Source organism: Giraffa tippelskirchi, chromosome 8 (genome assembly GCF_054371585.1).
Source record: "Giraffa tippelskirchi isolate mGirTip1 chromosome 8, T2T-mGirTip1v1.2.pri, whole genome shotgun sequence".
NCBI lineage: Eukaryota > Metazoa > Chordata > Mammalia > Artiodactyla > Giraffidae > Giraffa > Giraffa tippelskirchi.
Genome location: NC_137282.1, coordinates 160409873 through 160522143, shown reverse-complemented (window position 1 = coordinate 160522143; position 112271 = coordinate 160409873). Strand labels below are relative to the sequence as shown.

Genomic DNA, 112271 nt, shown 5'->3' with positions numbered 1-112271 from the left:
AGGGGTCCTGGGTGCAGAGAGGCGTGGGGTAGGGGGGCTCTCACCAGGGCCGCTGGGGAGCCGCCAGGAGCTGGCTGCTGGGCTGGGGGGCCATGGGTCCTCTTGCTCGAGGAGCCTGTGCTGGCGAGGAACAGAACCTGGCGCGGGCCAGCTCCTGCGGCAGGTGGCTCTGAGCGTCCGGGCCCCGGCACAGTTTCAGGGTCGCCTTCTCCGGCTCTGCTCCCCGGCTCACCCCCACGCTGCTCCTTCTCCGGGGACCCAGAAGTGACTGGGAAAGTTGCTCAGAGGAGGACGGGGTGGGGGGCAGCTGTCACCAGGAGAAGGGGAGTTTGCGAGCGTCCTGGTAGGATGCCTGCGGCTCAGGGGACCATGAGCGCTGCAGCTGCGTTTGAGTCCTGGGGGCGTGAAGCTCTGGGAGTGAATGGGATTGTTGAGGCCGGGGGTGGGGACCGAGATAGAAAAGAGAGGGGGGTTCCAAGTAGCTTTTCAGGGCTCCCCTCGGGCAGAGAACCCACATGCCCTCTGTCTGCAGAGCAGCCGGTAGCAGCAGGAAACCCTCGGTACCCCCGTGTGTGTGTTTCAGGCACGGCTCACAGCCGGCTCTCAATGGCAAACACCTGCCCCTCCTCCCCGTGCCCACGGTCACTCGGGCACACACAGCCCAGGGGGCTTCCCCAGGTCCTCCCTGCCCAACACCCGCAGCTGGGCACTTGTTGGTTCTTTTCATATGTATGTGCCTGCTCAGTCGTGTCTGACTCTCTGTGACCGCATGGACTGTAGCCCGCCAGGCTCCTTTGTCCGTGGGATTCTCCAGGCAAGAACACTGGAGTGGGTTGCCATTTCCTCCTCCAGGGGATCTTCCCAACCCAGGGATCGAACTCGAGTGTCCTGCATTGGCAGGCGGGTTCTCTACCACTGTGGTTGTTGTTCAGTTACTAAGTTGTTTCTGACTCTCGGTGACCTAATGGACTGCGGCACGCAAGCCTTCCCTGTCCTTGCTTGCTCAAACTCCTGTCCATTAAATCAGTGGTGCCATCCAACCATCTCATCCTCTGTCGCCCCCTTCTACTCCTGCCTTCAGTCTTTCCCAGCATCAGCTGAACCATCTTCCTATCATTTAGTGGAATATATTTGGCCTCCCCTGCCCCACTTTTTTTTTTTTCTAGCTGAGCTGTGTCTCCTGGGCTGGAGGACACGGTGGGGCAGCCACTCTGTGCTGTGTCCCCTCCAGAACTAAGCCCGGTGCCCACACAGTGCAGCCGGCTCAGCGTGTGTGTTTTCACAGATGGAGGCAAAGGCCCAGGGGTGACCCTGCGGGCTGTGTGGTCCAGGCAGTGGCCGGGATACAGGTCTGGACCTCCTCCCTCCAGCCAGTCGGCGCCGGGGCTGGGGTTTCTGCCCAGGCCAGGTGGCCATGTGCAGTTTTGGTGAATGGCTCCACACACGCTCGGGGGTGGGGCCACGGGTTTGGGGCTCTGCCCTTCCCAGGTGCTGCCCTTGGCTGCAGACAGAGCTTCATTACGGTCACCTGGGGGCTGCTCAGAGAGAGAGTGCTTCCAGATTTATTCTAAGTGAAAATCCGGTGAGGGCTCCAGGCAGTTACACGGTCTTGGTGGGGGGCGGGGAGGGCTGTGCACATGCTGAAGGTGTGAGAGCTCCCTGGAGCTCCCCGCTGTGCAGAAGGCTGGGCCCGCCCAGCTGCAGGTATCCTGAGGGTGACACGGAGCCAGGCAGCCTAGGGTTCAGCTCCCACCCTTACCGTTGCCTGAGATTCCGTGCCTCTGGACTTGGCGTCTTTAATCTCCAAAGTGCTTATAAAATACCCATCTCCCAGGACAGCAGGTGAGTGTGGAGTTTCAAATACATAGAAGCCGCTTCAAACAACAGTCCCCGGGTCTCCCGGAGAACTGAGCCCTTGACGGAGGAAGACCTTCTGCTTCTGTTCCAGGGATGTGTGGGGACAGGGAGGCACTTTCAGAGGCGCCTGGGACAATGTTAGCCGTCGTCACACAGAGCTGAGACAGAAAAGCCTGTTTTATTTCCGATTATAGCGTCCCTGACATGACCGAGCTAAGTGCTTTTACATATTATGCAAATTCATCATCTATTCATTTCAGAATTTTTTTTAAAGTAGGTTTAGAACTCCGTAGTAGCGTGGTTTGTTTTTTTGGCTGTGCTGGATCTTGGCTGCTGCGGACGCTCGGGCTTCCCCTTGTGGTGGAGCAGAGGCTCCAGGGCCCGTGGGCCTCAGTAGTTGCAGCTCACAGGCTCTTGAGTGCGAGCTCAGTAGTTGTGGCTCACGGATTTAGTTGCTCTGAGGCATGTGGGATCTTCCCAGACCAGAGATTGAACCTGCATTGGCAGGCAGATTCTTAACTACTGCACCACCAGGGAAGCTTCTTTAAAAATAAAAAAGAAAAATGAACTCACTTGGCTGCACTGGGTCTTAGATGCAGCATGTGGGATCCAGCTCCCTGACCAGGGATTGAACCCAGGTCCCCCGCGTTGGGCGTGCGGCGTCTCAGCCATTGGACCACCAGGGGAGTCCCCGGAATCTGTTGTTTTCTGGAAGGCAGTGGGGACCCTGGGTCAGGGAGGCGGCATCGCATTTGGAGATGTTGCTGTCACGTCTGTCCCTCTTGCAGCAACCCCGGCAATGGTCCCCACTGGAGCCCTGGCCGAGAGGCACCTGGGCTCCTCGACGGTCCACAAGATACCGACCGTGGGAGGCGGGAAATTTGGATGCTCAGCGCGTGTGTGAGGAATGTTGGCTGATGACAGGCCTGGGTCTCTAATGTGTCCCAGGGTTGCTAGGTCACACTGCGAAGTTGCTGGGTCACACACAGTTACTGGGAAGTTCTGGGCCGCAGTTCAATTTTGTGTTGATACGAGAGATAGAGGCTCAGCAAGAAGCCGCTGAGAATCCTAAAAATGTCCAGAGTTTGGAGGCTGCACGTGTTATATGTTTATCTAAAGATAAAATGAACTGGACAAGAGGGACGGAAGGGCAGCTTAAACTTGAGAGACGGTACTTAGATGATCAAAGCCCTTCGCCACGTGCATGCTCAAGATTATAGCAAAGGAAACACTGCCTGTTGTGGGCTGAACTGTGGGAGCCCCCCATTTATATGTTCAATTATGCCCTCAGCTGTACCCCCAGCACCTCAGGTGTGGCTGTATATGGAGGCAGGGTCTTTAAAAGGGTGATTAAATTAAAAGGAGCCTGGGACTTCCCTGGTAGCTCAGCTGGTAAAGAATCCACCTGCAGTCCAGGAGACCCTGGTTTGATTCCTGGGTCGGGAAGCTCCCCTGGAGAAGGGATAGACTACCCACTCCAGTATTCTTGGGCTTCCCTGGTGGCTCAGATGATAAAGAAACCACCTGCAATGTGGGAGACCTGGGTTCGATCCCTGGGTCGGGAAGATCCCCTGGAGAAGGGATATACTACCCACTTCAGTATTCTGGCCTGGAGAATTCCAAGGACAGAGGAGCCTGGCGGGCTACAGTCCATGGGGTTACAAAGAGTCGGACACGACTGAGCGATTCAACACAGCACAGGGCGGCCCTAATCCGATCTGACTGGTCTTTTTACAAGAAGAGGAAATCTGGACCCAGACACGGGGGATGTGTGTGCACAGACCACATGAGGACGTGGGGAGAAGACGCCCTTGGAGAGGAGGGAGGCCTCAGGAGGAAGTGGCCCGCCGACACCGCGACCTCAGGCCTGCAGCCGCTTAGCCTGGGCAGTGTGGCTCGGGCACCCCCCTGGAGATCCTGGAGCGCTGGGCATTTCTTGATTGTGTGAAGCATCCCACTTCTGGCCCTGGAATCCAGGATGGGTGTAGAGAGAAGGAAGGTGTGCCCGGTTAGATCTGAGTGCCCCAGATGTCGTGACCGTCCAACTGCCCGCAGCCACCCGGGACCTTGTCAGCAGGGCAAACGTCTGGGGTCCCGGGGCACAGGCAGCAGCCCCTGGGGAGGCCTCCGTCGGCCGGGGAATGAGCGACACCCCACGCCCCCGTCATCCCTTCCCCTCAGTGAGTCTCAAACTTCAAATCCACTTGTAGAAGTTGTTTGAAAATGCATATTCCTGGGCCGGCTCCCTGAGACTCTGCTGTCGGCCTGGGGGACCTTCCATGTGATTCCACATGTGGGGTTCACAGGCCACGTCTGAGATGATCTTGTCCACACGAACGTGTGTGTGCGCGTCTGCGGCGTCCGCCGGCCGGACCGCTTCATCGCCGTCTCTGCTGCTCCCGCTCCGTCCCCTCCCGTCCGTGGTATCCCCTGTCCGTCTCCTCCTCCCGCAGCAGCACCGTTTCAGCCCAGCTCGTGTGGAGACGAGGATGGTCCTGACCCCAGGGCCTGGCCCTCAGCGAAAGAGGTGGACATGTTGGTAGCCTTTCAATTCAATTTATTTCCACCCAATTCGATTCAGTGCCGTTCAGGTCAGTTCACGTCCGCGCAATAAGACCGCGTGGTGAGGCCCGCACGTCGCAGCCTCGCCCGGGTAAGGGCCCTCCACCCGGCCCCGCTCCCGCGGGCACCCCGGGGCGGCCCCAAGCCCTCCCGGCCCTGACCCCCCTCCAGGGCTGCCAGGCGCGGCTGAGGGGTCTGCGGCTCCCACGTCACTCCCGGGCACAGTCCTCGTGACGGGGAGGTGCAGGCAGACGGAGCCCCGGGCGGGGCGGCGGGTCCCCGGGCTCCCGAGTCCTCACCATGGGGACCGAGGCCCGTCCTCCGGAGGCGGAGGGGAGCCGGCCACCCAGACCCCTCACAGCGGCTGTCCAGGCACCTCCTAGCCGGCCGACGGCCAGCGCCGCGGGGGCTGCTCCGCGGAGCCCGCCGAGGGTCCCGCGAGGGTCTCGCGTCCCGAGTCTCGGCGCGGCCGGGCCGGGGCTCCGGGAGCGGGTCTTCCTGCAGCGGCCGTGCAGCGGGCTCAGGGCCTCAGTGGGTCTCCCTCCGCCTGCGTCTGGAACGACAGAGGGAGACGGTCAGCCCGGGCGGCCCGCCCGGCCTGAGGACTCCGAGGGCTCCTCTTTGGGGTCCAGGTCTCAGGACCGAAGACCCGGAGAATCCCCTTCCCTCCCACCCCTCCTCCCACAAGGAATCAAATGGAAAAATCCTGGGTCCGGGTTCAGCTTCTAGAATTAGCCTACTCTGTGGATCCCGGAAGGAACCTTTACTGGGACTGAGGCTTCCGCGCCGTCAGTGAGAATCGGGCATAACGAGAAACCTGCAAGCGTAGCCATGCTCTGTGCAGAAAGCGAAAGCCGCCCAGGAGCGTGGGGGCCATGCGGAGGGTTTGCTTCGGGACAGAATCAGCTCCGCAATAGTCTCACTCACTCCTTCACTCACTCAGCAAATATTGATCAAGCCCCTGCTCTGCTGGAGACCCGGCCCCCGGAGCCCGCAGTGGGCAGGCGGCCGGGCTCCTATCGGGTGTGTGCCCAGGCCTGCATGGGGTCTGGCCCCCGACCTGACCCTGGGTGCCCGGGGACAGGGGTCTTGAGAAAGCTTCCTTCGAGGAGGAGACCAACACGCCCTACCATCCCACCACTGCCACGTGGGCAGCAGTGTCCACACCAGGATGCAGCGGGGCCTCTGGGCCAGGTGGGGCCCAGGGCCTGTGTGGCTCCAGACCCGAGTCCGGTCACAGGACAAGCCCCAACTGGGACACGCAGAACCACCAGCCTGCACCCCCTCAAAGCACCAGTGTCCCCCAAAGGCCCAGGAAGTGTCCAGATCCAAGGCGACTATGCACCCACGATGAGTGGGTGGGGCACGCGGACCTGGACTTGCCCCTCAAGCAGGCAGACAGGCCGACAGGGGAGGTGCCTGGCCAGCTGGTGACCCCGACTCGGTTACACAGAGCACGTGCTCCCCACAGACGAACACTGGTACTCTCAGGGCGTGAGGTCTGAGAGGTCAGGGGAAGCTGTGTGTGGATCATGCGTGTCTGTCCGGCAGGATGTTAGCAATTAAGTGATCTGGGTGAAGATGGGGGATGTAGGGACTTTCTTTGCAGAATTTCTCAACTCTTAGCTCTAAGCTCCAAATGATGTCAAAATTGAAGGCTGCTCCCAGGCTGGGTGCTGGACCAGCGGGGCAGGCGGGCGGGCAAGGCCTGGGGGGCGGCAGGGCCAGGTGGGAGCAGGCCCAGTGCAGGCTCGGGTTTGAGGGTCGCGGCAGTCGACAGGAGAGCTTTGGGTCTGGGTCCTGCAGGCTGTGGGAGTTCAGGCCGTCTCCTCCTGGGGGTCCTGGTGGCAGCTTGGGGCAGGGGCGGGGGGTGGGCCAGTGGTGGCATCACAGGCACAGCCACCACGTGGGCACCGCATTTGTCCCCTGCTCACTGACCTCGAGGAGCCCACCTGCTCGGGACAAGGGTCCGGGGGTCAGAGGACGGCTGGGTTTCGGGACCCTTCTTAGGAGGTGACGTGGACGGGGACCATCTGAAGGAGTTTCCTGTGGAGGGGACAGCACTGCCGAGACAGGACCTCCCGAAGGAGGGGGTGGCTTGGGGAGCAGCCGGGGTGACCTGCGGGACGTGGGGGCTTGGCGAGCTGGTCTCATGCCCCCAGGTCAGGGAGCAGGGCCAGGGGCTGTGGCTGAGCAGTGGGGGCTCTTGGAGTCAGGCGGCCTGTGTCGGCGCCCCGTGTTGGCGCCCCGCCCCATCTCTCATTAGCTGGGTGACCCTGGAAACCAGCTCCGTGGATCCGCATCCCTCAGCTCTAATGGCTGACATCGGAGCCTCCTCAGACAGGGCTGGGGCCCCGAGCAGCCGGAGTCAATGCAGAGATGCGGAGAGAAGCCCCGGGGGCAGAGGAAGCCCTCCCGGGGTCAGTTACCGCCGCCACCTCCTCCACCAGCTGGTCTCTGGGGCCTCCAGCAAACGGAAGGGGCTGCGCAGGGAGCAAGGGGGCCCCCCATCCAGGCCGAGCCTACCGCTCACGGCTGGAGGGCTTCTGGGGGCGAGCGGGGCGGCCTGGCTCACTGCAGTGCGGCCAGCGGCCGTGCGGGCAGGACCCAGACTCTCCTGGGGAAGGTTTGGCGGTGGGAGCACTGGTGCTGCTCCTTAGAACGCAGATTCCTGGGCCCCGGCCCGCAGTGCGACTCAGCAGCTCTGGGGACGGCACCCGCAGCAAACCGCCCTGCAGCCCCCTCCCCCCATCTTACGGGCAGTGAAGCTGGCAAACGCTGCCTAAGACAAGAAAGTGTTGAAGTGATGCGTTTTTAGAGGGAGAACTAATGGCAGCTGTTTTCATCCTTTATCTCCATCACTTTGGACCCTTTAATGTTAGTAAAATATGTAAAGATTTAAGTGAGCAGACAAATTCCTGTTATCTTAGTAAAGGCTTCCCAGGTGGCTCAGGGTAAAGAATCCATCTGCCAATGCAGGAGAAGCAGGAGATGCAGGTTCCATCCCTGGGTCGGGAAGATTCCCTGGAGAAGGAAATGGCCACCCACTCCAGTATTCTTGCCTGGAGAATCCTGTGGACAGAGGAGCTTGGTGGGCTGCAGTCTATGGGGTCGCAAAGAGTCGGACACGACAGAGCAGGGACACAAGCAGGCAATGATAAAGGCACTATTTCCTTTGGGAAAAAATTAGATGGAGGTAGTTATTATTACTTTGTATCTGAGCCTGGGTAAAAGATTTCCGACAAAGGCAGGGGAGAGATGTTCACATACACGAAAAGGACTGCTATAAGGGAGAGAAGGCAGGTTCTTTCCTAAGACGATCTGCAGAGCAGGACCAGAATACAGACCACAAGGAAGTGGGTTTGGGTTCAAGAAAGGAGTGTCTACTAGCTGAGCTAAGATGGGATGGGCCACCTGGCCAGCTGGGCAGAAAGCTGGCCTGATGACTCTCCAGGTTCTTCCCAGCTCTAACATTATATGAGGCTCTTAAGTACCGGAGGAAAAAAGAAATCACACCTTTTAAACAGAATCTCACAATTCTCAGGGAAAATAAGTTGCTGATGATGGTTTTCAGTTGGCTGACAGGTAAATGTCGCTTATGCAATAAGGAAAAGACACCTTCCTGGTAGTGAAAATGAGGTTATCCTCCGGGCCAGCACTGGAATCAGCTTCTTTATACGTGCAAAATCTTTTAAAAATTCAACACTCTGCATATAGCAAGGGCTTTATAAATTCTCACCGAACATTAATAACTGTAGTGAAGATGACCCCATTTTAGGGAAGAAACAGGCGAGACCAGTTAAGTGACTTGTGTAAGATGATCCAGCCACTACGTGGGTGAGTCTTGATGCAGACAAGGGCTGTTGACCATCGTACTCATGTCCAGTGAGTCACAGTCTTCACTGAGTTCATCAGAAGTTAACACGTGTGTGTGGATGTGATGGAGGAACGGCAGTGGCTTTGTCCTGGGAGACCAGATGACTCCAGGAGACCACGTACCACGTCTGGTCAGCTCTCCAGGTGACCACGTCCTTCCGCTGACGTGACCACTCAACTCAATCCAAATAATCTCACTGATGACTTAGCACAAGCAGTCTGATGTCTGGGGGGTGAGCGTGGAGCACAGGATGTCCAGGCAGTGGGCTGTACTGGTTGGAGTAGATGGTTTGCTTTTGTTGTTGTTCAGTCCCTAAGTCGTGTCTGACTCTTTTGCAACCTCATGGACTATAGCCCGCCAGGCTCCTGTCCATGGGATTTCCTAGGCCAAGAGTACTGGAGTGGGTTGCCATGTCCTCCTCTGGGGGATCTTCCCGACCCAGGGATCAGACCCACATCTCCTGCACTGGCAGGCAGATTACCGCTGAGTCACCAGGGAGGCTTTAGGTGCGTATAATCCCTGAGTCTTGCCAGGAATGCCCAGGGCAGCCGTGGGAATGAACCTGGAGGCTGTACCACCTGTGAGCAGCAGGGGGCAGCAAACCGCCCCGCGCAGCCGGGTTCCCAGGGGCCTGGGGGCGACTTCGGCTTCAAAGTGCTTCCGTGTCACTTGGATTCTCGCAAAGGAGGAATACTGCTGCTGATGAAACCAAGAAGACCGATGCAGGCAATGAATTCCTCCCTTTTCATAAAGCCTTCATGACAGCCAGCCTCCTGACCTCAAACACTTCTTGCAGGGGGCTTGTGCTGCTGCGGAGTTTTCTTTGCTCTCTGTCCTCGTGGTGGTCTTGCGGCGGGGGCGCCGGGGGGACAGCTTGTCACCTCTGATGGTTTCACGGTCTCAACCTGGCATACTTTGCTAAGCTTAGATTATACATTTAGCCAAAAAAAAAAAAAAAGTTTAAGGTTTGCAATCCACTCACACTTTGGGAAGGGACTCTGTTTCGACGACCTCACTAGTCCCCTTCCGATCCGGAGCTACCTGAGGGATTTCCCACGAGCCACTCGCGGGCACTCTCACCAGTTTCAGGGCCTCTGCATAGGTGGTGGAGCTGTAGCCCCGTTTCCCCTAGCACCCTCATCCCACAGCTGTCTGTCCGTCCGTCTGTCCCCGTGAGGCTGGAGGGCCCGGGTGGACGCGCGAACGCGCCGGGACATGGGCCTGTGTGAACCCAGGGCCGTCAGGGCAACCTGTTTTCTCCTGGGGTTTCAGGGACTGGGGGCTGGGAGACAACCACTTCCGTGAAGGCTTTGGACAGACGTGCTTGTGTCCGCCTCAGCTTTTTAAAAAATGTCTTTATCTTTGGCCACGCTGGGTCTCTGCTGCCGCACGCAGGCTTTCTCTAGTTGCAGTGAGCGGGGCTCCAGAGCACAGGCTCGGCAGGTGCGACTCACCGGCTTGGTTTCTCCGCGGTGCGTGGGATCTTCCCGGACCAGGGATTGAACTCACGTCCCCTGCACAGACAGGTGGTTTCTTACGCACTGGGCCACCAGGGAAGTCCCCCAGTCTCAACTCTGCCTCTTTATAGGTGGCCGATTTTTAGTACGTTATTTAACTGGTACCCTCACTTTCCTCGTCTGCAAGATGGAGGTGTTCCTACTTCCCTGGAGGGCTGGGATGTTAACCCCTATTTATAAACAACTACCATAGGCCAGGTCCCGTTTTCAAGACTCAGTGACGTGGTAAGTGGAAATTCTTGCCGTCATGAAGCTTTCAGTTCCAAAGAGGGTGGTGGGCAGTGGAAGGACCGGGCAGCTTCAGACCCAAGTAGGGACGAGGGCGACCTAGAGGAGACCATGAGGTGGTGTGTGGGGAGGGTGGGTGCCTTGGACGCGGCCAGCTGTCAGGGGAGGGTCCGGACAGGGGGCCCCCTGGCACAGGGGCGAGCCCTGGGCAGAGGCGGTCTCTGCCGGGGCTGCGGGGGAGCAGGGCGTGGGGGGGACAGGCAAGGACCATATCGCCCGTGGGTGCCGGCCGTGTCCCTGTCCCCCCGCCGGTCTGCCTGCAGGCACTGGAGGGTGCAGCAGGCAGGGCAGGTACCCCGCGGGCCGTGTGGGCACCGGGCACAGTTCCTGGCACGCACCCAGAGGGCCATGCAGGTGGTTTATTAACAGCTGAGAAGCAGGCCTGGGTTTCTTCCAAGGAAAGATGCTTTTACGGATTTTCTACCAATCTACCTTTTCTCTGAATGTGTAAAAATGACAAAAACATCTGTTTTAAATAGACTAACTTTCTTTACGGGCTACAGCAAAGCAGCCCACAGCCACTGGGACTTTCACACTCATCATGGGAGGCTCGCATAAATTTAATACATACATTTATTTTTTTCCATTATAAAATATAAGCACATTGCAAACACTTTGAAAAGGAAAAAGTCACCACCACCCTGCCACAGAAACTGCTTTCGCCGTGTTGCATATTTCTTTTCAGATTTTGGACTAATCTGATATTTATTTAATACTGAGTATTTCAAGCGCTGTAGAGAAGAAATTAAAATGCTGGTTCTTACTGCCCTAATATTTTTTGATTCCTTTCCTTTTAGCAGACAAGACTGAAAATATTACATAGTTACAAAGACTAAATCTCCTAAGTGTTCACAGCTTCTAATCCAAGGTTACTTTTTCTATGAAGAATACCATTAATTCAACAAAATCCTGAAGGAAATTTTAGGTACTGACGCTGGTGACTTGGTGAAACCAGCAATGTATCTCAGCTTGCTTAAAAACATTTAAACAGCCAGAGTAAACAGTCCCTAATCCGGGAACCAAAACTTAATACACACACACGTGTACGTGTGTCCATGTGTGGCTGGGGGAGGTGTCTTATGGCCTCATTTGAAAAGTCACGGAGCACACGTAAAGCTCATCTTCAGTCTCAAGTAAGACTTTGTAACTTGAAATGTCTAAGTTTTATAAGCTGAAAGTATGTGAAGCTTTTTACAAATTCCAGAGGGAAGTGAAGCTCAAGATCCTATTTTTTATTTTGCTCAATATTTTAGATGCACTTTGTGCTTCTCAAAGATCCTGAAGACCCAGCAGTAAAACTCACTGGCGCTTTATGAATCATTTTGTATTGCATGAAAATCCTTTCACAATCAGCTTGAATTATGGATATGCAAATAATAAAAGGATGCGTTTTGACAGTCCACAAGACCAGTGTAGGGGGGAGACTGGACTAAGGGAAATAAACAAGAAAAAAAAAGGTGTTCCTGGGTTCACCAAGCTGGGAAAACTTCGATTTCCAGATGCTCAAGGAGCAGGAACCAGCTCAAACGTTTAATGAACTAGTCAGTTCTGAAAGGTGGCCAGGTACCATTCTCAGACACAGTCACCGATAAAAAGCACGCTGCAGAAGAACACTGTCATCAACAGCCTCACTGACATCCAGGGCTGCTGGAACTAGAACAGCGAACACCCAAGTCCTGCACTGAAGCAGGAAACGGAAAAAGAAGCATTCTGAACCAGAGACATTCCGCCTGTGCTGAGTGGATTCAGATTTCTTTAAAAGCCCTTAAATCATTACGATTTTGAAATGGAGGACTGATGTCTAATTTAATTCATGTGTGCTGTGTGCTTAGTCGTGTCCGACTCTTTGCGACCCCATGGGCTGTAGACCACCAGGCTCCTCCATCCCTGGGACTCTCCAGACAACAATACTGGAGTCGATTGCCACGCCTTCCTCCAGGGGATCTTCCTGACCCAGGGATGGAACCGCATCTCTTGTGTCTCCTGCACTGGCAGGAGGATTTGTTACCTGGGGCCACCAGGCAAGCCCAATAATTCACAGCAGAGGCAGGATTAGTAAGAATGTGTTAAAATACTTAAAGGCAAATCACTGACCGTGGGCCTGAGATCTGACATTGGATAAACGGGAGTCATGTTACTGAGGAAGGACAAAAAGTCAGATCGGGAGGCTGATGGAGGGATATGGGGTGAGGACAAAACAGCTCCTCGAAGGTGAGTCACAGGCGGTTAGAACAGCAGAGGACCTGAGGGCCAGGGGGCAGACTCACAGGTCGAGGCCGGGGCCGGCCCGCACATGCGGGCAAGCGGGGAGCTGAGACCTCGGGAGAGGTCTCGGGGGCAGAAGCCGAGCTGACGGCCCAGCGAAGAAGGGGACGCCTTAATGCAAGGGAGACCTGGAGCCAGAACCTGCGGATGAGCAGGAGAGCACGCGAGCTGAGGACAGGAAGGTCTCCGTCCAGGGCGCCCTGGGGGGCAGACGCCGGGGACGGGCCACACCCAGGGAGACGGGAGACGGCGCACAGACCGCCCACCTCGGCTCCACAGACACGGCGGGGCGGCCACGTCCACCCAGCAGGCCGCTGGCCCGGCCACAGCTCACCCCGGCTCCCCTGGGCACCCTGTCCGGAGAGCCCCCCACCCCGCCGCGCTCCCCGGGGCTTAGGGACGGCAGGCCCCGGCCACGCCAGGTCGCACCTCCCGCTCGCGGGGACACAGCCAGCGCCGGGGAGGGCGCGCTCTCAAAGCACACAAGCGGGCTTCCACCCACGCGGACGGAGCAGGGTGAGGCGCTCGGGGCTCTGAGGACGGCCCGCCGGGCAGCGAGGGGTGCGGGCCCGCCCTTCGGGCCCTGAGGACCGCGGGCGCTGGCAGCGTGTCCCCCGGCGTCGCAGCCAGCGTCCCGGGCACCCGCGGGCACCTGACGGGCGCCCTGACTCCCGGCCACGGGAGCGCAGAAGCGCCTCGGGGGAGGCGCCAGGCGCCGCCAGGACCAGGTGAGGTGTCTCGCGGAGGAGCCGGCGGTCAGGGAGCGTGTGCGGAGGCGCGAGGCGGGCCTGACACGCCCGCTGGAGCCAGGGGCCCTGCTACAGCTCACTGCTGCAGAGCCTCAGAGCCTCAGCGCCGGGGCGCCTGTCCCGACACAGGGCTGGGGCAGGCGCCTCGGGCCGCAGGATGTTCTGAGGGGGGCTTCAGAAACGCTTGGGGGGCGGCGACGGCACTCAGGGCGCACGTGCTCCGAGAGAGAGACCCCCTCAGCGGGGCGCGCGGGTGCGGACCGACCCGGGCCAACCACCAGAGCTCCCGGGGCGGCCCTTCAGGATCAAACCCAGCGCTGGCCGCCCGACGCGTCCACCTTAAGGTGTTGCCTGCCTCATTAAGAAAGATTACTGTTGAACCCTCTCCCCAGCAGACCTGAGCCGCCAGTCCACCCCGAAGCCCTCAGAGCACCGCCGCTCCCCCAGCTCATGTCTCCACAGCACCCGGTCACGGGCCAGGTGGGGTCCCCAGCACCACACAACCCTGGGCGGTCGGGGGACAGGCTCCCCAAGCCGGAGCCCAGGGCCCCCAAGAAGAGGGAGATGGGGTTTGAAGGGGTCCTAAGTAAAGTAGTTTTAAAGAGAAAAAACCCACGGAACGTTGTATTGGACACAGGCCTGCGTCAGTCTAGGAACACGCTGGGCCTCAAGAGACAGCTGCCATCTCGCGGTCACCGCTGGCTCTGTCCCGACCCCACCCCTCCATACCACCTCGCGGAATGGCCAACGGGCTTATCCGCAGGACGACGTCCGACCACCGTCCTCTCTCTGGAAGACAGCCAGTGGACACTGGCCCACGTTTCCGTCTTTAAACCATTAGGTTTCCACACGACTGTGAACTAGAAGCTGGGGACACCAGGCCAGCAAGTCACAGCCCAGCGGATGGGCGGACACCCCCACGAGGTGACCAGTCGTCAGCACAGGTCCCGTATCAGATGCCTGCCTGAGGGACAGCAGAGAGGGCCTGGTCAAGTTGTCTTTCACTGGGATCTATGAACTGGAAGGCTCGTCCTTTATGTGATTCTAGGTGATGCTCGGTTTTCCTGGGAACCCCTATCTACATGGGAACACGGGACAGACGCCCGTCTCCCGTGGGAGCTGTCGAGTCAGACGGGGCCAACCCCAGACGCAGTCTGTAACCTCGTGCGAACTTCAACTCGGGAGGTACGGTTTTTTTTCTGGTGCATAAAAGGAACAGCGTTACCTTTCAGTAGGCTGTCGTGACAGTTTAGGAGATAAACGGAAAGGCCCAACAGAACACAGTACGTGGTTGATGTTTAGTAAATTCTTTCCCTACTGCCTTAATGGAACTTAACCCTAGTCGTATTTCTGTGTGCAAGTGAAAGTCACTCAGTCGTGTCCGACTCTTTGCAACCCCGTGGACTAAACAGCCCACGGGATTCTCCAGGCAAGAATACCGGAGTGGGTAGCCTTTCCCTTCTCCAGGGTATCTTCCCAACCCCGGGATGGAACCCAGGTCTCCCACATTGCAGGCAGATTCTTTACCAGCTGAGCCACAAGGGAAGTCATATTCCTACGTGATTCTAAAGTCTAAAACTTCAGATTACGTAATTAACTGTTGAAGTCCAGCCTTTTGTGTAAAAGGATAAAATCATAGGAATCCTAAAGAAATTATTCAGATGCTGGCAAGTCAGTCCCCAAGTTTTGTTCCTTTCGCCTGCTCTCTCCTAAGGATGACGATCTTACTGATACAGATCAGCTTGAGGGCAGAAGCTCAAACGCTCCCTCGACAACCAGGGTTTCATTTATGTGTCAGGCTGCTCTTCACTAAGCTGGAGACACCAGTTCAAAGAAGAGTAGGATTTTACTTAACAAAATTAGAATGAATTTACTGGTTTTACAGTTATAAATGATGCCACCCAAAATTCTGGTAAACTACTTCACATCTGGAAATGTCTTTAAATGGAAGTGTGTAATTTAGCAAAATCCTGTAGAAATGATGTGTACTGCCAAGTTCATTGGTTAAGAAAAATCACATTACTTACATGCACTAGCTAAATAAGTCTTCCCTCATACCGAGGGAAGGGGGATCACTGATCCACAGAAGACGCGTGCTGTGCGAGAGCTGCACATGTTACCCTCATCCACGCCCGCTCCTCCAGAACCCACCAGTCCTTAAGGAAGGGCTCCGGGGTGAACCCACACCTGCTGCTCCCCACAGAGCCAACACGCAGCTCCAGGCTCGTGGATGCAAGCATGCCTTTAGGGCGGTGGCTTTTTAATTTTTTAAGATCTAAATTTGCCTTTTTCTCCTATCGAAGTGACAATTTTCTGACGCTTATTTAAAATTAAAAACTAAAGTCAACGATCCTTCCCTTCTGATTTCTCCTTTCCCCAGGCATCTACCTCGGAGTTCACGGGAGAGGAAGTCTCTCAAGTCCCTTCAGTCAGACCGAGAAATAAGTGATGCAGCTGCACACGCGAGGTGAGATCCATGCTTTATCAACACGTCACTCTCACAAGTCCCAGGGACAGGCTCGATACACACGACTCTCAGTTCATTTTACAGACTCTGGAACCAAGGCGTTCAAAAGGCGAATTCTGAAACCATGGTTGGTGCAGCAAATTAATATATCAAAACAAAAGCTTCATCCAAATATTTACATTTAAAAAAGACATTTAAAAAAACAGGCTACTTATTAAGTGTGCTTGAACAAACCATGTGTGGAATTGAATTCCATTCATTATGGAGTTAGTTTCTGCTAAACACTGACACTACAGAGACCCTGGCATCTGAGGATTTAAGACTTTTCAAGTGTTCTCATCTACGCTAAGAAAAGAAAACAGGACAACAGATGGCTTCCGTGCGCTAATCTGAACCTCAGAAGTGGAAGGGCTAGTACATAAGGCAGCTTACTCAAGAGTCAGAGGCCCGGCACCCGGAACTGGGCCTGGCTTTGCCGCTGCCTAAGTATCACCAGGAACTCAGTAAATGCTCCGTAGAGGTCATTAAATTTTGTATTACACCTCACTTCATTATATCCCTGTAATTTCACAAACCTGGGACAGTCACAAAAATGTTTTGAAATATATTCCTTCCGAAGGTGGAGGGTCTCCTATATTACATCAAAGTAAAAACCATGCAGTTTCTCAGAGCTCACAGAGCTTTTCCAAAGTAAACTATTGATCGTACAGCCCAATTAAAAACTCAAACACTGTTTCACAAGCACAGAAAAAGTCACAGCTCAGCATAGCCAATGCAGTTCATCCGACACCTCAGCCCCGCTCACAAAGCGGTTCACAGCTATACAGTCATTCGTTTTCTTGACGTTGGCTTTGGCTCAGATGTTTAAATACTTCAACTTGGAAAGATTTTTCATTTCTGTTCTGTTGTTTTCTTGTGTGAGCATTGGGTGTAGGGGGAATTATAATAAAGAGGAGTTAAGTTCATTATAATGAAGACAGATCAGGAATAAAACAGCTACTAAAACTTCATTTACCATTTCCTTACAAAATATAAGTGGAAGAATATGGCTTAAAGACAGAGGGGAAAAGCCTCTTATTTGTTCATACTATTTTTTCACTCTACTACTTATCCAGTCTGACAACGTCAAACTTAACTTACTGCCAAGGGCAAGGGAAACTAAGAGGAATTTTATGAAGTCCAATTCATTGTGGTTCTGAGATCCTAAGTGCTTAAGATTTTAGAGTTCTTCAGATTAACTTTTAAAAGAAATCAATAACCAAAACACCCCAAAGATCAGATAGAAAACAACTGGTTAACCATTAAAAATTATCCAACTCTTTTTGCTTAGTCTGTAGACCAAGGCAACTTAGGAAAAAAAAAAAACAAAACCAGAGTGGTCTCAAGTCATTCCGCAGCTATCTCTTGGGTCAGAAATAGAACAATGGACAACGCAGTTTCCACAAATGTACCATTTTCTTTTTTTTTTTAAAAAAAAGATAGTGAAGTTGGTTTTATGGATCAAAACCTGAATTTTCATGTTTCACAATTTTGGTGCTAGAGATCCCTAAATTCCCTGAAATCACTGGGGAAGGTTTCTGAAGGTGTGCATTATAGCAAACAGCAGCAAAATACCCAACAATGTTACTGCTAAAAGCAGCTGCTCCTGCTTGCGCCTTTAGAATACTAGCCGAGAAACAGCAAAAACACGCAGATCTGTGCCATCAGTCGGGATGTGAGCTATTCTTAACAAGAAACTGTTAACAGTCCAAGGCAGGACCTCTACAGTCATACTGGGCAAGTGTTGAGTTTTGGGGAGAAAATATCAGCACATGTCCAAAAGGCGAAGACAAATGCACACGTTTAGTATTCTAAAGGCTGCTTCAGGCAGGCCAACAATGATTCTGGTGAGACCAACTGCTCACATACACACACACGCACACACACAGATTTTAATGGTTTTAAAAAAACCAAACTTGTTACTTTAGAAAAATAAATGCAGTGCATTTTCAGCAATATGATCGCCACAGACTCTGATTGCTCAGTCCACACATAAGTAGTAGCCGCCTTCTATGGTGATATGGCTTCTCTGCACTAATTCCCATCAGGCCGAAAAACATAAGGGCGGGTTAAGTAAAGACCGAATTGTTGCACAAAGGAACATTTACTCATCAGATCCCACCGATCTCTTCTGTGCCCGTTTCCTGGGCAACCTCCTTGGTGAAGCTTTATCTGGAAGAAAAGAGGAAGTTTTAACTTGCCTGACTATATAAATGTGTTAAATTCAATAGCATTTTTCTTCAATTTTACCATTTAGTTCAAAAAATAACACACATGCAAGAAGACCATCAACAGTAATTGTCTCTCATCCAGCACAGATTTTTAAACTCAACTTTCAAATAATCCTTCAAGAGGTTAACCCAAAATGAAAGTCTACATCCTTATAAGTTGCTAAGTAAATCTTACAGGTTATCATCACGCACACAAACTTTTTTTGGTCACTTTGTATGGTGATCGATGATAACAAGGCTTACTGTGGTGACCATTTTCCAGTATATACAAATATCTATCATTAGTTGTATACCTGAAACTGATATGACAGTATGTCTGTCCATTAAAACTTTTTGCAACTAGGGCAGGAAAAGATCTAATCTTGGTCACAGTGATATTGAAGCTACCATGCAAAATCTTCCTCAAGTCTACAGCTGAGCATGTTTATACCTGCAAAAGGACAATCTTTACAAACAGCATGAACAATTGATACTGGTTACAAATTAAAGACAGTATTTACAAACGCAGCACCATGCACTTGGGACAATTTTCAGCAATTTCAAATTTACCTGAAATGAGTGGCAGGTTAGAGGAAATTATACAGTATATTAATATTAAAACCATCCTACACACAAAGCAGTATTTTGCTTTTTCTCTCACGTTAGTCTTAGTGTGGTCTATTAAACCAAAAATAATGTGGTGGTGTTCCTTTCCCTTTCATCAATTAGAGGCGTCATCTTGAAGTTTGTTTAAAAAGTAAAAGACTGTCTTCTCTCTGACCATTGTCCTTGTTATTTTCTAGGAGCACCTAACCTATTAGGAATGGAAGTTCTTCATGGAGTAAGTTACAAACTATAAAGAATATTTACAAGCTAACAATTCTTTTTTAAAGACTATACTTAACAATTAAACGACTGAAGTATCACAGGAGAGCTGGCCCCTGTGCTCTGGCCGGCAGTTCAGTGTTGCGGGGTCTCAGGGGCTCAGTGCCTACAACTGAGCCCAGGAGCACTCTCCTGATGAAGAGCCTACAGCTTTCACCAGGTTTTCAAAAGGGTTAGACTAAGAATTAACTGCCTTTTCTACTTCTAAATAATTTTTTTAAATAATAGCTAATTAATTAGTGTTCACCACCCCACCCCCAACAGCGACAACAAAAATAATTCAGAATCAGCCATTTACGTGGACACAGCTGTTACTATAGATATGAAATGGTCATTACTGACTCCCAATGTCAACCCTTGCAGCAGAGTTTTAAATACAGAAATACATGATAAAGAGTCTCCAAGAACTTGAAAAGCCTATTTGTTCAACAAGTGAATTTCACTCCATCAGTAGAACGGCCCGATCCAGCTTACCTTTAACAGTGAGTCTAAAACCTTGCCTGCCCACCTGTCTGCCCATCAGTTAAGCAGCAGACAAATGAGAGAGCGGCCTGGAGTCACCCAGCTTTGGGGAAAGTGGCTCCAAACACTGAGTTTCATTTCATCAAAGAAAACTGATTCATACAGTGATGCGTCTCAGTCTCCAAAGGAGAACCACCTCCTCACCACCCCCCCACCCCCAACCCGAACTACTAAGTGCCTAATAATGATGCCTAAAGCCAAACCTCATTCTTAACTGTAAATGAAAAATGAGGTACTGACTCACATATGTGGTGACACTTGAGAATGATCAGTAAGAGGAAGAGAAACAGGAGATGGACAGTGTTGAGAACACCACCTTTGGGGAGGGAACTGGAACACCTTCCACAAAAACATACATACGCTTAGACCTAGCTAGTCTACTTTCAGGGAATTATCCTGGGTAGGAGAGTGGGCAAAGTAGGAGCCTGGGGTCAAATGGTACAGACTTCCAGGTGTAAGTCACAAGGATCTGACACACGAAAGGCGATCACAGGGAAACGATACTGGGCTGCACGCCTGCACACGGCTGAGAACAGACCTTACAAGGGTCTCATCTCATCACAGGAAAACACCTGTGTGGGACGGTGCAGGCGAGATGACAGGATCACTTCATAAACGTCGAATCATTACAGTGTGCATGCAAAACTAATGTTACGTGTCAACTACGTCTCAATTTTGAAAATTATCCCATCATCTTATATATAAGAATATTCATTGGAGGATTAACTTTAAGAACAAAAAACTGGAAACAGAAACTGTTCTATCCTTCAACACAGAACAGGCTTAATCAATCCTAACACATTTATATAAAAGAACTGTAAAAGAATACTATATGGTCGTTAAAAATGAGGTATGTAAGTAATCACAAAAAGACACCCAAGGCTTGAGAACTCAGGCTGTAGAACTGTGTGCCACACGACACCATCTGTGAAAACACACAGAAACACCAGACGCGCCTGCTGACGCACGCGTGGACACCACGCGGAGCGACACGTGGACGCCAGCTCCTCGCGGAGCCAGCAGGTGACGTGAAGGTTTTCACTTTAAAAAGATGAGGTCATACTGCTTTTATAATGTTTTTTAAAAAGTCCGCTTACCATTGGAGAAAAAAAAAACTACATTCACCTATAAAGATCAGTATTTCACCAACTGCATATATAATAAAACTGAAGTTATATTAGATAAGCTATCAGGCAGTATGGTAGGTTTACTCGTTCAAATACAGTGGGTAGTTGGCAGTTCGTTTTGTAACAAATAGTGGTGGAAAACTCGTTCATTAAACGTACTATAAGGTATTCACATGCTGTACGAGAGCTCTCAATACTACATCAAACACCATTAAAAAAATTACTTGCCTCACCTCTTCTACTCTGCACTGAAGCAACAGGAAAGAAAAAAAAGACAGGGAAAGGTTAGGAATATAGAGAATGCACACATCTGTACACAAACTACAGATGTGGAAGTACTTCTAAACTTAAGTATAAAGACAATACACACACAAAAACGTCAAGCATTCATTAATCATCATATTAGACTCTAGAAGTAATGAAAAGGTAAGCGTTAAGTAGCATCGGCCAGGCATTTTTTTTGCTAAATCTAAGACACTTACTTCCATTTAACAGAAACATTTCCAGCCAAGTGTCAGTACTTACTGATCTGATTCAGAGTCTCCTGAGGAATCCAGCTCATGTCGACATCGTGTTGACTCGACGTCCCCATCTCTACCTTCTGAACGGGCCTCTTGCGCTAAAAGAACATAAAAACACGGCGTTATCGGCGCTCCACTATAGTGTCTTGTTACTATAATTTTAGAAAGACTTCCATCAAGCTACCTGCTTAAATATCTTAATAAACATGTTCTCTTCTAGTTCTAAAACGTATTCCTCAATTATTTTTTTAACAAGACAGGGGGAAACCATGTCTACAGCAATTATAAAGAATAAGGAATAAATCTTCACAATTATTTATTTCCAGTCTTTAATGACCCTTTCCTCTGCTCTAAAGCTTCATATGTTAATACAATTGGTAGACCAAGTAAGAACTATTTATACAATGTTTTTTTTCATTCTGGGAATCAAATCTTTAGAATAAATTTATTTTCACATTCAACAAAATGTGGGATAATTACTGAAATGTTGCATGCAGATTCCTACATTGTATCTAAATACACTTAAATAGCTGGTATTAAAAAAACAAAAACATACGATCTCAGTTAAGCCAACAGTCTCACACTTTGTTCCTTGAGTATCTGCAGCAAAACTGCAAGAACGAAAAGAGATGGAACTCCACTCTTCACTCCTACTCTTTAAAAAATAATAAAAATCCCATCTAATTATTCACGTAAGAAACTGACTAATTACCCAGTCTGAAAACTGGATCTGAATACACAGAAAGACAACTGAAACAATGGCTTATCCCTAATACATAAATTTATAGCAAAAATGTTGACTATTATGAAAATGAAGTAATGAAAGTGATGGAAATTAACATTTAAGCACTATTTCTCTTTAAAAGAGTAATGATTTAGTAACATGTACTACCAATATCACAGAGATATAACTGCCTGACTTATTGCTTAATAAATAATGATTAACCAAAATATCTAGCAGTCTGGAGCTAGTGGGTATCAATATATTTGACACAAACCATGTTACATACTGAAAGGAACTGTATGGATTGTTCAGTTTTGGGGCTTTTGTTTGGTGGGTGGGGGGCGGAGAGGGAGATGAGGACACGGGGGCAGACTTGACCGTATTCAAAGCCAAGAGACCACGACCACACCAGGGGCTTCAACGCTAGCACTTCACTACTCTAAGAGCAGAATTCAGCCGATTTCACTCTTTCTTTTTCAAACCAAGACTCATTTAACTGCTAAGTAGAAATCAGCCCGATGGTCAAGAATAAGCTGCATGGCTAATAAGTAAAACAACATATCCATTAACTGCACGTGGCAGAAAATTCTAAACAAACCCAAACACGCCCCCCCAAGGTCTTATCTTCAAGCTTTATTTTAAAAAGGTGTAACAAACCTGTAAATCTATAAACCCACAGTGAGAGCAAGAAGCCACAAACAAGGAGATTGTACTTGGCACTGTAACAACTTCTGAAGTACTGCAACAGGAGCTGTTTATGTTAATGTGTATTTACCTTTCTAGATTCCAGGAGCTGATGAAGGCCAACGACAACCAACAGCCCAAGACCAGCAAGGAACATGTACATAAATATGCTGATGTCAAAGGAGAAAGCAGAAACTTGCTTCAGTTCGTAAGAAATACCACAGCTAATTAAAACTATAATTGTGCTTTAACTGAGAAGACTTATGAAATAATTACAATGATAATTCTAACAAAATATAAGTTTTCCAAACAATTTGTGGGGAAAAAGAGTAAAATATTTTAAATTCAACTAAGATCCAGGTAATAGTTTCATGAATTTATCTTTAACATCAATTAGTTTCCCCCCTACTCTGCCAAAAGGCATATGATCCACAATGATTTACTTCATAGTTTGTTCCATTCTAAGCTCAGTTCACGGAGAAGGTTGGAGACTCCCAGGGACGGGGGAGCCTGGGGGGCCGCCGTCCACGGGGTCGCACAGGGTCGGACGCGGCTGACGCGACCCAGCAGCAGCAGCAGCTCAGTTAAAATAACTGCGTTAGGTTTTGTTCCTCAAAGATGAGATTTTGCACAATTTTATTTAAAAACTACTCTTTGTGAATCACAAGTAAGTATACACTGAAAAATGATGCAGTATTCACAAAGAATACATTTTTCAAGATAAAAATCTCCTTATATTTTCAGTAGCAATTTTGGAGGCATGAAACTTCCATTAGGCTGGTGACTGTAAAACAATTTAAAGAGGAGAAGAACAAAAAGTGAACTATCTTCCTAAAACAATTTTTGTTCGTTTTAACTACCTTTCCTAACGTGCTGTTATTAATCATTGTTGTGAGAATCATCTAAAGTGTGGAGTTAAGTGGTCAAGATTTCACCTCATCCACAGCAGGCTCCATTTTCACCATGAAACGCCAGGAGACAGGAGCCAGCCTCCCAGTCCTGCCTTCTGAGACCCTGATCTACATCCGGCAAACCTCACTTACGTTTCTCCATCTAACCCATCTTCTCTCTCAATAATTGTAACTGTTTGATTGAAGACAGCATCTTGGAAAACATTGCCCTGTTAAGAAAAAATAAACCACAAAAATCTGAAATGCACTGAAGAATGAAAGCCGACGAGATTTCTTCAAACTGTCATCCTAACAGATGCACTCTCCAGCTCTCTCATCACTTAGGATATTCTAAGACTCAACAGAGTCGTACGTAAGTGTACTAATTCAACGTCAGGGACCCGACATTATGACGTTACTTTGTCCTACAAAACAAAGAATGCCTCCAACTTTGCTAAAATTGTCCCCACTTTCTTTGAGGGGGGTGGGACGATGTGTGAGAAACCAGGTAAGTGAATACACAGTAAAATGTACAGAAAGCAGAGACCACAGAACCCTCTTCACTAGAAGCCCTGGCTTCTGCTCTATGTGACCCTTCAAACAAGAAAGGAGAAGCTTGAACATGGGCATTCTGCAGTAGAACCTCGTTTTAAGAACTAGACTTGAACAAAAGTCAAGTCCATACTGACAGTGGGGTGGAAGTCAATTTACATTAAATGGTCAGTGACATTCACAGTATCAAAATCTTTTTCTTTGGTGGTCTTGAAATAATTTTGTTAGCTCAATACAATTTCAGTTTTCAAATACGTGAGACTCACTGGGAAAACACACAGCTGTGTTCAGTGTTCTGTGTGAAGCACTGAGGTGATACTTTTCCAAACTGTCACTATTTATTGTTAACTGTAATGGTTTAAGTCTTATTCCAAGACCTTTCGATTAGCATACCAAGATGAAACAAACATTCAAATAGAACTGAAACTACATGAGTGCTTTTGGATTAAGTTTAATTCTGCTTAAAAACAAGATGAAATATATAATCCTTCAAGCTACTGAACTATAAAGTTGATGAAATTTAGTACATTGTTTTGAAAATAAGGGGAATTCCTGACAGTACAATGGTTACAACTCGGTGCTCTCAATGCCAGGGCCCAGGTTCAATCCTGATCAGGGAACTCAGATCACGCAAGCCCATGACGTGCAACCAAAAAAAAAAAAAGGAACAATCTTTCCCACATTCTACTAAGTAGTGTTAAAAAAACAAAAAAGGAAAACTTAATGGCAGCATCAGAAATTTAACGCAGACGTTAAGATAAATACACTGATGCTAGGGTGATGAAAAGGTTGAATAAGCTTTCCAGAAAGGATAAAATTTCCTGTTCTGAAAGCTCTTTAGATGTGCTCTTGTCTGAAGGAGGAAGTAACAGTTGGCATCTAGAGGTCAACTCCCGGCAGTAAAATTCTAGTGGGCTTCTCTCATTAACTCACTGCTCACACCTACACTGTGGAGTCAAATAGCCAACAGGCTATTTGTTGGTTATTATGCTCATAAACCAGAAGCCCTTCTAATATTCTAAAAATATTTTGGTTATATTTTATGAGTGTATAAAATGACAGAAAAATAGTCACAAAAAGTCCTTACAACTTACATAGTAGTAAAATGGGCAAAATGCAAGCGACAAAAAGCACCAAGATTACTGAATATGTATGAACACCTGAAGAAAGTGGATTCCACTTTCTTTTCTAGAACTTTCCTAGCCCTCACTCACTCGTCTCCAGGACACAGCACTTGCCATGCCGTGATGTCTGTTTACACCCCTCTGGCTCACTGCATTGCAGACTCGAAGACAGAGATGTGTGTAGTCTACCTCTGCCTGCCCACTGCCCAACAATCTCAACCACCAAACAGGCACTTGAATGAGTAAACACAACAGTACTTAGACAAGGTCCGCAGGCGCCCCTAGCTTAAGGAGGCCTTACGTTCAAATCCTTGTAGTTCAGGTTGATGACGAGCCCGAAGGGCCGGCCCCCCATGGGCTCTGCGGGGATGAAGGAGTACTCGAAGGTCGCCTGTCTCTGGGGCGGCACGACCGTGTTCAGAGCAAGCGCGGTGAAGTTCTGGATATAAAACTGGTAGTCCTGAGGGTACCGGAACGAGGCATCGAGAGACTCAACGAGAAAATCCTCTGTACCCTTGTTTGTAAAGCCTACCAGGAACTTCACAATGTTATTTGCTGGAAAATCTACGAAACCAAAAAGGAGACAGGAAGGTTAGAAAACATTTAAAGGGTGCAAAAGACACAGACATTACATATGGATCCTGACGTCCTTTCCTGCTGTGTATGGACTTGGTTTCAGAACCTGCTTCAGTAGAACACTCCGGCCGTGCTCCAGCAGCTGACTGGAGGCTGTGTGTAAGCTGAAATCCTGGTCTACATGCCAGCGCTCCAACTGAAGAGCTCAACGGGGCACCGACTGGAGCCCAGGTCACTGCCAAGTCGCCAGTAAAAGCAGGAGCTGTTCACCTGCAGCACCCCCGGGCGGCTGCGTGCGGTGGCGAGTTCACCAGCACCGCCGGCTCAGGCTCTGCCGTCTGTGCAGACGGGAGAGGAGAGCGACAGGGGGCAGATGTCTGAGATTCACCTGGAAACTGTAATGTCTGTCAGACGCTAAAATAACAAAAACCCTCATCTACTCTAGGCAGTTACTCAGAATGCAGATCTGAAGTTTAAGACCCAAGGAGGCAGCTACAAAAATAAAACTAGGAAAACAAAAACCTCTCAATCAAATCATACTTTCTGTAGACACAGAACTGCAATGTACATGGGAATAAAACAGAGAGCTTGAGAAGGCCCCCCAAATGAATCATCTCCAATAAGAAGTATGCAATAATCATCTACAGAGCTATTCACCCACTGAAGCACAGGTTCTGGGGCCAGATGGACCTGAGTCTAAACCGTCTTCACTGCCTGTTTACTGAGAGAGTGACCCAGAGCAAGCAGTAACCTCTCTGAATCAGCTCAACAACTCTTCTCTCAGGGTTCCTGTTAGGATTCAGTAACACATGCAAAATACTCAAAATGTCAGCTCCCAATAAATGTAAGCCATTTATTTTCTTCTAACGCAACACAGATTTTAATAAAAAAGATTTAGTATTTCACTAATATTTACACTCAAAATATGAATGTTAATTTTACTGTGGCAGTTTAGATAAAGTTTAAAGACGGTATCTTCCAAGTGGACATTTAATTTCTAGTTAAAATGGATAGTATTTATTTTCCCCCTTAGTTTCAAAGCCAGAAATGATACCTTACAGCTATGGCTATTCATACATATATAAGCAGGTTTTTTTCCCCAAAATGTGTCTGCACTATATTTGCAGAAATAAAGATCTTTATCATTATTAATGCTTCCCCAAAAAGTGGCTTGTCATTTTAAAAATTCCTGTATGTGAATTACACCCTCATTCCCTGCTCACCTTCTCCTTTCACAAACAGGATGGTTGTATCTGCACTCGGTGAAGCTTCAGGTTCACCTGACACATCTTCTTCCTCTTTATCTTCAGCCTAAGAGAAATGCTGAAACAGATTACCACGGGAGAAAGCACAGCATCGTCCAAGAATAGTGACTTCACTGGATTTGGGACAGTATATTAGCATACTGCATCTCCAAGGCTGTGCTGGGGTCAGCAGTGGAATCAACAGTTATGTGCACACAGATCCCCCAGGGACTCTGCAACTGTGACTGAGAGTGAAGCCTGAGATTCTAACAAGGATCCAGGAAATGCCCATGAAGCTGGTACTCAGATTACATTCTGAACTGCAAGGTTCTAGAGCCCAGGTGGGTAAGTTTTCTGTAAAATCTGAAACTTTGAAAACTATTTTTCAAAAGGACATATAATTTCTAGTTAAAATGGACAGTATTAATTTTTCACCTTAAATGCCAGGAATACTACTTTCCAAGAAAAGAAGAAGTCTCAAACACAGTCTTCACACCACCCCCTCCCCAACAAAGGGGAAAGGAGGTGCCAGTTTGACGACTCAAATATCAAATCCTTTCAGCTTTGGGAACCACGAGGTCTCCCCCGCAAGTATGCAGCCGCAGGTGCAGGAGGTGAGCAGCCAGAGCCGACATGGAGAAGGCAATGGCTGGCACAGGCCCGTGGGCTCATTCTGCTGCCCCTGTTCCAGGCCTGGTTATGAGTCATTCCGTCCCAATTTACAGAACGACTTCCCTGCGAGAAGTCGGCACACCACTTGGAAGAAACGATCTTTATAAAAACGTGACCAGGGAAATAATGAGGTGGAGATGTCCTGAAATTCAATTAAATTTGCACGACTTGGAACATTTACTACTAATCACTGAATCGTATGCTTAAAATGAGAAAGTATCATGATGTGTAAATTATATTTCAATAACATTGTTTTAAAAAGGTCAACAAAGACTATCTTACATTTTAAACATTCTCCACACCCACCTCATACGCTTAAGAGAAGGCACTCAAAACACTTGTTCAATGACTGTACAACTATTACATTTTAAGTATCTCTAATGAGCCTTTCATTTATTACAAGTTAGTGAATTTCCATTTTGGGGAAAAAAAGACATACAAGTAGGAAGAGACAAGAAACAGGAAGGTAGGAACCGGAAACTGTCAAATATGGGGAAAGGAGAAAGTTGAGAAACAAGAGAAATCACCCTATGACCTGACCACAGGCATCATCAGCGCTAAGGAGCGAGAAGGGAGAGGCGGTGGAACCGAGAAAACCCACTCTCCCTAGAGGAGAGTGAGAGCAACTCTTTGAAAGGAAAGACACAGACCAGATGGGTGAGTAGTATGTTCAGAAGAACGCAGAACATCTGACACAGTTCACATTGATGGCCTTCACGTTCTGACATCAAAGACCACACTGTTGCGAAGACTTCAAAGAGAAACTGATTTTGGAGTTTGAAAGTGGTTAAAAGATTCTATGTAGGATAAATTACAGTAGTCTTAGAGAGAAAATAAGCTAGAAAGTGAAGTGAAAGTGTGAGTTCCTGAGTCGTGCCTGACTCTTTGACCCCATGGACTGTAGCCCGCCAGGTTTCAGCCAGAAGCATGCTACAATGATCCTACTTCTAGCTCAATATGTCTGCTGTCATACTGTAATTTTATAGGAAAAGCTTCAAAATTGGACAACTTCTAGATCTTTTCTAAGCCCTCAGTCTATGAGGAATCTTCATGGAACATAGTTTACATATTGTTGTCTGCTCCTCACCCCCCTGGCAGCAAAATGCATACACACTGTCCAAGAACATAAAGATCATCAGAGCAGAGAGGCGATCTGGCTTGTTCACCCAGGGAATCCATAACAGCGCCTGGCACACTGTAGGAACTCACTTCCTTATTGAGGGAAGGAAGGAGAGAAGAGGAAAAGTAAGACCCAGAGAGGAAAGTTGCCCGAGGTCGGAAAGTTAAGTGGGATATGTCCCAAACCCATCAACTGGTCCAGTGGTCCTACTCTGTTACCTTAAAGATTCCTGTCCACATCATCTTGAACTGTTCTGTTTCACGTCTCCTTCTTTGTGCCAAAAAATACTAAGGAATTATCCTCCATGACTGGCCCCATCCTCCCAACTTTCTGCCTCTAAAGGCAAACGGTTTAATACCATATTTGTCTATATAAGGGATAAATTCTAAATACATTATATACATGTAATAAATAGAACACAGCACTAACCAAATCTGTCGGTTCATCTTCTTCCACCTCTGCTTCATCGTCTTCATCTTCAATTATAGAATCTTCCACTGTTTCTTCATCTTCTGTAAGATCCTGAGCCACTGCCAATGAGCCTAACGATAAAACACAAAAACAAGCAGTTAACCTTTACCCTGGAATACCAACTTTTCCTTTTGTAAAGGCAACAAAAATTTTCCCTCAGAATAACTCAATCTCCCAGTACACTCAAAAGTGAAGTCGCTCAGTCGTTTCCAACTCTTAGCGACCCCATGGTCTGCAGCCTACCAGGCTCCTCCATCCATGGGATTTTCCAGGCAAGAGTACTGGAGTGGGGTGCCATTGCCTTCTCCTAAAACTTCATATAAATTTCATGAAAACAAATGTAATTGCATTTCACTAAAACCACTGAGTCATATAGAACAATTTCTCTGTAGCCAATAGGTTTATGAATACCTAAACTGATAATTTACTCATTATAATGGGAAATAGGATTATCATCATATGAGGGCAAAACAAAAATATGGTCAAGTACACTCAAGTGATGCCAAATTACAATGCATCTAAGAACATTCACATGATCTTATCTTACTGCTAGTCTTACCAACTGAACATTAATTTAAGTGGGAAATGCTGTTTAACTTTAAAAAGCAGCTGGAAAAACGAACTGCTAAAACTACAAATGCCGTAAAGGCCAAATAAATAAATTCAAGCAATTTTGTTAAACATATTAAAAGTAACAAAGCAAGTTTGTTTTAAAACTAAAAAGCTCTACAATTTATCCCATCATTAACCATATAAAACAAACAAACAAAAATCCAGGTCTAAAGGAAAATAGCAATCTAAATATCTAGGCAAGAAATTGTTTATTAAAGTTCACAACAGCTCAAAACTCTTAGCACTTCATAGCATATAACTCCAAGGAACAAACATCTGTATGACATCCACGGTGAAAACTAGCTCTCATAAAACACATTTGATTTAGTAAAAACTATATTGGTAATTTCAGAGTTGAGAGATGAGAAAGCATGCATTTATTTTTGCATACAGCTTTAAACATGTTTTAAGATACTTCTTATAATCCCTACACTTAAAGTCATAGTGAAAGTTAAGCTTACCTATAAGGCCAAAAAATTATAAATCCTAATTTTATAGGCAAAAATACATGTCACATTAAATCTATTTCAGGCAAGGCCCTCAGAAGAAATTTCAAAGTTCCAGAGACTCTTCCAACACCTCAGAAAGAATGATGATGTGGCAATTCAGTATAGAGGGTACAAATGAGAAAGGAAGCACGTGTACACGCTCTAAAACCCAGAAGCAACCGTGAATACTAAGGACTCTGCATTTCAAGCCTTTTCCACCACCCCGAGTTCCTACTGCAGTTAAGATTTAAGTCAAAGGGTAACACCGAACCACACTTCATGAACTGAAAGTCATCTTCTCCTGCTTGTTGAACAAACTGAAACAGTGCGCTCATAATTTACAATAAAACTAGTAAGAAGACTTCCTACGTCTGACATAATCAAGTTGTACTTAAATTTCAAGACTTCTCAATAAATACAATGGCTTTCACGCAACATTTACTAAACGTTTTTATGCTAACCAGTAACAATTTTGTGCCTTAAAAAAGTCTAACACTTTCCTATTGAAAAAATTAAGAGAAAACATCTTTTGAAAGACAAACCCTAAAGCATCAAAACAAAAAAAATTTCAAAGATAACCCAGTTAGATACTGATGTTTCTTAAGAAAATGTTCTAAAGTCAGAAAAAATATAGTCCAGATTCTAAACAAATACGATCACCAAACTTCCTAAAGAAAATGAAAACAACAACCAGGAAAGCAACTCCTAAAGAAAAAACCTTCCTATTTAAATCTGCATTAACAGTTGTGGTTAATTCTCCCACTTGGTTTTCTATCCATTAACGAGAAATCAGTCAGTTCATTTTTCTTTGCAAAAACAACACGTGGAGGGCTGTCACTATCATTGATTTTGCCACACAGCTTGCTTAAACTTATAGAATAAAAGGAATTCTAGCGATCATACGGTCAGACTAAATTCCATGGAGAAAACTGCAGTTCAAGACAGAATCAGGGCAAGAAGCCAAGTTTCCACATTTTTATCGTCCTGTTATTCACCGTCACAGCACAAAAGCTGGCGGAATGCACCTAAATAACGAAGTAGACTACATTTTTTTTCAGTACTATGCGATGCATCCACGAAACAAACAAAAAAAGTTACCAAAAAAAGGAGAGCAAAAGGAGGGCTGGAGTGACGGACGTGCCCAGGGATTTCTCAGCCCGCCCGGGCGCAGGGCTGCACTAGCAGACGAGGACGGGGGTTTACTTCACCTAAGACACCCGGGGACGCAGAGGGCTCCGCTGATACCCGAGGGGAGGACTGCAGACCCAGCTATGCGCCTGGGCCCGCAAACACCCGGCTTTCGGCAAATGAATGGAGGACGCCGGGCCTGGAAGCCAGGGACACGTCAGCTCAGCGCCGAGGGGAGGGCAGGGCAGGGGGCGGAGCGGCGGCCGCGGGCGGTCAGCGGCACCCGAGCTCTCGGGGCGGCCTGCCCGCCGCCCTCGCCCCCCGGCGCGCCCGAGCCCCCCGAGTCCCCCGCGCCGGGACCAGGCCCCGGTGGGGCCGCGCGCGCGGGGCCGCACTGCACGCCGGGGGCGGGGATGGGGCTCCGGGGCCGCCGAGAGAGGCCGGCGGGGGGACCTCGGCCCCGGGGGGGACCCCGACCCGAGGGGCACCGCGGGCGCCTCCAGCCTCACGCCTACCTGGTCCCACGGCGGCTCCCGCCCACCAGGCCGAGCCCCTCCACCCACGGCCCAAGCCTCACCTCCCGGGCCGCCTCGGAGCAGCAGGGTGGCGGGGAACGCCAGCAGGAGAAGCAGCAGCAGGCGACGGAGGGACGTCATGGCGCGTCCGCTCCGGAGTCTAGGCCGCGAACGCGAGAGCTCTCGGCCGCTCCGGCGCGAATGGCGTTACTCTTCATCCGGGCTCCGGGAAAGGGGCGGGGCACGCACTGCGCACGGCACTCGACACGCCCCTCCTTCGTGGGACGGGCACGCACCACGCACGCTCTTCGCCATGCCCCTTCCCGACGTGGCCGCTCAGTCCGATCGGTGGGGGAGCGCGAGCTGCCCCTGGCGTCACGTGACAGGTTGCTAGGCCCTCCGAGATTCCCGCGAGACCTCCGAGAATCCCGCGAGAGTCCGCCTCCCAAAACGGCTGAGGGCTGGCGGCGACCTGCAGTTTTGCCGCTCGCCGCGCCCTGCCTCCTTCCCCCCCAGTTAGCGGTTCCTTTATTTGAGTGACGATCAGCCTGGTTCCCCGTGCGATAATGTCTTTGTGCAATTAAAGAGTAATGCCGCTTAATATAAGGAATATGAACTGCCTGTTTTATTGACTATGCCAAAGCCTTTGTGTGGATCACAATAAACTGTGGAAAATTCTGAAAGAGATGGGAATCCCAGACCATCTGACCTGTCTCTTAAGAAACCTGTATGCAGGTCAGGAAGCAACAGTTAGAACTGGACATGGAACAACAGACTGGTTCCAGATAGGAAAAGGAGTACGTCAAGGCTGTATATTGTCACCCTGCTTATTTAACTTATATGCAGAGTACATCATGAGAAACGCTGGGCTGGAAGAAGCACGAGCTGGAATCAAGATTGCCAGGAGAAATATCAATAACCTCATACGCAGATGACACCACCTTTATGGCAGAAAGTGAAGAACTAAAGAGCTTCTTGATGAAAGTGAAAGAGGAGAGTGAGAAAGTTGGCTTACAGCTCAACATTCAGAAAACTAAGATCATGGCATCTGGTCCCATCACTTCATGGCAAATAGATGGGGAAACAGTGGCTGACTTTATTTTTGGGGGCTCCAAAATCACTGCAGATGGCGATTGCAGCCATGAAATTAAAAGACGTTTACTCCTTGGAAGGAAAGTTATGACCAACCTAGACAGCATATTAAAAAGCAGAGCCATTACTTTGTCGACAGAGGTCCGTCTAGTCAAGGCTGTGGTTTTTCCAGTAGTCATGTATGGATGGTGAGAGTTGGACTATAAAGAAAGCTGAACGCTGAAGAATTGATGCTTTTGAACTGTGGTGTTGGGAGAAGACTCTAGAGAGTTCCAACCAGTCCATCCTAAAGGAGATCAGTTCTTGGTGTACATTGGAAGGACTGATGTTGAAGCTGGACTTCAGTTGAAGCTGAAACTTTGGCCACCTGATGCAAAGAGCTGACTCATTGGAAAAGACCCTGATGCTGGGAAAGATTGAGGGCAGGAAGAGAAAGGGACGACAGAGGATGAGATGGTTGGAGGGCATCATCGACTCAATGGATATGTGTTTGGGTGAACTCCGGGAGTTGGTGATGGACAGGGAGGCCTGGTGTGCTGAAGTTCATGGGGTCGCAAAGAGTCGGACACTACTGAGCAACTGAACTGACTGACGGACAGACTGAACTACCTGTGTATAGCACTGAAAAGCAAGAATATGCTTAGGAATATATAATTGTTAGAGAAAAAATAAACAATCCAAAGCATAAAAAATACACATTAGAAAGTCTTATTTCCGCCCCACCCTCATCCACAGTTAAACAGTGACAATTCTTAAATTCTTACCTGACATTCCAGTGCTAGAAGTCACCTAGTAAAATGCCTACAATAGAGCAAGCATTTAGGAAATACATAATGCAGGCGGCAGTGGCTGTACTGTTTGCTGCTCTTCTAATGTGGACTTTGGGTTGCTGCCAGCGATCTGGTAAGTCATGCAACCAAACAACGTGAACTCCAGGTACCGGTGGACAAGACATCCCAGAGAAGTCACAGGGATGATGAAACAAGCTCACCCTTGGTGTGCTCACTGTTGCCAATCCCTGTCATTCAATCTCTGAAAATATTTATAAGCTGGGTATTGTTAACTGAGACACATTAACCTTAGTAACTTCCCCAAGGCTTAAAAGCTAGTCTAGTGGCAGATGCTAAGATTTGAACCTGGCAGTCTGAGTCCAGCAGTGGTCACAGGACTGGAAAAGATCAGTTTTCATTCCAACCCCAAAGAAAGGCAATGCCAAAGAATGTTCAAACTACCGCACAATTGCACTTGTATCACACGCTAGCAAAGCAATGCTCAAAATTCTCCAAGCCAGGTTTCAACAATACGTGAACCGAGAACTTCCAGATGTTCAAGCTGGATTTAGAAAAGGCAGAGGAACCAGAGATCAAGTTCCCAACATCCATTGGGTCATAGAAAAAGCACGAGAGTTCCAGAAAAACGTCTATTTCTGCTTTATTGACTACACCAAAGCCTTTGACTCTGTGGATTACAACAAACTGTGTAGAATTCTCAGAGATGGGAATACCAGGCCACCTTACCTGCCTCCTGAGAAATCTGTATGCAGGTCAAGAAGCAACAGTTAGAACCAAACATGAAACAACAGACTGGTTCCAAATTGGGAAAGGAGTTCCTCAAGGCTGTACATTGTCACCCTGCTTATTTAACTTAGATACAGAGTACATCATTGGAAATGCCAGGATAGATGAAGCACAAGCTGGAATCAAGATTGCTGGGAGAAATATCAATAATCTCAGATATGCAGATGACACCACCCTTATGGCAGAAAGCGAAGAGGAACTAAAGAGCCTCTTGATGAAAGTGAAAAAGAGTAAAAAAGCTGGCTTAAAACTAAATATTCAAAAAACTAAAATCATGGCATCCAGTCCCATCACTTCATGACAAATAGATGGGGAAACAATGGAAACAGTGACAGACTTTATTTTCTTGGGCCCCAAAGTCACTGCAGATGGTGACTGCATCCGTGAAATTAAAAGATGCTTGCTCCTTGGAAGAAAAGCTATGACCAACCTAGACAGCATATTAAAAAGCAGAGACATTACTTTGCCAACAAAGGTCCGTCTAGTCAAGGCTATGGTTTTTCCAGTAGTCATGTATGGATGTGAGAGTTGGACCATAAAGAAAGCTGAGTGCCAAAGAATTGATGCTTTTGAACCGTGGTGTTGGAGAAGACTCTTTAGAGTCCCTTGGACTGCAAGGAGATCCAATCAGTCAATTCTAAAGGAAATCAGTCCTGAATATTCATTGGAAGGACTGATGCTAAAGCTGAAACTCCAATACTTTGGCCACCTGATGCGAAGAACTGACTCATTGGAAAAGATCCTGATGCTGGGAAGGATTGGGGGTAGGAGGAGAAGATGACAGAGGATGAGATGGTTGGATGGCATCACCAACTCAATGGACATGAGTTTGAGCAAGCTGCAGGAGTTGGTGATAGACAGGGAAGACTGCCATGCTGCAGTCCATGGGGTCACAAAGAGCTGGATTCGACTGAGCGACTGAACTGAACTGAGTCTAATTCCAGACTTCAAGCTTCACTGGCCTAAGACATCTGCTGCTTGTTCCTACACTGGCTCTGCTCAAAGCCTTTGTCTCTATATGTCATCATGCTGTGTATTTAGAATCACCTCTTCTCTCTGTCCCTGGACCAGGACTCTGTCCCTGACTCTCTTCCCTTCAGAGGGCTGGTTTCTGGCAGAGGACTCTCATTCCCAATGTTAAAAAGATCCCTAGTAAGGTCTGTGGCTCCATTTATCAGGACGTATTTCTCCAGAGGCTGAACATATGAGGATAATGCAGTTTAGGCTTAAACTGGGGCTTTGACTCTAGTTTTATTATTGTCGGGACCCGCGATAGGCATTACTGACAAAATGGAGGCACGGCCCCAACCCCCTCTCCTCATCCCGCAGGCACGGTCCTGGGATGAAGGAGTTAGGTCTTGTGATTCTGACTTGTCCTTTCCTTCCTCCGGTTGAGTTGGCTGGAAAGAATGTTATAATCCATAAAATTAACTATTGACATTTGTTCAAGGATCTTTACAAAGAATGCTCCAGGATGAGCACATAGGCTGCAGCTTGAGACCATGGGAAACATTGTTATCTGAAATCTGCCTGTAAGGGGAATGTTTATGGCAAAAGAAGTTTGCTGAGTTTAGGGGTTAGGAATAATTAAGAATAGTTAGAAGCTAAAAGTTTAAGGTATGTTGTAGTGTTGGCATATTTTACTATAGCTTATGGAAACTAGGTATTTTAGAGATACTAATAGCTAAAAGCCTTTTTAGGAGATGATGAGCTTAAGTTACTAGGGGATAACAGGATTTAAAGAGATAAGAAATAAACTGAGGAATGTGATATACAGCCCAGAGACAAATGAGTTACAATGTTATCACAAGGACACGTAAGAGGGAACTCTGAAGGACAACAATGATTTATGGAGAAAGTAAATATGGGTGAGGGGAAACTGAAGATGTCATACCTCTGACCTAATGCTTTTGTAAAAGTATAAAAGAAAACCTGATGCTTAAAATAAACATGCAGCCCAGTGCTTTGAGCGAGAGACTGCATCATTTTCATTCGCCGACCCCGTTCATCCCTTCAGTGCTTCCCTGGCTGCCGGAGCTGGACTCCGGCAATTATTAAATGCTTACTAATAGATTTTTATTTTGGACTGGAATTTTAGACAGTTGGCCACTAAAGGTGCAACGGGGATAAAGTGTGCCTTCTTGGGATGGGATTGATGTGAAAATCAGATCATACAAAGAGAAAACTGAGAGATCTGTGTGACTGTCCAACTGGTATAAAAATAAAAAGCAGTAGCCTATGACTCACTGAAGTAAAATCCTTGCCCTAATCTGGGTGCCCATGAATTCTGCAGTATTGCCATTTCCCTTCTCCCCGTAATGTGCAGCGTTCCCTGGGTACCCACCCAGAGCTCTCCCTCTCGCTGGGTCCCCACCTCTATGTTTTCTCTTTCTTGCTTCCGCATCTACCTCCTTGAAGGTCTATGTTTTCCAGAAATACACCGCATCCTGGTTATTCCCATTCTTACAGCTCAGGCAAAGTCACATCGGATTCTCCACTTCTGTAATCTTACTTCCTTGGAATTTGTAAGAGCAGAGCTTTCTTTCTCTTTGATTTCTTAAGATTTCCCTCAGCATCATTAGATGCTGTCTGTTAAACCCTGGTTTTTATTCTGGGTGTTCCCCCAGGTAGCAGAGTAGCTAAAGAACTTCCTCTTGGCCTTAAACCTTAGCTCAAGGACCATGTCCTCAGTGAGGCTCATTCTCACTTCCAGTTTAAAATTACAACCCCCACCCCTTCCCTTGCACTCTCAATTTCTTTTCTCTGTTCTCTCCTTTTTATATATATATATAGCTCCTTTTGTCTTCTAACACAATACACAGTTCATTACATCGCCTGTCACACGTTGGGACCAGGGATTTTTGTACCTTTAGTCAATGATATAGAACAGCGCCTGACATGGGTGGTAACTCAGGAAATATCTGTTGCATTTGTTGTATTATTACAAGTGACATCTTTCCTTCACAAATTTGAAACCTAAGTTCAACTGTAGACCTAATAAGAAATGAAAAACTATCAAGCAAAAAAAAAAGTTACATTTATTACATGGAAGCAAAGACTTCTGTGTTCTTTCACCCAGCAAGGAAGTCCTAACCCCCTCCCTGTTTCACTCTCAAAGCTAATGATCACCTATCCTTTTCAATTGTCTTTGAAATCACTTTGCATGCATAACTTCCCTTTTGTTTCCTCTGTCACTATTTTTGTTTCTGGCCTCCATTTTTCTTATCTGGTAGCATCTTATCTGGTACTTTTGATTCTAGCATCACCCACCATCACTACACTTCATACATCACTATTCAAAATGCATAAATTTTTTAGGCCATGCTGCATGGCTCGTGGGTCTTAGTCCCCTGACCAGGTATCGAACCCAGGCCGTTGGCAGTGACAACGTGCAGTCCTAACCACTGGATCGCCAGGGAAGTCCCTCAAAATGCATAATCGACCACACTACTCCTCCACGTAAAATCGCTCAGAGCTTCTCACAAGGACAAAGTTCACACTTCTTCACATGGCACGGGAGATTATTCATGATCACGGTCATCTCCTGCCATATGAAGAAGGCAGGTTTTAGAATTTCCCTGTGGTTCAGAGAGTATCACAGGGTACCTCGGGCCGCTGTGCTGTGTGAGAGGAGCTTCCTCTTCTGTCCACCTGAGGAACATCTAGTCAGCGAGAAGGGTCGGGCTCAGGTGTCATCACTTCTGTAAAACCCGCCCTGAGGTTTTCTAATCATCTAGTTCAGGGCCAATTCATCTGTGCTTCTAGAGTATCCCAGATGGTCAGACCCATGTGCCAATCCAGAAAAGAATCAATTATCCATCTCCCCCGTATATCGTGTGGTCCTTGGCCATCTCTGCCTGGCTTTTCATGGTACCTTTGGCATCTCTCAGTTGTAAAGAATCTGCCTGCAATGCCGAAGAGACCTCAGTTTGATTCCTGGGTTGGGAAGATCCCCTGGAGAAGGGAAAGGCTACCCAGTCCAGTATTCTGGCCTGGAGAATTCCATGGACAGTCCATGGGGTCGCAAAGAGTCGGACACAACTGAGTGACTTTCACGTTCACTTTGGCATCTAACACAGAGGCTGTTCACATGGTGTTGAAAGTCACTAAATGTTTATAGGGAGAAGCCCTGGCTTAGACGCTGCATCCCTGAGCCGTGTGCCAAAGGAGGGACGTTCGCTGTGAGACAGCCTGGAGATAAAGGTCATGAACGTCCAGTAGCACACGTGGGGAGTGCAGCACTGAGGCACCCAGCCCCACCCGTGGGCAGCCTGTGTCACCCTGTCCCTTCCAGAGGTCTCACCCCGTGTGTGTGCAGATTCCAGATGCTGTGTTAGCCATCATAATATTTGTCTTTCTCGTAGCACACCTTAATTTTCCCTAGAGAATCCCACGGAACTAATAATAATGTCTCTTTTTAAAACTTGATCACTTCCAAAGCTTTCGGGGCTTACATTTTTCAAATGAAGCATGATTATAGCTGCAACTTCCTGTGCATTTCTTATGGTTTGTCTTAAAGTGTATTGCAACTTCTTAAATTTGAGAAATTAACTTTGTTTCAATATTCATATAAGATATCTTATAGAATTCCTCAACAAAAATAATATCAATAATAGTACTTTTTTTTATTCATCACTTCCTTTGGGGCCAGATATAGGTTCTCTATATATTTCCCCCTTGTACTTACCTGCCTGATTTAAGTGCAAAGCTAATTTCAGTGAGATAAAATAATTTCTTCCCCTCCATTCAAGGTATATCTTCATTCAATAATTATACCTCCACCCTGGCTCTGGGATTTATCAAAAAGATAATATATTTGTTATGCACATTCATTTCTCCAATACATATTACAAAATCAGCTTCTCTGGTTCCTTTTTTTAAACTCAGAACTAATCCCTCAAAATATGTTAAGGTGGAAGTTACAAGGGTGAAATCTCCTGTCACCTGGGTTTTAATTCCAAACGATTTCAGCATTAGTCTTTTTAAATTTGATTGATAGTAGGGAGAGCCTGCCTGCCCAGAGAGGAAAAAAAAGTTGGGGTGAGATAAGAGAACAATTTTCATAATGTTATTAAAGGCCTGGCAATATGGGAGTGGCTTTCCTGGTAGCTCAGTGGTAAAGAATCCACCTGCCAGTACAGGAGACGTGGGTTTGATCCCCGGGTCACGAAGGTCCCCTAGACAAGGAAATGGCAAGTCACTCCAGTATTCTTGCCAGGAGAATTCCATGGTCAGAGGAGCCTGGCAGGCTACAGTCCATGGAGTTGCAAAGAGTCAGACATGACTTAACGTCTAAACAACAATAATACAAGACTGGTGTGCTGTAAGAATGAAAATTGGCAGGTATTCAGAAAAGAAGCCACTGTATTCACTTGTTTATGTTATATTAGCATATGTTTGATTGTACACAGGAAGAAACTAGAAGAAAAATAATCACATTTTTTGTACTGTAAAGTTTCACTACTTATACAGATTTTAATGTATCATTTGTGTGGATGGATCTGGGTACAGTACTCAATAACGACTGTGCTCCTGGAGAGGCTGACAAAAATGATTAACTGTTAATCTTCAGTTCTGTTTAATCTAAATCATTTCTATTTCCTTCTAAAATAACTGGCATCTAAAAATGAAAGGAAAAAAATGTTTCTTAAGTTTGCAGGAGAGACATTTGGGAACAGAAGAGCTGACTCTTGATTACATGTGGAATTCTTGATCACCTACAGAACTCCTATTCCATAAACAGTGCGTTCTTGATTACATACGAAAAACGGGTGCAAGGAAAACCTACAGATAAACTCCACAGATAATACTAATACTATATTTTAATCAGCATTTTTGTTTCAAAACTCTGGGACATCAAGGGGATTAATACAATTAAGGGAGGAGCTTCCAGTTGCTGGACCAACTATAATCACAGCCCAGAGGCCCTTATCTGGGGCAGAGAGGTAAGCTGTGCTGAACATTACTGAAATATAACTTTAGGAACTCATATTTAATCTTGTGTAGTTTGACAATGACATGGAAATATCGCATTCTTTATAATGATCATCAATCAGTATGACCTACCATGGTCAGGAGCTTCGGATGACTTCTCCGTCTGCAGTAAACAGAAAGAGAATAATGTCAAACAAAACAAAAACACGTGGGGGTGGGGGTAGTGAGGAGGATTAAAACAGAGAACTGGTAGATGTTACTCAGCATCTTAGAACTGGACCAGAAGGAGTTCCATTTTAACATCCTGCAATGGTCCTAATCCACCCCTTAGGGTTTGTGCATACACCTTGTAGCACAGAATACTGAGAGTTGAGAGTCTTCTATTAATAAAATAACAGATTATAAGATTTCATACCAGTGGAAGAAAATCTGGTCATATGATCTGGTCTGTTGTATATTTATATCAGAGTAAGCTGTTTTATTGTAAACTAAATCTTAGTTCATAATCTGTATAGTATTTTTCTTAGAAATGATCATAAGTTCCCTAAGGGCGGTGAACCTTGCTTTGCAATTCAAGTCCTACAAAAAAACATGAAGCAACTATTTCATGCTAGGCAAAATACCAAGCACTTTTATATAATTTATCTTGTTTGTCTTAAATTAAGACAAGGAAAAAGATGTTTTTTAAAAATGTTTAACATTATTATGCACATATTCTAAAGTTAAAGGCATTATCATTTAGAAAAAGAAACAACTTACTTTGGTTTTCTGACTCTCTCTCTGGACCTTCTAATTAAATCTTCCAACTGTTTATTTCTCTCTTCTAAACTGAAAGAAGAAACAACTGAAGTTTATGATTAAAATGGACTCTTCTAAGCTAACTTCACTGGAGGATTTGAGTAGATAAATTTAATGATGGTCTAGCTTTCTATACATCATCCATCCATCTTGTGTCTGCTCAGTCGTTCAGTCATGTCCAACTCTTCGGGACCCCATGGACTGTAGCCCGCCAGGCTCCTCTGTCCATGGGATTTTATAGGCAAGAATACTGGAAGAGGTTGCCATTCTCTGCTCCACATTTTCCCAACCCAGGGATCAAAACTGTGTCTCCTGCATCTCCTGTTTGGCCGGTGGATTCTTTACCACTGAGCCACCTAGGAAGACAGCTATATGGGAACTTGGAATTCTTTCCTAGCAACTCAAATTATTTAATTAATTTTTCCCTTTCAAGGTTCCAGTGGTGAAGAAGGAGAGTGATTCCTCCTTCCCAGCCCTCTTTGCCCCCACATCCTGGACGACCACTCATCTGCTTTCTCTCACTACAGTTTGCACCATCTAGAATTTTGTGTAATGAAATCTTACACTCAGCCTAATTATTTTGCAATTCACCCACACTGTTGCACCTACCCAGAGGTCATTCATTTTTTTATTGCTGTATAGAATTCCACTGTGTGGCCATGTCACAATTTGTCCGTCATCTCACCATTTGAGGGACATTAGGTTGTTCCTAGGTTGGGGCTATTACAAATAAAGCTATCTTGAAATTCTCTTTTGTGTTAACACATGTGTTCTTTCTTCTTGGATCAATACACAGGAATGGGTTGGCTGAATCATACATTGGGTATGTTTAACTTTTAAAGAAGGCACCAAACTGTTTTTTAAGAGGTTGTTCCATTTTACATTTCCACCAGGAGGCTATGAGCATTTCAGTTGCTCCATGTCCTTGCCAACACCTGGTATGGTCAGTTTTTTAGGCATTCTAATAGGTGTGGAGAAGGCAATGGCACCCCACTCCAGTACTCTTGCCTGGAAAATCCCATGGATGGAGGAGCCTGGTAGGCTGCAGTCCATGGGGTGGCTAAGAGTCAGACACGACTGAGCGACTTCACTTTCACCTTTCCCTTTCATGCACTGGAGAAGGAAACCGCAACTCACTCCAGTATTCTTGCCTGGAGAATCCCAGGGATGGCGGAGCCTGGTGGGCTGCCGTCTATGGGGTCGCACAGAGTCGGACACGACTGAAGCGACTTAGCAGCAGCAGCTTTCTTATTCTTGGGTTTTGAGAGTCTGTTATGTATTCCGCTTACAAGTTCTTTACCAGATATATGACTTGCAAATATTCTTTCACGTTAGTCTTTTCATTCTCTTAATGATGTCTATGGAGGAGCCAAAGTTTTTAATTTTGATGAAGTACGATTATCAAAATTTTCTTCTATGATTCATCTTTTTAGTATCATATTTAAATCACTGCCTAATCCAACATCAACCCAACATCAGAAATCTTTTCCTATATTTTGAGAATTTTTTATACTTTAGCTCTTTCATTTAGGTATAGTATCCATTTTGAGTTACTTTTGCATGTGATACAAGGTATAAGTCAAAGTGTTTTTGTTTTTTTGCTTGTTTGCAAATGGGTGGCCAACGATTTCAGCATCCTTTGCAAAGAATGTATATATATATATATGTATAACTAAATCACTTTGCTTCCCAGCAGAACTTAACAGAACATTGTAAACCAACTATATTTCAATAAAACATATTTAAAAGATAAAAATAAAATCTAGATCAGCTTGGGGAGAAATAAGTCTTAACAATACTGAATCTTAAGATCTATGAAACAGGTACACCTCCTTATATATTTGTCTTTATTTTATGTTTATATATTTTTTTTTTATTTTATGTTTATATTATTGAATGTACTATTTTATATTTATATTGTCTTCTTTATTTTTTTTACACATTAAAGATAATTGTTTTATTTAAAAACAGAAATATTTATATGTTTGTATGTGTTACAGCCCTTATGGAAAAAAAAAATTAAAAAGTTCTTTGATTTGAAATTCAATGTAAACAAGTATACAATCTTAAACCATAAATTTTTAATTTTTTTCCTTTGTGTTTAAATGATGTGAAAGTTTTTGTTCTGTTCAAAGGGATCTATGTATTTGAATTACAGTAACTTCTCAGTAACTTCTTCACTGGTTTTGTTTGTTGTTTAGTCACTAAGTCGTGTCCAACTCTTTGGCGACCCCTGGACTGTAGCCCGCCAGGTTCCTCTGTCCATGGGATTTCCCAGGCAAGAATACTGGAGTGGGTTGCCATTTCCTTCTCCATTCTTTATTTTTCAGTGAGGTAAAACTGGTATATAATTATATAAATCTCAGGTGTACGGCATTATAATTTGACCTCTGTATGCACGACTACAGAGTGTTACCATCGAAAGTCCAGTCACCATCCATCACCACACAGCCCATCCCCTTCACCCGTCTCGCCGCTCACCACTCCTGTCCCCAGGGTAACCACCAGCAAGTTCTCTGTATCTATGAGTTTGCTTTTGTTTTGTGTGTGTGTGTTATCCACACTTTCTTTCAGTTATCTTACAGTGAGTTAGCACTATACGAAGCTCCTATTTTAGGGGGTGTAAGATTAGACCTTTTGCTTAAGCTCTAATGACAGCGAGCACTGTACAAATGAAATCAAGAGAAGGAAGGAGGAAAGAGCATGTATGAAATAAACAGAATAAATAAGTGGAAAAACTTTTCAGAGTTTAAAACACTAATTTTTGAATATTTCACGCTGAATCTCAATAAATGAGAAAGTTTATTTGGTATGTGATATGTTTCATTTGGGGTGCATTCAAAACCTCATGTGGATAAATTCTAAGCATAGCAAAGGTTATTTTACTTGAATACTGTGGTGATATCCTCTAAAATTCTTGGATGTTTCTCATTAATTCCTTAACCTCGCTCCCCACCTACCCTCACGTCAAAGGGAGTTCTGAGAAGGAAGATGAGACTCTGGGTGTTCAAGTAATCCAGACATTAAACAGAATAAATACATTATTGAAGGATGGTCTTTTTGACTTACAAAATGGCACATTTCCCTCTTTGTAGGAGTCTAAAAGATGAACTCAGCAAGTCAGAAAGTGATATATCAGCAAATGTTTACAAAATTAAAAACAAAGTTTTTTCAACTTACTGTGCAATCTGGGAGTGGGATATCACAAGTCTTTGGTCAGCACATTTGATAATTTCCTCGTAAGATGTAACCTTGGAAAACATTAGCTAAAACAATTATTCTGTGACCAATTCTAGGATATTTACTTAGTTTTGTTCATTTTTTTGCTTTTTAAGAATCTGCACAAGTTGAAGTTCAATTATATGACTCCTGTGAATGAGGGTTTCACATCTTCCGTGTATTTTGAAATCAGGAATATGGATACAAGTAGAACTGAAATGTGCCTGTTCACCATGCAGAAAAAGTATCAAAACATGGACAACTGTAGTGAACCAACTGTGATCCACACAAGTAGTGTATGTGTCAACCCAGGGTCAGAGTCCACAATGCAGTTTTAAAAGGTAAACTAAAACACTATGTTGGCAAGATTTAGAAGGACCCTCCAAATGAAGCAGTGATGCTAAGACTAAGAAATTGCTGACAACAGAACACTATATGCACACATACAGTTCTTTGTTAGCTTTTAGCTAAAAGGATAATAACACAAAGTCATTATGAAGTGAATGGAATCAAAACAAATGTGTTACGTCATCCCTCAGATCCCTTTTTTGCATCCAAAGTCTAATGTTTTAATATTTGACATAGTTTAAAAAATATATGTGTGTAAGAAAATCTGTACCTTATTTATTAAGTTGCCTACATGTCTTTGATACTTGTCATTTTCTTCAGTGAGTCTGTTGCAGTGGTCTTCTTTTGTCTCTAGAAGATTTTCCAATTTTGCAATCTATGGAGCAACATCAGCAAAAATGATAACTTGGAAACTGCCATGAACGCCACATATCGATGTTAAGAACAATGAGAACAGTGAGCTATACTTTATTTCAATATTCCCTTACACTGATTTGTACCGTAGGTGAATTGAGAGAGGCTGTTAGTTAGACTGCAGTTACAACACGTGAACAGAAATTTAAATGGTGTTTCAGCTTTTCTACATTTAATGCAATGAAATAGCTTTGCAAATAACTAGACACTTGCTAGTAAATACAAGTACTTATTAGCCCTGAGTCTTTTCTTTCCGTTCATAACCAATGGATAGACTACTTTCTTTATATATATAACCAATGGATATTTGATTCTCTCTGAAGCACTGATGTGCGGCTTGATGATACATTTTCAGGTTTCATCAATATTCTCATGTGTATAAATGAGAGTTTTTAAAAGGTCCAGCTCAACATGTGTCACATTCTGATTTATGGTCCAATTATTTTTGTTTTTTGAGTTTTTAAAAATTTTCTGGGGGGGTCCAATTTTTATTTGCAAAAAATTAACATTAACAATTTAAACACTGTATTTTTGCATTAACAATTTAAAATTTGTATTTCTAAAAATGATATCTAGGATAAATTACCAAGAAAGAGTATTCACAAGTTCCCCCACAGTTACCTTAATTTTCAAAGCAATTATAGAAGAAAAAGGACAGAAATGTTCTCTTTAAATAACAATGTCAAGAGTGGCCATTGATTTTCTAATGTTTATTTAAACATATTTATTTACACATGTTTACACGTCTGCAGTGAGACGCCCTACAGGAAACAATGGCAGAACAAATTTCCTGCAGACACAGCAGCTTTCTTGCCCTTTCTCTTTACACAGATATGTTAATGGGGACAATATCAAATCGGGGTCCATTCCTCTGACTGCACATGTTAAGGTAGGCAGTACAGATATTCCCTCAATTTAACAGAAAGACCCAAGGTGAAGAGAATTTAAAATGCTTTTTAAAGGACATGGCTAGAAGTAGAAAAAGAGAAGAGGGCGGCAGAGGCTGAGATTGTTAGCATCACTGACTCAATGGACATGAATCTGAGCAGACTCCGGGAGGCAGTGGGGGACAGGGAAGCCTGGCGTGCTGCCATCCATGGGGTCGCAAAGAGGGGGACACGACTGAGCAACTGAACAACAACACCTTGAACCTCTGTGTCTAGAGCAGCTCTTCCTTTCCTCTCCCTCCCTTTCCATCTGCCAGTGGTTTATGGATTAGAATTTCTCACCTTTAGAATTTTTATGAAGCTAAATTTTTATTTTATTTTTAAAATAAAATAAAAATAAAATAATTTTTATTAAAATAAAATTAATTTTTATTAAAAATAAAATAATTTTTATTTTATTTTTAAAATAAAAATTTTAGAATTTTTATTTTTTAAGAAGCTTAATGTGCTTCTTTACCCTCTCAGGACTGGTGTGGTCTAGAAGCTTGCTTTCAGGTGGGTTCAGGTGAGACACCTCAGACAGTGCCCGTTCCATGCCTCATGCAGTCAAGGGCATACCTCACCTTCTGTGCGGCTAAGCTGCACAAGAGGGCTCTCGTGTGGGTCATTAAAATTTTCCTGTGAGTCTTGAACTTACAGGTTTTAGCAGCCATTCTAAGTGCCTAGATCCCTTATTTTAATCAGGGATGCAAGATGTAATTTCCTATAGGTGTGTCGTCGTCTGCTTTTTTTTAAGATTTTTTTTTTTTTTTTGATGTGGACCATTTTTAAAGTCTCAGTTGAATTTGTTACAACACTGCTTCTGTTTTCTGTTTCGACTTTTTGCCCGCGAGGCATGTGGGATCTGAAGGTGAGGTCTTAACCACTGTACCATCAGGGAAGTCCCTGTTCTGCTTTTGACAGCTTACATTCTTCGGTGAAGCACTCTCCCTCATCAGTTACTCGGTTCCTCTGAGATACGGTTTGTACAAGAAAGGCTGCAGCACATGTTAGAGACGACACAGTGTGGCTGAGACGCTGCCATCTGCGCCCCTTTCTCACTCCAGCTTTCCACCCCAGGGGAGACTGAGGTCCACTCCAGGCCTCTTCGGTGCCTGAAGCACAGAAGCTACTGAAGGAACCTGCCCCCCTTTCACCTGCCCCCTGCCAGCCTGTGGGCTCTGCTCTGCACTTCTCCCACCTGGATGTCACGGGCTCCTCCTCTTTTAAAAAGGTCCCCTGTAGTCCTTGCAAATAGCTATCTATATATCGCACCTTCTCTTCTAGATTCATTGGAGGCAGGGCTCCCGTTTGATTTAACTTTCCATCAATATCTCCATACTGACTAGCCTTGCTTACCCTTTCAAGGAAGTCAATAATTACCTATATAATGAAGAAAATTAATGAAATAGAAAGGAAGAAAACTGTAAGCCCTCACAGCATTGGGCTTTTTCCTCTCTCTTATGCAATGAATTTAGTACAGAATGCTGCCTTTTAACAATTTAGAAATATGATAGAATTCTCCAATGATGAAAAAATAAATTATAGGGGCTTCCCTAGTGGCTCAGTGGTAAGAATCCACCTGCCAATGCAGGAGCCATGGGTTCGATCCCTGGCCTGGGAAGATCTCACGTGCTGTGGAGCAACTAAGCCCATGAGTCACAACTACTGAAGCCCACGCGCCTAGAGCCGATGCCCTGCAACAAGAGAAGCCACCGCAAGAGAAGCCCATGCACCGCAACTGGAGCAGCCCCCGCTTGCCACAACTAGAGAAAAGCCTGCGCAGCAATGAAGACCCAGCACAGCCAGAAATAAATAAATGTTAAAAAAACCAATTAAGTTAATTAACCTCTTTTTCATTATATAGTGGGATCCAAATGGATTGCAACTTTCTAGATACCAAGATATTTTAACTTTCCTCCCACAGATTTTTCCTGTTTTATCTGCTTTTATCTTCTTTTTTCCAGCTTTATCGATATATAACTGATGCAACCGTTGTGTAAGTTTCAGGTGTACAGCATGTTGATTTGATGCACTGATATGTTGCACGATGATCACCGCCATTAGCTCCACCACCCCCCCACAATCCCCGCTCCCCTGCGACGGCTCTGGGTGCCATCCGAAGGACGAGTACTGTCTCCCCAGCGCCCCCTTAATCGCCTACTGCTCTAAGGATGGGGTCATATGTGCCACAATATAAACCCCCTTAATTGCAATTTCCGTAGACACCTACTGCTCTAAGGATGGTGTCGTATGTGCCACAATATAAATGTGCTTCATTCACTATGAAAAACTTGCACACACTTGAAAATTTCTGCATTTTGAAAGAAAAAAAAATTTCTAAGCAGAAATCAGGTGGGACAACATTTAAAATTTCAAAACCTGAGAGTGCAAACTTCAGTTCTGTATTTGTGGGGTGAATAACACTGCTACTACGCCAGTGTGTGACCATTTCAAGGAGCAAACTTTTTGAAGGTAGATCATTTCCACAACTTGTTATTAAGACAGTGTGGTGAAAAACTGGCTAGCAAAGCAACGAAAGGTGTTTCTTACTAAAAAATCAAGCTCCTCGTTTAGATTGTGGTACTGGTTCAGTTTGGCTCCCAGTACGACAGGCACGTCTTTGACATTCTTGGCTTCCTTGGAGTCAAAGTCTGTAACCTGCGATGAAACATATTTGTGCTCACTTCCAATATGTTCACATTCCTTGGAACATTTGACAATGAATACGCTATCAGTTAAACCATCAGAGAGATCTCCAATGGCTTCAATAACAGAATGCTTTCAATGTCAGATCTAAAATTGCATTTTTGTATGTTAGAAACAGGACATAGTGACTGTTTAACTCACCCCAGGAACCTGATGTTGAAATGCTTTCTCATTAGCAAGTAACTCTCTGAAAGCTGCGATTTTGTCTTTATGTTTCAGTAGCTAAGGAAAAAGGCATTTTCTATTTCAGAGACAGAGAGGAAATAAGACTACATTCAGTAACATTTCTAATAAAATCACCAAACCATGCACAGCCCAATCCCTGTCTCAAAGGTGTCTTGTATTTTGAGCTCCTGTGTAGCAGAGTTCACACAACAGGCCTGAGACTGACGTCCCCAGAAAGGCCTGCTCGCCAAACTGCCCCCTGACTGACTTCTAGGAACCTGGATCGTGGGAGGGTCTCCATCATTTCCCAATATGAAGGCTCACTGTGTCTAACCTATTTGCACAGAGGATGTGGTTTATGCCGAACGCCTCCTTCCACTGGGAGAGTCTGGGATTTTGGTACGTGGCAGGCAGAGGGTGCCTGCCTACGCGACCAGCCTCCGATAGAAACCCTGACACTCAGTCTCCAGTGAGCTTCCCTGGGAACACCTCACATGGGCTGCACAGCTCACTGCCAGGGAAGAGAAGGGCACCTGGTTTCCTCTGGACTTTGCCCCACGTGCTTTTCCCCTTTGCTGGTTTTGCTCTGAATCCTCTCACAGTAATAATACCTCACAACTGGGAGGACGACTGGGTGCTGAGTCCTGTGAGTCCTGTAAGTCACCAAACATGAGGGAGGGCTTGGGAGCTCCACAGAGCTTATCCTAATACTCAGTTGCTTTTACAGCCAGGCTATTAAGACTCTGCTTTAAAGAAAAAAAATTAGCCAACTTTTTCTAGATACAATTTAGTATCATTTCTTGTTTGTTCCATATAATAATGATAGATCTTTAATATTCAATATTCTAACTCCTCCAAATATCAGTGATAAAGTATGCTGTACAGATTTTTTTTTATTATGAACAATTTCAAAAAAAGAGAAAAAACTTTAATGAACCCCCATGTACCTATTACTCAGCTCCAACTATTGACAGTTAATGGTTAATCTTGTATCATTAATACCCCAAGCACTTCCTCCTCCCTGCAACTCCCTTCACTGAATCAAATGACAGACATCACATTATTTCGTCTGCCGATATTACAGTAATGACACAGAAATTTACCAAGAGAACATAAATATCTGAAATTGTATTTCTGAAACATTCCTCTTGGGCTTCCCTGGTGGCTCAGATGGTAAAGAATCTGCTTGCAATGTGGGAAACCTGGGTTCGACCCCTGGTTTGGCCATGGCAACCCATCCCACTATTCTTGCCTGGAGAATCCCCATGGACAGAGGAACCTGGCGTGCTACAGTCCATGGGGTGGCAAAGAGTCAGACATGACTGAGCAGCTAAGCACAACATCCATCTTGAACCCTCAACTAGGCTTATTTTTGAAGGTTGGTTTAAGAAGTGGAGACCAGTAGTTTTTCTGCATGTCTGTTTATTCCTTGGTCCTTTTCTCTATAGGTTAGACAGAAGATAGGTTCCCCAGAGCACTTGTAACAAATTTCCTATCCACCTCACAGTTCAAAAAAGTCATTTCCTGCTAGTACAGTATTGAAACTGAACCCCAGATTTACTATTCAGCCAGGTAAACTGGTCAGTTTTATTTTCCTCTCATATTAAAAATGGCTCACGTTCAAGTCCTGTTATCATTTTCCCTACTGAGAGTCACAGCATGCTGCCGTAAGTCCTTTTGAAGGAGGTCACCACCATTACCCCTACCATGGTTTGGCCTCAGGCCAAACTACACTGAAGGAACACAGCCCCACCCATCAGCCGAAAATTGGATTAAAGATTTACTGAGCATGGCCCCCCCCACCAGAGCAAGACCTAGTTTCCCTACAGCCAGTCCCTCCCATCAGGAAGCTTCCACAAGCCTCTTATCCTCATCCATCAGAGGGCAGACAGACTGAAAACCACAATCATGGAAAACTAACCAAACTGATCACATGGATCACAGCCTCATCTAACTCAGTGAAACTATGAGCTATGCCATGTGGGGCCACCCAAGACGGATGGGTCATGGTGGAGAGTTCTGACAAAATGTGGTCCACAGAAGGGAATGGCAAACCACTTCAGCATTCTTGCCTTGAGAAACCCATGAACACTAGGAAAAGATAAAAAGATATGACCCTGAAAGATGAACTTCCCAGGTCAATAAGTGCCCAATATGCTACTGGAGAAGAGCAGAGAAACAACTCCAGAAGGAATGGAGAAGCTGAGTCAGAGGAAACAACACCCAGGTAGGTGTAGATGTGTCTGGTAGTGAAAGCAAAGTCTGATGCGGTAAAGAACAGTATTGCATAGGAACCTGGAATGTTAGCTCCATAAATCAAGGTAAATTGGAAGTGGTCAAAAAGGAGATGGCAAGAGTGAACATCTACATTTCAGGAATCAGTGAACTAAAATGGACTGGAATCGGTGAACTTTCCATAAATCAAGGTAAATTGGAAGTGGTCAAAAAGGAGATGGCAAGAGTGAACATCTACATTTTAGGAATCAGTGAACTAAAATGGACTGGAATGGGTGAATTTAACTCAGATGACCATTATATCTACTACTGTGGGCAAGACTCCCTTAAAAGAAATGGAATAGGTCTCATAGTCAACAAAAGAGTCCAAAATGCAGTACTTGGATGCAATCTCAAAAATGACTATGATCTCTGTTCATTTCCAAGGCAAACCATTTAGTATCACAGTAATCTGAGTCTATGCCCCAAACAGTAATGCCGAAGAAGCTGAACAGTTCTACGAAGATCTACATGACTTTCTAGAACTAACACCAAAAAAAGATGCCCTTTTCATTACAGGGGACTGGAACGCAAAAGTAGGAAGTCAAGAGATACCTAGAATAATAGGCAAGTTTGGCCTTGGAGTACAAAATGAAGCAGAGCAAAGGCTATCAGAGTTTTGCCAAGAGAACGCACTGGTCACAGCAAACACCCCCTTCCAACAACACAAGAGAAGACTCTACACATGGACATTATCAGATGGTCAATACCAAACTCAGATTGATTATATTCTTTGCAGCCAAGATGGAGAAGCTCTATTTAGTCAGCAAAAACAAGACTGGGAGCTGACTGTGGCTCAGATCATGAACTCCTTATTGCCAAATTCAGACTTAAATTGAAGAAAGTAGGGAAAAACCACTAGACCATTCAGGTATGACCTAAATCAAATCCCTTATGATTATACAGTGGAAGTGACAAATAGATTCAAGGGATTACATCTGATAGCCAGAGTGCCTGAAGAACTATGGACAGAGGTTGATTTAGAAAAGGCAGAGGAACCAGAGATCAAATTGCCAACATCCACTGGATCATAGAAAAAGCAAGAGAATTCCAAAAAAACATCTACTTCTGCTCCATTGACTACGCTAAAGCCTTTGACTGTATGGATCATGACAAGCTGTGGAAAATTCTTAAAGAGATCGGAACACCAGGGCACCTTACCTGTCTCCTGCAAAACCTGTATGCAGGTCAAAAAGCAACAGTTAGAACCAGACATGGAACAATGGACTGGTTTCAAACAGGGAAAGGAGTACGTCAAGGCTGTATACTGTCACCCTGCTTATTTAACTTATATACAGAGTACATCAAATGAAATGCTGGGCTGGATGAAGCACAAGCTGGAATCAAGATTGCCAGGAGAAGTATCAATAACCTCAGATATGCAGATGACACCACCCTTATGGCAGAAAGCAAAGAGGAACTAAAGAGCCTCTTGATGAAGGTGAAGGAGGAGAGTGAAAAAGCTGGCTTAAAACTCAATATTCAAAAAACAAAGATCATGGCATCAGGCCCCATCACTTCATGACAAATAGATGGGGAAACAATGGAAACAGCGACAGACTTTATTTTCTTGGACTCCAAAATCACTGCAGATGGTGACTGCAGCCATGGAATTGAAAGACACTTGCTCCTTGGAAGGAAAGCTATGACCAACCTAGACAGCATATTAAAAAGCAGAGACATTATTTTGCCAACAAAGGTTTGTTTAGTCAAAGCTATGGTTCTTCCAGTGGTCGTGTATGGATGTGAGAATTGGATCATAAAGAAGGCTAGAAGTGTTAGTCACTCAGTTGTGCCTGACTCTTTGAGATTCCATGGACTGCAACCCACTAGGCTCCTCTGTCTATGGGATTTTCCAGGCAAGGATATTGGAGTGAGTTACCATTTCCTTCTCCAGGGGATCTTCCCAACCCAGGGATTGAACCCGGGTCTCCTGCACTGCAGGCAGATCCTTTACTGACTGAGCTACAAGGGAAGCCATAAAGAAGGCTGAGCGCCTTCAGAATTGATGATTTTGAACTGTGGTGCTAGAGAAGACTCTTGGGAGTCCCTTGGACTGCAAAGAGATCAAACCAGTCAATCCTAAAGGAAATCAATTCTGAATATTCACTGGAAGAACTGATGCTGAAGCTGAAGCTCCAATACTTTGGCCATGTGATGCAAAGAACTGACTCATTAGAAAAGACCCTGATGCTGGGAAAGATTGAAGGCGGGAGGAGAAGAGGGTGACAGAGGATGAGATGGCTGGATGGCATCACCCACTCGATGGACATGAGTTTGAGCAAGCTACAGGACTTGGTGATGAACAGGGAAGCCTGGGGTGCTGGAGTCCATGGGGTCGCAAAGAGTTGAATACAACTGTGCAACTGAACAACACTTAACTGGCTCTCCTAATTCTCTCTCTCCACCTCTGCACCACTAACCAAGAAAAGCCTGATTGAAGAAGTCCCAAAGACCTCTCTCCCTTACTTGTCTCACTTGAGAAATAAAGTCTGTTTCCAATGTATCCGCTATCCCAAGTGATAAAGTCTGTAATCACTGTGTGCTGTGTGCTGTGCTTAGTTGCTCAGTAGTGTCTGACTCTGAGACCCCCAGGCTCCTCTGTCCATGAGATTCTCTAGACAAGAATACTCAAGTGGGTTGCAATGTCCTCCTGCTGGGGATCTTCCCAACCCAGGGATCAAACCCAAGTCTCCCACATTGCAGGTGGATTCTTTACTGTCTGAGCCCAGGGAAGCCCATGAATACTGGAATAGGTAGCCTATCCCTTCTACAGGGAATCTTCCTGACCCAGGAATGGAACAGGGGTCTCCTGCATGGCAGGCAGATTCTCTACCAGCTGAGCTATCAAGGAAGCCCTATAGGAATGTCAAAATATACTTATCTTCAGAAATCAGTGGTACCATACAAAAGTGAAAAGATACTCACATCAGTTTTGGGGTAGATGAATGGGATTTTCTAATAAATACTTAGGTTATAAAACAAGTCAAGTGTTGAACAAAAGGCCTCCTTAGAGTCAAAGTAAAGCTAATCTTGTCCCCTGAAATAATTATTTTAAAAAATCCAAAGTTTTAGGAGCCTCTTTATACTTTAACACTAGCTTTTTTTACTTCTTTTTTTACTAAAAGTGATATAATTTTTAGAATGAAGAACACATACCTCTTTATCTAAAATTTTCTTTTTAAGATGAAAACTCATCAATTTTTGCAGCATGATATCACTAACTTTTTCATTCTCTTTGAAATGTTCAGCATCAGGATTGATGATGTCCTACGGGTAACATTTTGAGAAGCTCTATTAAAAAGTTTTCAGTAAAATTAAAAGGATGAAGGAAAGAATACAAATTAAATGTCCCATGCAAAAGAAGAGGCCAAACGAAAGAAGGAAGAACAATATTGAACTCAATTCTTCAGTTATTCATCATAAGACATCTAATAACAGGTTAATATGGAAATAATTCATTTAGATTCACATTTGCATATAAATTGTAACTGGGACAAATTAGGATAATTGCTGGAAGTTAATACACATCGATAATAACTATATATGACTACACACTCAATAGATACATCTCCTCTTAGCCTAGTCAGTTTACAAATCCGAATTTTGGACTAATTGTTATACCTGACACCAGAACAATCAGACATCCTTAATAATATTGAAACTCTAGATATTTCAGTGGCCCCCAGAATGAAGATACTTGTACACTGTACTTGTACAGTGAAGACCCTTGTAACCTAAGGGTCAAAAGTGCATGCATTAGAGTCAGACTACCTGGGTTTGGATCTGAGTTCTGCCACTTAGAGCTTCCCTGGTGGCTCAATGGTAAAGAATCTGCCTGCCAATGCAGGAGATATGGGTTCAATCCTTGTGCTGAGAAGATCCCCTGGGAAAGAAATGGTGACCCACTCCAGTACCCTTGCCTGGGAAATCCCATGGGCAGAGGAGCCTGGTGGGCTACAGTCCGTGGGGTCGAAGAGTCAGACAGGATTGATCAACTGAGCACAGCAGAAGGCGTCTACTGCAGCTCTGAATCGGAACGGAAATTCATTCTGCCACTTAACGTATGTGTGACTTTGAACAAGCACTCAACTATTCTAAACCTGTCTGTTTTTCCATGTTAAAAAAAAAAAAAAGCCTGATAATATATTTTTTTTAATGGTGTAAAAGTTGAATGAGATAACCCATGAAAAGCAATTTAAATGTCAATTTAAATGTCTCCAAGGACAGGGGGGTGGGGAGTGGGGCAGCCAGCAAATATTTGTCCAGTGCCTATTAGAGGTTTACCCTGTATTAGCAGAGGGCATATCACATATCAAGTCTCTGATCTTGAAGCCTTGAGCAAACAGGTATTTGTTTGGCCTGGAATGAGATCTACTAAGCAGAGGGCTGATGGCTCACTCCATCACTGAGGGGTCTGGGAGAGAAGCAGCAGCCAGCAAATAAGACTGAGAAAGAACAGCAGCATCCACTGAGACAGGAGAAAACCAGGCAAATATGGTGAGAAAGCAGATGTCTGAAGGGCCGGGGGTGATGGAAAAGGTTGCAGCAAGAAGCGTTGGTGACACATTCAAATTCAAACATTTTACAGACAAAACTTCAGGTGGATACAGTCTATGGGCCGTCAATTTGTGGTCTCTGCTAAAATTACTTAGCTTGGTTTCCAGCCTTCAATAAATGCTAGCATTCAACAAATTGTAGCTGAAAGAAAATGGGAATAAAGGTTGTGTTAGATCAGGAACACAGCAAACACATGTTGCCAAATTTGGGCTCAGAGGAGTGCACTTAAGCTCAAAGAAATGTACAATAATCAGAGGGAAGAGAAAGAAAGAGAGTTCAGTAGTTTGAGAAGCTGTTCCAAGCATCATGCCCTTCAAATGTGCTCTCATTAAAATGTAAGGTTTGTCCCTTCCCGGGGCAGCAGCGAATACCACTTCAGCTAAGGCTGAGAAAGGAAAATTTCCTTGGCCAGGCCACACAGCCAAGAGGTGGAGAGGCCATGTCTGGAACTCACTGGACACTGACTTCATTTTTCATTCTTCCCATGTACACAGCTCCACACTGCCCACCCTACCCCAAAGCTGCACTTTAGATCAGACTGGGTAAACAGCCCACTCATGTGAACTCAGCACTAGCAGCAGCCGGCTGCTTGGAGGGAGTTTCCCTAACACATGGAGAGCACTGACGGGTGGGTTTTGCCTGAAGTTCTGATTTTTTTAGTCCTACTATGTTATCTTACTATTGATTTGTGGGAATTAGGTGATGAAAAAAGACAGAACAAAGCAGCGGGAAGAAGGAAGGGCTGATTGGTTGGTTTAAGCATCTGTATCAGTCAGTTCAGTCGCTCAGTCGTGTCCGCCTCTTTGCGACCCCACGGAGTGCAGCACGCTGGGCTTCCTTGTCCATCTGTATCATTCCTTCCATTATTTTTCTTTCATAACTTGATTGTCCAACCTTGATATTTCTTAATAAAAAATATGATTTTTGTATAATTACCTGTTGTGGGAGAAGTTCTACCATCAGAGCCAGAAGATTGAGAATTCTGGACGTCGGCTGTGAAGTTCTTTTCATGTCTGGGGTGTTTGTGCTCCCTTCTTCACAAGGTGAGTGATTCGGGAACAAATTAGAACGTGTCATCTTTGCATCCTACATATACACAATTCAGATTTGTCACAATAAAGACAAAGAATCTGGATTACTTTTTAGGTAAAATGCTGAATAAAATACCACTCTTAAAAACTCAAAGCAGTGGTTCTCAAACTTTTTGATTTTCAGGACACTTTCATACTCTTAAAAATTATTGAGGATCCCCCAAAGCTTTTGTTTGCTAGGCTCTATCTATCAATATTTATTGCATTAGAAATCACAGCTGTGAACATCAAAAATATTTACTTACACATTCATTTAAAATAACAATCTATATTTATTGTGTTAGAACCTATTTCATACCTATCAATATTCATTGTATTAGAAATTACAACTGAGAACATTCAAAAATATTTACTAATTCATTTAAACAACCATATATCTATTATGTCAGTATAAGTGACAATTTAATACAAAATTACCACATTTGTCAAAATGAAAAATTAGTGAAAAGTGGGAATGTTTACACTTTCTGCAAATACTTTTAATGCTGGCTTAATAGAAGACAGCTGGACTCTCCACTCTGCTTTCCACATTCCATCAACCATGAAAGCAATTACACCATCACATGTCACATGACTTCACTGGAAAACTCCACTGTACACTTGGGAAAGAATGAGAGTGAAAAAGGCAATGATGTCTTCATATTACCATGAAAATGCTTTGACATCAGAGATGCTCCCGGAACACACATCGAGAAAATGGACCTACAGATTAATGAAAAGCAAAACTAGAAGTAAAGAAACGGATTAGTCAAGATAAAGCAAAAGCTGCCTTTAAAAACAGAAAGCTCAAGAAAAATTGTACAGTGGATAAACTGCTGCACAGTTACACTAAGTTACTCAGTGTTTACTAATTCAAAATTTGTCATGGTTTGGTTAACAGCCAAACTGAAGGTCATCTTTGCTTAGGCTGAAAGTGAAAATGAAAGTGTTAAGTCACTCAGCCATGTCCCATTTTTGACCCCATGGACTGTAGCCTGCCAGGCTCCTCTGTCCATGGGATTCTTCAGACAAGAATACTGGAGTGGGTTGCTGTTCCCTTCTCCAGGGGATCTTCCCAACCTGCTTAGGTCAGTAGTTCTCCAAGCGTGACCCTGGGGCCAGGAGCATCAGTGAGACCTCAAGATGTTCCTGGAGACACAAATCCCCAGGCTCCACCTCACACCAGCTGCCTCAGAGAATCTGGGGTGGCCCCTGCAATCTGCATTTTCACAGCTGATGCTGATGAATACAAAAGTTTGAGAACCACACTGGCTTAGATAATCCTTCCTTCTTTCTGGAGAAAAGATGACAGAGAGAATTTTTAGTCCTATGAGAACAGTATTTTTCTAAGAGCCATTAAAAATAATAGAATTATTGTCTTGCAAACAATACGTAATACTGATTAGAGATTCACAAAAGAAAGTCTTCTAAGGACATCTTTGAGCAACAGATCGGCTCAGTTCAAGTTATTATAACAAATATAAAAATATTTATATTTAAATCTGAGATAATCTGGCTCAGATTAGCCTTCTAATAGAGTTAATAAGACTGCAGTATAGATATTTTAAGGCAGGCCTACAAAACTGAAATAGAGCAGATGTGCTCTGGCTTGTGGAGATTATCACTACCAGGACAGGCGTCCAGTTGTCTGCCAAAAAAGCCATCTGAACTGCAAATACAAAATTACAGGTTCTCCAAACACATTGATATGAGGCTCTCATGTTGTTTTTAATGAATGTTAAGTAGATATATTTGACGATCATTTTCCAATATATACAAATATTGAATCTTTATGCTGTACACCTAAAACTAGTGGAGTGTGCCATCTCAATAAAAATGTTTATAACTTTACAAAATTACTGTGTGATACAGTGTAGGTTTTGCCTTGTAAACCAAATATGCAGCTGTATTATTTAGTTTTACTGTTGAATAGGCAGACATGGCATGACAAGACTGAGATCCCCACTCAGAAAATCTTTTCTCAGAGGAAGCTTCGGCTGATTGGTCATGCATGCGTGCCTGTGTGTGCGCTAAGTCGCTTCAGTCGTGTCCAGCTTTTTGTGACACTATGGACTGCTGCTCACAGGCTCCTAGGTATGCACAAAATTCCCACATTCATTTGCAACTCTACCAATATAATCACAAGAGGCCAGGAATGGCTGTTCTTTAATGTGAGTATCTGAGACCCAAAGAAACTCCTCCAAACCTGTGGCGCCTTCTCCATTGTCTCTTTTTGGTTGTTAATTCTCTCTGCCAACAAATTAGGGTATGGGCCATGCCCAAATCCGCCTCAGCAGACTATTAGAAACTTCTGAAATTCTGCCTTAGAGATTCTGAATTTGTGATAATACCTTGGCCATATCTGACTTGATTACATCCTGTAAGTTCTCCTTGAGTCGAGCTATCTCACATTTAGGGACACAATTTTGCTCCTCACTCCTTGCAACCTGCTGCTGAAGTTCTGTGTTTTCATTTTTTACTTCATTGATCTGCTGCTGGAGTTCTGCATTCTTAGCCTTTTCACTGTCGGATAGGAACTGCGCATCCTGAACCTGAGCGACCAATTTCTCGAGTTTAGATTTCAGTTTCTCTCTTTCATCCAGGTGTTCCCTTTCACGTCTCTGAAATTCCTCCCGTGAAGACAGGAACTCTTCCTCTCGGGCCTCTCTCTCCCTTTCCAACAAGCCCAGAGCGCCACTGGTGGCCTTCTCCAGTTCTCCTTTGAGTTGCTTCAGCCGCTCTGTCTCTTCTTCTTTCTTGCTCAAGGCGCTGTCCATCTCCATGCACTGAGTCATGTACCTTTCCTGTAGACTAACATAACTGCCCTTGAGTTTCTTAAACTCTAACTCTAAGGTTTCCTTTTCACGCCTGTATTCCTGAAGGTGGTTTTGGGTGGTAACTAAAATGTCATGCAAACTCTGCAGTGTCTTCTCTGTATCACTCTTCTCTAGCTTTATTCTGTATTTTTCTTCAATTAACTCTTCGATCTTCTCCTTTAGCTTATTGATGATGTCCACAAACACCTGCTGTTTAGTCGTATTCATCTGTAGTTCTTCAACCTTCCTCTCTAAACACGTGTTATGACGCTCTAGGTCTTGGATCTGAGTTTCCTGTTCTTTGTTAGTACGTTTTAATTTCCGTAGGACTTCATTTAAAGCCATGTCCTCTTCCAGAGGTTGTAAGCTTTCCAAGCTCTGCTCTGCGTCAGGTATCACGCAGGCCTCCCGAGATGTTCCACTGCTCCGACAAATGCCTGCAGGAGCCCAAGTTGAGACCATCTGTGGACTCCACCTGCCTTTTTCTGGGACTTCCTTTTGGTGCCTGACTGACATCTCAGGAATATCCATAGAATTCTGTACTCCTTTGGAAGAACCTGCAATCTGTAAATTACAGTAAATAAAATAAGTCTGAAAGAGTAGAAAGATCATGAGCTTTGAGGTCAGAGAGAGCTGCCCTTGAACCCCGGATCCCTAAATTTGGTTTTCTCAGCTCTGAAATAACAGGGATGATGTGTACGTCCAATACAAATATATAATTAACAAAAATACTTAAGTATTAATTGCTGAATGTATGTACTGCACTTAGCAGCACAGCAGGTGTGGTATATGTATTATACTTGTACAAAAAAAATTAAACATTGATACTCTCACCATCTTCTATGACACAAACTTTTCTGAATACATACAAGATATTTCCTTTGACTTCAAATGAATTAAAACAAAGTTATTCATTACCCTAAATCTGCAAAGACATTTAAAAAAAATTATTTTTGAGATGTTGGTTTTTAACATTATATAAGCCTTATGTGTACACTACATTTCTACTTCTGTTTACACTACAGCATACTCACCACCAAACATTTAGTTTCCATTTATCACCATACAGTTGATCCATTTTACTCATTTCACTTATCTTGTTCATTTATTTTTTGGTTTTTATTTGTTTGGGTTTTTTCGTATTCCATATATGAATGAAATCATATTTGTTTTCCCCCATCTGACTTATTTTACTTAGCATAATACCCTCACGATCCACCCATCCATGTTGCCACAAATGGCAAAATTTCATCTTATTTATGACTGAGTAGTATTCTATTGTAAATATATAAAATATCTTCTTTATCCATTTATCCATTGATAGGCACTTAGGTTGTTTCCATATCTTGGTTATTGTAAATAATGCTATGAAGATAGGAGTGCATATATTTTTTCAAATTAGTGTTTTTGTATTTTGGGGATAAATAACCAGAAATGGAATAGCTGTATCATATGTATTCTTTATTTTTTAAGGAATCTCCATACTATTCTCCATAGTAGCTGCACCAATTTACATTCCCACCAACAGTAATAGGAACATTCCCTTTTCTCCACACCCTCTCCAGCATTCATTATTTGTAGACTTTTTGATGAATGCCATTCTGACCAGTATGAGGTGATAAACTCACTGTGGTTTTTTTTTTTTTTTTCCTCACTGTGGTTTTGATTTGCACTTCTCTAACAATTAGCAATGTTGAACATCTTTTCATGTGCCTGTTGGCCACCTGTATGTCTTCTTTGGAAAAATGTCTATTCAGCTCCTTTGCTAATTTTTTAATTAGATATATTTTTTTTGTTATTGAGTTGTATGAATTCTGTATATATTTTGGGTTACAGAATATATATATTCTGTATATATTAAGGTTATAACCAATAACCCTTATTGGTTATGTGGCTTGCAAACATCTTTTCCTAGTTGGCAGGTTGTCTTTGTATTTTGTAGATAGTATCCTTCACTGTGCAAAAACTTTTTAGTTTGATGAGGTCCTATTTATTTTTGCTTTTGTTTTCCTTGCCTGAGGACACATACCCAAAGATATTGCTAAGGCCAATTCACTAATTATACTGCCTATGATTTGTTCTAGAACTTTTATGGTTTCAGGTCTAACATTCAAGTCTTGAATCCATTTTGCATTAACTTCTGTGTATGGTGTGAGGTACTGGTCTAGTTTCCTGTTTGTTGTTTTTTGCACGTGGCTGTCCAGTTTCCCCATCACCATTTATTGAAGAGACAGTAGACCGTTTCTCTACTGTATGTTCTTTGCTCCTTTGTTGTAAATTAAATGGTTTTTATATGGCCATCTTTGTCTCTTACCTTTTTTGGTTTGGAGTTTGGAGTCTATTTTGTCAGATATGAATATAGCTACACTCAATTTCTTTTAGCTACCATTTGCTTTGGGCATCATCTTCCATCCTTTCGAGTCTACATTTATCCTTAAAAGCTAAAGTGAGTTTTCTGGAGGGAGTAGACAGCTGGACCTTGTTTTTAATATACCTCTTTTGGAGGCAGGGAGGTCTTGTTTTTTAATCCATCCAAGCACTCGGTTTCTTTTTTTTAAGATTTGTTTATTTATTTTTGACTCTGCCGAGTCTTACTTGCTGCATGCAAGCTTTCTCTAGTTTTGGAGAGAGGGGCCACTCTTTGTTGACGTATGCGGTATGAGGGCTTCCCTCATAGCTCAGTTGGTGAAGAACCTGCCTGCAATGCAGGAGACCCTGGTTGGATTCCTGGGTGGGGAAGACCCACTGGAGAAGGGAGAGGCTACCCACTCCGGTATTCTTGGGCTTCCCTGGTGGCTCAGCTGGGAAAGAATCCGCCTGCAGTGCAGGAGACCTGGGTTGGATTCCTGGGTTGGGAAGATCCCCTGGAGGAGGGAAAAGCTACCCACTCCAGTATTCTGGCCTGGAGATTTCCATGGGCTGTATAGGCCACATGGTCGCAAAGAGTCAGACACGACTGAGCGACTTTCACTCACACTTATTTATTTTTGACTGTGATGAGTCTTATTTGCTGCGTGCAAGTTTTCTCTAGTTTTTGGGAGCAGGGGCCACTCTTTGTTCAGCTGTGCTTCTCATCGCAGGGACTTCTCTCACTGAGGTTCATGGGCTCTGGAGCGCCTGCTCCATAGTTGTGGTGCATGGGCTTAGCTGCTCTGAGGCATGTGGGATCTTCCAGGAGCAGACACTGAAACCACGACCACTGCATTGGCAGGTGAATTTTCAACCAGTGCACCACTAGGGAAGCCCTAATCTGTCTTTTGATTGATGAATTAAATCCATGTACTTTTAGGATGATTCTTGACAGATGAGAACTTGGTTTTATCTTTTATTTACTGATCGCTCTGTATCTCCGCAGTTTCTTTCTCTTGTGTTTCTGTCTGCTGTTCTGGTTTGGTGGTTTTTCTATGTCGTTTCTCTTTTTTATGTTTCATTTCTTTGCTCTAGATCTTCGGTTTTGTGGTTGTCATGAGGTTTGTATAAAACATCTTATAGATAAAACGGTCCCTTTTCTCTGCTGACAGCATCTGATCTTCATGTGCCTATACAGGTTCTGCCCTTTTCCTCTTTCTCTTTTGTCTTTGCTGTCTCATATTATCCCTATTAATGTTGTAAATTTATTACCAATTTGAAGTAGTTATAGTTACTTTTTCTGCTTTTTTTCCCCTTGACATTTATGGTATAATACAGTGTTAATAATCCATTCTGACATAAAAGTTGCAATTTTCTGACTCTATTTATCACCTTACTCAAAGTTTTGTGTATTCTGCATTTTTATTTTGGGCATAAGAGCTCATTTCAACATCTCTTGTAAGCCAGGTCTAGTGTAATGAAGTCCTTCAGCTTTTGTCTGTCTGAGAAGGTCTTTATTTCTCCTTCATAAATGAATAACTTTTCTGGATATAGTATTTTTGACTGACAGTTTTTATATTTCATTATTTTGAGAATTTTATTCCATTCCCTCCTGGCCTATAGTTACAGCTGAAAAATCTGTCAATAGCCTAATTGGGGTTCCTTTATAGATAACCATCCTTTTTTCTCTTTTAAAATATTTTTATCTTTAATAAAACTCTTATTCTAGAATAATTTTAGATTTACGAAAAAGTTGTAAGCATAAAGAGCTCTCTATACCTCTCACCCAGCGTCCCTTAATGTTAATGTCATATATACCATGGCACATTTGTTAAAACAATACAAATGCACTGCTCTTAACTAAACTCCAGATTTTACTAGTTTTCCCATTAAGGTCTTTTTTCTGTTGCAATATCCAGTCCAGAGTATCACATTGTATTTAACCCCTGTCGTTGACTTTTGACAGTTTTAATACCACGTGTCTTAGAGAAGATCTACTAGCAATGATTTCTTAGCTTCATAGATTTGTATATACAGTTTTTTTCTTAGGTTTGCTATCTTTTTAGGTTAGCTATTAAAAAAAAAAAAAAACCCTTAATCTTTTTACATCCCTGATATGCTCTTGGTTTTAGTAATCCTTATTTCTATATTTTTTGGCCATCCCTTGTGACATGTGGGACCTTAGTACCCTGTCCAGGGATCGAACCCATGCCCTCTGCACTGGAAGGGCCAAGTCTTAACCACTGGACCACCAGGGAAGTCCCTCAGCTATTATTTTTTTAAGTAAACTCTCTGCTCCCTTCTCCTTGTCTCTCCCTCTGGGATTTCCCATTACCCTTCCGTTGTCCTTCCTAAAAGAGTTGTGCAGCTCTCACAGAATTTCCTCACTTTTAAAGATTCTCTTTCCTCTTCTATCTGTATCATTTCTAGTAGATTTCTATCCCTAAGCTTGTTAATTCTCTCTTCCAAATGGTCTGCTCTATTTCTAAGGCTTTCTAATCCCTTCTTCATCTTGCTAATTATTGAGTCCTTTAACTCCAGAATTTGTTTGGTTCTTTTTTTGGAGTTTCAACATTTTGGTAAAATGTTCCTTCTGTTAATAAACTTGATCCCTTAGCTCATTGAATTGCCTTTCTGAGCTTTCTCATAACTCCTTGAGTTTCTTTATAACAGCTATTTTGAATGTACTGTCAGCTAGATCTCAGTATTCCATGACATTAAGCCTAGTTTCTGGAGAACTGCTGTTTTCTTTTTGTGGTAGTGTTACTGTGGCTCACCCTTGGTGGCTTAGTTGTCCTCGGCACACTGCATTTGAAGTAGCAAAAGAACTTCCTTCTTTAGGTGAAGATGCTTTAATTTTTCTGGATTCTAATGACTCATTGGGTTAGAAATTAGAGGCCTCTCTTTTGTTTTCCAGGAGGTGGCATCTATAGCTTAAGTCTTTGGTTTCTCTTCCCTGCGCTAGCTCTGGCTACCTTTGGGAGTTGGCACTGCCCACCCTCCATGGCTCTGACAGGCGCCCTCGTTGTAGCTGCCTGTACCTCTAGGGTGGCTGTGCCTTGCTGCTGTTGATGTCATTGCCTGGGGCTCTGAGGCACTTCGGCCCGGTCCAAAATCTCCTGAGACACAGGCTCCACCGCATGCAGGGAGGGGGAGAGCTGGGAGGAGTGGGGTGTTGTCAGATTCCTGGGTGCTGCCACCGTGGGCTGGATTGGAGTTATGGGTGCTTCTGCAGCTGGAGAGATGGTCGCAGGCCCCACTTCCACTGCTGCTGGTCACCCACAGTTGGCTAGTGGCCAGGAGGTCATGGGGGCCACCTCTCCTCCTGTTGCTGGGTTCTTTGAGGCTGTGGGCTCAGCTGCCACCCTGGGGGGACCAGGATCACAGGCATAACCTCCACAGTCCCCCAGTCCACCCTCCTTTAGATGTATGGACGTGTGGAATTCTCCAGCATCCTGCTGTTTGGGGAGAGCCACATCTGTTCAGCTGTGGATGTTTTACTAATTGTAGATTGAAGAGCAGAGACAGAATATCTCAATCTACCATGATGCTGACAACCCTCTCTTGTGAGCCCTCTTTATTTTTCCCTCTCTAAAGCCTTTTTTTTTTTTAAATTTAATTGGAGGCTAATTACTTTACAATATTGTAGTGGTTTTTGCCAAACATCGACGTGAATCAGCCACGGGCAAACATGTGTTCCCCATCCAGAATCCCCCTCCCACCTCCCTCCCCATCCCATCCCCCAGAGTCATCCCAGTGCACCAGCCCTGAGCACCCTGTCTCATGCATCAAACTGGGACCAGCAATCCGCTTCACATATGATAATATACACGTTTCAACACTACCCTCTCAAATCACCCCACCCTCGCCTTCTCCCACAGAGTCCAAAAGACTGTTCTTTACATCTGTCTCTTTCACTGTCTCGCATATAGGATCATCATTACCATCTTTCTAAATTCCATATATATGTGTTAGTATACTGTATTGGTGTTTTTCTTTCTGGCTTACTTCACTCTGTATAATAGGCTCCAGTTTCATCCACCTCATTAGAACTGATTCAAATGCCTTCTTTTTAATAGCTGAGTAATATTCCATTGTGTATATGTACCACAGCTTCCTTATCCATTCGTCTGCCGATGAACATCTAGGTTGCTTCCATGTCCTGGCTATTGTAAACAGTGCTGCAATGTACATTGGGGTACATGTGTCTCTTTCAATTCTGGTTTCCTCAGTGTGTATGCCCAGCAGTGGGATTGCTGGGTCATATGGCAGTTCTATTTCCAGTTTTTTAAGCAATCTCCACACTGTTCTCCATGGTGGCTGTACTAGTTTGCATTCCCACCAACAGTGTAAGAGGGTTCCCTTTTCTCCACACCCTCTCCAGCATTTATTGCTTGTAGACTTTTGGATAGCAGCCATTCTGACTGGCGTGAGATGGTACCTCACTGCGGTTTTGACTTGCATTTCTCTGATAATGAGTGATGTTGAGCATCTTTTCATGTGTTTGTTAGCCATCTGTATGTCTTCTTTGGAGAAATGTCTGTTTAGTTCTTTGGCCCACTTTTTGACTGGGTCATTTATTTTTCTGGAATTGAGCTGCAGGAGCTGCTTGTATATTTTTGAGATTAATTCTGTTAGTTGCTTCGTTTGTTATTATTTTCTCTCATTCTGAAGGCTGTCTTTTCACCTTGCTTATAGTTTCCTTCATTGTGCAAAAGCTTTTAAGTTTAATTAGGTCCCATTTGTTTATTTTTGCTTTTATTTCCATTACTCTGGGAGGTGGGTCATAGAGGATCCTGCTGTGATTTATGTCGGAGAGAGTTTTGCCCATGTTTTCCTCTAGGAGTTTTATAGTTTCTGGTCCTATGTTTAGATCTTTAATCCATTTTGAGTTTATTCTTGTGTATGGTGTTAGAAAGTGTTCTAGTTTCATTCTTCTACAAGTGGTTGACCAGTTTTCCCAGCACCACTTGTTAAAGAGATTGTCTTTTCTCTATTGTATATTCTTGCCTCTTTTGTCAAAGGTAAGGTGTCCATAGGTGTGTGGATTTATCTCTGGGCTTTCTATTTTGTTCCACTGATCTATATTTTCCAGGCAAGAGTACTGGAGTGGGTTGCCATTTCCTTCTCCAGGGGATCTTCCCAATTCAGGCATCGAACCCGGGTCTTCCGCATTGCAGGCAGACACTTTACCATCTGAGCCACGTGGGAAGCCCTGGGAAGTTGTAGTAAACACTAAAATGAACATGACAGAATAAGCTAGTAAAAGATCTCTAAAGGGATGGGCTGAATAACTTTCCAGATAGAATTTAGGGATATTGGACCCTTATATTATAGTGCTTTTTCTTCGTTCTGGGATAAAGACAACTATCCTTACTGAGGCCTGTAAGGTCCTGATATTGATCTTAATATTTAACCCACGCTACCTTTCCATCCTCTACAACATCCCTCCAACCCAGCAACACTAAGCTGCCTTCAGATCCACGAAGGAAGTGACCATGCTCCCTGCAGCCACAAGGTTTTCACACTAGTTGCTATCAATACTTCTGCGTGGAATGCTCTCCCATGCCCACCACCTAACTACCCCCACTCATCCTGCAGAGCTGAGTTCAGTCACCACTACACTTCAGGGAAGTCTTACCCAAACTCCCTGACCAGGGACAAGAAGACTCCCATCTCACTTTATTTATAGCGCTGACCACAGCTGCAAGTTTATATATAATTTTATAACATATACGCTTTATATGTAACTTTTATTTGCAGCACTTATCATAGTTGAAGATTCATATTTACTTGTGTGATTATTTGATTAATGTCTGTCTCCTCTATGAGAGAATTCTTGTCACGAGGACAGAGCCCACACCTTTTTGTTTCTGGTTTTGTCAACCATTCTATAACCAACATATAGCACAGGGCCTCAGACACGATAGATGCCTCAAAGTATTTACTGGCTGACTGAAGGGCTAGATGCAATGGAAACAGTTAGAATCCTGAGAAATCTTAATTCAGCAGCTTTCTAAATGTTATTTTCCAGAACTCAAGACAGGTAAATAGACTTGTCTTTCAAATGCTGCTTCTAAATAAAATGAACAAAAAAATCCTGATTTTACTTGTAAATGAAATATAACAGCCATTGCTTTTCTCACCAAACTCACAATGAAAAGGTATTGTTTATGCTATCTTTGGATTGTTATCTATTTGCCCACACCAATTCTTATTTATTTTTATTGAGAGACTATATAGACTTTATACTGTTGGCATCTTCAGCGCTCTTATGATACTACATACCCAGAATTAACAATTTAGAGACAAATTCATGTTTTTACTTTGGTAGAAAAATATTTTTTTTGCTGATCAGCAGAAATTCTACATAATAGAAAAATCATGAGCTTTTCTTGTCAAATAATTTAATTAATACCTCTGCATTTCTTCCTCTTCTCAACCTTTTCCTTACTGTAAACTTCTGAGTTCCAATCAATATGATTCACTAAGTATAAAAACTTGCAAGGGAATGTGTCCGGCTCTTTGCTACCTCACGGACAGTAGCCCACCAGGCTCCTCTGTCCATGGGATTCTCCAGGCAAGAATACTGGAGTGGGTAGCCATTCCCTTCTCCAGGGGATCTTCCCAACCTAGGGATCGAACCTGGGTCTCCTGCATTGCAGGCAGATTCTTTATTGTCTGAGCCACCAAGGAAGGCCATAAAAGCTCAGTATTGACATACTCAAGGCATCATGTAGATGTTGGGGTGCATAAAAGGATGAATAAGACAGCACTCTGACCCTCAAAGAAATTATCATGTGGTAAAGCTAATCTCCAAGTATGGATTTGATTTCATTAGAAAGGATTGTTTCTAAATTGAAGAAGATCTCAGAAGGCAGTTTCCCCAGAGAAGCAATGTCCCTTACGCTGATGATTTAGGACTACTTCCAAAAGCCTCAGATTATAAGCAGTAATTTTTTGTTTTTTAAAAACACATCCTTTAATACTCATGGACTGTACTAATCATTAAAAGTCTTACCTCCTCTGTTTCATAATTAGCTCTCAGATCAAGCAGGTTAAAGTTATTTTCTTTATAAAATGGTTGTTCAACATCACTGTGTACTACTTTCTCACACAAGAAGTCTTGAGACTGACTAGGATTGAGGGCAGATTCCGTGGCAGTACTATTAGCCAGTGGCATTTCCATGAATTTCAGTGTCTCTTCACTGCAGTGCATTAGAAGTGGGCTTCTAGAAGGCTGTCTGACACACTCAAGAGCAAGTTGATCTGTATGTGCGAAAGTGCTATTTCCCATCAGGTTTTCTTCCTTAAATGAGTCTTCCTGTATATTGGTGTCTTCTGCATAATCACATACATAATGCTGCAATTCTGGCTCCTCTGTATAAGACAAGCTTTCTGTCAGATCTTGAAATGCTATCATTTCATTATTAAATGATTCTGTCTGATGAAATTGGCAAAGGGGTTCAAATTGTCTCAAGGAAGAAGTGCTGGTGTCAATCGGCTGAGTGAGTACATTCTGTGAGTAATTTCCAGTGTTGACATCTCATTAGAAAAAGAAAAAGGGGAATAAGAATTAGCTGACCTTAAATTCATGTGTTAACAGTTACATTCACATTTATGAAATAAATTGTTGCAGTCTTTTAAGAATTATAAGTTCAACCTTTTTCATTAAATTTATTTGTGCTAGCAGCTGCAACAAAACTTTTTTAAATGGAGGAAAAAGTCATCAACTAACTACCACAAAGAAGCTTCTTGCAGTTCATTCTTGTCAAATATCACTGCAACAAATTCTAAGACATCTTCAAAACTCTTTTGTTGTACTCTAATTTTAAAATGCTTCAAAAGAATAAAAACAGAGTGTATAGTATAATAGCAAACACACATAAACATGTCATGTTTATGTATTGTTATTACCCGTTTTTACAGATAAGGAAACTGAAACATAAGAGATGTGAAGTCACTTGCCAGGACACAGAGCTGGCAAGCAGTGCAGCTGGGATTCTAGAATATTATTTATGTTTTTGAATATGACAAGTTATTCAGATTAATATTTTAAAAAATCAGAAGCAAATAAAGACAACATGGAAAGAAGTGTTTCTTATAAATAACCCTTCCTTTCTATCTAAATTCTTTCCTCTTCCCAGCCCAGAGAGAATTACTATACTGAAGCTCCAAGCTGTAGCTCCTTGGTCGGTCAGTGGTGCCTGACTCTTTGTGACCCCACGGACTGTTGCCCACCAGGCTCCTCTGTCCATGGGATTTTCCTGGCAAGAATACTGGACTGGGTTGCCATGGCCTCCTCCAGCGGATCTTCCCAACCCAGGGATCGAACCCACATCTCCTGTGTCTCCTGCATTGCAGGCGGATTCTTTACCACTGAGCTATCAGGGAAGCCCCATATTGAAGTTGGTGGCCCTGTGTTTGGGTTGGGTTTTTTTTTTTTTTTTTTGGCGTGGGGGGGGGGGGATATCTAAAATGTCATTTGTTAGCAAACGAAGCAACAGACAAACAATTAATCTCAAAAATATACAAGCAGCTCCTGCAGCTCAATTCCAGAAAAATAAACGACCCAATCAAAAAATGGGCCAAAGAACTAAACAGACATTTCTCTAAAGAAGACATACAGATGGCTAACAAACACATGAAAAGATGCTCAACATCACTCATTATTAGAGAAATGCAAATCAAAACCACAATGAGGTACCATTTCACACCAGTCAGAATGGCTGCTATCCAGAAGTCTACAAGCAATAAATGCTGGAGAGGGTGTGGAGAAAAGGGAACCCTCTTACACTGTTGGTGGGAATGCAAACTAGTACAGCCACCATGGAGAACAGTGTGGAGATTCTTTAAAAAACTGGGAATAGAACTGCCATATGACCCAGCAATCCCACTGCTGGGCATACACACTTAGGAAACCAAAATTGAAAGAGACACATGTACCCCAATGTTCATTGCAGCACTGTTTACAATAGCCAGGACATGGAAGCAACCTAGATGTCCATCAGCAGATGAATGGATAAGGAAGCTGTGGTACATATACACAATGGAATATTACTCAGCCATTAAAAAGAATACATTTGAATCGGTTCTATTGAGATGGATGAAACTGGAGTCCATTATACAGAGTGAAGTAAGCCAGAAAGAAAAACACCAATACAGTATACTAATGCATATATACGGAATTTGAGAGATAGTAATGATAACCCTATGTGCGAGACAAAATAAGAGACACAGATGCATGGAACAGTCTTGTGGACTCTGAGGGAGAAGGTGAGGGTGGGACGTTCTGGGAGAATAGCATTGAAACATGTATATTATCATATGTGAAACAGAACACCAGTCCAGATTCAATGCATGAGACAAACGCTCAGGGCTGGGGCAATGGGATGACCCAGAGGGATGGGATGGGATGGGGACGAAGGTGGGAGGAGGGTTCAGGATGGGGAACACATGTAAACCCATGGCTGATTCATGTCAATGTATGGCAAAAACCACTACAATATTGTAAAGTAATTAGCCCCCAACTAAAATAAATAAATTTATTAAAAATAAATAAATAAATAAATAAAAATAAATAAATAAATAAAATGTCATTTGTGAAAGTTATTGGAAAAACAAAAAACTAGTCTGAGTATGGTACAAGTTAACAGTAACTTTGTATGGTTGTTATTGTTTAGTTGCTCAGCTGTGTCCAACTCTTTGAGACCCCATGGACTGCAGCACTCCAGGCTTCTCTTGTCGTTCACGATCTCCCAAAGCCTGCTCAAACTCTTGTCCATCAAGTCAGTGATGCCATCCAAAAATCTCACTCTCTGTCATCCCCTTGTGCTCCCACTTTCAATCTTGCCCAGCAACAGTGTCCTTTCCAGTGAGTCAGCTCTTCGCATCAGGTGGCCAGAGTATTGGAGCTTCAGCATCAGTCCTTCCAATGAATATTCAACACTGATTTCCTTTAGGGTTGACTGGTTTGATCTCCTTGCAGTCCAAGGGATTCTCAAGAGTCTTCTCCAACACCACAGTTCAAAAGCATCAATTCTTCAATGCTCAACCGTCTTTATGGTCCAACTCTCATACCCATGCATGACTACTGGAAAAACCATAGCTTTGACTAGATGGACCTTTGTCGGCAAAGTAATGTCTCTGCTTTTTAATATGCTGTCTAGATTTGTCATAGCTTTTCTTCCGAGGAGCAAGCATCTTTTGATATCATGGCTGGCAGCCACCATCTGCAGTGATTTTGGAGCCCAAGAAAATAAAGTCTGTCATTATTTCCATTGTTTCCCATCTATTTGCCATGAAGTGCTGGGACCGGATGCCATGATCTCAGTTTTCTGAATCTTGCGTTTTAAGCCAACTTTTTCACTCTCCTCTTTCACTTTCTGGAGATGGCAATGGCACCCCACTCCAGTACTCTTGCCTGGAAAATCCCATGGATGAAGGAGCCTGGTGGGCTGCAGTCCAAGGGGTTGCTAAGAGTCAACATGACCGAGCGACCTCACTTTCACTTTTCACTTTTATGCATTGGAGAAGGAAATGGCAACCCACTCCAGTGTTCTTGCCTGGAGAATCCCAGGAATGGGGGAGCCTGGTGGGCTGCTGTCTATAGGGTCACATAGAGTCAGACACAACTGAAGCAACTTAGCAGCAGCAGCTTTCACTTTCATCAGGAGGCTCTTTAGTTCTTCACTTTCTGCCGTAAGGGTGGTGTCATCTGTGTATTTGAGGTTATTGATACTTCTCCCGGCAATCTTGATTCCAGCTTGTGCTTCACCCACCCTGGCGTTTCGCATGATGTACTCTGCATATAAGTTAAATAAGCCGGGTGACAATATACAGCCTTGACGTACTCCTTTCCTAATCTGGAATCAGTCCATTGATCCATGTCTGGTTCTAACTGTTGCTTTTTGACCTGCACACAGGTTTCTCAGGAGACAGGTCAGGTGGTCTGGTATTCCCATCTCTTTAAGAATTTTCCACAGCTTGTTGTGATCCACACAGTCAAAGGTTTTAGCATAGTCAATGAAGTATTTTTTTGGAATTTTCTTGATTTTTCTATGACCCAACCGATGTTGGCAATTTGATCTCTGGTTCCTCTGCCTTTTCTAAATCCAGCTTGAACATCTGAACTTTCTCGGTTTATTGAAACCTAGCTCGGAAAATTATGAGCATTACTTTGCTAGCGTGTGAGACGAGTACGATTGTGCAGTAGTTTTAACACTTTTGGGGACTGCCTTTCTTTGGGACTGGAATGAAAACTGACCTTTTCCAGTCCTGTGGCTACTGCTGAGTTTTCCAAATTTGCTGGCATATTCACTGTAGCACTTTCACAGCATCATCTTTTATGATTTTAAATAGCTCAGCTGGAATTCCATTACCTCCAGCAGCTTTGTTTGTAGTGATGCTTCCCAAAGCCCATTTGACTTCACATTCCAGGATGTCTGGCTCTAGGTGAGTGATCACACCATGGTGGTTATCTGGGTCATTAAGATGTTTTCTTGTATAGTTTTTCTGTGTATTCTTGCCACCTCTTCTATTTTCTGCTTCTGTTAGGTCCATACCATTTCTGTCCTTTGTGTCCATCTTTGCCTGAAATGTTCCCTTGGTATCCCTAATTTTCTTGAAGAGATCTCTAGTGTTTCCCATTCTATTGTTTTCCTCTATTTCTTTGCATTGATCACTTAAGAAGGCTTTCTTCTCTCTCCTTGCTCTTCTTTGGAACTCTGCATTCAGATTAGGTATATCTTTCCATTTCTCCTTTGCCTTTACTACCTCTGCTGCTAAGTCACTTCAGTCGTGTCCGACTCTGTGCGACCCCATAGACGGCAGCCCACCAGGCTCCACCGTCCCTGGGATTCTCCAGGCAAGAACACTGGAGTGGGTTGCCATTTCCTCCTCCAGTGCATGAAAGGGAAAAGTGAAAGTGAAGTCGCTCAGTCGTGTCCGACTCTTAGCGACCCCATGGACTGCAGCCTACCAGGCTCCTCCGTCCATGGGATTTTCCAGGCAAGAGTACTGGAGTGGGGTGCCATTGCTTACTGCCTCTGTATGATAGTAAATACTGATTTGTACAAAAAGAAGTGTTGGGACCCAGAAGGTGAAAGGATCTCTCAGTTAATCAAAAGATACTTACTATTATCAGAGACCTGTTAATCAAGACACTTATTCACTATTATCAGAGACCTGTTCAGTTCAGTTCAGTCGCTCAGTTGTGTCCGACTCTTTGCGACCCAATGAACCACAGCACGCCAGGCCTCCCTGTCCATCACCAACTCCTGGAGTCCACCCAAACCCATGTCCGTTGAGTCGGTGTTGCCATCCAACCATCTCATCCTCTGTCGTCCCCATCTCCTCCTGCCCTCAATCTTTCCCAGCATCAGGGTCTTTTCCAATGAGTCAGCTCCTGTTAGCATCTGCAAAACTCTGTTTCTATGTACTTGATACTTTCTATCACCTCATTTCCAAGTGAAATCCAACACTACACATCAGTTTTCCCTCCCTTCCCTACGCCACACTTATCCTCTAAGGCACTTGGGCTTAAAAACCAGACCTCTTTGGCATCCTCCTACCTAATCACCCACGGGCTACTCAGTTACCAGGTCCTGTTCTTTTCTCCTTTAAAGATGTTTTTCATAACCTATGCTTTCTTTCCCTCACTGTGGTTTCATCCCAGTCCATATTCTCATGATCTCCTCAGGTCTGTCGGGGGATGGGAGTAGAAAACTCGTCCAATCACATTACACTGAATCCAATTCTGCTGTTTGACTTTCTAGGCCTTACGTAGCCTGGACCCACATCACCCACCCAGTCCTCTGCTTGAGTCAGATCAGGCTTACTTTCCTGCAAACAGATTATGTGCCTTATGACTTCAATAGTCTGCTCTGGCAGGTGCTTCTCTTCCTAAAACTTTCCTATTTACCATTCATCTAGTTTTAAAAATCCTACAATGTCTTTAAATTTCTATCTCACAATTCAGCACATTATTTGTTTGCTATTTTAGTCTTCACCATTGCTTCAAGGGTGTTAGTGTCAGAACTCACATATTATACAGATCTCAAGAGGAGTCCTGGAGAAGGAAATGGCAACCCACTCCAGTATTCTTGCCTGGAGAATCTCAGGGACAGAGAAGCCTGGTGGGCTACAGTCCATGGGGTTGCAAACACACGACTTAGCAACTGAATAGCAACACAACAAAAAGAATCCACTTAAGGTTTTTCAATATCCCCTTCAGTAAACCAACCAGTGTTGTTTAGAGAATATGTTGACTAAATCCTGCACTCCAATGATATATTTCTATCAAAACAATTTAATCATTTTCCTGGGTTATTTTATTGAATTATCAAATAAATAATTTATTCAGGTTTAATTTTTTCAAATCTGTCATCATTTGGTAAAGTATAAAAAAGCCAGTTAGCCAAGCAGCCTAGTCGGGATTGGTGAAAGACACGACTTTATACTCACCTTTCCTACTGTCTTCCAAATATATAAATGCTGTGTGGGCCACAGTGGAGGAGGACTAAAGCATCCTTTTGTTCTCCAAGAACAAAAAACTACTAGGCCCTTATTTCTTCAAAATTTTGTCTGGAACCCAGAATTCCAATTATAACTTTTACAGCTCTGTTCCTATGGCATGATCTACCAATTTACCTTTTTTTTTTTTTAGTTAGGCTTACTCTTTTCATCTTTCATTCTGTCCTCACCCGACTTCTGCCACACATAACAAAAAAACTTATTCAAGTGATATTCCAGAGATACGTCTAAGCTGTTTTAGGACAGGAATGAAAAGAGGTGTCACTGGGGTTACCGGCAAAAATCCTCAAGTTTAATTTTCAGTCAAAGTTTAACTTCTGAAAAGCACTCATCTGACTTTCACCTCACAATATCGTAACAAACTTTTTAGGTCGCAAAAGTGTGCTCACTTCCAGGGTCCATAGAGTCGCTGATCCGAAATAAGGATTTCGGGCTTCCTCCCTGAGCACTAGGCTCTACCGCGGGGAGAACGCTTTCAACCTTTTTCTTCAACGTTTGGCCGCCGGGGTGCGGACACGCTGGAACGCCCCTGTGTGACGTCCGCCCTGCAGCGGCCGCCGAGTTCCGGCCCTCGGACCACCCGACGTCCCCTCAGACGTGCCCGCGGGCCCGGCGAGGGGCGCCTCCAGTTCTCCATTCACACAGTTAGGGGCTTATACGGCCTGAGCCCCCAGGGCCAGCAGCCCCGGCCGAGCTGACACACGTGCCTCCACGGGAGGAGACAAAGCGGCAAGCCGACTCGGAGAGCTCCGGGAAGGAAGGTCAACCCAGGAACCGCGGGGACCGACAACAGCAAGACCACACCACACACCCAACGGCTTCCGCGGAAGTTTAATTTTCAGGGCTCAACCCCCACGCGAGGCGGGACTTCCGGCGGGAACACAACTTCCGTTCGGGGGCGGGACTTCCCGTCGGGGAGGACGTAGGTCCGGGGGCTTGGAATGTGGTGCTCGCACACGGCGCGCGCGAAAGGCGCGGCGTCCACTGAGCGATTCTGAGGCGGGCGTCCGCGCAGAGGCCGTTGGACCGGCTGGCGGAACCGTCCTTGTGCTGCTCCCGCCATGGACTACCGGCGGTGGCTGATGAGTCGGGTGGTCCCCGGGCAGTTTGACGACGCGGACTCCTCGGACAGGTAAGCAGCCGCCAGTGAGCCGCCGCCGCCGCGGTCCCCTAGGTGCGTTGACGCTTGTTTGTGGTTGAGAGGGAGACCGGTCGTACGCATCTCTCCTTGGGCCTCTTTTCACAGCCTTCTGGGGCTTTCTCCATCCCAGCCGGGTCTTTCGATCCAGGTGACGGCGGTTAGACCGCAGCTCCCGAGTTGTCAGCATCCCTGAGGGGCAGAGTTGGGGAGAGCGACAGGGAAGCAGGTGTCTGAGCCTTTACCATTTAGCGTTCCAGAAATGTTTGAGCACCTACTGTGTGCCTGTTCTGTCCTCGGCGCTGAAGACGGTGATGAACAAGACAAACTAAGCCCCTTCTACTTGGGAAGGAGGCTGAGACAGATAAGTACATGGAGATTTTTTTTTTTTTTTAACACAGATGACATATACTATGCAAACAGTTAAAATCAGTTGATAGAACTAAGTAGTGACTTAACGGTCAGGGAACGTCAAGTCCAGATCAGAAGGACAAGAAGGAGCCAACCTCTGAAAGCAGAGGGGGAGAGGGGACAGCAGGTGGGGTCCCTCTAGGCTGTGGCAAGGAGAGCTAGAGATCACTGAGCACAGAGCCCAGTGGAGGTAGTTGAAGAGATCGGCTGGCGCAGCAGTGAGGAGCCAGAGCCTAAGAGCATGACAAGGAATGCTAAGGATTTGAGATACTCTTCTTGATGCTGTAGAAAGCCACACTTTCAGCAGGGCAGTGGCATCACCCGGCGTGTAATTGAAAGGAATCATTCTGCTATGGAGGAGATGGTTTTGGAGGGCAGGAGTAGACACAGTTTAAAAGGACTAAGGAAATACAGTTCATAGATCATGGGCCCTAGACGGGGATGTTCTGGAAGTAGGACAGGTTTTTAACCATAGAGTAGATGTGAAGTGGGAATCAAAAGGAATTGGGGATAGCTCCTACTTTGAAAGCAAAATGAAACAGTGTTCATTTTGGAATTCCGAGAAAATGATTTTTACTTTGTATTCATAGTAAGGATTTACTGTGTGCAGACGGCATTGTTTTATTTTTCAGTAAATGCAGGTTGATTGCTTTCTGTGTGACAGACCTCGTGTCAGTTGATTGGGATACATTGGTAAATGCTCCCCTGGGTGACAGAGCTTGCACTCCAGCAGGGGCAATGTATTGAGTAACTGGACAAATTATTTGTATGAGATTTGGGTGGGTAGTACAAAGGAGAAGAACCGGGCAGCCTTCCCTGAGCAAAGTTAATTACTGGAAGGGTGTGTAGGATTTAGCCAGAGAAATGAGGAAGGCATTGCAGGTCAGTGTTTGCAGGTGAGCGTGCAGTAGCCCCTAGGGACTAGGTCAAGTGGGAGAAGAAACAGCCAGTGTGACTGGTGAATCGTTATCGGTCATGAGTGTGCACTAGACATTGTGAAGATGTAAACCAGTGGGTTTTGCCGACTCCAGGAACTTGGAAGACATTGTCACAGCTGGGGGTGTTTGTGCGCTCATGGCATCTGAAAAGTTCGGGCCGTAAATGCTGCCGCACAGGATCGCCGCCCACAGCAAGGGATTGCCCAGCCGAGGTGGGGAAGCCGTGGTGCAGGTGACAGTATAGCCTTAACATGCCACTTGAGGTTGTTGGCAGTTTGAAGGATCAACTTATGGATTATAGTTAGGAAATTCTAGTAAACAGCAGGGGGTTAATGATTATTTGTTCTCTTCCCAGCCATATCCATGGAGATTTGGAGCCCTCTAAGCCATGGCTAATTAATGAGTCGGGATTGGTCATCTGAATTTACCTAAACTCCTCTCTGTGTTGAAATGCATATCATTGTGTGTTTTACGTGATTTCTGTACTTGCTCTCCACCTGATGACTCAAAACTGGTAGTACTGCCTCTTTGGAGTCTGACCTGCAGACATGTGTTTGGTGTGCACAGTGGTTTGTTAAAATTGAACATACCAGTTAAGTGGGAGATTTTCCATGAAAGTGCAGAGTTCTGGCTTCTCGAAAAACTAAGATGATTCAGTAACGCTGGTCTGAATTTTCACGTGGCAAAAACAGACCCTGTTAGTTGTGATCCCTTACTCTGGGCCAGTTCTCTGGGTTTGACAATCCCCGCTTCTCCCGTTTAGTTATACCCGGCCCTCTTCTCTCATTTGTGCTGCTTCTCGTCACCATCCTTCCTTTCAGGAGCAAGGGTAATTTGAAGTTCTTTGTGTAACACAAGTCTTGATAAAGCTCTTTTCATTGTAGAGTGATAATTGGGTTCAAGGTAAGGCTTGAAATAAAGCTTTAGACTTATTCCCAAGTTTTGTCAGAAAGCCTCCCCTGTCTGCTCTTAGAGCAGCTTTGTGAGTGGTTTTCCTCGAGTTCAGGTCTGCTGTACTGATCAGAGCTAGTTCATTCAGCAGAGAAGATAACAAAGGCAGGAGCGGATTTAACAATCTGATGAATACTGCTTCTTAGTCGGACCTGGAGAATCACCCAACGGCTGAAATAGAACTCAGAAACAGGACAACTTGGTATTAAGTTTGAGTTTATTGGGGGATACATGTTGTAATTGAACCTTTTTGATGTATCTGTATAGATTCGTCTACTCTCTCTTAAATAAATACATATGTAAGTCCAATTAAGTATGCGTAAACAGGCTAAAACATTGTTATTTCTAGTGAAAACATTGACTTGAAGACCATTAAAGAGGAAGATGATGTTGTGTTTGAAGACCTTCAGAGTAACGCCAATGAGAAGATGGGTGAAAGTGAGCCGGAAGAGGAGGAGGACGGAGATTACGACGACGAGGAGGACTGGGCCTGGGGCGACGGAGTCCGAAAGCTCACCCGGTGTTCCGCTTCAGGTGGAGGGAGTAACCCTCAGGTATTTTATACACAATCCTGTATGTCTTTGTGCTGTTTGCTTATGTCTTTTGTTGTTGTTTTCTGTTGTGGGAAAAGTCACATAACATAAAGCACACAGGGTTTTCACCGTAGTTAACTGTACGGTTCAGTGGCGCTGTGTACGTTCACACTGTGCAGCTCTCACCAGGGTCCATCTCCCGAATTTTTCACTTTGCTAAACTGAAACTCTGTCCCCATTAGACACTAAGTGTCTCTTTTCAGTTCATAAGTGAAAAGAAAGCACCTCTACATATTTAATCTGCTTTTCTTTATTTACTAGTTAAGCTGTACTTTTCTGTTTTGTAACTGTTTGCAGTAAACTGCATATTTGTGTCTTTTTCCAGGCAGTTTTTTTAAGGCTCTTAATCTTATGACGATTTAAATAACTCTTTAAATTTACTGATTATGGAATGAATCCACGTCATTATCAGAAATATGGGAATGATGAAGAATGAAAGTCCATGTAGGCTAGGACTGCAGGGGAACATAACCTGGTGAAAATCTTTCAGTAAATTCCAGAGCCACAAAAGGTCCTTTTAAAAAAGAAGACGTCTCTGAATGTCTAGCATATTTCAAGTGCCTTTTTAAAAACCTCTTGGGCAAATGTGATTGATCCTTCCCTTCCCTTAGGATACTCCCCTAAGTATTGATGCTTTAATAGTTAACTATGAACCAAGGGAAGATGTGATGAACTTTAGGCTTGTATGTATATCTAGAGTTTTCATCTCTGGAACTCATTTCTTCCAGGCCAATAGACAGACTCCCAGCTTCAATGCAGCCAAAATGTCTACTCCAGCAGACAAAGTCTTACGGAAATTTGAGAATAAAATTAATCTAGGTGAGTTTTTAAGATACAGTCCCTCTCACTAGGCAATGAGAAAACTCTTCAAAGACAACAAAAAGTGTTACAAAATTTTATTATATCAATCAGTGGATATATTCAGTGTTACAGGGTAAATAATAAAGCTTCAGTTCAGTTCAGTCACTCAGTCGTGTCCGACTCTTTGCGACCCCGTGAATCGCAGCACGCCAGGCCACCTGTCTATCACCAACTCCTGGAGTTTACCCAAACCCATGTCCATTGAGTCAGTGATGCCATCCTGCCATCTCATCCTCTGTCGTCCCCTTCTCCTCCTGCCCCTAATCCTTCCCAATATCAGGGTCTTTTCCAATGAGTCAACTCTTCGCATGAGGTGGCCAAAGTATTGGAGTTGCAGCTTCAACATCAGTCCTTCCAATGAACATCCAGGATTGATCTCCTTTAGGATGGACTGGTTGGATCTCCTTGCAGTCCAAGGGACTCTCAAGAGTCTTCTCCAACACCACAGTTCAAAAGCATCAATTCATTGGCGCTCAGCTTTCTTCACCATCCAACTCTCACATCCATACATGACCACTGGAAAAACCATAGCCTTGACTAGACGGACCTTTGTTGGCAAAGTAATGTCTCTGCTTTTAAATATGCTATCTAGGTTGATCATAACCTTCCTTCCAAGGAGTAAGCGTCTTTTAATTTCATGGCTGCAATCACCATCTGCAGTGATTTTGGAGCCCAAAAAAATAAAGTCTGACACTGTTTCCACTGTTTCCCCATCTATTTCCCATGAAGTGATGGGACCAGATGCCATGATCTTAGTTTTCTGAACGTTGAGCTTTAAGCCAATTTTTTCACTCTTCTCTTTCACTTTCATGAAGAGGCTCTTTAGTTCTTCTTCACTTTCTGCCATAAGGGTGGTGTCATCTGCATATCTGAGGTTATTGATATTTCTCCCGGCATTCTTGATTCCAGCTTGTGTTTCTTCCAGCCCAGCGTTTCTCATGATGTACTCTGCATATAAGTTAAATAAGCAGGGTGACAATATACAGCCTTGACGTACTCCTTTTCCTATTTGGAACTAGTCTGTTGTTCCATGTCCAGTTCTAACTGTTGCTTCCTGACCTGCACACATGTTTCTCAAGAGACAGGTCAGATGGTCTGGGATTCCCATCTCTTTCAGAATTTCCCACAGTTTATTGTGATCCACACAGTCAAAGGCTTTGGCAAAGTCAATAAAGCAGAAATAGATGTTTTTCTGGAACTCTCTTGCTTTTTTGATGATCCAGCAGATGTTGGCATTTGATCTCTGGTTCCTCTGCCTTTTCTAAAACCAGCTTGAACATCTGGAAGTTCACGGTTCACGTATTGCTGAAGCCTGGCTTGGAGAATTTTGAGCATTACTTTTTACTAGCGTATGAGATGAGTGCAATTGTGCGGTAGTTTGAGCATTCTTTGGCACTGCCTTTCTTTGGGATTGGAATGAAAATTGACCTTTTCCAGTCCTGTGGCCACTGCTGAGTTTTCCAAATTTGCTGGCATATCGAGTGCAGCACTTTCACAGCATCATCTTTCAGGATTTGAAATAGCTCAACTGGAATTCCATCACCTCCACTAGCTTTGTAGTGATGCTTTCCAAGGCCCACTTGACTTCACATTCCAGGATGTCTGGCTCTAGGTGAGTGATCACACCATCGTGATTATCTGGGTCGTGAAGATCTTTTTTGTTTAGTTCTTCTGTGTATTCTTGCCACCTCTTCTTAATATCTTCTGCTGCTGTTAGGTCCATACCATTTCTGTCCTTTATCGAGCCCATCTTTGCATGAAATGTTCCCTTGGTATCTTTAATTTTCTTGAAGAGATCTCTAATCTTTCCTATTCTGTTGTTTTCCTCTGTTTCTTTGCATTGATCGCTGAGGAAGGCTTTCTTATCTCTCCTTGCCATTCTTTGGAACTCTGCGTTCAGATAGGAATATCTTTCTTTTTCTCCTTTGCTTTTCACTTCTCTTCTTTTCCCAGATATTTGTAAAGTCTCCTCAGACAGCCATTTTGCTTTTTTCCATTTCTTTTCCATGGGGATGATCTTGATCCCTGTCTCCTGTACAACGTCACGAACCTCTGTCCGTAGTTATCAGGCACTCTGTCTATCAGATCTAGTCCCTTAAATCTATTTGTCACTTCCACTGTATAATCATAAGGGATTTGAATTAGGTCATACCTGAAACACAAAACACGCTTTTCATTACTAAAATACATTATTATGTGTAATAAAATATTTAGAGAAGGAAAAGGGGAAAAGTATCCTATTCAGAAACTTTGTCTTATATGTTGTTTATGTTGTGGATTTTTTTTTTAGATAAGCTAAATGTTACTGATTCTGTAATAAACAAAGTCACCGAAAAGTCTAGACAAAAGGAAGCAGATATGTAAGTAATATATCAAGTATATACAATAAAGTAAGTAAAATGTGGCTGATATGAACTAATTGTACACAGAATAGTAGCATCTCTGTCATAATTCTTTTGCAAAGGATGTTCCTTTTTATACCTAAACCAATTCTTTTTAAAGTTTAAGTGAGGGTATCCTATGACTTTGTAAGTTGAAAATATTAGGTGAGTTTTCTTAAGAAATGTGTACTAAAACTATAATCGTGCAAAATTCATGAACGTGCTCTCAGGAGGGTAACAGTGCTTGTCGATTTCAGTTTAAAATGTTAGAGTATAAAAAATGTCCACTTTTTAGAGCTTATTAAGGATTGTTCCCTTCCATGAAATATTTTTTTTTAATGGAAAATGAAAGTGAAAGTTAATCACTCAGTCGTGTCTGACTCTTTGCAATCCCACGGATTGGATATGCCCAGCTCCTCTGTCCATGGGATTCTCTAGGCAAGAATACTAGAGTGGGTTGCCATTTCCTCCTCCAGGGGATCTTCCCTACCCAGGGATGAAACCCGGGTCTCCTGCATTACAGGCAGATTCTTTACCAACTGAGCCACTAGGGAAGCCTTAAAAATGTAAGAGCAGATTTAAAATTAAATAGTTTAACTGAAAACAGTTTCCGTTTACATTTCTGTTCTCAAAACCAAATGTTTAAGATTTGGCTCACCTCCTATCGCTAATAGCTCTAAAGCATTAACAATATGTTACAGAAAACGACACTAAGATCATAAAAATAGCAGTGTTAGAACTGAACTTAAAACCCGGGTTTCTTCTGGTTTATTGTTACACATAAAGGATACCAGCTTTCTGAGAGACAGCACATCTTATTTCACTGAACTGCCTGTTTGAGTCTTTTATTAGTTGAGATTAGTCTGTGAATTGAGTCACATAGCATGTGAGCCAAAGTGATCCGAGTCTGTGTTTTTATGCAGTAGCTGTCTTGAAATGTTAGAGGCTTGTTTCTTTGTAGAAGAGCACTCTGAAGAGAAAGCCTTATAAATCACTTTAATTCTGTCCTAAGAAAATCATTAACGGCCTAAGAAACAGCACTTGGAGACTTGTCCTCTTTCCCAGCACAGCCTGTTTTACCCTGCCGCCCTTATTTAACCCCTCTGAAATACGGACAGAAGTGTTTTTTTCTTACTGCAGATACGCTCCCTCTGCCCTAGGGAACTGAATGGCTTGTTAAAGGCAGTGAAGTTTCACACAATGGTGAAACGACAACGAGGTTATGAAATGTGGTATTAAAGAACTACCTGCTTAGGAATATCGTGGAATGATGTACACTAAGAATCTTTCGATTTTGGCTCCTCTGGATTTTGAATGTCACCTTTACTTTTTTGGTTTTGTCTCAGGTATCGCATCAAAGATAAGGCGGACAGAGCAACCGTAGAGCAGGTATGGTGTGAATGAGTGGGTTGCACGCTCTTTCAGGTAGTCCTTCTGTCCTTGAATTGTGATTTGCTTTCATCCTGTTTGCTTCATGCTAATGTCACCTAGAATTGCTTCTAGGTAAAATTGCTCCTCCTCATAGTTTTGAGTTTAGAGATCTACATTTTGCTTTATTTCTATCAGCACTTTAAATAGATGAATTAGAATCATGCCCTGCTTCTATGGCCCATGAAGCCACCCAACAATGCTTTCATCTTCTTGGGGGAAGCAGAACTGCCTATAAGACCAGGAATCTTTTCTTTTGTCTTAAACAAGGTCTGCGGGAATTTTGTGAGCCTTCCCAGGTGAGTCAGGTATCTACCACAATGTTTGTGTGTGTGTGTGTATAGGTGTGTACAGAAAAGGAGACAAACAGATAATGCCTTCAGATATTCAATTAGAATCCCTTTACTTGGTTTAGAAGTTAGACATGTTTTATTCCTTATGCAGGAATGAGGGGGGAAACCCGACTCCCCGCCACGTGTCAAGGGTTGTGATTGGATATTGGAATTGACCCAGGTATCTGATGGGAAGAGAGTGAGGAAACAGGTCAGACCATTGCACCTGCCCCCTGCCAGCCTCCCCACCCGTCCCATACACATAGCACAGACACAGTTTGGAGTAGTGGTATTCCAGGGCATTCCAAGTATTGAACTGAAGCGCTGTTGATCTACAGGGCCGTGTTAGTTTCTGGTGTACAGTGGTGACTCAGTCAGACGTCAATCTTCGATTCTCTTCTGAGTTATTAAACAGGTGCAACAGCCTTTAAATTCATTGCCTTCTCTTTGTTAAAGCGAATCTGAGGGTGCTTTTTATTTGAGACTGACTGTTCTGACCTTGAAGGAGATAAGCCTTTCCCCGATTCATCCGCCTCCAGCAGGGGTTGGCCAGCTATTTACAGAGCTTGATGATAAACACTTGTGGCATTATCGTCACAGTTCTCTCTCTTTTTTTCTCTTGACTGCACCATGCCACTTGAGGGATCTTACTGCCCTGACCAGAGATTGAACCCAGGCCTTCTGTAGTGGAGAGTCCTAACTGCTGGACTTCCAGAGAATTCCCAGTTTTTTAAAATATTTCAATATGTAGAATCCATTTTCGGCTTGCAGGCTGTAGAAACACTGGGCTGTGGCTGACATGACTCATGAACTGCAGAGTGCTGGTGGTCGCTTTGGAGCTTCGTGCCCAGGGCAGCGGCCAGGGCGGCTTGTCGTGCGCTGGAATCACACATGCACACCGGGTTTTGAGGACTTTGTGTGAGAAACAGGGTGTTAAAGCTCTCTGATAACTTCTTACTTTGAACACTTGTTGAAATGATAGTGTTGTAGATGTACTGGGTTAAATAAAATTGAGGTTAATTTCACCAGTTTTCATGATGGCTGAAAAATACAAAGTTACCTCTGGTTTGACTGTATTTCTAGTAGCTGTCATGGGTCTCGAGTCCGTTTGTGCTTCCCTTGGGCCTGTTGGCCTTTGATTCCCCGGCTGGGTGAACCTGCTGGTTTCTTGCCTCTCTGGTTCCTTTGGGTCTCGTGTCACGTTTTATTCACTACAGATGAGTGAATAAAACACTGCTCTGGTGACTCGATAGCCGAGCAGGATCGCATCGTGCAGTTAGTTCTCGTTTCTTGTCTAATGCTTCAGTGAGGGATATTTGGTACACTGTGTCTGAACTTTCTACTTTTTTGCATTTCTTTTTAGGTGTTGGACCCCAGAACACGAATGATCCTGTTCAAGATGCTGACGAGGGGAGTCATAGCGGAGATCAACGGCTGCATCAGCACTGGAAAAGAGGTGAGCCAGTCTTTGGATGTCTGAATGTTTCCGTGTTAGTTTTCTTACTTCAAATACCAAAGTGAAACTAAAGTGAAAATGGTAGTCTCTCAGTCGTATCCTACTCTTTGCAACCCCATGGACTGTAGCCCACCAGGCTCCTCCATCCGTGGGATTCTCCAGGCAAGAATACTGGAGTGGGTTGCCATTCCCTTCTCCAGGGGATCTTCCCGACCCAGGAATCAAACCCTGGTCTCCTGCATTACAGACAGATTCTTTACCATGTGAGCCACCAGGAAAGCCCCCCTAAAAGTGAAACTAAGGCATTTAGTAAATAAACTGTGCCACATCAGGATAGTTTAATCAATGCCACTCAGTGACAGACAGTCCTAACTCTAGACCCACGCTAGACTCTCTTGAAAATGGCTGTGTTGGTGTTTACGGCCGGGGAGGAGCCGTGCACAGGAGCGCGTCTCCCCCATGCTGGCGGCCCGTCCCGGTGCGCCCAGCGCTGCGTCAGATGCTCAGACAGTCACTGATGGGGCAGGGGTGGGGGTCTAGTCTCTGTGAGTCAGCACACGTCTTTCTCAGTATTTTCTTTGCGTATGGCTATGGAGAAAGGCATGTTGCTTTTCAATTAGCAACTTATTCTGTGGGAAGCAGTTCTCAGTGAAACTCACTTTACAAATCATGAGCTATAAGAATGTCTTCAGATATTTTCCACGTACTTGAAATATAAAAATGTTTGAAACTACTCACGTGTGTATATGTGGATATGTAGGTATTTATTTAATTTGAAGACCTGTTTTTTAAATTATTTTTTATTGAAGTGTAGTTGATTTGCAATGTTGTGTTAGTTTCAGGTATACATCTGAGTGATTTAGATATATATATATATCTAGTGGGTCCTTGTTGGTTAACCATTTTATATATAATAGTGTGTATCTGTTAATCCCAGCCTCCTAATTAATCCCTCCCTTCCCCTTTCCCCTTTGGTGACCATAAGTTTGTTTTCTCTGTCTGTCTAATGTATATTTAAATTGTTCTTTACTATATATGTAAGTAGGAGGTATAGTTACTATACCTTTTAGTATTGTGTTGTATATTTTAATTTACATATTCAAAAGAGGATGGTATTCCTTATGAGTATTATTTCAGTTTACTGGACTTTTTATACTTTTGAGGATAGAATCAAATAGATTGCTAAAGCAAAATATTGTTTATATTTATTTAATACAGACTTAATTTCTTTTGTTTTTGACTTAAAATAGGCTAATGTATATCACGCTCGCACAGCAAATGGAGAGAGCAGAGCGATCAAAATTTACAAAACTTCAATCCTGGTGTTCAAAGACCGGGATAAGTATGTCAGTGGGGAATTCAGGTAAGCTCAGATTTTTTTTCCCCAAGTGACTTAATTTCTATATCCTAAAAACTAAAAACTAGAATAATGGAATGATTGAAATAACAAGTATTTTTCTCGTTCAAGATTTCGCCATGGCTACTGTAAAGGCAACCCCAGAAAAATGGTGAAAACGTGGGCAGAGAAGGAAATGAGGAACTTAATCAGGTGACTGTCTGAGGTGTGTGTGTCTGTGTCTGTGTGTGCCGTGTCTGCCTGTCAGCCCCGGTGCTTCGCTCCCAGCAGATCTGCTGTGATTCTGCCAAGGCCAGGGACTCTTAGGGCACGTGCAATCCCTTAGATGTGCAGAGGTAAACAGAGGAAATGTTCCTGGGCAAGTAGGAACCACCTTCTCTCCCTGTCGTACAAACCCATTGCGGAAGAATTCCGGCACGACTCATGTTTATTCTGCAAGGCTGAGTCACATGAAAAGCCTTGGGAGCCTCATGAGAAGGTTTCATGTTTACTGTGAGGGTGATAAAGAGCCTGGAGGATATGAAGCAGGAAAGCGACACAATCCGGTTGGGAGAATGGTGTGTCGCTTTGTGCAGGTGTTGGAGTTTTAGGCATGTTTGTTAGGCCCTGAACTCTCTGTTGTAGTTTCCTGTTCTTCAGTCCAGCTCTGGACACATTTATATATTCTTTGCCTTGGCACCTTTGTATCAAGTAAAGGCATCTTCAAGCTTCCTCATTTGAAGTTTTAAATATGCTTTAAATAATGAAGGTTTTCTTTCTCTCTTTCAAATGTTTTTTAACATTTTATATGCTATATCTAGGTGTCATATACTGGGTATTTTCATATTATTAAGTAAAGTCCGGGAGATAGTGAAGGACAAGGAAGCCTGACATCCTGCAGTCTGTGATGTCCTGAAGAGTCAGACACGACTTAGCAACTGAACAACAACCAAGTCTACTTGTTTGAAAGTCCTTTTAAAATCTTAGGCTCAATTAGCGACTGGCCATGAGTCCACTATTTCCATTAATCATTGTTCACACTGATCGACTCAAAAGAGAATCGCAAACATACCTTCTGTGTTTCATCAGTTCTCAGGGCCCTGTGTCTTCATAGTGTAACACCTGTGGCTTTGAAGTAGGCGTTAGAGGCTATAGGACCTAGTTCAGTTGCCAGTGCTTTGCCATTCTTGGTGACATGTAACGATGCCACTTAAAGTCCTAGGCGTCTTAGAGTTTATGAAGTGAAGTAGTAAATCGGGAGGCTTGGCTGCTGTTTGCTCGTAGCCCTGCCTGTCCCGTCCACTGCAAGTAAGGGCACTGTCAGCTGTCTCAGAGTAGATGCTTCAGATCGTTTGCTTCAGCTTCTCATTGGTCCTTTTCGTCTGCTTTCACATCACAGGCTAAACACGGCAGAGATTCCGTGCCCAGAACCCATCCTGCTGCGAAGTCACGTTCTCGTCATGGGTTTCATCGGCAAAGACGACATGTGAGTGCACGGGAGGGCTAGTACATGCCCAGAATTGTGTTAAGTGCTTTGAATCATCCAATATATGAATATTTTCCATTTAAATGGTTCCTTTTGTCTTGGAGTGTTTTTTAATAAGTCTTTCCCACTCTATTAGTACATAGGGTTTTTAATTTGTTTAACCTTTTTAAGTCTCTTAGAACAGCAGAGCTCACCTTGTTTTTGAGGCATGTCTTGTTCTGGCAAAGCGCCTGTTTGTGGGTAGCTTTTTAGAACCGTATCTCTAGAGTGAACTAAACTGGTCAGTGATGAGCCGCAGAAGAAAAGAATATGTGCCAGTGTAGCAGAAAGCAAGAAAAACTTGAGTCTGATTATCTGAGTTGTTCACTTTATTTTTGTTCAAGGCCAGCGCCGCTGTTGAAAAACGTCCAGTTATCAGAGTCCAAGGCTCGGGAGTTGTACGTGCAAGTGATTGAGTACATGAGGAGAATGTACCAGGACGCCAGGCTGGTGCACGCGGACCTCAGTGAATTCAACATGCTGTGAGTGGGTGGCCCACATGACCCTCCATGAGTCCCCTCGGATCCTTTAGGGAAATGAACTAAATCCCAATCCAAGAAGTCAAATTCTCAGTTTTCAAGTTGGCTTCCACAGGGTCACAGGGTAGGATGTGTTTGGTGGCTTCAGTCACAGAATTGAGTGCTCTGATCACTGGTGGAGTTAAAAGGACTTTGGAAATTTTCTCAGTTTTCATCTCTTGGTAGTCACAGTGGCTCTCCTCCGTACCCAGTTCATCCACATTATTAGTGTCCTTCTGTTGCTCTTGAAATAGAAAGCTTCAAGCAAGATACAGGCAAGCAGCGGTGCCCCCTCGCCCCTGTGCCCAGCCCCGCGGCAGTGTGGTGGCGGCCTGGCTCAGCCCCTGTGCCCGGCCCCGCGGCGGTGTGGTGGCGGCCTGGCTCAGCCCCTGTGCCCGGCCCCGCGGCGGTGTGGTGGCCGCCTGGCTCAGCCCCTGTGCCCGGCCCCGCGGCGGTGTGGTGGCGGCCTGGCTCAGCCCCTGTGCCCGGCCCTGCGGCGGTGTGGTGGTGGCCTGGCTCAGCCCTTGTGCCCTGGCCCATGCAGGTACCATGGTGGAGGTGTGTACATCATCGACGTTTCTCAGTCCGTGGAGCACGACCACCCGCATGCCTTGGAGTTCTTGAGAAAGGACTGCGCCAACGTCAATGGTGAGTGGAAACGGGGCTTCTCCCCCAGCTTGTTTGCACCTGTGGCTCTGTACTCTGCTAAGCTGTTGATAGAGAACCTTGGCACTGAATCGTTTGACTCAGTCATACACCCTTGGCTCAGCGATGGTGAATTTTATCTGTTTGTGAAGAGGTTGGAATAGCAACCTTTTCCCTCGCAGAGCTCTCACAAGCATCTTCTCTGGCAGATTTCTTTCTGAAGCATGGTGTTGCCGTGATGACTGTGCGGGAGCTCTTTGAATTTGTCACGGATCCGTCAATTACACCCGAGAACGTGGATGCGTATCTCTCAAAGGTGAGGCGGGGGCGAGACTGGGAGGAACAGGAAACAGTAGTAGTGGTGGCATTTCTGTGTCACTTCTGAGGACTCGGGGTTTAGCATCATTTTTGTTCATCGTGACAGCTTCCGGAGACCTTTTCCTTCTGATTTCACAGATGAGGGATCAAACTGTAGTAAAAAGCCAGTGGTAAAGCCAGATTTCTGGGTAATGGATGTATGTTCTGTGGGTTGAATGTGAAGGAAGGTGATTTTTGTTTTCTTTCCAAGGCCATGGAAATAGCATCTCAAAGGACCAAGGAAGAAAGGTCCAGCCAAGATCATGTGGATGAAGAGGTAAGATTCATTATCTGTTATAGCCTTGGGAAACACTTGTGTCTTGAGGTCTTTTTTTTAAAATATATTGCTGGGGCATGATCTTGATTTTATTAGATATTCAATTCAGTTCAGTCGCTCAGTCGTATTATTAGATATGCAGTATTTTAAATGATGATAATGTTTCCTTGAGATGTAACATGTTACGTGATTAAATTGACCCAAGTTGTGTAGTTTACATCCCATTATATCCTTCCATTCCTGGCCTGTTTGCCCCAAGTCCTGCATGGAGAACATTTTTACAGAACCCACTGGAGGATGTGATTGAAGAAGGAAAAGCCAATTTTAGTTTGCTAATGTGAATTTTTTTTTAACTTTTTATTTTGTATTAAGGCATGGTCGATTAACAAACAATGGTGTAATAGTTTCAGGTGCACAGCGAAGGGACTCAGCCGTATGTATACATGTATCCATTCTCCCCCAAACTCTCCTCCCATCCAGGCTGCCACGTTGAACAGAGATCCCTGTGCTATACAGGAGGTCCTTGTTGGTGACCCCATTTTAAATACAGCAGTGTGTACGTGTCCATCCCAAACTCCCTAATTATCCCTTCTCCCCATCCTTCCCTCCAACAACCGTAAGTTTGTTCTCAGACCATAAGTCTGCAAGTCTGTTTCTGTTGTTAATGAGAATTTTTAAGTGATATAAAAATTGATGCCAGTAATGCTGTAGATTTTATATATTTATGTTTGGTAAAAAGGAAGATTTTTTTAAGATGTTGGGAGCAATGTTTTTTGTGAAGGTGATCCATAGGAGGCTTTTTTAAAAAAATAATTCTCAGAGCTCTTGGTGTGATGGGCGAGTATAGGGCACCGAACGATGTTCCCACGGAAGACCTCTTTCTCTGTCACCCTTAGCCAGGCAGTTCTTGCTTACGGCAGCTCCTTTCTCTCCCACTCAGAAATGCCACTTTCTGGGATACAGAGGAGGGGAAAGAAGTGTTATTCCAAGGCTAACCATTTATCATTCCGTGTTTTATCATTAGTCACAAACTCCTGTGGCCCAGCACACAGCACGGGCCACTCCAAGTGTGCAGACAGCCTGGCTGAGACTCCGCACCGAGCGTGTGACGATGGTGATGACCTGCTCTGTGACTGAGGGCGTGAGCAGGCTCAGTGCGTGTGAGGAGCACATGACTCAGCCTCCATTTCACTTTTCTTCTGCAACTGTTAGGTGTTCAAGCGAGCTTACATTCCTAGAACCTTGAATGAAGTGAAAAACTATGAGAGGGATATGGATATAATTATGAAATTGAAGGAAGAGGACATGGCCATGAACGCCCAGCAGGACAATGTGAGTAGCTTGGTTTGTCTTCAGCAAGTTCACCAGGGAAGCCAGGGTCTTGAGTGTTGTCTTTGAACTAGTAAGATGGCTCGTTCCCTTCGGATAGCACGCCCTCTGTGTACATTGCTTGTGGAGGACATCAATCCACTGGTCTTCACGAAAGGAAATGAATGAGTCCAGCAGGCTGTAATCGCAGGAAAGGAAGATGTGTATAGAAGTCCAGGCTATAAACGGTTATTGTGCTAGATCCATTGACACACATCTCAAGGTCTGGAAAATTTTTTTCTGCTAATGGGCCAGATAGTTAATATTTAAGGCTTTGCAGGCCAAGAAACAAAATTGAGGCTATTGTATGGGTCATTATATAATGAGAGAAAAAATTTCCCCCCAATTTTTGATGACATTAAAAATGCTAATAATATTGAATACATATAGCTTTTCATGATAATGAGAAAGGAATGGAGTTATTTGAGGGAATAGAAAACATTACACTTAGTTGAGATTCAGAGTCAGGACTGTCTGTCACTGATTGGTCACCGCTGTATAGCCACAAAAGCCCCTGGGCCGCAGGTGAGAGCGGTGGCCCCGGGCTGGGGTATGCAGGCCTGTTGTTGTGGAGGAGAGCCACACCCACACTAGACTCTGTCCCATGAGACACAGTTTGGACACCTTTTTATACTCACACAAGGTATCATTTAGCTGGCAACAGTATCCTTTCTTAATATTGCAGCATATTTCAGTGTTCAGTTTTATGCTGATTTTTTTTTTTTTTTTGTCTCTTTGGTTTTAAGATTCTGTACCACACTGTCACGGGACTGAAGAAAGATCTGTCGGGTGTTCAGAAGGTATGAAGAACATGTATTCATTTACATGAAAACTCAGAAGGATGTAAAATTGAGTGTCGAATATTATTAGCGTTGAAATAACACCCGTGCGCTGTCACTGGTATAGATGCTTTCACAGTCGGTGGGCATTGTGTTCGTTCCTTGTAACCACGAGACTGAGCTGTGGGCACGTGTGGTTTGTTCTTTACTCTGGCCCTGAATCTGTCTGTTGTAGCCGAGGTGTCAATCCTTTGTATATCCTGGCCTTCGCTGGTGAAGCTGTTAACAGTCACCACGTGCTTCTAGATGTTTCTACAACCAGCTTCAAACAGCAGCAGGATCTGGTCTCACCCTGGCGCGCAGGCTGCTGAAGGCCAGGCTCGTGAGTCCTGCCATCTCACAGTGCAGATGCCGGTGGTGTTTTTTCTTACAGCAGCTTTGTTGTGTCTTAACATTTTCAAACAGCAGAGATTAATTCTAATTTAAGCAGTAATAAAGGTGGTTCTTCTTTTGATGTTTTTAATGGATGTTCTTAATATGAAGGTTTGTGGTTTACATTTTGAAAATTGACTGTCTCTTTTGTGGGAAGAATCGGACTAGGAGAATTCTCGGATTCTGCGTTTCTGGTTTTTTTGTGGCAGGCGTGATGAGGATAGTTGTGCTTTGAATTCCAGAGCAGGAAGATTCTGTTACCACTGGCCAGGAAGCCTTTTTGTACCATCACTGTGTAAAGATCTGTTGTTTTCTTCTTATGAAAAGAAAGCCTCGTGCTTTAAAAACTGCTTCCTGCTGCTTTAAAAACTGCTAACCTTCAGGGAAAAAAGTGAACATGTTTCTTGTTTAAAGATTGTCTTCCCTCTTGGATTAACAAATGTTCCGCTTGAAATTTAATCTGCAGGCCAACAGCTGTGAAGTTATCCAGATATGTTCACTTTTTTCTCCTATCTGTGTTCCACGTCTTTCTAAATCCTAGCTCAGCCCTCAGAATGTGCTGCAGGGGGTGGAACAGTCCTGTTACTGATCTGGGTGGCTCCCCGCGTTGGGAGCGTCCTGGAGCTGTCCTGCAATGGCTGCCTCAGGCTTCCTGCCGAGCGTGGATCCTGTTGTTTTGATGTTTCAGTACGGGATGTCATTTTTCGAAGTCTGTCTGCGAGGCTGAAATCTGAATTGTGTCATTAACACATTGAATGCCAGTAGGTAACTGGCTTGTTGAGAATAACATGGTCCTGTGATGTTTTCAAGGTCCCTGCACTCCTGGAAAGCCAGGTTAAGGAAGAGACTGGTTCTGATTCAGAAGATGCTGGGAGCGTGGAGTGCTCTGACACAGACTCTGAGGAGCAGGGGGACCACGCTGGCTCCAGGAAGCCCCCTGCCGACCTTGAAGTTGATAGAAAGGTTAGCTGGAAGCACACGTTCCCACGTTTGTCAACACAACCACGCAGTCCCTTGAGGCTGTGTGCACAGATGTCTGGATCAGAGTAGCTGGAGTTTCAGTTTTTAGTTCCCTAAGTGTGAACTTGGCTTTGATGGTGACATCATCTGGAGATGGGGCTTCTTCTAGGAGCCCTCAGGCACTGCCCAGGGGGAGGACACACAGGTTTCAGTGCAGTGATGAAAAGTGGTTGTCATGCACAGGTACAGATGATGCCGGAGGGGCCCCCGTGGTGAAATACCAAAGAACCATTCTAGGGGCATTTTTACAGCCCAGCTCCCCATTTTCAGAATCTCAGATATTTCTTCCACTCCTGCCTGTAGACGTAAGAGACGCTACTGATGCAGTGATCAGTAACTGTTATTGGCTGAGTAACTGTTATTCTTTATTCTTAGCATGATCCTTTAAACCCTGGAGAGTGTGGGTTCCAAGACTTCCAAGAGACATCCCCAGCTCCCTAGTATACATTCTCTCTTTGTCTCCTGGAAATAAGTATTTTGTCTTTCATTCCAACATTTATTTCTGTTAGGATATGAACCATATAAAGAAAAGTAGTCGCATACATTTAATAATGTCCCCGTGGGCACCTGTGTTGACTGTCTTGAAATGTCTGTGAAGAAATTGTGAAGACAATTTTCAACCTCAGTTCCACCACCAAGCCATAATCATTTTCAGTTTTTTTTCTGTGACACTTAACTTTTTATCTTTTTACATATATTTAAAAATTTAGTTGTAATAATTGACTATTCAGAATGAATGAAATTTGCAGATTTTTTGCTTTTGGTTTTTTCCAAACATTTTTTTAAAAAAACTACTAATTGATTTGGCGGTGTTGGGTCTTAATGGCGACACACATCACACAGGCTCTCTCGCTGGGGCACGTGCACAGGACCTTTGTCCCCAACCAGGAGGGGGACCCACGCCCCTGGGCCTTGCACGGCAGATCGTTAGCCACTGGACCACCAGGAAATCCTCATACTTTTTATTTTTGTTTTACAGGAAAGAAAAAAGATGGTCAAGGAAGCCCAGAGAGAGAAAAGAAAAAACAAAATTCCTAAACACGTGAAAAAAAGAAAGGAAAAGGCAGCCAAGATGAAAAGGGGCAAATAGAACCAGAACTGTATCATGTATAGTAATTTTCCATCAGCTAACATTTCGCACCTGTGCACTGAGCTACCTCTGGAGGATGGCTTATTGATTTTAACCAAATGGTCTTTACTGCGGTGTCCCTGAGGACTGATTTTCATGTTTTCATGTAATTATGTAAACAGCTCTGAGCTCTATTGTCTAGGTCCATTCCCTAGCTCTGTGTAGTATTGATAGAGGATTTATTTAAGCCACTTTTTTAATGGACTTTATGCAATTTTATTTTTGTATATTTTTATCTTCTGCAATGTTGCTTTTTAAGCACTGTAATTATTTAAACATATTGAGCATTCCCACCCTTTGTGTAAGTGTAAAGGCACTTTGGACAAACTTGGGCAAGTTGTTTTTGCTTTGTTTGTACCAAACACCGACCTGGAATCGTTGGACTGTAAGGCAATAGTTTCTATGAAAGGGAGATTCACCGATACAGAGACTTCAGTTGGCTGTTGATATCATCGTTCATTGCAGCTTCATTCTATGTGTACTGATAATTATTTATAGTGTACTTACTCTTCATCTTTACTATTCTTTTCTGAGCTAGTAGCTCCCAGTTCATAAGCTATTTCACTTTCAAATATGTGGCCTATTCGTTCATTCATTCATCAATGTTTGGGTGTTTTAGGTGGGGAGACACAGCAGTAAATCAAAGGCAAGTTCCATGGATAATCCTAGTTTTCCTTAAATTGAAGCTTGCACTGGCTTGGATCCATGGGTTACTGAGGGAGGAGCAGGTTCAGCTGCGTAAAGCAGCCAAAAATTACTACCTTCAGGTAGTTTGCATTTTAATAGGAAGATGAGACATCAAGCTAAGGAAAACAGTGTATCAGCCTAGTGAATTCCATGGAAGAAATAGCACTGCCTGGGGCAGTGGAGGTATGCACGTTTAGAAGAGGCCATACTGGGGCAAATAATTGAAGGCTATGAGTTGTGTGCCTGTTGGGAGAGAATAATGGTCCAGGCAAAGCAGACAGCAGGTGCAAAGGCCCTGAAGCAGAAGTGTGCTTGAAATGTTCCAGACGCAAGAAGCTAGAGCATCATAACCACACGGGGGGCAGGGTTGGATCAGGGAGATGAGACGTAGCAGCTTAGATCGGGTGGTGGTAGGCACCTGGAAGGTTTTGAGCAGAGGAATGATGTGATCTGACTTGTTTTTAAAGAATTGCAAGCATTCTGACTTCCATGGAGAATTGACCAGGAGGCAAGGGGTAGGGGCTGGCTGGGTATTTATTGTGACCCACGTGCGAGATGATGGTGGCTTGGTATAGGATGGTAGCAGTGGACATGGAGAGAAGCCTTTGGATTCTAGGGGATTATAAAATTGACAGAATAGGACAGAAAACCAGGTATATCAGAAGTGGACAAGATGATGTCCACTGAGGATGTGTCATGAGAAATGCCGATTTTAGCCCTGGAATCAAAAATATTTGTGTAGATGAACCCGGTTTCCCCTAAACTGGAGCTTACCCCTGCTTATTTGAGAATCAGTGGGTTATTGAGGGAGGGGCAGGGTCAGCTAAGTTCTTAACATTTTAAGCAGACAGCTTAAATTTTATCTTCATAACAGCCTCCCTTCCCAACTTGAAAAAAGTTCAAATATGAAGTATAATTTCAGCGAAACACAGTTGTGTCCCCTCTGAAATACTCTACAGTGAACACAGCGGAGGAGAAAACAGACCGGTGGCTGAGCACCCAGTGCCCTTTCGAGGGGTCGCCTTCAGGAGGCTCTGGCTCTGGCCTGGGCTGGGGCCTCCTCCCGCACCAGGCGTGCTTAATCTAGGTGGTCAGGCTCCTCCGTGCCATCTGTGCTGAATCGAGTGCAGCCACTGGGTTTGGAATCAGTTTCACTGGGCAAAGCCAGTATCGGCCGGCTGGGCAGCCCTCATCACAGGCTGCTAAGAGAAGTGGCTTGTGACGCGCCCAGTTTGGGGACTGCAGGGGGGTTCTGGCCTGAGGCGCCTTCTTTCTGACCACGTACTGACGTGGCCGTTTCCCTCTCTGGATCCTGGGCTGTAGCTGTGGCTGAGCGGGCACCACTGGCAGCGTTCTTGTCGGACGGGTCTGATGCCACTTTCCTTGTTTGACTCTCACCAGGAGATCTGGAAGAAGGACCCCCATCTCAGGTAAACGTCCAGAGTCCCTTTCTGGCTCCAATTGAAATAGAATTTGAGCACCTGATGGGTTCGGTGTCCCCGAATTACTGGTTGTGAAGTGACTTTTCCATTTGCAGAGGTGGGCTTTTGGGGTCGCTTGGCCCAAAAGCCGGGACATCATTTTGTCCACTTTTGATATACCTGGTTTTCTGTTCTATTCTGTCAATTTTATAATCCTCTAAAAAATGCAGGTGTTTCTTCTCTCAAGGTTGACTGTGAGGGATCTGGGTTGTTTCATGGAAGCGCGGAGTCACAGCAGCCTCCTCTGCGGCTGGAGTCCTTATTTTTCCTTTGATGAAGCAGTTCAGGGACAGGCCTTTCCCCAGCCCAGGAGCACGGCGTTTGAGCCTGGCCTCGGTGAAGAGGCGAGCGCTGCAGCGGCCGTCTGCCTGAGTCTGATCAAACGCGAGTCCACATTCGGGGCCAACATCAAGTTTTCTTCAACTTCCGCTTCTCCTTGCTGATGGTGGACTCAAGGTTGGAGAGTTTTGTAGTTTGGTACCAAGACTGGTTGGAGATCTGTCCTTTTTGTGAGTTTCTGTTGAATTCAGTGCAAGCAGCTTGCTGTTTCTTGGTTGCAGGCCCATCCTATTTTGTGGCTATGATTTCATTAACCTCTCAGCTCGGAAAGTGAACAGCTGAGAAAGTTCTTCTAGAAGCTGGTAAAAAAATTCAGTCGAAGGGCATCTTGAGTGTCATGGGCTCTGAAGGTTGACATTTCTGAAAGTCCTTGTTGTTTTTAAGAGCTTAACAGATCTTCTAATATTTGGTTGTGTATACACATACTATATTCAGGGCTTGACTTGGACTTCTGGGGCTTACTTTTTGATGACGTGAAGGTCACATGAATCAGCAGCTCCAGCAGATCCTCACTGTATAATTTCCTGTGACCGCGTCAGATAGATAAGGTTTTCAACCACTGGTGGTCATAAAACAAGAGTGCTCCGTGTTCTGTCTCTTGAATCGGACTAGGTTGCTACATTCCCTGCATTTTGGTTGGAGTTTTTAACTTTCATATCCTTTGGGTTTGTGTTGCCTTGGACATAAAGGCATTTATCAACGTTCTGGGGGAGGTTATAATGTTGGGTCTGAAACCATTTAAGCTGGTTTCCAAAAGAAAAGATAGCTCTCCCGCACCCGTGTTCTCTGGAGATCTTAGTCCCAGCTGAAGCGCTGTGGGAACCTCTGGGCTTGAATTTGAAAAATGAAGACTTGTGGACTTTGTGACTTTGGTTTCCAGCTTTCCTTCACTTTCTATATCACTCTACTTCCTGCTGTGACTGCTGGCACGGCCGCCGGAGGGGGCCCTCGTACCGCCTGGAGTAGCCACACGATACCCTTTCTCCTTTTTTTCCAGAATAGCAAGGGTGTCATCTGTGTGAGCACAGCTATCTCCAGCTCTCTGAGCGCTTTCTGCGTTTCTTATCACTACTTCGTAATTTCAAGGCCGAGCAACTTCATCATCTCGGGGTAAAATTTTACCCTGTTTACACATCTGCCGCATGGCTCTCCTGGGGTCGTGAAGCTGTCAGTGACAGGGCAGCAGGTCCCTGGGGCCTGAGTGCCTCAGCTGGAGGCGGGGGCGGGCGCGGCGGGCGGTTAAAGCTGTCCAGGCGCAGGTTGCCCTTGTGGCTCGTGTCTGCGGTACAGCGGGGGCGTGAGTGGCTGCCTCAGGGAGCAGAGAGTATCGAAGGGTAAACGGTCAGGGGACCGAGGCCAGCATTTTGGAAGGACTGTCCTGGATTAGGACAGGCCTGGTTTTAGAGTGTCCGTGAAAGACATGCCTGAATCTCCCGCGGGCTGGGGGGTGGGCAGGCCACCGATGGGGGGTGAGTGGTGTCTGATGACGTCACTGCCCTCCAGACAGCCAGCGTTTAAATGGGGCAAGGAAAGGGGGTTCCCCAGAGGGGCAGTTGGGCTTCCCTGGTGGCTAAGATGGTAAAGCATCTGCCCACAATGTGGGAGATCCCAGGGTCGGGAAGATCCCCGGAGAAGGAAATGGCAGCCCACTCCAGTACTCTTGCCTGGAAAATCCCATGGACGGAGGAGCCTGGTAGGCTACAGTCCGTGGGGTCACAAAGAGTCAGACATGACTGAGCGACTTTCAGAGGGGCAGTTGAGGATACGAGGCGCCTTCCTGACTTTGGACGCCGCGTGGGTCCCACACAGCCCCCAGGGAGCCGGGAGTCTCAGGGTGATGAAGGGTGGGAACCTGACCCCGTGAAGCAGGCAGATGCCACCAGTGTGTGGAGCTCAGCAGAGCGCCTGCATCGTGGGGTTCCTGTGAAGGACACTGGAGCTCGGGGGAACGTGGCCAGGGCTGGATCAGGCCAGTGAGAGTGAATTCAGCCACTGACTCCTTGGTGTTCCTGAGGCGGGGTGAAAATAGGTTCACGGAATCACCCAAAAGGTACCTTGCCTCTCCTCAGAAAGGCTGAACCTCAACCCACGGAGCCTCTCGCTGTGGTTGGCAGGTTACAAGAAACACAAACTCGCAGAAGCAGGATCTACGATGCTGGGAGGATGTGGTCAATGGAATCAAAAAAAAAGGGCAGCGGGGAGGGAAAGAGCCAGCCGTCTAATAAAAAGTGAAAGAGGTCTAAGAGACATGTCCCAGTGCTGTGGGTTTCAGCTGGACCCTGGTTAGATGAAACCAGTTGTAAAAAGATGGGCTGTTTGGGGTTTCTTTTCAGACAAACAGGGAAGACTAAGCGTGGAGGAGGTGTCAGGTGATAGTAAGGAATCGTTGGTTTTACCAGCTGTGATAGTGGTATTTGTGCTTAAGAACGGGTCTCTCAGAGTATGGACTAAAGTCTTACTGGGTGAAATGAATAGGATGCCTGTGATTGTTTCAAAATCCTCCATCCTTCCTGAATCCCCAAAGGACAGCGGTGGATGAAGGAAGAATAGCAGGTCAACAGTTGCTGAGATAGTACTAACGGGTGTGTCGGGATTTATTACACTCCTCTCTCACAATTGCTGTAAGAAAAGAGCTGGAGTTTTTTTGAATCGAAGTCTATTAAGTACTTAAAACAGGGCCTGCCACATACTTGTAATGCCACATACTTGTACTGTATTATACAAGTGTCTGTATTTTTATTTTGTTTGTTCTTTTTAAGTAACCCCCTTTTTTTGGCGCTGTCTTTAATGATTTAATCATCTGGGCCAAAGAGGAAGGTCTCAGGAGGACGGATAGTGCCTTCCGGTACCGGCCCAGTTCGGTATCTCCTGACATGCCTTTTTGTTCTGAGATTCCGGTTCCCCTGGTGGAGGCAGTTCCAGAACGTGTATATTGAGCTGCCCTGAGTTTCGGTTCTGCTACGCCTGACTGTCCCCTTCGCAGTGACCTGTCCTGACCACTCCCTGGCGTGCGGTCGGCCCCCTCAGCTGAGCCCCCTCCAGGGCTGCTGACCTTTGCTCTGCGTTGATTTTCTAAAGCTGCTCTGACAGGCTAATGGACAGGCTGTCCCCACGTCACCGCACTTCACAGATACTGAGATTTTTTTTACGGATTGAAAGTCTGTGGCAGCCCCGTGTTGAGCGCCTCTGACTGCCATTTCCCAGCACCATTTGCTCACTTGAGCCCCGGTGTCGCATTGTAATTCTCACCGTCTTTCAAACCCTCTGCCAGCAAAAAGGTTACACCTCGCTGACAACTCGGGTGATGGTTAGCATTTTTTAGCAATAAAGGATTTTTAAATGAATTTTTTTAGATATAATGTATGCACACAGACTGAAGTTGAGCGTAACCACCACTTTTATATGCACTGGGAAACCAAAAAGTCCGTGTAACTTATTTTACCGCGATAGTTGCTTCGTGTCGTGGTCTGGAGCCGAGCACACAGTGTGTCTGCACTCTGCCTGTACACACGTGTCTGAAATTCTTTTACACGCGTCGTGTGTCTTTTCCTCACCTCCCAACCTCTTACTAGAATAAGCTCCACGCGGGCAGGGGTTTTTATCTTTGTTCATTTTTGTGTCCCAGCACCTAGAATTGTGTCTAAAATATCGTAAATGCTCAATAAATACTTAAGTGAATGATATACTGTGTTTCTTAAAGATAGGGCTGTGACATCAACTGCATCCCTCTCTTCCCCCGCCCCCCCTGCCCCCGCCACGATGACCAGGAGTTGATGTGGGTTGACTCTTGCCCTCCAGCCCTCTCTTCGGTGACGCCTGAGCGACATCGGGGACGGGGCTGCCCCTGCAGCCTTCCGTCCCCAGAACCTCGGCATCAGCACAGCTCCCCAGCCAGGGGGACGGGCGCATCTTAACCTGGACTGTTGCTTTGACTTTGCCCACGTGAGACCGTTTGACAGCAGTGTTAGCCAGAGTGCTTGGGCAGCCGTGTATCAGCTGATGCGTTACTCAAAAACCCCAAGTCACCGTAATATGGGAGAACGGGAGACCTGGTAGAAGCCAAGGCTTATATGCACATGTGTTGCCATCTCTTCCCAAGTATAGACTGAAAGTTTGAAGATGTGCTGGTTACAAGAGGTGGTTCTGGTGGTGTCCTGTGAGAATCGTTCCAGATACAGATGTACTTTTGTGGGGTGGGGTGTTAGCGCCACTTCCTACTCCCCCATCTTGACCTCCTCCTCAAGGGAAAGTCCTAAGCTTGAACACGCCCTCTGCTTCTTTGAGAAGCTGACGATCTCCGACAGTGACGCACAGGGTGTAAAGCCGTACCCTAGTCCGGGGTGGGCGTGAATGTCAGGAGGCACTTGGTCTTGCCCAACCTAGTTTCTTTTACCAAGTGACACCAACATCAGCAGCGACGTTGGGAGCCTGCCCCCTGCCGCCCAGCATGTGAGCGTGGTCCAGGCTTGCTGGGGTGGGGAGGGGATGCTGGAATGGATAACCCAGTTTGCTTCACAGGAGAATTTATCATCACACAAGATGGTCATCAAATTTCTTCTTTACAATTCTGTTATTTTAAAAACTGTAGCATAAGTGGATGAGTCTTAACGAAGGGAGATGTGAAAAATGTATTTTTAGAAAAAAGGGGTCTCGGGAAGGCTTGAAGAAAGAATGAAGCACAAAGTACGTGCGAGGGCAAATAACAACCATCGATTGTTAAAATGGCTGTTTTCCATGAGTTCTGGATATTGGTAAACCAAATGCTATCATTTTATCAGGACGAGCAGACGCCTCTCGGATTTCATGCTCAAAGACGTCTCATGTTTTTTTCATAGATATGGCACGTTTTATACCATCTACCTGATTTCTGGCTTTATATAAAATTGATAAAGCAACTGACAAAGAAAAAAATGCAGCAGATCAGTAAGTTAGAACAGGTCCTTCAGTGGCCAAGGGACCAGGTTACAATTACATCTCTTAAGAGTTTATTAAAAAATGCAATGAAGGGATTTAAGGTGTCAGTTACCACACAGGCCAGCTTTGCTTTTCACTTGTTTCATAATCTCATAAGGCAAGTTTTTTGTGTTTTTACCCGTGCACCATTTTTTGTGATGGGGATTCTGTTCATTGTCCTGCAATAACTTTTGCTCCTCTGGAGGGAGGTGTGCACCTATGTTCTCATTGTGAATGTCCTGTGAGCTGCAGGAACCTGCTGTGGGCATAGGAAGCAGAAGGCTGGTCAAGTTCATGTCTTTCCATTCCCCTTAAAGAAGGATTCAGAGCTTTTCTCATAGCTCAGTCGGTAAAGAATCTGGCTGCAGTGCAGGAGACCTGGGCTCGATCCCTGGGTCAGGACAATTCCCTGGAGAAGGAAAATGACAACCCACTGCAGTATCCTTGCCTGGAAAGTCCCATGGACAGAAGAGCTTGGTGGACTGCAGTCCATGGGGCCGCAAAGAGTCGGGCATGACTGAGGGACCAACACTAAAGAAGGATTAAATTAATGGATCCTGATGAGGGTGCATACTTGATTGTTGATGTTTAAACTAGCCCTTTGAAAGAGCTGCTCAATAACATTTCCTGAAAGTCTTTTTAATCAGGAGTTGTTTGTTTTACTCTAAAATGAGACACATACTTATAGAAAAGAACATCAACTACACACACACACAAAGACTTCTCAGAGTCTTAGACTAAAAATTAATATAAAATAAAGCAACTATAAAACTTAGACTAAAAATAAAAATGAAGCAACTCCAATGAAAATTAATTTAAAAAATGAGCCAACATAAGCATGCAGTATTCGGTATTAAAATCACATTTTAAATGAAGAGCCTTGGACTGGGAGTCTGACGTATTGTTAGATGTGAGGCTCACTTCGCCTTTCTGGGTCTCAGTTTCCTTATCTGTGAGATGAAGACCTTGAAGAGGTGAAGCCCCTGATGGTTCCTGTGCTGCACTTTCCACTTGTGACCACTGGGTCCTTGTCATGATGCTAGTCTGGATCGCGAATGTAAAATACACACCAGATTTTGAAGACTTAGTACGAAAAGAAGAATATAAAATAACTTAGTAATTTTTGATATTGGTTACTTGTGGAATAATAATACTCTGCATATATTGGGTGAAATACAGTAAATTGGAATTAATTTCACCTCTGTTTACTTTTTTTGTGGGGTAGATAATTTTAAATGGCGTCTGTGACTATGTGGTGTGTAGCAAGGGATGAGCGAATATTGTGACAAATTCAACAAAGACTTTAAAAATGGTCCATGTTAAAGAAAAAGAAAAGAGGATTCGCTGAGACAGAAGAACACAGCCTGAAGCTGCCTTCCTCTCCACCTCCAGACAGGACGTTTTTTTCAGATCTCTTGTTTTAGCTTAAAAGACAAAATCCATGTGAGTTTTGCATTCATAATAAATTTCTGTTAAGAACTTTTGGGAAAAGTCTTCAGGTACCATCAAGTACGGAGAAGGCAATGGCACCCCACTCCAGTACTCTTGCCTGGAAAATCCCATGGACGGAGGAGCCTGGTAGGCTACAGTCCGTGGGGTCGCTACGAGTCGGACACGACTGAGTGACTTCACTTTCACTTTTCCCTTTCATGCACTGGAGAAGGAAATGGCAACCCACTCCAGTATTCTTGCCTGGAGAATCCTAGGGACGGCAGAGCCTGGTGGGCTGCCGTCTATGGGGTCGCACAGAGTCGGACACGACTGAAGCGACTTAGCAGCAGCAGCAGCAGCAACCATCAAGTAATGTCAGTGCTCCAGGAAGTGGTGCCCCTTGTTTAACCCGAGGTTCCCTTGGTCTACATCAGGACCATCATAATTGTATTTTTAGTCCATTGCTAGGACTTCCCTGGTGGTACAGTGGGTAAGAACCTGCCTGCAAGGGACATAGCTCAATCCCTGGTGTGGGAAGATCCCACCTGCCCCAGAGCGACTAAGCCCGGGAGCCCCAGCTACTGAGCCCACACGCCCTAGAGTCTGTGCTCCACAAGAGCAGCCACTGCAGTGAGAAACCCGTGCGCTACAGCTAGAGAGGCTCCTGCTCCCTGCAACCAGAGAAAACGCACACAGCAATGAAGACCCAGTGCAACCAAAATAAATAAATAATACATTTTTAAAAATCCATTGCTAATAAGGCTAGTGTAGGAGGACTGTTGCTTGTAAATAGTAGAGTAACAGTGTCCATCTTGCGGTAAGAATTAAATGAGATTTAATCCAGACAAGTCATTTAGCACACAATAACTGTCTCTAAAAATTAAGTATTAGCTAGTTGCTAATAGGAGCTGTTCCGTATAAAACGAAGGATAGAGGCTGAAGGATTTTTCTAAGAGAATTCTGACTCTACTGGGATGGCTCACAGCAAGTTATGGCATTGTATCAGCACTGCCATAGAACCTACGGGATCACCCATTTCATTTACAGTTTTGTTCATGTTTAGGCAGGTGTTAGTAGGAGCCTACATGTTCTAACTGAAAAAGTCCCAAATCTGAATTAAGAAACCCTGAAATTTAATCTGGGATCCTCCTTTTTATTTATAATTTATACCCTCTGAAGAATTGTTAGAGGGTCTTTAGTAAGCAGCATGTTCAATACTATCGATAAAAAGAACAAAGCCATTTGGAGGAAGACAGAAGTGAAATAACAAAAACCTACAGGGTGATAGAGGCTTCCCAGGTGGCTCAGTGGTAATGAGTCCACCTGCCAATGCAGGAGCCACAGGAACGCGGGTTTGATCCCTGGGTCAGGAAGATCCTCTGGAGGAGGAAATGGCAACCCACTCCAGTACTCTTGCCTGGAAAATCCCATGCACAGAGGAGCCTGGTGGGGGTCCATGGGGTTGCAAAGACTCAGACATGACTGAGCGACTGAGCACGCATGCGTAGGCTGGTATACTTGCCGCCTGGCTGGATTTCCCTGTGTTGGGCTTGGAAAAGTCATGTGACATAAGTCCTTGTCTCCTCATCTCCTTAATAAGGGTGGTTGCTAAGGCCTCTTCCAGTTGCAAGTGCTGAACTTGCAAGTCAGACCGTCTGATTTCAAATTCCACCTCCCCTGTTGCTAGTTGAATGGGCAAACCAAACTGTCTGAACTTGCTCCTTCATCTGAAACGAAGATGGTACTCAGTAACTGGTCCCCTCTCAGAATTCGAGGAAATGCTAAGGCGAGTTCCCTTGCAGCGTCCCTTTCTTGCTGTTTCCCTCTTCCAGAATGAATATGTTTTATTTCACAAACAGGATAATTGGGAACTTAAAAGATGAGGACTCGAGAGCGAGTGGTCCAAGTCCACCGGCAGCCTCCGGAGCAGAGAGGAGAAAATGGGCTTCACCACCCACACTTGGCTTCCGGAAGAGAGTCTTAAGAGCAGACGAGGGGTGGGGCTTGCCTGGCGGTCCGGGGATTAACACTCTGAGCTTCCGCTGCAGGGGACACAGGTTTGATCCCTGGTCGGAGAAGTAAGATCCTGCTCGCCACGCAGCGGCCAGAGGGGGAAAATCTAGCTATAAGCAATTTACTGGAAAAAGAGCCGATGAGGGGTTTTATTTCATTTGAAGAGCAAGTCACACCAAACTGTACGTAGTGAATTTCTGGGGGGCGAACCTCAACGAGGCGGAGGGCAGGGGAGTGTCGGAGGGGTGGGGTGGGGAGCGAGGAGATGCTTAGAAAGGGGAGGGTGGAGGAGCCCGGCTGCCAAACTTCCTGACTTGGCGGTTCTGCTGGGCCGATCCCGCCCCGGCTTAAAACGGTGGGAGGAGTCGGCGTCATCCTTTTAGGAAACCACTCCCAGCTTTGGGGCCTGGGATCCCGGGCGTGCTGCTTGGGGGCTCAGGCAGAGCTGGTTTGGGGAGCTGGCACCCACACCTAGCACCCGACCCTGAGAAGCTGGCCTTCCCAGTCAGGTGAAGGGGTGACCGCTGCCCGCAGAAAGGGGGCCGGTGCCGAGGTCGCCCCTCCCCTGGGGGACCCGAGCGCCCCGGGCAAACTGGCCCCGCGGTCTTAGGATTCGCCAGGAGATCCGTGGGTTGGTGTGCAGGGTGGTTGCTTTTTGGTTTTGCTCTCTGGCTTGCTTTGTTGGGCTGACTGGTTCGTTTTCGGCACAAGGCAGCCTACGGAGCACCTAGTTACCCAGCTTGTCATTGTTCTTTAGTTCCCTAAGTCGTGCCCAGCTCTTTGCGACCCCGTGGACTGCAGCCCCCCAGATTCCTCTGTCTATGGGACTTCCCAGGCAAGAATACTGGAGTGGGTTGCCATTTCTTTCTCCAGGGGATCTTCCCGGTCAGGGCATCTAACCGGAGTCTCCTGCATTGCAGGTGGATTCTTTACCACTGAGCCTCCAGGGAAGCCCTAGTTACCCAGCTTGGTGGAAAGCAAAAAGCTGGGGCCCTTTCTTTCCCTGGGAAGCCCCCTCTGTTAGGACCTTCCCCGCCCCTCCTGCAAGAACTTCACTGTTGTTTCCCAGTTTCTGAACAAGTCTGCTCTGTGTTTGCTGGGTTTTAGGCTGCGCCTGCCAGCCTAAAGAAAGTGGCTTCAACTGCAAAGCAGTGAGCAGCCCTGGCCCTTAGCTGGATTCACTCTCCCCGCATCTCTGAATACCCTTGATCTTGGAGCGTGGCTTTGAGGCCCCAGGATGGTGCAGAGAGGGCTGGAGTCTGGGCCCAGGGCACAGAGAGCATGTTTTCCGGGGACAGCTCGCCAACATGAGGCACAGTTTCTCAAGGTGTCGGGAGAAGGAAATCTGACTCTTGCCTGGAACATGCTTATCAGGAGTCCCCGGAAAAAAGAAAAAAAAAGAAATCCTTCAAAGATCTTAACGATAGGAAAACATTTCTATGACAAAGAAAGGGCAAGCCCCTATGGGAAGGCAAGCGCAGAAAAGATCTCTGAACAGGTGCATTTGGGGTTTGAAATTTCAGCTGTTTCTGTCTTCAAGCCCCAGGGAGGCCCTGCCCAGCCTCAGCAGGCGCTCCTGGTCCACTCACCTTAGTTTGGACTCCTGCCAGCCAGTATTAGCCCCCTGGCAGGTGCAGGAATCTTTTCCAGACCGTGTGGATTGAGGGGAGAGCAATCTGAGGAGAAAAATTAGGAGTGCTTTGGATGCAGCTGTTGAAGGCTGGGTGTGGGTGGGGCTGCTCGCTCCTTAAGGCAGCATGAGCCCCATCTCCAAGTGATGGAAACCCAGGTGTCCCCAGAAAATAAAGGACAATGAAGGAGATCACCCAGGCTTCCCAGGTGGTGCCAGTGGTAAAGAACCTGCCTGCCAGTGCAGGAGATATGAAAGATGTGGGTTTGATCCCTGGGTCGGGAAGACCCCTTGGAGCAGAAAATGGCAAACCACTTCAGGATTCTTGCTTGGAGGATCCCATGATCAGAGGAGCCATGGCGTCGCAGAGAGTCGGCTATAACTGAGTGACTGACACACCTGAGATCCCCATGCTTCCATTTCCCACATCTTTTAAGGATCCCGGGCTACAAGTCAAGCTGTGCTCAGCTTCCCTCATTGGTGACATTCAGCCCTTTCAGGTCAGCCAAGTTGCTTACCACTGGTCCACCTTTTCCAGCTTCCAAAGTTTTATTTTGTCTCCTCTATCATTCTCCCTGGCCCTGTGCCGGTTTTGTTTCTTTGGTTTTTAGCATTTTAGGAGGAATGAAATGAGCTAGGTATGCTCATCATGGGTCTTTATGCAGAACCACATCTCAGGCTCTAACAGACCTGTCTGCTTAAGGAAGGATATACAAACATGGCAGAGGTGGCCTGGACATCTCTGACTTCGTTGGTGTGAGCTCCTAAGAGAAAACGAAGCAAAAATATTACATTTGGATGAATGTGTAATTCTTTTATCGCTATGTTATTCTAAGAGTCTTTTCAAAGCCGGCCAAGGAAAGTCAAGGAGAGGTAGAAATAACATCATGGACAGATTTCAGGTCTCTCTCTTATTGATAAAGCTTTAAAGATCACACATATCTTCACTTATGATAACAAAGAAAGAAACATGAGAAGACAGGCTTACTTGGTGGGCAGAGGACCGGCAGAATTCTATTATTCACATTGTTTAGAATTGCCAGCACATGGTGATAATAAAAAGCAGTTTTTGTTGTTGTTTGGTTGATCAGTCACGTCCGACTCTTTGCAGCCCCTTGGACTGTAGCCTGCCGGGCTTCTCTGTCCATGGGATTTCCCAGGCAAGAATACTGGAATGGGTTGCCATTCCCATGACTACAGCCTGCCAGGCTCCTCTGTCCACGGGATTCTCCAGGCAAAAACAATGGAGCGGGTTGCAATTTCCTTCTCCCAGGGATCTTTCCGACCCAGGGATCGAACCTGCGTCTCTTGCATCTCCTGCGTTGACAGGCAGATTCTTTACCAGAGAAGCTCCAATAAAAAGCAGAGGGAGTTTTAATTGGCTTACTACTGTCTTTGAAATCGTTGCAGACAGAGCTGTCCCTTACTGTCTGCACCCGAGCTGACGTCTCCCTCTCCTAAGACAGCGCTGCTTGGAGATTCTGGTTGAGGATCCTGGGAAAAGAAACCGGTTGTGATGACGTGGAGATGTCAGACTTCAGGCAGAAAATGGCAAGTTTCTGGGGCTTCAGAAATTTTAAAATTTCAGAAACTGTAAAAATTATCGGTGGTTCTTCATATTATTTCATCTCTGTAAAATCCTGCAGGTGGAAAGAATGTGTTTCCTCGTGTTCGCCTTCATTTAGTCCTGCATTTGATACCTATTTATTGAGACACGATTGTGTGCCAGCTCTGTGGTGAGACTTGAGGGGCGCAAAGCTATTTAAGACTTGCCTCGGGCTAGCTGGAGAGAGGGGCACCTTTTTAAAAAATGCACTAGAGGGACAATATGGTATGTGAAGATTTTCTCCACTACAAGGTCTAGAAGAGACCCAAGGGAGACCGGTATTGATTTCGCCTGGGGGCGCAGGTCGCCTTCAGCTGGAGAAGGCATTGAGCAGGCCAAGGGCTCCGGGCAGAGAAGGGTTGTCCCCGTGGGAGATGAGGTCGTTCAGGACGGCTACTCAGGACGAGGGTCGGGGCCAAGGTGCATCAAAAGAATTTAAAGTGGATTTTTAAGGCAAGTGATTTTCAAAATGAGGCCCAGGGCAGGGGCTACCCTCTTACCACTCGCTGGAGATCCTGACACGGCCTTTCTTGGGTCCTCTGAATCTCTAATTTTTTTTAAAAAAAGCTCTCAGGTCCATTGACATACATACACTACCAGGTGTAGGATAGATGGCAGTGGGGAGCTGCTGTATAGCTCAGGGCTCTGTGTGACCTGGAGGGGTGCGATGGGGGAGGAGAGGGGAAGGGCTCCAGAAGGAGGGGATGTGTACACAGACACAGAGCCAATTCACACTGTCATTCAGCAGAAACAGTTAAACTGTAAAGCAGTTCTGCTCCAATTAAAAAATAAATAAAATTTTAAAATGCTCTCAGGTCTACTAACCAGGTTTAGAAACCACTGGATTAGGCAGTACAGTCCCACCAAAGGAATTTAAGCGGTCAGAGAACATAATCGGATTGTCATCTGAGAAATATCCCTTTGACCAACGTGTGGAATTTGGACCGGGCAAGAGACTGGAGACGAAGGAGCCACTTTGGAGGCTGACGAGGAAGTGGGCAGTGCGGAGGTAGTGGGGCTCCGGGTGGAGAGGGTCCCACTTGACAGCACGTGGAGATGCGGCTGTAGAGACGGGGGTGGGGGTTGGAGCATCTCGCTGACTCCCAGGCCCTCGGCCCTGGTGGCAGGTAGCAGGGGAGACAGCAGGACAAGCCATCAAGATGGAAAATGAGAGCGGAATCAGGTTTGGGGGGAGAAAATGAGATGCTTTGGGGAATTAATGAGTTTGCAAATGTGTGAATAGATGTGAAGATCTGGGAGTTGGCACTTGCAGATGGGGGCAGGAGGGGGGTTTGACATTATAGGAAAAACTGGGGTGCCTGACAGAGCATGAGGAGTTGAGCCCGGAAGAGCACACGGCCTTCAACCTTGAATGCGGGTGGGAGAGCGCACGGGCCAGAACCGAGGGAGTGAGTGAGTGTTCAGTCATGTCTGACCTTTTGCAACCCCATGGACTGTAGCCCGCCAAGTTCCTCCGTCCATGGAATTCTCCAGGCAAGAATACTGGAGTGGGTTGCCATGCCCTCCTCCAGGGATCGAACCTGGGTCTCCTGCTTTGCAGGCGGATTCTTTACCAACTGAGCCACCAGAGAAGTAAAGAGATGGAGGGCAGCCTGAAAGAAGGGGGTGGTCTTCCCCGGCCCGCCTCCCACTGCAGGCATCCCGGGAGCAGGGAGCCCAGAGGAGAAGGGTGGGGAGCAGAGCTCTGGGTCTCCCTCAATTACTTGTAATCTCCCTGCACATTCAGTTAGGACTCAGCAGCGTTTTCTCCCAGAGACAAAAGCTGGTGAGTGCTTGGGGCCTGGGTGGAGCGTCCCCAGCCCTTTGCTGAGTGAGAAGCTGCTCCAAGGCTTCGGTGTCCTGGCTTTGAAGGAGCTGGGCTTTGCAGCCTCTGGGAAGAGGCCAGCCCTGAGCTGGGCAAGGCTGGGTATGTGTCTTGTGATTCCGGCAGCACAACCCAGTGCTCAGAAATCACTGTGCATGCGTGCGTGCTAAGCTGCCTCAGTCGTGTCCTACTCTGTGCAACCTCCACCAGGCTAGCCCACCAGGCTCCTCTGTCCATGGGGATTCTCCAGGCAAGAATACTGGAGTGGGTTGCCATGTCCTCCTCCAGGGAATCTCCCCAACCCAGGGATCGAACCAGCATCTCTTATGTCTCCTGCATTGGCAGGTGGGTCCTTTACCACTTAGAGCCACCTGGGAAGCCTCCGGAAATCACTCTAAACACTGCAAAAGAGAGAAATGACATTTAAAAGGGGAACATACATTTTTATCCTCATCCTATGCTCTCCGCTTTTTGTATTTTCAATTTAAATGAGACTTTATGGTTATTAAAGGAGGGTAGTCAAGGCCTCTTTTATGAGATAAAATAAATTTTATTTTATGAACTTTTTTTTCCAACCACCAATATATATATGGTGGGTTTTATTCTTAATCATATATCGGGTTGGCCAACAAGTTCATTTGGAAAAACCCAAACAAACTTGTTGGCCAATCCAATATGTGCATTTCTATTGAAGTATAGTTGCTGTGCAATATTATGTAAGTTACATGTGTACACTATAGTCATTCACAATTTTTTTTAGTGATTCACAGTTTTAATAGGCCAATCTGTGGCTCAGATGGTAAAGAATCTGCTCACAATGAGGGAGACCTGGGTTCAATCCCTGGGTCAGGAAGATCCCCAGGAGGAGGAAATGACAACCCATTCCAGTATCTTGCCTGGAGAATTCCATGGACAGGGGAGCCTGGCAGGCTGCAGTCTGTGGGGTCGCAAAGAGTCAGAC

General features: G+C 45.0%; 3 protein-coding genes and 2 long non-coding RNA genes across 23 annotated transcripts; 3 read left to right on the top strand and 2 right to left on the bottom strand.

The window, feature by feature from the left end:
* Positions 1-4397: 4397 nt before the first annotated feature.
* On the bottom strand, positions 4398-31913 carry SSR1 (signal sequence receptor subunit 1). Of its 7 annotated transcripts, XR_014063296.1 has the most exons (11): positions 31749-31913; positions 28902-29014; positions 26660-26747; positions 25162-25424; positions 23338-23414; positions 22386-22464; positions 20891-20984; positions 17730-17793; positions 8159-9810; positions 7482-7592; positions 4398-4972 (listed from the first exon to the last, which is right to left on the bottom strand). XR_014063296.1 is itself a non-coding variant. In XM_081523694.1 (10 exons), the coding sequence occupies exons 1-10, from the start codon at positions 31825-31827 to the stop codon at positions 4948-4950; spliced, it is 897 nt and encodes a 298-aa protein (XP_081379820.1). In that variant the 5' UTR covers positions 31828-31913; the 3' UTR covers positions 4398-4947. The 7 variants fall into 7 exon arrangements, 6 of the variants coding, with proteins under 6 accessions (XP_081379820.1, XP_081379821.1, XP_081379818.1 ...); XM_081523694.1 differs by lacking the exons at positions 7482-7592; positions 8159-9810 and adding an exon at positions 20599-20613; XM_081523692.1 differs by lacking the exons at positions 4398-4972; positions 7482-7592; positions 8159-9810 and adding exons at positions 15584-15698; positions 20599-20613.
* LOC145518793 (uncharacterized) lies at positions 10448-21114 on the top strand. 2 transcript variants are annotated; one of them, XR_014063298.1, is made up of 6 exons: positions 10448-13595; positions 13957-14059; positions 14164-14300; positions 15496-15582; positions 18635-18672; positions 20861-21114. It is a non-coding gene; the product is annotated as an uncharacterized LOC145518793 (long non-coding RNA). The 2 variants fall into 2 exon arrangements; XR_014063297.1 differs by lacking the exons at positions 13957-14059; positions 20861-21114 and having other exon boundaries at positions 13378-13595; positions 18635-18656.
* Positions 31914-37129: 5216 nt separating the features above from the next.
* Positions 37130-75981, bottom strand: CAGE1 (cancer antigen 1). Of its 6 annotated transcripts, XR_014063294.1 has the most exons (14): positions 75860-75981; positions 75588-75702; positions 68959-69482; positions 59124-60152; positions 56639-56788; positions 54302-54412; positions 48845-48944; positions 48548-48655; positions 44926-45030; positions 44268-44338; positions 41049-41117; positions 40422-40452; positions 39043-39144; positions 37130-37367 (listed from the first exon to the last, which is right to left on the bottom strand). XR_014063294.1 is itself a non-coding variant. In XM_081523681.1 (13 exons), exons 3-13 carry the CDS (start codon positions 69358-69360, stop codon positions 39934-39936), a joined length of 2199 nt encoding a protein of 732 aa, XP_081379807.1. In that variant the 5' UTR covers positions 69361-69482; positions 75402-75702; positions 75860-75981; the 3' UTR covers positions 39811-39933. The 6 variants fall into 6 exon arrangements, 3 of the variants coding, with proteins under 3 accessions (XP_081379807.1, XP_081379808.1, XP_081379809.1); XM_081523681.1 differs by lacking the exons at positions 37130-37367; positions 39043-39144 and adding an exon at positions 39811-39975 and having other exon boundaries at positions 48845-48925; positions 75402-75702; XM_081523682.1 differs by lacking the exons at positions 37130-37367; positions 39043-39144 and adding an exon at positions 39811-39975 and having other exon boundaries at positions 48845-48925.
* Positions 75982-76385: 404 nt separating this feature from the next.
* Positions 76386-95815, top strand: RIOK1 (RIO kinase 1). 7 transcript variants are annotated; one of them, XM_081523686.1, is made up of 17 exons: positions 76386-76602; positions 79311-79462; positions 80230-80320; positions 82653-82722; positions 84090-84132; positions 85867-85959; positions 87210-87322; positions 87428-87508; positions 88695-88781; positions 89165-89302; positions 89883-89986; positions 90193-90299; positions 90552-90617; positions 91830-91949; positions 92732-92785; positions 94007-94159; positions 95196-95815. In XM_081523686.1, exons 2-17 carry the CDS (start codon positions 79337-79339, stop codon positions 95304-95306), a joined length of 1557 nt encoding a protein of 518 aa, XP_081379812.1. In that variant the 5' UTR covers positions 76386-76602; positions 79311-79336; the 3' UTR covers positions 95307-95815. The 7 variants fall into 7 exon arrangements, with proteins under 7 accessions (XP_081379812.1, XP_081379810.1, XP_081379815.1 ...); XM_081523684.1 differs by having other exon boundaries at positions 79258-79462; XM_081523689.1 differs by lacking the exon at positions 90552-90617.
* An 8511-nt stretch (positions 95816-104326) lies between these two features.
* LOC145518791 (uncharacterized) lies at positions 104327-109942 on the top strand. Its single transcript, XR_014063295.1, has 4 exons — positions 104327-107084; positions 109290-109430; positions 109526-109615; positions 109738-109942. It is a non-coding gene; the product is annotated as an uncharacterized LOC145518791 (long non-coding RNA).
* The last annotated feature ends 2329 nt before the right edge of the window (positions 109943-112271 follow it).

Bases quoted from the DNA above. Each gene is read 5' to 3' on its own strand.
- SSR1 (XM_081523692.1), bottom strand. From the start codon at position 31,827: ATGACGTCCCTCCGTCGCCTGCTGCTGCTTCTCCTGCTGGCGTTCCCC. The intron at 22,465-23,337 runs GTAAGTGAGGTT...CTTTGACATCAG, and splicing joins GATGGGTTAGATGGAGAAAC to CATATTTATGTACATGTTCC. The intron at 15,699-17,729 runs GTAAATGTTCCT...CCATGGTTTCAG, and splicing joins AGATCGGTGGGATCTGATGA to AATTCGCCTTTTGAACGCCT.
- CAGE1 (XM_081523681.1), bottom strand. From the start codon at position 69,360: ATGATAGCATTTCAAGATCTGACAGAAAGCTTGTCTTATACAGAGGAG. The intron at 60,153-68,958 runs GTAAGACTTTTA...TGTAATTTACAG, and splicing joins CTAATTATGAAACAGAGGAG to ATTGCAGGTTCTTCCAAAGG. The intron at 41,118-44,267 runs GTAAGTTGAAAA...TTCTTCTTTCAG, and splicing joins TCCCACTCCCAGATTGCACA to TTTAGAAGAGAGAAATAAAC.
- RIOK1 (XM_081523684.1), top strand. From the start codon at position 76,532: ATGGACTACCGGCGGTGGCTGATGAGTCGGGTGGTCCCCGGGCAGTTT. The intron at 85,960-87,209 runs GTGAGCCAGTCT...GACTTAAAATAG, and splicing joins GCATCAGCACTGGAAAAGAG to GCTAATGTATATCACGCTCG. The intron at 88,782-89,164 runs GTGAGTGCACGG...TTTTTGTTCAAG, and splicing joins TTCATCGGCAAAGACGACAT to GCCAGCGCCGCTGTTGAAAA.